At 42.8% G+C, this 144,179-nt stretch overlaps 1 protein-coding gene and 1 pseudogene across 1 annotated transcript; one reads left to right on the forward strand and one right to left on the reverse strand.

The window, feature by feature from the left end:
• Positions 1 to 2,037: 2,037 nt before the first annotated feature.
• Positions 2,038 to 59,546, reverse strand: FAM124A (family with sequence similarity 124 member A). The gene is made up of 4 exons (XM_039473446.2): positions 59,281 to 59,546; positions 49,974 to 50,005; positions 29,449 to 30,182; positions 2,038 to 3,057 (listed from the first exon to the last, which is right to left on the reverse strand). The coding sequence occupies exons 1-4, from the start codon at positions 59,346 to 59,348 to the stop codon at positions 2,251 to 2,253; spliced, it is 1,641 nt and encodes a 546-aa protein (XP_039329380.1). The 5' UTR covers positions 59,349 to 59,546; the 3' UTR covers positions 2,038 to 2,250.
• A 54,636-nt stretch (positions 59,547 to 114,182) lies between these two features.
• LOC101027651 (large ribosomal subunit protein uL18-like) lies at positions 114,183 to 116,431 on the forward strand (annotated as a pseudogene).
• Positions 116,432 to 144,179: the final 27,748 nt, after the last annotated feature.

A 144,179-nucleotide genomic window follows, 5' to 3' on the forward strand; every position in this document is an offset into this window, starting at 1 on the left:
TGTAGCTATTAGTCTGACCTGAGTAGCCCATTTTCTTGGCATGACACACCACAGCAGCAGTGGGCGGGAGACAGAATTTTTCTTGACTGGAGCTGGGGATGTTGAATCAACCTCCGGCAGTAGCCTAACTCAAGGGATAATAAACTATGACCCTTGGGCCAAATCTTGCCCACTAGGTGGTGTTCTTGTAAATAAAGTTTTACTGGCCAGGCGCGGTGGCTCGCACCTGCAATCCCAGCACTTTGGGAGGCCGAGGTGGGTGGATCATGAGGCCAGGAGTTCAAGACCAGCCTGGCCAACATGGTGAAACCCTGTCTCTACTATAAATACAAAAAATTAGCTGGACATGGTGGCACACGCTTGTAATCCCAGCTACTCGGGAGGCTGAGGCAGGAGAATTGCTTGAACCTAGTAGGCAGAGGTCACAGTGAGCTGAGATCACACCGCTGCACTCCAGCCTGGGCAACAAAGAGAGACTCCATCTCAAAAAAATAAAGTTTTATTGGAACTCAGCCACTCCTATTAATTTACATATTACCCATGGCTGCTTTCATACTACAGTGGCAGAGTTGAGTAGCTGCAACAGAGACCGTATGATTGGCAAAGCCTAAAATACTTATCTAGCCCTTTTCAGAAAAAGTTTGTTTACTCCTGGTCCTGAATGAGGAGACCATGTTTTTAAATTAGAGCAGAATATTACAATTCTGCATATTAGAGAGTCCAGAATGCTTAGGGCAAGACCTAAGGCTCTCATTACCAGGATGGGAAAGCCTTGAAGCTTCAGCTAAGGCTGATGATGCGTAACTGCTGCCTGGAGGGTTGTGTTGGAAAGGGCTTTGAGGCTGCGTCTGGGCTGGTGTGGGCGTTTCCAGAGAGATGAACACTGTGCCATGATTAATTCAAGCAAGGAGCACCAGACTGGGAACTGAGCTTGGCAAACCCATGCTCTTCTTCCTCAAAAGTAAATAGTATCCAGGGACAGCTTGGCACTGCCCCCCATGCCAGCATTTGGCATTGCTGAGGTTGGAGCTGTAAACAAACATACCCTTACTGGGGTGACAGGGAGGTGAGATTCAAATACCATTCACGCCGTGGCAGAAGCAGATAACAGGCAGGAAAAGCCAAGGTCGTTGGGCTCCAGTTCCGGCGTTAATTAAAGCTCCCGTGCAGTCAGTCATGTGAGGCTGGCAGTGCACTGGTGTTTGTTCAGGAGAGCGTTTCATGTAAAGTTTCCCGTTTTGGGGAGAATGGCATTATTAATCTGTGCACTCAAAATGCTGGTGAAAATGTTCCAAATCATTTAAAAACGAGAAACACAGGATGTGTGACCCAGCATGGTCACTGCAGAAAGCAGTATACAGTGTGGCTCCTGTCATTTTAATATAGCTCTTAGATTGTGGTTTTTGAAAGTTGAAGAATCTTAAGACTACCTACCCATGATGTTTAATGGCCTATAAGTCTGTAATTCCAACAAATGACTCTTCCTCAGCAATCCAAATAAAGTCAGGTAGTAGAGTGGTCTTCTGAAGCCCCTCATCCGTTCCAGTGAATGTGCTGGTGAAAAGGTATACGCAGATCTAGTTTCTGGAACTCACATATTTTAAATGCACCAGGAGTCTGTTACTCATGCTAAATCTTTGTAAAATACATTAACCACTTTTGTATAAATCCAGATTTTCAGGTGTTGTGTGGCTTCAAAGTGAGGAATTAGATATGTTTACTTACCAAGCTGACTTTTTCCATTATAAGCAGTGCTTAAATATTCCTGGGGCCACTGTTCTCTGGTAATGTAAATATATGGAGAATCCAGTAAGGTGTGCATTACGTTATTATGCAGCAATCCCTCATACAAGTCACTTAGTATCTCTCCCACATTCAACATTTTGGCCTTAATTGATTTTCCTTCACACCATGGAAAAATTGCCAAATTGGTTCTGGCTGACTAGGTTTTCTTTCATTTCAAATAATTATATAAACCATTTAAATTGTATAAACCTACTAAACCATATCTCAAATGCTGAATATTCAAAAAACATATTTTATGACTTAAGTTTGTTGAGAATTTATTTGCATAAAAATTCCAGTATTTTTCTGCTGTGTTCCTAGAGATATACCACCCCCAGGTAAGGGTGGTAGGCAAATGTGTTACGGGCTCCTGGGAAATGGATCATGAAGAATTCGGTGTGCTCAGAGGCCAGAGGGGCCCTGGGGCCTGAGTTTGTGTGTTTTGAGAACGCCAGCAGAGGACATTCAGATGTAGAATTCCTCCAGGTCATTATCCCCCCGGTCAGCTGACCCTACAGGTGGTGGCACGGCTCCATCAGTCTGCTTGACTCTAGGGGCATCGCATGGGAGCTGTGGGGAGGGGTCTGTGATGGGGGAGGCGCTGGGAGCTGGGGGAGCAGCACTAGCTGTTGCTGACAAGCTGGAAGACCTTTTGGTGAAAAAAGGGAGGGAAGCCCAGGAGGCCTCTGTGGTCACCCTGCTGACAGTGGGCAGTGGTCCGTCCCTGGAGTCCTTGTGAGCTGCCCAGTGGCTGCTGCATCTTTCAGAGGGGAGGGGTGTCTCCACTGTGCTGCAGAACCTACTGGGGGCAGAATATGCAGAGACCACAGATAGGTCCGAGGAGGACAGCCGTAGGCCCGTGTCCACATCTGTCTCCTGGGCCCCCTCTAGGTCATCAATGGAGAGGAGGTGGCCGTGCCTCCGTTCTGATGCCCTGTGCCCTGGGGCACCTGTGTTTGAAAACCACTGTGGTTCCGCTGAGGCGGCCAGGGAGGGGCCTCCTGTGGGCAAACAAAACAAGGACTTGCTTCTCTGGAAAGACCAGGGAGGGTTGGGGGTACTGTTGGCTCGTCTGGCAAATTCCTGCTGGTGCCCAGGAGGCAGGCCCGTTCGGATGGGCCCCGGGTGAGGACTGTCAAGCAGGGACTGCTGGCTGCTGCCAGATGTATGGCTTGGTATAGCAGTGCTCGGTAAAGGAGTGGAATGACGTTTCTTCTCGGAGGAATGAAGTGCTCTGCCAGGTTTAGAAAACTTCTTGTGTACCCTTTGTGCCTGTGGGGGGAGAGGCAGATCACATTAGTGCAGGATGGGAATTGTTAAACGCATTAGGAAACACAGTTACCAATTACTGGAAGCTCCCAGCAATGTCATGGCAATAATGCATTACCAGAAATTTTGTTCTGCATTTTTAAAAAATTTTGATGCCCAGGCTTGATGCCAGGCTCTTGTTGCCCAGGCTGGAGTGCAAAGGTGCGATCTCAGCTCTCCACAACCTCCACCTCCCAGGTTCAAGAGATTCTCCTGTGTCAGCCTCCTGAGTAGCTGGGATTACAGGTGCATGCCACCATGCCCAGCTAATTTTTGTATTTTGTAATTTTTATAGTAGAGAGAGGGTTTCATCATATTGGTCAGGCTGGCCTCGAACTCCAGGCCTCAGGTGATCCATCCACCTCGGCCTCCCAAAGTTCTGGGATTACAGGCATGAGCCACTGCACCTGGTCTTGTTCTGCAATCTCTAGAGCAAAGATAGAGGTAGCAGAGCTTTGAAGAGCACCAGGCAGACTTCTCAGTCTGAGGAGGAGATTCCGCTCCTTATCACCATACAGAATACTTTTTAAAGCACACATGCCCATGGTGCTCAACAAATTGGCAAAAAGAGCATGGGCCTGGCTAAGCAGGATAATGGAGATAAGAATTATCACAAAATGTAAAAAGAATGCTTGCAGAGCCGGGCATGGTGGCTCAAGCCTATAATCCCAGCACTTTGGGAGGCCGAGGCGGGTGGATCACGAGGTCAAGAGATCGAGACCATCCTGGTCAACATGGTGAAACCCCGTCTCTACTAAAAATACAAAAAACTAGCTGGGCGTGGTGGCGCGTGCCTGTAATCCCAGCTACTCAGGAGGCTGAAGTAGGAGAATTGCCTGAACCCAGGAGGCGGAGGTTGCGGTGAGCCGAGATCACGCCATTGCACTCCAGCCTGGGTAACAAGAGCGAAACTCCGTCTCAAAAAAAAAAAAAAAAAAAAAAAAAGAATGCTTGCAGAGTTTGTTTTCTTCCAACTAAAGAATCACAATGAGCTCACCTGGTAGACACGGGAACTGTTACTGATGAGAGGACGGAAGTGATCAGTATGGGCTATGCACAAACAGTTTCAGAACAGATCCACATGGGATGTGATTCTAGTACATGCACGATAGCCAGGACACAATCTTAGAGTGGTCCATGGTTCCGGACAGTAAATACTTCATGAGTGAGGGGCTATCAGGAGGTTAGCATTTATCTATTTGTTGCTAGGAACTACTGCTTCCTCTATATACTTTGACTTTCAGGAACCGTGTACAGGAAAGGGAGCTGCTGCCTACTGTCTGCTCCCGTTCCTGTGGCTCCTGCAGGGGTTGGATGAGAAGCTTTGCCCTGTATCCCAGCCTGTCCTTCCGGTCCTGCAGCCCTCCCCGGCCCTCACTGTAGCTCATCAGTAACCTGTTTCTGTTGCGCAGAACTGGAGACGTCTCTTCCAATGTGCATTTGCACCTGGGGCTGCTTCTCTCAGCTTCTCTCTCTGGTCTGTGTCCAAGCCTATAGGCCAACCTTACTATGTAAGGTTTCAATTAAATAATAGGTTTGGGGACAGTGGGTCTGGCTTGACTTAGTATATAGTAATAGTATCTGACTTACAAATCCCTGAAATAAGAAAAGGGTTCTGACTAGGTTTTACTACAAAGGCTCTCTCCTGGAGGCATGGCCACCTCCTCTCCATTGATGACCTAGAGGGGGCCCAGGAGACAGATGTGGACACGGGCCTGCGGCTGTCCTCCTCGGACCTGTCTGTGGTCTCTGCATATTTCCTTGATCATTTGAATTTTGCTAAATAAGAGAGAAAACAGTCATGAGGCTATTTAGAAAAGAAGTCCTTGGGCACAGAGGTTGTTTCCGGTTCAGGGGTGGGGGGCAATGTTTATTCACTAAAATGTCTATCTTATTTTTCTCAAAGGCCAATTCCCTTGGGTGCCCTAAGTTATTTTTTTTCTTGATAAGTATGCATCACCTTGTTAATTCTATCTTCAAAGTCTTATTTGAGAACATGCACTTCGTGAAAAATTTTGCAGTCCAAATCTGCCTGAAAAAGGAAGCCTCTGTGGTTATTGCTTTATGAGAAGCAAAAGGTCAAGGTTCCCATGCAAGGATTGCCAGGGGACATGTAAATCATCCCACTGTCAGGGAATAGGGCACTGTTCAATTTGGCTTAAAATAAGGCATAACTGATGGAGGATGAAGATTCTGTAGTTTTGCAGAGATTTTCATGACTCTGCTTGTTTAACAGAAATCTACCTGTACTCTGTTTTATTTGTACCACATGATGAAGGTAGGAACCCAGACAAACCCTACGTTCTGCTGCTTTGAAGAGAGGTGGAACCTGATCTTTTTCACTGGAGGGTGCCCACATGCACAGTGGAGCTGCCTGCTGGGTGGGCGGAATTGGAGGCTGGTGTGGCACTGTGGATAATGGCAGGAATCCTAAGTGGCAGCAGGAGGCAGGTGGCTGAGGAGCCTCCACATCCCTCCTGAGGCCTGGAACTGATGTGCATGAAGGATTTGCCTGGGCAGATCTGGTGGTATTCTCTGGCTCTGTCCAGTGGCAAAGAGGTCAGTTTCTAAAAGCGGGGTCTTGCTGGATTTAAAGACAACTGGCCTATGTGAAGGATGGAGCTACTTTATGTGCTGTTCCCCTGGTGGTGGGTCCATCTCTGGCCTCTGGTGTGCTTGTCTGCTGACCGGAAACACTAGAGGCTGAGAGGGAGTTACTGTAGATACTTCCCAAGATTCCTCCTCAGTGGACCTTTCCAGAGTGAAACAGGAGCCTGAATCCTCCTCACATGGAAGCCTCACCCCTGGCTTTCAGCTTCTTAGGGGCTGCTCTCCCGAGCTGCTCCAAGTGACAGCAGCAATGTACTGCTTCCTTTCTCTTTGAAGCAGTGCAGGCTAGCTGCCTCCCTGGAATCCAGAAGCTCTCTTCTTTGCTATATAAGGAACTTTATCTAAGGAACAGAATAGCATCACATAAATTAATGTGCTTAAGGCAACCAGCCCGGGAAATCTGGTTATGTCCCTAAAGTGGCCAAAAGATTGGAATTCAGTAACTGATCCAAAAGTTTTTCCTGTACCTCTGAGTGTAGGCAGTTTGCAGTTGGGGAAGTGAAGGGGTCTGTGGTGGACTACTCAGCCAAAGCATCTTTTTCAAGGATCTGGGTGTCAAGAGGCTCATTACCTGGCACATGGATAGAATCCTTTCTCTTTTTAAATTTTTTACTTTTTATAGGTTTAGGGAGTACAAGTGTAGTTTTCTTATGTGCAAATACTGCATAGTGATGAGGTCCGGGATTTTAGTGTACCCATCACCCAAATAGTGAACACTGCACCCAATAGGTCATTTTGAGCCCTCACCCCCTTCTCTTCCCCTCCCCCTCTCCCATTTTGTGGAGGCGCTAGTGTCTCTTATTCCATTCCATATGTCCATTGTTCAGGTCTCACTTCTGAATGAGAATCTGTGGTATTTGACTTTCTGCTTCTGAGTTATTTCACTAAGATAATGACCTCTAATTCTAACCATGTGGCTGTAAAAGATGTGATTTCATTCCTTTTTATAGTTAAGGAGTATTCCATGGTATATATATCACATTTTTTTTTCCAGTTGTCACCTGATGGATACTGAGGTTGACTCCCTATCTTTGCTACTGTGGAAAGTGCTATGATAAACATACTAGCGCAGGAATCTTTTCGATAAGAATCTTTTCTTCTGAGATCACTAGTAAAGGTGATTCTGCCCCTCCCCCAGTAACTCCGGCAGAGTCTCATGATTTGTTCATGGGCAGACTTCACCCTCAGTCTCACACCTCTTTCCCAGTAGATCATTTCCTTTTGATTTGTCTTTGGCAGAAACATGACCAGTGTGACAATGTCTGCTGTTTAAGGAACCCGTGATGGCCACTTTAACACAGGGACTAATACAAATTTGGGGCTATCTCAAGAAAATTGGGCAACAGGTTCACATTGAGAAATCAGTCTTGCTCTAAAGAAAAACACCATGTTTAGCTTCTCCTTTGGGTGATGTTAATACACTCACTAAGGATGCTGGCCATGGGCAAAAACTGTGTTGTCTTTTTGGAATGGTCAGTACAGAAAGGATTTTGATGAAAAGGGCAAAGTTCACTCTAAGAATGCACAAAGCCTGTACATGTTTTGTTAAATCAGTGATGTTTTTAGGTAGAAAGTGAAAGTTGTCAAAGAGATACTGAGCTAGACAGGATGGCAGTTGAGCAAATGCTTGCTGGACTCATCTGTCTGCCTTCCTTTTCCTGTCGGCATTATGGAATGTAAGCCTTTCTGGAAAGTCATCAGTTATAGCAACATACCAATTCCATTATCTGCATAGAACGGCAGGTAGTCTAATTCAGGGTAAAGTAAAAGTACTTATTCCCCAAAATTGGCAAAATGGCAGCAAGGTGATAATGAGCACCCCCAATAGCTCCTGCCAAGAGTTACTTAGCCTCCGTAGCTTCACCCTGCACACCTCGAGTGATCTTTCTGAAAGCCAAACCTGAACAAGCCCCTTGGCAAAATCCACTCCTTGGCAAGTTCTACAAGACACGGCCTACCCCTTCAGCCTTGTGTCTTTCTAGAATCCTAACCCATGTGCTCCAGCAGTTTACAACTACCATAAACACCTCATGCTCATCTACATCTCTATGACTTTACATGGTGCCCCCGGTGTCCGTGCGCTTAGAGAACACCTGCCACCTCCAGAGAGAAAATTCAAGGTGCTGCTGTGAAGCCTCATTTGGCCTCTTCCCTTCATTTGGTGAACAACATGCACTCATTGCTCTTGGGCATATTCCTAGGAGTGGAAATGCTGGGCCACAGCATGAGCATGTTTGCAGCTTTAGTAGATACTGTCGGTTTTCCAAATTGGTTGCATCAATATATAATTCTACCAGGAATTTATAAGTATTCCAGTAGCTCCACATCCTCACTAGCATTTGGCGTTGTAACTCTTTTTAATTTTAGCCATTCTGGTGGGAAATGGCATTTCATCATGTTGTTAATTTGCATTTCCCAGATGAGTGATGATATTGAGCATCTTATTAGATGTTTATGGGCTATTTAGGCATTCTCTTTTGAGACATTCCTGCTCTTTATGTATATTTTGGATTTAACTCCTTTCTTAGATATATACATTGCAAAAGATATCATCAACCAGTTTGTGGCTTACCTTGTTTTCTTATTGGTGTCTTTTGAGGAACAGAAGTTCTTTTTAAAGTCATTTATCTTTTTGTCTTTCAGGCTAGTACTTATTGTGCTCTGGTTTATTTCTTTATTTCTTTAGCCATAGGGCCTCCTTCTGTTACCCAGGCTGGAGTGCAGTGGCATGATCATAGCTTCTTGCAGCCTCAAACTCCTGGGCTCATGTGATCCTCCTGCTGCAGCTGCCTGAGCAGCTAGAGCTAAAGGCATGTGACACTATGCTCAGCCCATTATTTTTATTTTTTATTTTTTGTAGATACAGGGTCTGGCTGTGTTTCCCAGACTGGTCTTGAATTCCTAGCCTCAGGTGATCCCTCCTGCCTTGGTCTCCCAAAGCACTAGGATTTCAGGCATGAGCCATCGTGCCTGGCCCTTGTTCTATTTTAAAAGCTTTTTGCTACTGCATCCAGTAGCCATTGTGAACCAGATTCTTAAGGACTGTGGATGACCACAAGTAGGAGAGAAAATAAGCCACTCTTGATTAAGCCACGATTAGTCAGGTCCCTGTCATTCTCAGTTGAACCTGAACTTACAAATTACCTCAATAAATAAGAGACATTGATATAATTAGAGGAACTGGGTTAACTGTTCAATCTTCACTTAGTGCTGTAAAGTTTTTAGGAACTGAGTTGCTTGACCTCTGACCCCGCAATTATGTGTTTAAACAAATGTTCAGTTTCGTACATAGCAAGCACTCAATACATTTCTGAATGAATAAATACAAAAATACATGTGAGATACAAATACATATCTTCTAAAATAGCTTAATATAATTTTAAGGTACTTATACATATGTAAGCATATACATATATGTCATAAATACCAACAGATATTATTTGATTATAACAGGAAAAAATTATGAGGACTCTGATATTTCTGGGGAAAGCAATAGCAATATCTAATGATAAAGAACAACTTTGCAAATAAAAAAATATCTGAGGGGTTGCCTCAGGGACCAGCTTTCTTTAATACAGGTTGAGTATCCCTAATCCCAAAATCCAAAATCCAAAATACTTCAAAATCTGAAACCTTTTGAGTGCTGACATGATGCTCAATGTAATGCTCATCGAAGCATTTTGGATTTTCGATTTCTAATGCCCAAGTGATAAGTATAATGCAAATATTCCAAATTCCAAAAAAATCTGAAATCTTGATCACTTCTGATTCCAGGCATTTCTGAGAAGGGAGACTCAACTTGCATCAGTAGTGACTCGGGAAAAATGTGGCAAGGATCACAGGAGATACTATTAATAAACAGAAAAGGGCTGGGCACCTAGGAGTTCTAGGAAACAACCCGGATATTGATCTGATATATATTAAAAAGCTATTCACTTAAGGAGGAACAACAGAGAAAATCAAGGTGATATCTAAGGACTCAGAGCTGACGCCAACAAATCTAATGACAGAATCTGTAAAACTGAAAGAATATTGTGCCCAGGTGCAAGCTTTCATCTTTCCTTGATACTTATTTTTGGTGTAACTTGTGAATTACGCTGCCCATTGGCTGTAAAACACAGACGTAGACAGAACTAATTTTTATATGAAAGAATCATCAGTTTCATTATCATTGATTTTAAGAAATTCCAAAAGAGAAATATCCTGTGACATAGTTCGGTGACCAGGAGGAGCTGACGGAAATGATCAACAGTAACTTAGATTAAAAAATTCCATTCTTACTTTATTTGAACGACAATCAAGAGATAGAGTATTTTGTTTTTCAATTAACCAGATAATTTATTCAATTCTCCAATTTAATTTTCTATTGCACTGAGGGTATAATGTTAGCTCATGGGACTGAACTTTAGCTAATTACTGCATTCTAGCCCAGAGGATTATTCAAGTTAAAAAGAAAATAAGCCAACTCAGTAGTACACACCTGTAGTCCCAGCTACTCAGGAGCCTGAGGTAGAAGGATCGCTTAAGCCCAGGAGTTTGAGACCAGCCTGGGCAACATAGCAAGACCCCATCTCATTAAAAGAAAAATGACATGCATATGTGTATATTTGGGAGCCTGACTGGAATCTTGGAGATTCAGTTTAATCCCAGGTTTCTCTAGCTGAACACAAGTGACATTTTCAGCTGAATAGCTCCTTGTTGGGAGAGCTGTCCTGTGAGGATATTTAACCGCATCCCTGACCTCTATCCACTAGAAGCCAATAGCACCCTGGCCACCTCCCAGTTGTAACAACCAAAAATGCCTCAGGACATTGCCAAATGTCCTCTGGTGGAGGAGCAATGCCAAGTGCCCCTAGGTGAGAATCACTGCTAAACTTTTGTGTTATGAAAACCTAATGCCATTGCATAAACCTAAGGGTCTAAATTCTCTGGGAATGTCTCCCTATCATTTTTCGAATTAAATTTTTATTTTAATAAACTGATATGTAAATAGTTTTAAAAACAAACTATGTTATAAAAAGCTTATAAAATGGGGGGAGGAAGAGATTTTACCCTTATCCAAGTCTTATTTCTTAGAGTAGTCCTGTCTATAGAAATCTCTGCAATGATGTTTATTATCTGTGCTGTCTGATATGGCAGCCACTAGCCTGCCGGTTCTCCCCAGAGAGGACTCTCTCAGCCTCCTGCCTGGCAAGTGTTAGGAACCTGGCAATACCAGAAGTACAACACAGAACTGCACTTCTTTCTCCTGGGCTTGGTATGGAACTCCCACCCTTGACTGTGTTTGGTGTCCTGTGGTCTAGGTCCATTGCACTGGTCCACCTTTCCAGAGAGTAAGCTTTGTCTTGATGGGAAGGGAAGAGGTACCTGATCTGGGGGTTCGGCTGCTGTGTGTGTGTGTGTGTGTGTGTGTGTGTGTGTGTGTGTGTGTATCATAAAGCTTTATTTACAAAAATAGGTGGTGGGCCAGTTTTGGCCTGTCTTTGTTGCTCCTGGTCAGTTGCTTTCTGTACAAACTTCTAAACCAAGTTGCCCACTCTCTCATCGAGGCATAGACACTGTCTGTTTCCCTTTCAGCCTGGCCGCCTCCCTCCTGCTCCTTTCTTAGGGCCCAGGCCTACAGCATCAAGTCTTGGCCATTTGGTGGCTCAGAATGATAAAGACAAGAGACAATCGGTGAGGGCAGGAGGGGAGTGTGGTTTAGGGACTCTTGATTTGGTACGGAACAGACGGGAGGTGTGCTCCCAAAGCCAACCTACTGACCTCATGTACCCCCAACTTCCTTGTAAGAAGGTAGGGGGAAAAGGATATTCTGGTTTTGCTGAACTGGGCCAGCCACATGCCTTGAAGAGAGAAGTGGCTGGTCTCACAGCTGGAACTTCTCTGAACTTTAAGTATGAGATACTTATTACCATTTTGGCTTTTTGGCCTGGACTCTAATCACTAATTCAGGGAAAACTGGGCCCCTATTACTTCACATAATAAAAACTGATTGCAGGCCAGGCGCAGTGGCTCAAACCTGTAATTCCAGCACTTTGGGAGACCAAGGCAGGCGGATCACAAGGTCAGGAGTTCAAGACCAGCCTGGCTAAGATGGTGAAATGCTCTCTCTGATAAAAATACAAAAATTAGCCAGGTGTGGTGGCGGATGCTTTTAATTCCAGCTACTCAGAAGGCTGAGGCAGAAGAATCACTTGAACCCAGGAGGTGGAGGTTGCAGTGAGCCGAGATTGCACCACTGCACTCTAGCCTGGGCGACAGAGCAAGACTGTGTCAAAACAAAAAACAAAAAACAAAAAAAAAAAACCCTCAAAAGCAGTGCTATTGCAAGGCTGAGCTAGCTGACCATATCGAAGAAGGATCCACACCTAAACTGTGGTAACACCAGTGAGTTAGGTCTCCTCATCACCTTCACAACCTTCCATTGGACTTGGGCAGGTTATATTACTGCCCAGATGGCAGCTGGCCATCACAGTCTCCACCTAAGTGTCCTCCGCCCTGGCCACTCACACCATCATTAGAATCAGCAAATACAAGTATTTGCCAGGAAAGATACTGGCAGTCTTCAAGGCTGAGATTGTCATGAAGTCATGCCAAGAGGAACAGAAATGAGAGCAGAATTTATTGTATTATGTGGGCTAGTACTTTGCAATCCTTGTTACACATAAGAATCACCCAGGAAGCTTTAAAAAGAAAAAAAAAAACAAAACCCTCTCCAGAGCAACTGAAACAGAATCTCTGGGGTGGGTCCCAGTCATCAGCTGAAAAGCTCCCCAGGTGATTTGAATTAATGTGCAGCCAGACCAAGGCCAAATTCCTGATTTTCCCTTCTGCCTAGCTGGCTTGGCTTCTCTTGTTCTGGGGCCCTTCTCTATTTTTATGGCTACTGAAATTATTTTATTCTGAATGACCTTATATTTTCATGACTAGTTACTCTTCAAAACTTAAAAACCCTCCTTTTTACTCTCTGTGAACTAAACTCTCACAACCTCCCGCTCCAAAAATCTGTGATTCTGGAAAACTGTAAAAATGGAGACGTAGAAAAATCGTGCCCGTATAATATGCGGTGAGAAAGCCAGCTGGAGAGGTGGCGCCGGCATGCAGGCGTGCTCCTTCCCTTTTGTCTTATCCCCTAGGATGGTAACTCCTTTAGCATTCACATTTTCCCCCTCTTTGTATACAATTATCTTGGCTAAAGTATGCTGAACTTGTCCTTTCAATTAACCTCTGTCTGGAACATGATATGGATAATGGAAATTCCGGAGAACTAGTTTCCACTGCCACATTCCCCTCTCAATAAATTTTTATTTTGTTCTTATCTGCAAATCTGTTTAAATAACAAAACTTGCTTTTTAGCCTTGAATCCTCATCAGTTCCACCCATTTCTATGGCTTACATAAGTTTGCTCTTACAGTATTATCTGTTAGCTCACTTAAAACAGAGAACTATTGAATATATTTGTAATGCTTATGCCAAAAACACAGGCTGCCTCTATCAGAAGAGATCAACTAACTGCCCACAGAACAAAGACCCAGGCTGAACAAACAAACGGTCCATCCAGCCTTCCTCAGAATACGTCATGGCCTTTGTAGATTCTAAAGAGTAACTATAGGTCTAATCTTTTCCATAAATCTGCATAAGCGGGGAGAAGGTTGATTGTTGAGATTAGCCTTGTACTAACAATACCTCTTCTCAGCAAATAGAATTTAGGACAGCATCTCAGAGTTCCATGGGTTAGTAGGATACATGCCAAGAACAGGTCAAGAACTTGCTGTGGCTATTCTATTAACTGCAAAGCAGCAGTCCTTAGGTGCTTTCCTGGCCAGAATTCTGTGTGGGCTTTCTTGAGTGGTAAAAAGCAATTAAGAACATTATAAATAATAATTTAAAAAAAGTCCCATCTTTGAAGTGCATAGTATTTAAGACACAAATGCAGAAACAGAAGGACCTAAAGATGGGGCAACTTGATAGGTGTTCAAAGAATATGTCCATTAACTAAGCATAAGCATCTTCACCAGAGACAAGATGGGATGAAAATACATTGTAAAGAACAAGTTATGTCAAGTTTGCATTTTCAGATATGGCAGCAACGTCATATATAGTCAGTGGGCTATTTGCCTGAAGAAGTACCAGCCTGCTAACCTGCTGGGAACCCTAAGGCTAGGACGATCTGGGCCTGAGGTCTCTGATTCAGACTGGGCCCACGCCGGAGTTGCAAGGGGCCTTCACAGAGACAGCCCAGAACCCCATGTCCACAGGATCTGGGAGAACCCAGAGTAAACAGGTCATCTTCAGGAACACTGTGGGTGAGAACCTGTCCCCAGATCTGTCTCACTGATTGTAAACTCACCCAGGACAATAGCTGTACGTGAAGTAGTCCTGGCTGGGATTAAACTAACCCTCCATTCGTTTATTAGGGTGGGGGTTTATATAATCAGATACAATTCTGGAATATCAAGGTAGGTTTTCTGATCTGCTTTTGGGCACAGAAAAAAATCAAAAACAAAAAACTTTTAAAAATTAGCATTTGGCCGGGCACGGTGGCTCAAGCCTGTAATCCCAGCACTTTGGGAGGCCGAGGCGGGTGGATCACGAGGTCAAGAGATCGAGACCATCCTGGTCAACATGGTGAAACCCCGTCTCTACTAATGGTGCAAAAAATTAGCTGAGCATGGTGGCGCGTGCCTGTAATCCCAGCTACTCCGGAGGCTGAGGCAGGAGAATTGCCTGAACCCAGGAGGCGGAGGTTGCGGTGAGCCGAGATCGCGCCATTGCACTCCAGCCTGGGTAACAAGAGCGAAACTCCGTCTCAAAAAAAAAAAAAAAAAAATTAGCATTTAATTAATTAAAGTAACCAATTTCGAGCTCAATTTTCCCTTAAACTCACTGAGTTCAACTCACAAATCTTATTCTACTAATAAGTCTAGCAAATGTTAACGATTATTTTTTAAAAGGGCTTTGTAGCTTAATTTCCTTTAACATCTTAAACTTCATTTATACGTTTAATGTATTGATTTTCTTTTTAAGTAGTTCATTGGTCTAATTAATAAAATTTTAAAGTACTTAAGTGACTCTTATAAATCTGATCAACATATAAACATGGTGACAATTAGATCCTAACTGTTTCAATGTTACAAATTTACTAAAACTTTGTTGTCATATCCCTCAACTTAAAAGTACGATCTAAATCAATTCTAAACTACATTTTAAATTGGAATCACAAGGTTGACCTCCTGTCTTAATAGGTCAAATTCTCCAAAACACAACAAATTCTTAAAATACCAAATGAGCAAATTGTTTCTCAGCTACCACAAAATGTTAATATCATGTATTTTTATTGTATTATTTATATTAATTCTAAGTTTTTCTGTGATTAAGTGTCCATTAAGGAGGTAATTATATAATTCCCAACAGTTTGGTATTGCTTTCCTAGCTGAGGTTGCACACAGACAGCAATTCTGGCCAGGGGGTATCCCAACAAGGAGGGACACACAGCAGCCTCTTTTATGGTTTCTGTAACAGGGATTCAGAACGGAAAAGGGCTGTGCACACAGCCCATCTCGCTGCACTTGACTCAGATTGCTGACTTCCATCGTGGCTTCATTGGTTCTGCGTGTCTTTGTTTCTCCTAAGACGCTTACATCTTACTCAGGTGGATTCTGCCTCTCTTGAGGCTTTGCTGCCTCTGTAGCCCTCTGATAATGTGGTGTTCCTGAGTTAATGGAAGAGAGGAGCTGGTTGAACTTGGAAGCCCCAGATGTTTGAAATGTTCTATTTGAGAATGATACTAAAGGAGCAACCCCAAACCGGCCAGGCAACTGAAGAGAGAAGCAGGTTTAGGAAGGAAAGCCACTAAAGGTCCTCATCACTTGGCAATCAACACCATTAGACTTAAGCGGATCTTGGAAAGCAATCTGCTTTATTGGCATCTGGGCCCTACCACATGGTGTCCTCTTGTGGCCATGCATAAGCCTGAGGTCCCATTTGTACCTGTTCAGGCTACAGGACCCTGATCCTGCCATCTGAGTGACTGAGCCTGGGTAGACACTTGACCTAATGAAAAGCAACTAAAAGACTGAACTGAGCCAACTGGATTCCCCTCTCCTTAGTAGTGTGAGTTGGGTTTTGACTTTCACCCATTTCCTCTAGTGAAAAGCAGATTAAAGACCTCTTTTTGTTTTTTAAAAAATATGACATTAAGAGAAGGTTATACATTTCTTCACTCAATCATGACCAAGTTCTGGAAACTTCCTCCTTGGTCCTGTTATTTCTTCAACTGTTCTCATGACTCCTTTCCATTGCCCTTTCAAAGGAAAGAGGTCAGGCCTGACTTTATCCCTTGAGACTGTTTTGTTTGTCAGGGACAGAACTCACACTATTAAGAAGAGAGATTTAATGATCTGAGGAGATGCCCACAACTGCAGGAAAGCAGCTGGGGCACACGATAAGTGGGTAAGTGGAGCCAAGGGTTCCGAGGCAGCAGGGCCTGTTCTTTCTCTTCTCTGGCCTTCCCTCTGCAGGCCAGCAGCCTTCCTCGCACTCAAGGCAGGATGGCTTTCTGTCCCTGGTGGAAAGCATAGCTGCTGACCACTCCCCAAGCTTTACATGGAAGAGCCGACTTTTCTTTCTCAATTCCAATCGCCAGTTCCTCGTGACGTATTGACCCACTGACTGCAGCTAGTGAGACGGGACTGGGTTGTTCTAACATGGCACTTATGTGTGAATGGGGTAGGAGGCTCTCAGTACAGGAGAACATTTTAGTTGGCCACAATATGGAGCTGACCAGTGCTGAATATTAATAGAAAGGCAGCTTAACCCTTATACTCAGATCATCGCTTAGGTGGTTCAGGAATACCTGTTTCTCCTAAAACAGCTAGATCACATTTCTCATTTACATTGTTCAAAATGAATCAGAAAAAGAGAACCCTTTTAGAAAAAAATCTTATTTACATGAACGCTATGTGACAAGAAATGTATAAAACTTAATTTCTTGGAAATTTATAGGAAATGAGCAGATAGCCATAGCCTAAAGATTTAGGTGTGACTTCAACCTCGCAGTTCTAGGCATCTTCTTTGCTTCTCAATTTCAGGAAGCTATTATTGTCTCTTGAGGTCCAGAAAAATCTATTTGCAATTTCCTATAAGTATTTCAGATAAGCAGTATGCTAGGATCAGACTAAAATGAAATGCATTTAAAATAATTTTAATTCCTATTTATATTTTGTATAATATATAATGTAAAAGCAAGGGAAAACATTTGAAAACAAATGTCATTTCTTCCACAGGAGGTTTTATCTACATGCTTCCAGAAGTTTTTGGTTTGGATTACTAGTGAATCTTAGCATGTGTGAGGACAATAAGTGCTTGACTCAAGTAACTAAAAATCCTTAGGCTTTGAAGTTTTAATAAACAGCGATTTGAGAAACAGAATCAACCTCCTAAATTTTAAAAAGCAGGTTGAACCCATTTCCCCCCACTGGCTCTCCTGATACACTATATAATTTTTATTATGTCAATTGTTTATTGTCTGCCTGCCCCTGCTAGAATACAATTTCACGAGGGCAGGGACTTCTGTGTTGTTTACTGATGTATTCTGAGCTCACAGAGCCTGGCACGGAGCAGGCACCCAATAAATTGGCTGAATGGACAACTGGTTAAATTTAGGCATGACATAAATTCCTCCTGACCTAAAGATTACAGGTCTTTGTTGATGCCAACAACTGCCATAAGGATTAATGACAGTAGCAGATGCTGTGGCAGGACTTTTCTTAGTCCCGAGTGTCACTACGAGGGCAGTGGTGCGTGGTGGACGCCCGAGGGCTCTGTGTGAGCAGAGGCCAAGGAACGTGGCTATGCAGGAGGCAGGCCCCCTTCCCAAGTAGGTGGCCTTGTCTTTCAGGATGATAATTCTCAAGCTTCCTGCCCTCGCCACTGCCATTCTGACTTACAGACATTTTTACAATTGCTATAAACTTGCGGTGTTGTTACTGGTAAGTCATCAGTCTCTGTGGCTCATAATGGGCGCCATCACCTTCTAAAATCTAGTTGTCACGTTCTGCCATAAACAAACACCTGCAGATGCATCTTCAGAGCATTACTGAGTCCCTGCTAACTGACTTGGCTTTGGGGTTGGACGAGTAGATTCTTGGTCACTAATGCACATTAAAAGTACAATTTTATTTTACAAAGGTGGTTTCAAAGAAAAAAGGAAAAGAGTACAACTTAGGTACTTACTTTAGGAGTACAGAGACACTGTGTTTGTCTTATATGTTACCTAGCAGATAGCCTTTACATATTCTAAAAATCTGGCAATGTTTATTTGGTGGCCTCCACTGGTGAAAGTCCCTCAAAACTGCACCCTAAAAATGGCTGAGAATGTGTGCACTTCTCTCCAATGTTTATTATAAAACTTTCAAACATCCAAAAGTGTTAAAGAACAACATCACTATACCTACCACTGATTTTATTTTTAAAATCTACATATGTACATATATTATCTATATACATATACATATGAGAATATATATGTAATATAATATGTGTAAGTTTTTGGCGAGCCACTTGAAAGTAGTTTGTGGCATCTTCTAGAATGATTTCTATAAATCCCACATATGTGACTGAGATGGGCACATGTTTCCATCAGCCAACCAAGCATCTTGAATTCCTATCTCAGTAGGAAGCTGATTTTTTTTGTGGTCTGAAAGGAGGCCCTTGATGTTGGGAAGGCTCTGGGCAGTCACCAAATTCAGCTAATGGTGAGCCACCTCCATGCATTTGAATCCTTAGTGGTTTATGTGCTCTGACGATGAGGGTGGTGGCAGCGGCGGCAGTGGTGATAATAGCAGCAGCTAATTCTTAATAGTCCTTACTGTGGGCCAGGATTTACCTTTCTAAATTCTTTACCTATATTTTGCTCATTTCATCCCATAACCATATGGCCTTGACTGTGTTGACTTACGCGCACAGGAACTACCCAGAAGTCCCTGCCCTGTAGCATTGTATAGGGTTGGCTATGAGGTGTAAATGCACAAGTGGCCATTTCTTCATGCGCTGAAGGTTACAGCAGGGCTGTCCCCAGTCAGCTGGCTCAGTGCTCCCAGGCCTGCATCTCCTCCAGCTTTCACCAGATTGCCATTTATAGCTTCATCTGGCCCTGGGCAGGTGTGTTTTAGGACTATGGCAAAGGGTACCAGCTCCTCCTCAGGTCACCATGTCACAGAAGTTGAGACAGTGAGAGACAGATGTGGGTTCCAGCACATCCCTGATCTTCCTGACTTCCCACCAGCCTTCTTTCCCACTTGGTCACAAGCTGATCTGGGAAGATCTCAGCCCCAACACCAGGAGTCTCCTCCGCCAGCTCCCCCGGCTGTGTGCTATCCCTAGGCTAGACCACTCCTAAGCCTCTGAGTGTGCCCTGACTGGCACAGCCATCCTGTGAGGGGCTTACTCGTATTATCCCCATTTTACAGAAAAAGAAATAGAGGCACAGAGGGGAAAAGTAACTTGCCCAGAATTGTAAAGCTAGCATTTGGAAGAGACAGGATACAAATGCAAACCCTGGCTCAGAGACCAGTCTTCGGATCATTATTTTACTAATACACAAAAGAGGAAAAATGATTCTTAGCACTGAGGCTTGAAGATGATATATACACAATGTCTGAACCATGACAGATGCAAATATATGCTTAATAAATGTGATGGACATCTCAGTTACTCTGATTTGGTTAAATGAGTGTATATGGTGACCACGAGTACTTTGAAAATATGTACAGCTATTATAAACCCATAAAATGCAAAAACTAAAATTATAAATAAATGGAAGCCACTGCTGTGGAAGATAAACAGTATATGCAATTTTTTTTTTTAAAGAGACAGGGTCTTGCTGTATTGTCCAGGCTGGAGTGCAGTGGCTATTCACAGACGCAATCATAGAGCACTGCAGCCTGAAACTCCTGGGTGTAAATGGTCCTCCTGCCTCAGCCTCCCAAGTTCCTGGGACTACAGGTGTATGCCGCTGCAGCTGGCAGGGATATGTAATTTTTGAAGCTTTCTTAAGTTTCAGTTGAGAGAGATCTCAAAGCACAGGCTACTGAGGAGGCACTGACATAGAGGGACTGACAGGCAGGGCTTGAGTTTCTGAGGATATAGAAGGTGAAGGGTCAGGTTTTAAGGAATCCCATAGGATAATGGGATCATGGACAGATGGCAGGGAGAGGGGGCACCTTGGGGGTTTCAACCCAAGTGGCTGCTCTCATCCAGTCACTATAATGTTTTATTTGATGCCAATTCTAATTTATTTCCTCTTCCAAAGTTGGGCAATAGCAATCATGGGCATTAAAACCATTCCAAAGCAAGCAAGTCAGCACCACTGGCCTGGAGTACCAATGAGTATAGCTACTAAAGGCAACAGCCACCATTGACTTTGTCCTTGGTCACATGAAAAACATTTATGCGCTTTCCAAAAAGTCATAGTAGAAGGCCACTTACTGTTATTTTGAATGATTCTCCTAAAACAAACCCAATGAGATTCAGCATTTAGAAAAGTTTGTTTTCAGATCTGGACTTTTTTTTAGTCAAATAATGAAAATTTCATTTTTCGTTCTGATTTGGCTTCCAGGAAGCTGAGCATTTAATCCTTAATTCCTTTCCTGCCCTTGCTGTATTTACTTTCTGATCTCTTAGGACAACTATCCTGCTATGTATATACTTGCTTAAATTTCTTTTAGATGCCAGTATATAATTTATAAATACCAAATACAGACACTAAGAAGTACTGAAGAAGTAAAACTTAAACTAAACAGGATTATAGGAAATTCCCAACAAGCAGAAGCACAGGGAAGGGACATGGTTGACTTGCTTCCTTCCCAAAGGGAACTGGAGGGCTTCGTGTGCCCAGGAGGAGGCTGTGCTTGTTTTAGTCAGGCTTTCCACCTACTTGCAAATCACTGAGTCTGAAGCTCATGTAGCAGAGGGTTCACTCGGCCAAGCGAGGGTTCCCCTGAGAGGCAAGTGGGGCTCCACCTCTTGTTAATCCCATCACGCTCCAGCCAGGGCTGTGCAATGCTCTTGTCCCTGGAAGGGTGAGGACGCAGGGGAGAAGAGGCCTCTTCAGGGATGTGGCGAGGTCTAGGGACAGAAAGGTTGGCCAAGGGGCCAAGAAGGACCATTCAGGCCGTTTTTCCATCCCGTGCCAGGGAATACACAGAGAACAGGCTCTCTGCCTGGTTAAGAGTCACCCAGTCTCCTGGGGCAGGGCTGGCATTCTGGCAGGCAGGCCAGCGTGAGCTCTTCAGGAGCAGATGGATGGAGCCCCCTGTGGGGTGGATCTGGAGGTCTTCGCTTCTTACCACCTCCCTTTAGGGCCAGCGTGTCTCCCTCCCCACCTTTGGTCGGCACAGCACAGGGAGGTGTCAGAGCAAGAAGCCTCCTAGTGGGAAAGGCTGTGGCTCCCCACTAAGGGCCGGCAACCTGCCAGCTACACTGACCCAGCAGGGGCTACAGTGGGCTAGGAGGCCTCTGCCTGACCCCGTGGCCTGGGTGGGTGCTTGCAAACATCTGAGGCCAGTCGATGCTGGTCATGTGGCACTAACTTTTCAGTACTGAGAGCCTGCTGTGAGCAGGTGCTGAGATAGTTGCCTGGGTAAATTATTAACTCATACACAGGCAACCTGGGGAAGAAAGTGACTTCTTTGAGATGACAAAAATCCAAACTAGTTGAACCTAGATTCTTTGGTAGCAAAGCAGGGATTCCCTTCACATAAAGTCCCAGGGGCCCAGGGGCTCACTCTCTCAGCATGAAGCCAAGAACCAAGAGGAAAGTTCCTTAAAGTGAACATAATGTTTGACCTTCCATTTGAATGGGAAAGAGGTTGGCAGCAGAAAAAGAGACAACTAACCCAAAGGTCTCAAGCCCATTTAGTAAAAGGTTCTTTTTCCTACATTTTTGGGGATAAGTGAGGAAGAAAAAGAAAAGTAATTTTTAAAGGAAAAAAATGGACATATGTAGCTCACATAACAAAAATGATGTGGATGAAAATGTACCAAAATGCTCTGTGATGGTGGTAGTACCATGAGTGACTTTTTAAAATATTGTGTAACTTCCAAAACTTTTTTGGGGTAATTTGCTTTGATTACTTTCTAATAAAATTGTAATTAAAAGTATGAAAACATCAAAAAAAGGATAAACAGAAGCTAACAAAAAAATAACTTCTAATGTGGGGGGAAAATTCAGTGGAAATCGAAGTCGGTTTTTGGTCTGGTGTTTGAAGAACAGGACAACCCGACGAAGCTGGCAGGTTGCAGGGCAAACAGGATTTGGTCTCTGCTTCATGAGATCTTGAGCCTGGACTTCAACTGCTGCCTCCCAGCAGGTATTGACTGTGCCTTCCTGTTTTCCTGGGCCAGGACGGGTGACCCTCCAAAGCCACACCCCATTTCCCTGTGTCATGGCTCCCATGTGTCATGCCACGGAACAATTGGAACCAGCAGTGAACTTGGGGCACAGGGACCCTCTGGTTCATCTTTGTCCCCCTCCAGTACTGTCCCTGGCTGAAAGGAGTTGTTCAAAGAGTTTGCTGACCTGAACAGCTCTTGGAAGTGCTGGACTGGCCATTTTTGGTGTGGTTTACTCACAGGCAGTGCGGTTGGCTCGCAGCCTTGTGTCCCGGGGGGTGGGCCCTGCCTGCTGGGCACCACTTGCTACATGCAGAAACAGCAGCACTTTCTTCCTGATCTACCACCAAACCTCCCTTAGGAAACAGAACCCTGAGCAGACCAAACTAAATAAGCTAAGTGAGAAAGGAAGGCCAAGAGGGAAAGCTGGTCCAAGACTGAGAGGAGAAAAAAGTCGCTTGAAAGTCCCCACTTTCCTTCCTCTGCTTCAAAGATCTGCCTGTAATCATAGTTCATTTCTTTCTTTTTTCCTAAAAGAAAAGTACTCTTCCTCTCAGGGCTGAAAGGTGATGATGTCGCACCTGCTGCAGTAATATCAAACCCATATGATGCTCTGATAAATGATTTTCTGGGGGTGACTTTCAGCACCCCGGGTAGCCAGCACAGATGAAATGACCCTGTGCAGGCAATGGAGTTGACTGAAATAGCAATTTCCTTCAGAGTCCTGGTCTAGGGGCAAGCCCATGGCGGGCATATTAGTATCAGTTCTCCAGGTCCGGGGACCCTCTGCACTAGCCCCGTGCCTCACAGCCTGCTGTTTGCAGGTGTCTTCCTGCCCCACGTGGATCTCCTGCCCCTTGGGTCACTGCACCCCTGCCCAAAGAATACCAGAGCCCATGCGGGAGAAATAAGGCAAGCTAATGCTTCCTGAGTAGCTGCTGGGTATCAGACATCAGGTGCTAACGGGATAAATCAGTTTGAGGAAGGTTCATTCACTCTCCAGATACCTCTTGAGACTTGTATTCTTGATGGTCTTACTGAGCCTGTTATTAATGAAAACTACAAATACTTTAAAAAGTGGCATGTCGCCGGGCGCGGTGGCTCAAGCCTGTAATCCCAGCACTTTGGGAGGCCGAGGCGGGTGGATCACGAGGTCGAGAGATCGAGACCATCTTGGTCAACATGGTGAAACCCCGTCTCTACTAAAAATACAAAAAACTAGCTGGGCGTGGTGGCGCGTGCCTGTAATCCCAGCTACTCAGGAGGCTGAGGCAGGAGAATTGCCTGAACCCAGGAGGCAGAGGTTGCGGTGAGCCGAGATCACGCCATTGCACTCCAGCCTGGGTAACAAGAGGGAAACGCTGTCTCAAAAAAAAAAAAAAAAAAAAGTGGCATGTCTTAGATGGTGGTACTCAAACCTGAAGCAGCAGCTGGGTTATCCTGCCTTAGAGTACGCTGTGCCTGGCAAATGTGTCTAGGAGGATGCTCCTGGCCAATTCCTGGAGCTGGTCAGAGAGGTGACCTCCACCCTCTGGAGGTGGAGTCCAAAAGTCTGTTTGACAAGCTCTTCAGGTTTTTATACCTGCTAAAGTTGGAGACGACACCAGCACTGGAAATGCCAGGTCCTTACTGGGTTCGTGAGTTGGCTGTGCCTCCATCCACTCCAGTCCCACCACCACTTACCGTGTGTAGGACTGGGAATTAGGCAGTTTTCTGACCTAAATCTCAGTGTGTGCATCTGCAAAATGGAGCTAAGAATGGTCTCTGGCTCATAGAAATGCTGGAGGTTAAGAGATCAGATTGCACTTAGCCCAAAGTGTGGAACCTACTAAGCATGCAATTAGCATTAGTTATCACATTGTTATTTCTTGGGTAAATTATTTCCTCCATGAGCTCATTCCCAGGCAAGACCAAGTGGGGTAAGTCTGTCCCCTCTTCTGGAAGCAAGAAGAGGTGTCATGCCAGGAGGGTGGACCATGGCAGTGTGTCTCTGGCCTCCCCAGTGACACTGGCTGAGCCCTCCCCAGGAGAACGAATCCTCTCTCGAAGCCACATGGCTGACCTGGGGAAGGAGGACTCCATCAGCATAGCCACCATTTTTTGTGTGGAAGGGAAGCTGGCATACAGGCCTCAGGCTTGGTATGAGGGGCAGGGACAGGGTACACGATGGCCACTTCACAGTCTGCTTTACTCTCCGTCCCTGCTTTCAGCGGCTGGAGGTTCCTCACAGCCAGCCAGCAGACACCACGGCCCCAGGAGCCCTCTTCCCTGCACCTCCTGACACAGCCTTCTCCCTCCTCTGTGTCCTATTGCGGGGTCCTCCTCACCCTGCACACACCTGGGAAGTGCCTCTCAACCAACCCCTTTGCCAGGGCTCTCCATGGCTCCCTCAGCCTCCCGCGCACACCCCCACCAGCCCAAGGATGTCATCCTCACCACCTTCCCTCCCTTTCCTCCTTTTATTCGGTCCATAAACACTGGGTGTCTAACACGTGCCAGACACTGTTAGAGGCTCTAAGGTGACGGCAGCGGGCCCAAAAGACCAAGACCTGCCCTCAAGGTGCTTGTCCCTGGTGGGAAGGTGGGCAAGCCTGTGATGTGGGCAGCATGACAGTGCTACGTGAAGGAACACAGCGAGGTGAGGGGGATGGGCTGGAGTGTCTGTGCCTGAGAATAAGAGAGGGACAACTATGTTTCACCGTGACCATTCTTCCCACAGATCTCCGTGACCCTCTGGGGAGGCCTCACTCATGAGGGGAGACCTGCAGGGATGAGGTGGCCAGCATGTGTTTATGTGGGGAAAGAATCAAGGGGAGGTGAGTGTGGGAGATGCCCTGTGTTCTGAAGGACCCCAAGTGACGCAGGGTCACGGGCAGATGAGGGGAGAGGCAGGAGGATAGCGGGAGGCTGCCTTGGGAGTCCCCTGCTGTGTTCTGAGCACAGGCTGTTGACACCACTGAGCATGTGAGATGCTGGGGGGGAGGTGGTGGTGGGGGCTTTTGCTTCCAGGACTCTGAACTGGGACTGCTTGTGTATCTAAAGCATAGTTGTTCCTTCATGAGCTCTGAATCATATTACTGATTTTCCATTTTGCTTTTGCTGCTACAAGAACTCAAAGTCAACTTTGGTCTTATTTCTGGAACAGTGCTGGCTGATAGAACTTTCTGTGATGAGGGAAATTTTGCAGTGGTGCTGTCCAGAACAGTAGCTACTAGCCACATGTGTATAGTGCAAACGAGGAATAACATTTACATTTACATTTTAATGGCCACGTTAACTATGTAGCTAGTGGCTACCATTGAACGGTATAGATCTAGAAAGTATATGGGAAATGACATGCATTTGGGATGCCACACTTGGTTTATCTTATTTTTCTTTTTTTGAGACGGAGTTTCGCTCTTGTTACCCAGGCCGGAGTGCAATGGCGCGATCTCGGCTCACTGCAACCTCCGCCTCCTGGGTTCAGGCAATTCTCCTGCCTCAGCCTCCTGAGTAGCTGGGATTACAGGCACGTGCCACCATGCTCAGCTAATTTTTTGTATTTTTAGTAGAGACGGGGTTTCACCATGTTGACCAGGATGGTCTCGATCTCTCGACCTCGTGATCCACCCGCCCCGGCCTCCCAAAGTGCTGGGATTACAGGCTTGAGCCATCGTAAAATTCATTGAGCTGTATGTTTATAATGTGAACTTTTTGGTATATACATAATTAATATTCTTTAATACAAAGCAAACAAAAACATATAATGAGAACCTACTGTGTTCAAAGCAGAATGTCAGTTCAGTTCTAAGGGCATCTGGAAAGATTGATGAAACGGTTCTTGACTCCACAAAGCCATAGTTTAGTATCAGCAGGCATCAGTGCAAATTTCTAGAAAATTCTTCCAGGGGGCACTGGGAAGAACTGGGAACATGTCTGCTGACACTAAAATGAAAAGAACCAATGGGAAGAGTCTTTCATGCCCCCTCTGCATTTTCCAGAGGACTCCTGGGTAACTCATGATGCTAGTAACTCCCCACCTGCCTCGCTGCCCTCCCACCAAGAATCAGGCAATGCCAAGAATGAAGGGAAGATACGTTTCAGGAAGAGGACAGCTTCCTTTCCATTTTATCTAATCTCAGTAAAAAGCATTTCCAAAGTCTTACGAGCGGCCGAGTAGAGTCCAGAAAAAGAAAAAAATCACGCCAGGCGCGGTGGCTCAAGCCTGTAATCCCAGCACTTTGGGAGGCCGAGGCGGGTGGATCACGAGGTTGAGAGATCGAGACCATCCTGGTGAACATGGTGAAACCCCGTCTCTACTAAAAATACAAAAAATTAGCTGGGCATGGTGGCGTGTGCCTGTAATCCCAGCTACTCAGGAGGCTGAGGCAGGAGAATTGCCTGAACCCAGGAGGCGGAGGTTGCGGTGAGCCGACATCGCCATTGCACTCCAGCCTGGGTAACAAGAGCGAAACTCCGTCTCAAAAAAAAAAAAAAAGAAAAAAAATCTCAATTTTTATTCTCTGGGGGAATTAAAATGGGAGGAGAAAGCCCTGAAATATGGAATGTTATGTCAGTAGGGTAGGATGAGGAAATAAATGCAATCTTTCAGGAAAACAAACAAACAAACAAAAAACCCCCAAAACCTATGTTTTCAGAAAGCAACTAAAAACTACTCAATTGAGATTTTCTTCAATATATAGCTTCATTCAACTAAACAACAAAAAAAATTATCTTAAGCATTACAGTTCAAAATGGCACTCAGGGAAGACACACTGCTAAAGAGTATGTGGATAGAAAGGTTCACTCTCAACTGCTCCTCCCACCAAGACCTAACTACCTTAATTTCACTGAAGACTGAAATACAAATTTTTACTCTGGAAAGTAACTTACAGAGATGGGCGGGTGTGGATCTCATGATAGGTATCTGCACTGATGCAGCTGAAAAGGAACCTGCTTGAATGGCCATTACCAGGAATCCTGGGAGAGGAAGTTATGCATCCTTTCTGCCCACATTAATTTAATTCCTCAACATACTACTATTTGAACAAAGGCTACGTTCCTGAGTCCCAAGATACAAATTTTTTTTCTACTCTTTCACACTCTGTTGCTCTAACTTCAAAAGCCTGCACCTCTATAGATTTTATAGCCATTTAAATGTGTGGATCTTTTTTGAAATATTCTTTCCATGGTTCCTTTGAGCAGAACCCAGGCCAAGCTTTCAAATTGCATTTTCTTATTTATCTTATTAGAAGGATCAGGGGAAAGAAGTGCTCTAATTACTACAAAAATAAAGAAGTCACTTCAGAAACAGTCACATTCTTGTTGGTCTTTTAGTATAAACAATATCCTTTGCATTTCATTAACTTTCATTTGGTGCAACTGTATTATATTTTGCATAAAGATTTGGCATTCTTCAAACACAGAAGACAATTTTTCTCACATTTCAAAAGGGATTATAGCGTCAAAGCTGGCATCCAGCTTATTGAATACTAAAACATTACTTATTTCCTTATCTGCATAGTTCAAATGGAAGTGTGAAAATTATCTAGTTCCTATAAATAGTATCTCAAGGTGACCTTTCTGATGAGAAATGAGGCCTGGCTGTAGTCTGAACCAGTTATCTGACATGTGCCAAATTCTGACTTCATTTCATGATATGTGGATTACAGTTCTCGTGCTTAAAGCCAAAACCAACAAAAATGATGAAACTTTACCTGTGATTCAAGTAACTACAATCTGTGCCTCTTAAGGCAATGTCCCCAGTTCACTATCAACTTTCTCTTTTAGGGTAGCCAAATGTGAAAACTGAGACATCGGAGGTAGACGCTTTTCAGAAAAATAAAGCCCTATACTCCTGGAACTGATTTACTTGTTAAATCAAGAAAGCTTGGGTCTGGAAAGCATTTATCATGTAGGACCAGATGTCGGATGTTCTGTAATATACATGCTGAATTTTGAATTGAGTTTAACTAATTATCTCTAATGAGTCTGGGACAGCCACTGGAAGGATGAGAGGAGAAAGGGGGCTGATAATGCAGCTAAAGAATTCACTGTGGAAGGACCAGGGCAGCCTACTGTCCTTAAAATGCATTCACTCACACCCTCCAAGCTGAGTGAAACCAGAAGCTCCCAAGGCAGCACTTACTCCTGAAAATGTTTAAGAAGGCATCATTTTCCAAGTGATCACAGGATTTCGACAACCTGCTGCCCAGCAGAACGGTGCAAGGGTAGAAGGTGGGGGAGGTGCCCGAGGGAAGAGAACAGCTATCTCCTCTATGAACATCAATATCTATTTTAACATTTCCAGATAGATGGGCTTTCCTGCTTTGTGGGACGGAAGAATCCAGTGGTAAAAACTGTCTAAGTGCATGGGCATATGTTCAGGAATCTTTTTTTTTTTTTTTGAGACGGAGTTTCGCTCTTGTTACCCAGGCTGGAGTGCAATGGCGCGATCTCGGCTCACCGCAACCTCCGCCTCCTGGGTTCAGGCAATTCTCCTGCCTCAGCCTCCTGAGTAGCTGGGATTACAGGCACACGCCACCATGCCCAGCTGATTTTTTGTATTTTTAGTAGAGACGGGGTTTCACCATGTCGACCAGGACGGTCTCGAACTCTCGACCTCGTGATCCACCCGCCTCGGCCTCCCAAAGTGCTGGGATTACAGGCTTGAGCCACCGTGCCCGGCCAGGAATCTTTATTTTATTTATTTTATTTTATTTTATTTTATTTTTTTTGAGACGGAGTTTCGCTCTTGTTACCCAGGCTGGAGTGCAATGGCGCGATCTCGGCTCACCGCAACCTCCGCCTCCTGGGTTCAGGCAATTCTCCTGCCTCAGCCTCCTGAGTAGCTGGGATTACAGGCACACGCCACCATGCCCAGCTCATTTTTTTATATTTTTAGTAGAGACGGGGTTTCACCATGTTGACCAGGATGGTCTCGATCTTTTGACCTCGTGATCCACCCGCATCGGCCTCCCAAAGTGCTGGGATTACAGGCGTGAGCCACCGCGTCCGGCCCGGCCAGGAATCTTTAATAGCAAATTCCCTCACTTATAAGCTCATTTGAAATCCCCAGGAGCCCTGGGTGTTTAGTGGATACTCAATAGGGAATGACAGAGGGGCACCTGGAAGAATTGGGAGCATGTTTGCTGATAGTGAAATGAAAAGAACCAATGGGAAGAGTCTTTCGTGCCCCCTCTTTTGTTGAGATCCAGTATGGCCACTTTGACTTGGCCTAGGAGCTGGGCAGAGGGTCACTGATTGCTCCTTCCTTGTTCATTACTCTGTGACTGGTACTACAGGGTTTGAGGCAGAGCTAACCGACTTGTTTTTCTGGTCCCCTACACAGACAGACAGGCATCCCCCCAGTACCTGCAAGAGGATCTTGTTCCCATCGTGGTCCTCCGTCTGCCAGCGTCCCTCGCTGATGGGGCTGCAAGGGTTGGGCAGGAGAGGCACGAGCTCACCGATGTCCCTCACTCGGAACTCCAGCACGGACGAGTCGGTGGGCACCGGGCTCTGGTCACAGGGCAGTCTTTTCAGGGAAAACTGGATGTCTACATCCAGATTGGAGAAAATAGGGAAGATGCAGAAGTCCACTTTCTTCTGGCTGGGGCTTCTCCGGAGAATCAGCTCGTAGAACCTGAGGCTGTCCGCGTAGTTGTCATGGCGACAGTACACCGTGAAGCGCACGATTTCCTTGCCGTAGTGCACGGGCCGGATGGCCCACAGCGGCGTCCCAGGGGCCAGCGTGAAGAAGTCTTGGCTGCAGGGCAGGTAGGGCAGGAACCGGCCGTGCACGCGCTCCGTGTGGTGGTGGCGCCAGGGCGGCTGCTGCAGCGTGCGATGCAACTGCAGGATCTGCTCCTCGCCGTACTCCTCCTGCAGGAACAGCACCACGGCCAGCGCCGGCTGCGCGCCCTTGGGGGGCTTCCGCCGCCGCCGGCACGCCCGCCTCTCAGACACCCGGAACAGCGGGAGGTCTGGGTGGATCCACGCCAAGACTTTGTCGATGGCCTCCTGCAGGGGCTGGGACTCCCCTGGGTCTGCGATTATGTGGATGCTGACCAGGAAAGGGTCCTGCGCCTCTTCCACGGAAAGCTCACCTGGGGGCACACAGAAAATGAATGAATACAATTATGATTATTTCATTAAAGTGTTCAGTGATGACCTGTACGGGCTTTACAGAGAAGTCAAATTCAACTGAACTGACTCCAAGACCTGTGATTTTCTGATCCCAAGTTTACCTGTAAAAACTGCTATGCCAACACCCTAGCAGCCAAAGAGTAAAGGGCTATTGCCACCTGAATAGTCTCCAAGCTGGACAGAGGGAGGAGAACCTTGTTGCTGTATTTCATCAGGTTGAGTGGTATAGGGAACATGTGACTTTATATTTACGTATTGGACAAATAGAAAGTCAAGTGACTTGGAAGGACTAACAGGCCCATTAGAGAAGATGCCATAGCATCTTGTGGACACCATTTAGTATTTCCTGAAATAACTGCAGGGCCTTACCCCATTTATGTTCCCTATACCAACACACTCCTCTGGTTTGCTTATTTCATTTGTTTATTTTGTTAACACATGCTCATGGGCTCCTTCCTACCTGCCTTACAGGGAGTGAGGCACAAGGTGAACGATGGAGGACAGGAGAGACCTGTGCTAGCCCCCTGGGGCTTACTCTATGGACAGGTGATACCCTGGCTGGTGATGGGTCCTGCCCACAGTGCCCTCTATTGTGGGGGCCTGGCCATGATCATCTTGCTGCTGGAGACACAGGGAAGGATGACCCCTGGAGCCAAGCACAGTGTTCTTGCTGTTGGAGCTTACTGGGGCTGAGGTTAGGGTGGAAAGAAAGCGGGGTAAGACCATGACTGCCCATGAAAGGCTGCCTTTTGTGCCCCTTGCTGGGCCACATCCACCCAGAAGCCCACACATCTTGAATGCGTCGGTTACACCCTCCCTGTGTTCTCTGGCAGAACACCTGAAAGTATTGAATTCCAAGCGTGAAGTTGACTGTTTAACTTGGCAACACTTTCCCATGGGGTGACAGTTTTTTGGCCACACTTGGCATATTTCTAAATCATGTAAATATACCTGATAAAAGCCTTGCTCTTTTAAAAGATGGTTCTATTTGTATTTCTCTGTTTTAGGTCTCATTTAACGGAACTGAGACATCTTTAGGCCAGTTGTGATTTAGGGGGCTACAGTCACCTAGAATCTATACCTGTCTTTACACATATGCCTCACAGTGTCCACTAGGGGTATCAGGCATAGAGTAATCATGTGGTCAATTGTGTTCTATCAATGTGGTGTGATTTTTGGAATCATAACCTTGATCAAGTCACAGGATGAAAAGTAATTGTTTTTTGTGGAAGGTAGACATTTCAAGTGGGCTTACAAGTCCATTTCACCATGTGCAGCTGCAATAACATGGTTTTAATTTCATCAGCTCAAAACCTGTCTGAATTTTCATCTCTGTGAGGTGTCTCATTTGAAAACAGTCCAGCTTGTTGTCTTCTCTCTCATTCACACATTATTTGCACATCTATTAAGCAATCAGTTTGTACCACGCACTGGGGAGACAAGGAAGCTGGCACTAATTACGTACACCCAAGCACTATGGGAATACATTTGCATATACTCTGGCATGATATACTTCCTGAGAATTGTGCAGTGCACAACCTGCACAACCACAGGCAGCAGTCCTCTGAAGACCCATAAGTCCATAAGATGAGAATTTCATGATTTAGTTGGGAAACACAAACATCAAAAATTAAAATTAAATCTGATATATGCCTAAAAGGAACACAATGGAATGGTAACTTGGGGTGGGGGCTAGAGTCACTGTGAAGAAAAGGTCATCTATATTAACACAGTGATAAAAGGGTATCACTATTAACACTGACAGTCTCCTGAATTTCCAATAAACCACTAACTTGTAACAAGACAAGATGGCCAGACAGATGTTTCTTTAGTTGAATACCAGATAAAATAATCATCCTGCAGCAGGACCATGTGTAAGAGAATAGGCTGTTTCTTTAAACACAAGACTCTTCCTCATCAAACGTCCTTCACTCTGCAAGAGGCTTTTGGGAACCTGAGAGGCTTCTGGAACTTAAGGATGACTAAGGTAAGAACAGAGTCAAGTTTCAGCTCTCTGCGATCATGGAGTAGAATGGTGAGTGAAATCCTTTAAACTGTCTTCCCTCTCTTTTCTTCCCACTGGCTGAGCATGTATTCCCAAATTTGTATGAGCTAAATGAGAGCATAAAGCAATTCCAACTCACTACACATGACGAAGGAAGGCTCCTGAGAAGGCTTCCTGGAGGAGGCACCATATGAACTGGGTCTTGAAGGGTAAAGGGCTTCTCATTCATGATTGCCCTCAAATGCTCAGGAGATTAGGAAGAGTGTTTACGAAGGTCCCGAATTGTGCAAAAAACAAGCACATTTGGAAAGGGGTGGTCGGTAATTCTGAGATATGGCAACAGATGCACCTGGAAAAAATGGATTAGAACCAAGCTGTACGGGGCCTCAGCTCAATTTAGTAGTCGATAAGGGGCAAAGGAAGGTTTTATGCAGAGGTGTTGGGATCAAGTTGGAGGGAAGTGGGCTATAGGCAAAATAAGGAGTAAGACTGGGGAAGATCCAGGCAGGAGACGACAAGGACTTGGCAATGGAGGAAGTCACATTCATGGCCCCGGGTCCTTATCCTACTCTGTATCCATCATGAAATTTATCATGATGGCTAGGAAAACAATCAGAATTCAGAGATGATTCTGGCCCTTTGCTTTGCTTGCCTTTTCTGCCTGCCTGGCTTCTTTCTGTTTGGTTGAACAGTCCTGACGCTATCTGCAGAAATACAGTTGAAACAAACTTAGTGAAGCTACAGTGAAATTTTCTGCCAGTCAGTGACTCCAGTAAAATTAGGAGAAAATACCACATCACCTAAATGGATTTCACTTTTCTCTGCTGCCTTGAACTCCTAACTGGAGAATGTGACTTTGCTAAACATCAGTGAATGCTCCAAGCAAATGGAAAAGGACGGAAAGACTTTCAACAATCTAGGGATCAAGAATTTTACCTGAAGAATTTACAGATGACTTCAACGAGGGAGAAAAAAGCCATGTGAAGTAAAGGAGCATCTGGATAAAGAAGTGTCAGGGCCACCAGGCAGTCCCTTCAGCATCCTGATCCTTCCCCCAGCTGTGCATGTAGCCAGGTACACAGGGTGACATGTTAGCTAACGTGGGTGCTTTCTCAATGTTCTACATATATGAACTCATTTAATCCTTACAACCACTGTTGAAGGGGGAGGTGCTATGATTTTCCCATTTTATTGAGCAGGAAATTGAGGCACAGGAGGTGAAGTTGCCTGCCAAGGTCACACAGACTATGAGCATTAACTCTAGCATCCGAGGTCCGTGTGCAGCATCAGTCTAGGCTCTGCAGAGAAGTATACTCGTCTCTCCACTGTATCTGTTTCACAGCAGAGTGGCCAGCTGCCATTCTCCATCCGTGTTTGGCCACGGCGGCTCCCGCGTGACCCCTCTGGATGGCTCTCCCGCCTCGTTCTGACTGGCTTCACTCCCAGCCACCTGCCAACAGCTTCATTTCTTGGATACCCACTTATATTTCTTTCCTCTGGCCCCAGGTCTTGGGAAACTACCCTCCCCATTGGCACATGCCCAGGTCTTCACATCTCAGCAGTGCCCTTGAGGGCAACTCAAACAGGCCAGCACCACAGGTGGGTGCATGAATGAAAGGAATGCAAAACAGTGACCCAGGAAAGCCTGTAGCACAGTGTGAGAGGCTTGGGTGTGAAGAGACCCAGGAGAAGGTGGCTTCTGTGACTCCCCAGCAGAGTTGTCAGGGCACTCAGCCCTGTGCCATCTCAATCAGTTACACAAAGGTTTCCCTGAGAGCAGCAACAAAGACGATGCTGAAGTCTGCATGGATGAGTGAATGTTTGCAGCTCTGCAGAAGGGCAAGATGCCCGGCCTCAGAGCAGGGGGGTGGGCTGAAAGGCATTCCACCAAGTACCAGCTCGCCTGGCAGCTTGGGAGGCAGCCAAGAGCAGGCAAGCCAGGAAGATGAAGACCTGACCCCTAGAGCCCCCTCTGCAATGTGTGAACCAGGGATATGAAAGTGGCTTAGACCCTGGCCCAGAGGAGATAAAGAGAATAGGCGGTGGCACTTAGCATGCTCTGGCCATCACTGGCATGTACCCGCTGCACATGACCCGAAAACACACAGTAAAGAACACAGAACGCAGCTTCAAGCTGTCATCAGGTGTTAGAGTTACACACCCCCAAGAGAAACGTGCCTCTGTGGAGCTGGATAGGAAACCAAGTATTTGAGGGGAAGGACAGAAAATGTGAATAATTAATTGCCACGAAAAGCCTCTATGTCTCCCTGGAGAAGCAGAGACGACATGACTTTGGGATGTGCTCTGCCTTTATCATATCTATTACACGTCTTCTCAAAGGACCTCAGCGAGCACCTGTTGAATTAGGGTAAAACACAGACCAGAACCAAACAGACCAGTGGCACAGACTGCGCCAAGGCTGGTGGGAGGATGGGAGCTGCTCGCACAGCATTAACAAGGCTTTCACATTAGTTTGTATTTTTCTAAGAAGAAAGAAGATTCTTTTTCATGTGATTACAGACAATTAGGCTTTCCTTTGACAACATAAAATGAAAACAGTGTTAAAGAAAGCAGTGTACAAGGTCAGGCCTTCTATGATCCAGAAAGTATACTATTAGCCTGGGCATTTGTTATATACATATTTTCCAACATTTTACATCTCCTGTGTATCCTGTTTTTGGCAATTTAAATTTAACAGAAAATTAATTTACATGATAGCAACCATTTATTATGCTCTTATTATTTGCCAGACATTGTCCTGCAAGCTTTATGTATACTATCTCATTTAATCTTTAAATGCGATGACAGAGGAGTATGCTCCCCATTTTGCAGATGAAACGCTAACCGAGCTGCTCAAGACCACTTGGCTGGAGAAAAGCAAGAGCTGTCTGAACCCTGGATCTGGATTCCTCACTAGTAAGTACATCCTCTCACTTCTCAAGGCCACAATCCTTGCGATACAGGAGACAAATTATTTAGGCAGACAGTGAGTGTAAACAGCCCTTGCCAGAATTTTGCTTTTAACAAAAAGGCAGCCCCCAAATTTGCTTTCTAACAAAGAGCAGCCTGAAAATTTGAGCTGTAGGCATACCAAGTTGGAAGTTTGCAAGGATGAATACCAGCAGCTGTGCCAATAGAAAAGGGCTACCCTGAGGGCCAGGTATGTTCAACTTGGAGGCTCCGTCTTCCCTTTTGTCACCATGGGTACAGCAAAGGAACAGGCAACATGGCAGAGAACCTATCTGCATAATAAAAGATTAAAGTGGGGAGTGACCAGATTTTCTCATGCTATGCAAATGGCACACCTAGTCCTAACCAGTTTTTTACACATTATGAAAATGGCACACCTGGTCCAACCAATCTTTTGTGCCCTATGTAAATGAGACACCACCACCTCAAGCTCATCTATAAAACCCCTTGCATTTTGCTGCAGACTGGAAACCTGCTCCGGAGCCCTCTCTCTGCAGGAAATAGCCTTTCTCTTTCTTTCACTTACGAAAACTCTACTCGTAATCTCACTCCCTGTGTGTCCACATCCTTGATTTCCTTGGCATGAGATGACAGACCTCAGGTATTATCCCAGAGGAATGATGCCACTTCACTAGGAATCACTGTGTTGGTGTTTTTTGTTACAAATTGGCTGGGGCTCTAAAATCATGGCTTAGCTCCTTCACCTACCTTAGGTGGGAAAGCCTGCTGTGAATGGGCTGGCCATTTCACCTAGGTGGGCATCCTCAGCTGGAGTCTTCAGAAGAGGGCAGGAGATAGAAGTCCTGCCTGTCGACAGACTTCTGGGTGCTGGACCTACCTCAGTGCTGCCTGTGCCAGGGCCCTGCAGACAGAGAGTTCTGACTCTATCTACCACTCTCTGCAGTCTTGGGCTTCAGATCAGCCTTGCCTGCACTGCCTCTTGCTGGCTGGTGCCTGCCAGACAAGCTCTTCTCCCAGAACTGGCCAACTGGTGTGTCCCCAAGAGCACCCACTCCCCAAGAGCGGGCATGTCTAGTTGAAGGATCTTTCATTCCAAAGAACTTCCCAGACAAGTCTCAGGATATGACAAGCTCAGGTATCCCATTCTAGAATGTTTGGGCCACAATTAATATTGCCACTTTAGACACAATTTGTCACTGACAGTTTGCAATGTAGTTGCATCATTTATTTAATCAAGGAATGTTTACTGAGTACCCACCATGTGCCAGGCACTAGAGGACACAGTGGTGAATAAAACAGTCTCTGCCTTCAGAGAGCTGATAATCTAGTGAGGGAGATAGACACTAAACAAATATAGAAGACAAAGCTGGGGAGCTAAGTCCTGCAGACAGACACTTCACTCAACACACACGCTCAATGTGGTTTCCAAGGCAGCGGCTGTAACCGCTTACCATCAACTGAATAATCTGCCGTGCCCCATTCCAGCGCCAAAACTACTGCCAACACCCCAATGCCCAGTAATCCTCCATGAGGACAACAGACTGTGAACAAGGGCACCTCCAGCTGTTGCAGGCTGTTTGGTTTAGGAATCTGGCCACGGAGCCTGGCTTGAGACCTGCATAAGGTTGAATAAACTCCTTATTTACATTTCTTTTTTTTTTTTTGAGACAGAGTTTCGGTCTTGTTACCCAGGCTGGAGTGCAATGGAATGATCTCAGCTTACCGCAACCTCCGCCTCCTGGGTTCAGGCAATTCTCCTGCCTCAGCCTCCTGAGTAGCTGGGATTACAGGCATGCACCACCATGCCCAGCTAATTGTTTGTATTTTTAGTAGAGACGGGGTTTCACCATGTTGACCAGGATGGTCTCAATCTCTTGACCGCATGATCCACCCGCCTTGGCCTCCCAAAGTGCTGGGATTACAGGCTTGAGCCGCCGCGCCGGGCCCCTTATTTACATTTCTAAAGCCCCCCTCTGTGGCATTGAGTAGCTTGGGGGCTGCGATACTGGTCTGCCAACCAGATCCACGTGATCCAGTGGCACAAAACTCAGGTGAGAGTGCATCACACACACAACAGAGACAGTCCAGAACACAGGCTGACACTGTAAAGAAAGACCAGATCTTGGCCGGGCACGGTGGCTCACGCCTGTAATTCCAACACCTTGGGAAGCAGAGGCAGGCAGATCACCCAAGTTCAGAAGTTCAAGACCAGCATGGCCAACATGGTGAAACCCCATCTTTACTAAAAATACAAAAAATTTAGCTGGATGTGGTGGGAGGCAGAAGCTTGCAGTGAGCTGAGATGGTTCCAATGCCCTCCAGCCTAGGCAACAAGAGCAAAACTCCGTCTTAAAAAAAAAAAAAATCAGATCTGAAAGCAGGAGGAAAAAGCTCTGCATGACGGTGAACACAAAACTCACAGAGGGCCGGCCTCTGGACATTGAGGCATTCCTCAGAACAGAAACAGACGCCTTCAGAAAGGGGCCTCCAAATTCCTTCCTGGGAGACGCTATTCATCCAGAATGTAATGAATAACCTGCCTTCATCTCTTTTTTTCACAGTTTTAGAAGCCAGTTCTTTGAAACTTTGAACTAATTAAAAATGTGTAAGCAACTCCCTTACTCCACCAATGTTTAAGACAAAATTCCAGACTTTGTTAATGCTTAGTAATTTTATAATTTTGGAAAGGCCTTTGGTTGGCCTGCAATTTTGGGCTGTGAAAGTAGTGAAGCTGGTCACAGTGCCAGCCCCGAAATGAAGGTGAAATTAGATGAAGGCTTGGAAATAGTGACCTGTGGTAGCAGTGAAGTGACATACAGGATTTTTAACATGGACATCCAAACTGCATTCATAAACTTCCTCAGCCTGAATTCACAGAACTGTCCTGTCCGAAGAGTTGACCATAGGCTGAAATGTTTAAGCCAAAATTTCCATTTTTATTTGGCAGAGGAGTACAATAAGGGATCTTTCTGGTCTACAGGCCCTCTCATGCTTTTATAAGAAGGGTGCCGTCGCTATCACAGTTATTTGACTGCCCTTTTTTTTTTTTTTTTTTTTTTATTGTTTGCTGCAGAAAGTGTGTCAGGGATCTGGATGTCTAATGCATATTCCTGAGCTCAGGACACTATTAAGAAACAAATATATAGAAAGTAAGGCAGATACTTTAGATACCCTGCTTTTTTTTTTTTCCACTTGGGAATGGGGCATCCATCTTTCTTAAAATGCATTTCTAAGCTTCATTCAGGTCCGTCATTCTGAAACATACTCTCCTGATGGGAAAAAGCAGGGAGTGGGTGGGGAGGGGAGCAAAAGCTGGATACTAACCAGAGAATGACAGAGACACTTTAAATTCTGACACAGTTTGACAGAGATTCTGAGGGAAGACCAGGAGGTTGATGTGTAATTAGTCTGAGGAGGCATAACTGCAGCTAGAAGCACTTAAACATCTCTAGCGTATGTGTGTAAGTCCTTGGGACTGCAAGGATTTTGAAAGTTTATGAGAAGGTAATGCAGGTCTGACACACAGCAATGTACCACGCTTAATGATGTACTAAGACTCCTCTCACATAAAAATTCCAGAGTTCGAAATGCCTGAAGAGACTGTAGCATTCTACACAGAGTCCTTTCTTCTCAGTAATTCCAATTCTCTCTACACCACATTATGTGCTTGTCATTTTCATTTGTAGCAAAGTCGTTCTGAGAAAGTCAGGATCTCAACAAATACTAGAGATCCGGAGATGACAGAGCAGGGCTTGGAAACAAGAGCAACAGAACTAATACTCACTTGTATTAAGAAATGAAAGAAATCTACCAAAAAGAACCAAACAAAAAACGACAAAAGAGGAAGATGTTAGCCTAAGCCCATCCCGAGGATTTGTGCATCAGGAAGCTCCAGGCCTCTCAGTCTTATACTAGAGCTCGTGGGAGGAATCCTTACAATTATATTAGTGAAGATTTATTTTAAAAAGGGATTTATACTGGCAGGATGTTGAGAAATCAGATGAACAATGATTAGCTGTTGCAACTCTTCTAAGGGAAGCCGCTGCATATGTGCTTATAAAACACGTCCTGAACGCAGCAGACACAGCAGTGACGAAACCCAGCATTGGCTTTGCAATGTAGGAAACCCAAGCAATGTAGGAAATGGATGGAGCCTGGGGACTCATTTTTTTTTTTTTTTTTTTGGCCTAAAATTCAGTGGAATATTGAAGTGTTTTGAACATTTCAATATAATACTGACACATCTCCAGTCCTTGTTTTCAAGTCTCCTTAGAAAATGTGTACCTTGGGCCCATTTGGAGCACAAACTTACTGGACATGACTAGAAAATTAAGGATTGGTAAGACAGTCAGTCCAGCCCCCTAGTTTTACAGAGATCTGGCCACTTATCAATGGTGGGTCTAGAAAGAAAATGAACATCTCCTAATTCAAGGTGCTCTCCTTTATACTTCAGCTGAGCTTAGTCCTGAAGTGCCCGCTCTCATTGAAGGCCCTAGTGATTGCAAATAGGAGGAGAAGACATAGCTCGTCCTTGCCTTTGTGCAGCTTACAATCTAACTGAGAAGCCAAGACTTTCACACGTGACAAATGCAACCAAAATACAAATGGGAGATGAAACATTCTAAATGATGTAGAGAATGAAATGCAGAAATAGGCAAGTTTCCCTTTCCCATAGCTTTATCACCTTGGGGCCCTTCACCTACAGAGTCCAGGCTGTTCACTGCTTCAAGGAGGATGGTAGCAGATAAACTTAGTAATCAAATTTCTGAAAATTTTGTTTTAACCCATAGCGGAGGAAATGGTCTGGAAGGGCAAGGCTCTCTATTGCAAGAGCTGGGCTTTGGAGACAGAAAAGGGTTTCTGAGCCAGGAAAGGCTAAAAACCTAGAGCAGAGGGTTCACACTGTGAACCAGAAGGCAGAAGAACACATGAGGCTGCAAGGGCGACTTTTCCAGCTCAGATGCCAAGTTGGGGCTTCTGGTGGGAGGAAGATGACTGGAAGGAAGATGACCAAAATGTATGCCAGAAGGGTTCTGAGAAAGGATCATGGATCGAGCCGCTTCTGGGCTGAGCCCTGAAGGCATGGGGATCCCTGGGAAGAGCAACACTGGGTGTTCACATAGAGGGTGATGGCAGCAGCTCAAGATGAAGTTCAGCTCAATTGTAGAGAAATAAAGCAGTACTACTTTTACATCTTAGTTGCTGACTGAAAATTCACATTCAGTGTAATAGGAGTTTCTTATAGGAGTTCTCAATGGAGAGCAGAAACTGTTACAATCTAACAGATGGCAATCGTCACACTGCCTCAGAGAGACCTCCCGCTTCCTAGTTCAGGTTATCTATGGCTCTACATGTTGGGGCCTCACTCTCCTCCAGCCTGAGGCAATGAAACATTAAATATGGACTTGTAGAAAAAGCCCAGTTATCTCCATAAATGACAAAGGAAACACTCCTTGCAACTACTCTTGTTACAAAAAGGAAAATTATTCTTCTAAGCACAATTTGAACTGCTCAGCTTCACTTCCTTTGTATGCCAATAATAACATCAGAAGATGTCAGGTCAGGTCAAAATAAAAGGAGGAGTAAGAGCACATGGAACATTCCTTCCCTTCCCAAACCAGGTGATGCACAAAAATAGAAGTTTCATAAATGTGGAAGAAGGGGAGAAGGTGTAGAAAGAAGGAAGACTGGCTGGGCGTGGTGGCTCACGCCTATAACCCCAGCACTTTGGGAGGCCAAGGCGGGTGGATCACGAGGTCAAGAGATCGAGACCATCCTGGTCAACATGGTGAAACCCCATCTCTACTAAAAATACAAAAATTAGCTGGGCATGGTGGCACGCGCCTGTAGTCCCAGCTACTCGGGAGGCTGAGGCAGGAGAATTGCTTGAACCCCTGAGGCAGAGGTTGCGGTGAGCCAAGATCCTGCCATTGCACTCCAGTCTGGGTAACAACAGTGAAACTCTATCTCAAAAAGAAAAGAAAAGAAAGAAGGAAGACTGATGGCATCATCTGAGTTTTCTGTTGACTCTGAATTTTGTAACCTTGAAAGGATATGACTTGACTTTTTGCATCACAGTTTTCAGCTACTTCCAACTTGCTATCCCATCAGGGGTTAAAGCCAGCAGTATGGATGTTGAATAAAGATAGAAACTCTACTGGAGTGGAAAATATTTTCCATAAAGGCTGGACAGAGCACTGATAGCTTTGCTATGGCTGTTACTGTGGTCCAAGGCTGGAGCAGGACTGTCACCAACACCACACTTCAGAGAGGGGAGCAGAAAAGACCTCCCTGTGGGTCTCCAAAACCCGAAAGTCTCCCTGTTTATAATCTACTCCACTGAGCAATTCTGCTCACTGTCATTGTTTAAAAAACCTATATCTACGTATGCATCTATTCAGATAATCTTTTGTGTCCATAAAAATCACAATTTTTATGACATGCTCATCCATGTCTATGGGAGAGTAAAATGGCACCTTCGGAGAATACCCTGGGAATAGGGATCAAAAGCTTTAAAGAGTACACTTTCTACCCCAGCAATTCCAACTGTAGAAGTTTCTTCTAATAAGGAAGGATGTGCACAAAGATCTATTACAAAGATATTCCTGGTAATGCTGTTTACAGAAGTGAAAAAGTGAATAAAACCTGTATGACCAACAATAGGGCACTTGTGAATAAAGTACAGTGCAGAAATATAAGGGAATACTACATGAATATTCAAACTATTATAGAAATGAGTTTCCTGGCATATAAAGATGTTTGCATTATAGTTAGAAAATTAGACTATAAAACAATATATGCAATATATAATGCCATTTTTTAGTAAGTTATTACTCAAAATCTTATATATCTACAGAATTATAAAGATGTTCAGAAAAAATACTATAAAAAATACTATAAAAGCAGACTCCAAATTATGTATAATGGTTGTTTCTGCATGGTAGGATTCTGGGTTTTCTTCTTTTCGCTAATCTGTATTCTCTGATTTTTCTGCAATGACTATGTATTATTTGGGTAACAAAAAATTATTTTGAAGTTGAGAAAAGCACCAGGCACACTAAGGTAAGGAGTAGTGGCAGTTATTCACTCTTGTTTCCTCTCTTGGGGGAAATTCTGACAATTCTGGTAGACGAGATATCCCTGAAGTACCACTTCAGCATTTTAGGGGGTAAAAAAAAATGTATCATGAGAAGTCTGCCTCCATTTTTCTTTCATATCCTGGATGGAAATCAACATCCTCTGTGGAGTTGAAGTCACACAATTCAAACTTATCTTTGAAGCCAGAGGACTAACCATATTTTTTTGGCAATGGATGCCAGTGCAGCAAAGCATCAAAGGAGTTGTCTGTGTTGTATATTGTCCTTACCCTGTGATTTCCTGATGCATATCTTTGGTTATTGCTTTTCTCTTATCAACTGTCAGATAGTTAAGACTGGCTAGCTTTTCAAGTTCCCATTCAGAGGACTCTGAATATGCAGGCCCCACACCATGAAATAACAATCTAATGGACTCACACGTTCAGCTTCAGTAGATCCCTTCACCTCAGAGGTTTCATTTGCCACTTCCATGGTCCTACAGGTAAGGCTGCTACCTGCTTCTCAGACAAACCCCAAACACACACCTCTACCCTCTTCATAAGGGATATATTCTCTGTTTTAGAATAAACCACTCTCAGTGGATGACCATAATCTTTTCAATTATTATAAACTTAAAAATGTAAGTATCAAGTGAAAAACTTGTAATCTAGATTTTAGGTGGATCCTAGAGCCTATAGGTTTTAAAAATTAGAATCCCAAAGGAAGAGAGTCAGATAAGCCAGGTGTGTCAGGAATGATTTAAGAGTGAGCTCCCGTAACAAAGAGATGGGCGGTGTTCCTCAAACTTTCAGTACATACAACTTATTGGCCTCAGGGGCCTGGGATTCTGCATTTCTAACAAGCTCCTGGTGCTGCTGATGCAGTGATCCCTGGACCACACTCTGAGCAGCAAGTTTTCCAGTTTGGTGATTTTATAAGCTCTACCAGCCCATAATGCATTCCCTGGGCTGCTGACAAAATGTGAAGCAAGCAGGATGCCCTGACCCATGCCAGCTGGCATTCTGTGGCTCTGAGGCTATGGCTGAGCCACCACCAGAGTGGCTGCAAAACCCAGTCCTGCCATAAATGATGCACCCAAGCCTGTGGCCTTTCTATTAGTGTCACCTACCAGCTGCATGCTAAATGGCTCCAGCCCTAAGACACGGGCCCAGAAACATGACAGATCCCAAACCCCCTCTACAGAAAGCCTCAACATCTGGGGTTGTGGGAAGAGCCACCACCAGCAGGGCCCTCTCTCCACTGTTAGGGAAAGCTGGAGTGAGGCCTCTGCCTTCTGGGGCAGAGAAAAGAAACCTTAAAGGTGCTCTTCCATACACCAACAGGGACAGTAGCTATAGACGTACCACATGCCCCTTGCCGGGAATGCAACAGATTCTGAGTAAAAGCTTTAATTCTACAGTCACTTTGAAGGAGAAGCCACAAAATAAGACACATTGGATAGGAAATCAGATTGATCTATCCACAGGTACAGCATTTCAGTGGTTTCTCACTGGTTTCTGCAGCCGTGGCCACACACTAAGATGGAACATGTTATCCCCAACACCATTGTCCGACATGCAGCCTCTCCTGAAGAACCCGAGCCAGGGCAGCAGACTCATTCCCGCTGTGCCACAGCTCACCCTGCATCTCCTTTGAGAACAGTTCTGCAAATAAACACGACTGTTGTGCCAGAACATGGTGTTAAACATAATAAAAATGGAAATAATTCTTATTTGGGGTTCACTGGCTGGAAGTTGCACACTCAAGTGCTTCCAGCTCTGTGGATGGCAGAGCAGAAATTCAAAACCCTATGATTTTCCTCCACTTGGAAATAAGTACACCATCTCCCCAGTGCTTTCATTTGTTTTGTGTCAACTGCTGGGTTTATTACAGTATATCAAACAGTCATTAGTATTACTAATAAGCCCTTTGGAAGCTAAGGAAGTAAAAATCTAATGAAAATAGGGGCAGGCCTGAACCGAGACACTCAAGGTATACAACTAACTCTAAGAAACTACATTTGAATTTAGAGAATATTGGTGACTTTTCTTTCTGACACTTTCACTGCAGTGGGGTGGGGGGCCAGGGATGGAACAGGTGGATTTTTGAGTCTTTTCAAAAACCTGTAAACACTGCCAATTCCATGCTAATCACAAAATTAAGCCAGTTCAATAGCTAAAATTGTTCTTTATGAGAATTAATAAATAGATTTGAGTTTTGGCTAGATCTTGTGGAATAAGACTCTGAAATAATATTTGTTTTGAGAATTACAGGGAAAATATTTTACACAGAAGAAAAATATAAAGACTCCAACATTTACAAATGGATCAAAGTTAAATTGGGTACTAGCATGTCTTCTGACACACTGATCTTCCTTTTCTGGAGATGTAATGGAAAACTGGCTTTAAAATCAGCAAAATCTGTCAATAAATTATCATTTCCTCTAATGAAAGCAAAAACAAAATAATAAATACTTTATTATCCCAAGTCTGAATTTAGCTCTTGGATATGGAGACACGGATCACATGTATTCACCCATTCCCCACTGGCGAGGAGTTTTACAGTATGCAATCATATCTTTTCCCATGTGTTGCCTTCAAAGCTGGCTTATCACAAATTGAATTGCTTAATTATATCACAATGAGCTAATCTTTCCCTCCAAAATGCTGAGGGGTTGCAAAAGTGTGACCAAGGCCAAATCAAAACATCATTTTGCATTAGCATCATGAACTTGCAAGAAAATGTTGAAACGACTGACAAACTAAAGGCAGAAAGCAGCATTTATGTGGAAAGATACACCTGTGAGAAAAGACAGTCTTAGGAAGGGATGAGATGTCTTTCCAGACAGAGCAGCAAAGCAGAACTGACAAGCCCCCGTGGCGGCTCTAGAACAGCTAGAGTGCCTTGTAATTAACCAAGACACCTGGACTTGCCTATCTGAAAAACAACTGTGATCCACCTGACCCCTTTTCCCTCAACAAGAGTGTGTATCCAGAGGCCCAGAGCAGCAGCTGTGCCTACTTGGGGCAGCTTCGAGGGCAGTTCACAGACATGGCGACCCCAGGAAAGCAGCAGGGAGGATGTTGGCAGCGAGGGAGGCTATCTGAGTTACTGGAGGGGCAGAGCAGGAAGCTGGAAAAAGAAGGTAGGGCCAAAATGCAAGAGAGCAGAAAACTGAGGCCCCAGTAGGTTGAAGAACAGTTTCAGTGGCTCACGGCCGCCCATTATGTGTGCCTTTTTTGCACAGCTTGGTATGCGTTCCCAGGTGCAAATCAGCAGAGCATGCTGTTCGTGGCCTTTTCTCCCTGACTTCCACAGCCTGAGTATTCCTCAAGGCATCGCCAAGTGGCTGGGAGGAGCCCTCTGTCACTTCACCCGATCTTTTACCATTTGTGCTTTCTGCTATTTACAAGGCATTCGGGCCATCACTGGCAGTTCCTAAGGTGCCAGCCAGATAAAGTGTTCATGACTAGCCTGAGTTTTGAGGAGGAATGGTTTTAGAGCAAAATTAGGAGAAAAAATAGTGATAGTTCCTGCAGAACAGCCTCAAATGGGACTAGTTAAATCTTCAGCTAGTTCCTATCAGCTTATTCTGGGGATAGAGAGCCTCAATAAATGTTATACTTTCCTAAAAATATAATTTTTAAGTTCCTAATATCTGCTAAGAGTAATTAACTATGATTATAATCTTTATTTGAATGGAAATATTCAATCACACATGATACAAATTTCATTAGCATTACGTGGCAGAATTGATTGTTTTTCCTGGCATAATTATTGTTTTTCTTTTTTCTCATTTATAAATAATTTCCTCCCTTTTATTTAAACCACATAAGAATGTAAATTGTACATAGTGGCTTGATGATCTCACCAGATTTCTGGAAAAACAGAATTCTGAAAGTAAAAATTAATCTTCCTTAGCAAATATTATGATTTATTGAGATTTCCTGAGTGCCAGCAGTGTGTTTAGCCTTTCAGAAAACAATGGAGGGGAAAAAAAAAGCCTGCCTTCCTTGTCAATCTGAAAAAGGCAAATGAACCAATTGCAACCAAAAAAATTCACCCACGCAAAACCAAACCATTGTTAAAGAAGCGCCTTGGTCATGCCCCCGCCCCAAGATTTGAACAAGTCGGCAAAGAGCAGTTCCACAATCTGTGAGGTGGAGGAAAAGAGGGCAATGGCCAGCAGTCCACATGCCTGCTTCTACCCTAGACCTGTGCAGGTCTGTGAGGGGAGGGGGACAAAGAGCAGCTGCTGCGCTCACCACTGTCTCTCTACTGTGACGGATGTACAGGCAGCTCACAGTTCAGAGAAGCTCGGGTTGATTCTGGCCAGCCCTTGCTTTGGAATTTGCACTATAGGCCAGGAGAGAGGATGCCCAGGCCTCCAGATTTTTATTCTGAGTCAAAAAGAGAGCAAATACAAAAGGTATAGATGGCTCAGCACTTCCCTGCTTCTTTCTTTCCTTCTCCTTCCATCTCTTTGTAGAGGAGTTTCCTGGACATTTCATATCTCCAGCTCTTAGAGCTTCTGGGAAAAAAAATCCTTAAAAGCTTTCCAGCCCAATCATCTCATTTACAGAGGAAGAAATGACGGCCCGGAGAGGGTGAATGACCCAAGAGCATGTGGCTAATTCATGGTGGAACTGGGACTAGAACCCAGGACGCCTAACCACGCCACCACTCTTGTACCCTTCGCTTAGTGAAAACTTTTCTTTTTTTCCCGTGGGGCAGCTGGTGTGAGGAAGCAGCCTCCTGCATTTTGAGGAAAGTCAACAACTAAACAGAATGGTGCTCTCTGGAGGGAGGTCTCATTACAACGCCTAGTAATGAAAACTCAGCTGTGGACAAACAGGCAACAAGGTCGATGCTCCTGCTAGCTCACCCTAAGGAAGCATTTCTGCTTCTGTGAACTCAGGAGCAAATGGGTAAAGGAGCATCCTGTGCATGTTGAGTAAGAACCACTTGCAGACAGAGAATAATCCACTTTGTAACAGTGAATGATTAGAATTAACTCTCAATTCTCAACAGGAATCAGGAATCATTCAGAAGGCACTGAGTCGAGAGAGGCTGACAGCAACAGCAGAATGACAATGAGATGCAGGAGCTGCTCCCAGGATGACAAATGGGGACTGGGACAATGTGGCTGTAGGGCAGGGGCAGCCTGGGACCCTGCTGGACACAAACAGTGCCATCCCGTCTCGACTGTGACTGAGAGAGGCTCTGCAACTAAGTCAGGATAAATGACAAACTCACTACCCTTCTCCACACGCAGACCCGTGTGATTATGTAGTTTGCAGGGAAATGTTATTTCAAAAACCTACTTGGAAAATTTTTCTTATTGTAGCATTGTCAAATTGATACTTTAAAGTATTTAAGACTTTAGGTTTTAAAACTGTTTCCAAATCTTTTCAAACAAGTTCAACTATGTTACTCTTCACTGGCTGCTCAAGGGGCCTTCTCCTGAAAGTGAGTGGGGCCAGGTTTTATGCTTCTGGCTGGGAGGATAGGCAGGCCAGGCACCATGCAGGTGCTGAGGCAGGGAGAGTCCCCGCCACACACCCAGCCCGGTATCCACTCTCCCCTTCTTCCTTACTAATAAAAACAGGATGTGACAATGTAACTAAAGAAAACAACATTTTTTCAGACTCCCTTGTAACTAGGGATAAACCTGTCCAAGATAAACATGTGACCAGCAAAGGTAAACATTACTGGGTAGAGTCTCTGAGAAAACTCCTTAAAAAGTGGGGATGGCTCAGCTGGCAGGTACTCTCTGCCCTTCCCCTTTCCTTTTTCCTGCTCAGAACAGGGATGGGATGGCTGGGGTGGAGGCAGCCATGTTGTAATTCTGAAGCAAAAAAGGAAGCCAAAAGCTGAGAATGGTGTAGTCAGACGACAAAAGGAGCTTCTACACCAGACCTGCACTGCCTTCTTGGACTTTTTTTTTTTTTCTTAAACATTAGAGGAAAAAGAATCCCTACTTGTTTAACCATTATTTTTCACTATCGTGGTAGTCAAATACATTTCCTAACTGAAACACACATACAGACTCACTCTCCAAGAGGCCCTGACACTAAAGACTGAGGCAGGAACCACCAAACATTTAAAGTAGAAAGGAAGAGCAATAGCAGAGTATTGATCCCAGCTGCATGAATAGAAACTCCAACTCAGAGACTGCAATTAAAATAATGGAGAGAAAAACATCCCAAACCAAATTACCAGTTTTGATAGCTATAGAGGTGTTGTGTTGTGACCCAGAGGACTGATTTGTGAGCTACAAATTGAGCTAAGGTTTCACACAAGTATTTTAGAAAAATTATTCTTAAAAGAAATGCAGCCTCTGGGTAAAACTGAGTGGAATGAAAATGGTGGCACAGAGAGAGAGTTCAACTGAGCTTTCTCTGGTTTCAGGAATGCAGGAGCTTCGGGGAATGAGCGCAAATCTCTGAAGCATTATTCTCATTATTACTAATGGTTCTTAATAACTAAGGGGCAACATTGGGTCTCCAGTTGGCTGAACTGACCAGAAATTGCTCATTGCAGTTATACTAATAATGAAATATAATTTGACACTAAATCACAAATCCAGATATAAAACTTTCTGCACAATTATTGCAAAGGAAAACTGAACCACAACATCAATAAATAGAATAATCCAATTAAGTGTCTCTCCATTTGGGAACTATTTAGAATCGAGAGTTTAATAGGCTAGTGGGATAGGGCAAAACAATTTAGTATTTATTGATTTAAACAATCAGAGCTTTTACTGTAAGACAATTACTTTTGTTAATTTAAAATAAGTGTTCAATCAATCTGAATGGCTTTGGTCATTTATGTAGTAATTTTAATCACTCTCAATTTTTTTCTAGTTATGCGGCATAATTTCTCATGAGTACATTTACCTATACTTTAATATTAAATATAAGCACCATTTTTTTTAAATAACCAGAGTGTCTTTATAAACATATTCCTGATCATTTTTTTTTTTTTTGCCACATATAGTAACCACCTATAAGCCAGGAATTACAAAATAGGATGATGGATTGATAACAATGTCTGTATTCCTTTTAGCCGCATTTAAGTGGAAAAGTGATAGCTAAATACCTAATTATAACCTAGATCAGTTATATATACTGTATATATGTATATCGATGTACTTATGTATCAGTACATATGTATGGGCATGTATAACCAAAGTAGGTTATAATTAGGGAATTTAGCTATCACTTTTCCACTTTAGCTATCACTGTTCCAACTGTTAACAGATTTTGCAGGATTCTGCCAGAGATAGATGCTCCCTCCATTGGAGAGGGAAGGATATTTGCCTACAGATGCAGACATGCAAGAGAAGAGATTTTGCAAGAAGACATAAATTGGAGCAACCGCATGGATCTAGGAATTGTGCTCTGAGCTTTTTGTTTGCCTGAGGGTAGCAGGTATCCGATAGATGTTTATTCAATGAAAGTGCTACCTCAGATTCTTCAGAGATGATGCTCCTAGAAGCATCCAGAAGCAGCTGATAAAGCCTGGGTTACATCCTTCAGGCTGAATTTCTGTATGATCAGATTCTCCAGGAAAAGCCCTCTGCTTCTAGAGTTAATCATCCTGTACTACATTATTTGGCAAGGATGCCTTTGGTGATTCTTACCTACTATAAAAGCATGTACATACTGATGATATGGTACTGACCTCTTGGGGGACCATCAGATAATGTTGAAGGATGTTTAAAAGATACTTACTGCTGGTGGAGGACAGGTGGCTGTAGTCGGACCTGAAACACAAGACCTCAGTGTTAGTAGAATTCCTTATCCAAACGATTTATTCAAGCCAGAATTTTCAACAGTCAATGGTAAGTGGCATTTAACTGCTAAAGAAATGTCACCAATTAAAAACTGTAGTGCTAAGGTTCATTTTATATAAACTAAAGTTATATCTGAATTTGAAAGAAAAACTTTAAAGGCACTTTAGAATTCTGGGGTCCTTCACATGAGTTCTGCAAATTCCTCTAATGGGGTTTGGAAGAAGCCATCTAAAGCTTCAGCAAAAATTTTCAATAGTTATTTTTCTGGGGTGAAGGCCAAATTTTCAACAGATTCACCACTCACAGATTCACTCAAAAGGTTAAACCACTGCAAATAAGCACTACGCCATGGGGAAATGTTCTTTGCTGACATAAGCAGAGGATCCTCAGAGTGAGGAGAGGGAACCTCAGCTGGGAAGGCTTCCACATTCAAGATGGGGCTGATCACCAGGAAACAAAGGCACAATGATATTTCCCCCAATTTCAGAGCCATCTGAGAAGAGAGCCTGCTGGATATTAGAGCAACAGGATGTGAGTTGTGATAGGGAAAAGGAAGAGGCAGGCTAAGGCTGGGGTGAAATTGCCCTTTCAGTTTCCATGCTGAGAAATCAGCGGCTGGCCTTCGGCCTCTCTAAGAGTGGGGCTCTGGCCAAGGATCTGCTTAATCTCTACTAAGTTTCTGCCCTACTTATTTAGCTGTTAAGACTTTCCTCTCTGGCAATAAATTTGGTATGGAAGCTGTTTATTTTCTTCCCCTAGTGTCCCAAAGTCATTCTCAGTAGAAAATTAATCACTTTAGCACGTAGGGATTTATTCTGCCATGGTAGTTAGGGAACATAGTTATGCAAATAAACTGCTTAATTATGTTTAATTTTATAGAAATACATTCTTTTTATCTCCTTAGTCTCCTGTTGCCTTTCTTGAATCATCCAATTTTCACTCCATTGAACTTCTTGCTACATTAAAAAAAAGTACATGCAAAACGTTTTTTAAAAATCATAAGCAGCATGCCTCTTACTGGTTAAAATAACCTACATCGCTCAAAATGCTGCACTGATTTATTGGTTGAGGAACAAAATGGAAGAAAACAACATGTGGTTTTCACTTTTGCAAATGAAATACTTTAGTAGTCATGGAATCAATGAATTTTAAAACTGGAAAGAATAACTACCAACATATGCATATCCCTTTATATATTACAAACTGTGTTCATATATGTATTTCAATTTTTAATTTTATTGACTAGGAAATTAAAGTGATACTCTCCATACCAAGACCAGGACGTGAGCAATGATAAGCAACTGAGGTGAGTGTGCAGGGTGGGTAGAAAGGAAGGAGTCTGAAGGCAGAAGGGATTGACTGGCTAGCCCATGGTAACACCCTGGCTAAGGGAGACAATGGACAGGGGAGAGGCAAGGATTAGCAACGTTCTGAAGCCCAGGATTTGTAACCCAGTACTGGTGCATCAAATTCTTTCTGGAACCATTTGGGATATAAACTTTAGAATGATACTTGGAAACATAACTATATATAAACTTAGTGACTGCTCAGCAAACATCCACTGTGATAGATGCAACAGGAAGACAACTCGATTACAATAAAATCATCTTAAGATGGCCAGACTTTGAAGAAACGTCATGACTATTGAAATACAACACACAATAAAAACGCATTATATTTCTATTTCTTTTATGCTTTCAAATGTGTATTTTCAGCTAGGATTTTCCAAATTCTCTTGAAGCAGATGGGATTCACATATGCATACATTTTAAAGATCTGCATACAGATGGATATGTATGTAGAATGAAATTTACACTTGAAACATAGTTCAAGAATCTTAAAGTGCAATGGTATTTTAGTGTTTTAGGCCAGGTGCTGGGATAACTGATGCCCCTCTGTGAGTCCCTCCATGTTTCTAGAGACTAAGGGCACCTCAGGGTCAGGCCCGCCGAATGGTCAGCCTTCTGACAATCACACTGATCCTGCTCCAGTTCCCTCCATATACAGCAATCTTTGCAAAGGATAAATCTGATCATGTCTCTCTCTGGATGAAATTCAAGCTCACTAGTGTAAAACACAAACCCCTCTCTCTGTGATGGATGGCCTAGCTCTGCAGTCTAACTTTCATCCCAGTCCACTGTCACAACAGAAAAAACACAGAAAGTCACCTACAGCCTCCCATTGCTCTCCAGCCTCTGATCCTCAGTATATGAAATTTGCACACAGTTGCCATAATGATGGAGATGATTTTGAATTGCTCTTTTCACTTGATACCATAACATGCTGCTATACATTTCCTGTAATTATCATTTTAAATGAAGTTTTATACTATAATTTATTCAACCCTTTTGTTGGCTAAATGATCGTTCCTGGTTGTTCACCTTTACAAAACACATAGCAATGAGGTATTTATGATATAGCTTCATATTTATTTTCTTTTCCTTAGAAAAATTATCATGGTTGGAAATATAAACTGAATTGTGCTGTAAACATTTTTATAGCTCTTAAAATATATTCCAAATACCATCAAAAGTATACTTACTAGAAATACTGCCAGGAAATATAAACTATAAAGCTTGAAACAATTTTGTGCATAGTAATAGGTTCAAACAATTTCAGAGAACCACCAGGTATTAGGGTTCTAGTGGACAAGTATGTACTCCCCCATTTTTTTTAGGCAGGAAGGAATAGCAGTAGGGTACCTGCCTTGAGATTTCTGTTTATTGGCCTCACATCATAAGAATTCATTCAGTTGGCTATGCATAAGACATTCAACTTTGCCAGAATGAAGCATGAAAGGTGAATTTAGAATGAAAAATTTATACACAAGATATAGAGCAGAATAACACAAGAATTATGTACATTCACACACCTGACAAATAGACACATCTCCATATATTATACTTATTTAGTATTTGTGCCAATAATTAAGAGAAAGTTAGATGTAGTCCCTTGACTATACGCTAATTACAATATTATATACAGGGATTATATATAAAGAGGTTCTGCACTTAAGACAGTTTATCAGACAGCAGCCTAGTTACCAAATAATATACTACATATAGACAGAATACCTTCCTAAATTATTTTCTAGGAAAATCATGGCACAAGAATGGATCTTGGCATTCCTGTAAAATTGATTTTGATGTTTTTGTAAAACATCAGCTCAATGCATCATGAACGTCATCTGATAACCCTAATTGCACTGAATTAAATTTAGTGTTAACTAGCTCCACCTTGAACACAAAGATAGCAAAGAACTAACAAACAATCTGGTCTTCTATACAGTATTTCCTCTTTCACCTTTTGAAAGACCTGTCCCATTTAAAAATTCACCCCACCTATTCTCTTCCATCCACCTATTTAAAAACTCTAGATCCCTGATTTGTTTGTTATTTTTTAAATCACAGTGAAGTATCAATTGGAGGTCCTCCAAAGAAACAGGGCATGAGATGGCCCTATACGTTCAGAAGCTCAGCAACAGCTGAGATGGAAGTGGAAGTTCATTAATGCCAGACCAAACTAATGAATGAAAATAATCCATCACAGGTGAAGGAGTGGCTCAGCTGCCAAATCTTGAAGACATCACTAATGAAACAGTCATGATAAAGCATTGGTTTTTATTTGCGTTTACAAGGAACTGCCTGTCCTTCTATTTAAGGGATTCTGTTTAAGATGGTTTACCACCCTCAGCAGCTGACTTGCCAGTTTTTGCTAATAGAAAGTACACAAGAGCACAAGGCTTCTTTCAACTGGATTTGGAAAATGGGAGTTAAAAAATTACATCAGCCGGGCGCGGTGGCTCAAGCCTGTAATCCCAGCACTTTGGGAGGCCGAGGCGGGTGGATCACGAGGTCAAGAGATCGAGACCATCCTGGTCAACATGGTGAAACCCCGTCTCTACTAAAAATACAAAACATTAGCTGGGCATGGTGGCGCGTGCCTGTAATCCCAGCTACTCAGAAGGCTGAGGCAGGAGAATTGCCTGAACCCAGGAGGCGGAGGTTGCGGTGAGCCGAGATCGCACCATTGCACTCCAGCCTGGGTAAAAAGAGAGAAACTCCGTCTCAGAAAAAAAAATGACATCAATTGCCCCAGAAGAATACTAGTTTGCTTTTAGTCTTGGCCTGTGTTAGGTGGGTAAGACAGCAACAGCAGCATTTCAAGCAAAAGAAAATGTCTGAGCAGAAAATAGGAGTTAATTACAAATCAAACAGCTCCTTGAGAGGCAACTTCACTAGGTGGGAAGTACACTGGAGACCCAGGCTTCAATTCATGCCTCTAACGAACCATATGCCCTCCAAGTCTCCACTTCTTTATCTGTGAAATATAATTATTAGAATACCGAGGCATGCCCTGTAGTCTCTCAGATGTTCTAAATGATCTAATTACTTAAAGTATTTAAAAGCAACAGAGCATCTATTCTGATGAGCTTGAAGAACATATGGTCTTGAGTTTACCATTTTTATTATACAAAACTCTAAGTTTATCATTTGGAGGGTTCTTCATAACAATAATAATACGGTGAGACATAATCATGTACTGAGGGTTCTAGACACTGAACTGGCACAGTTCTAGGGACTTTAAATATACAGGCTCATTTCATCCTCACATCAACCCTAGGAGGTAGGTACTACTATCACCATACCCGTTGTACAGAGGAGGAAACTGAGAGCAGAGAGAGGTTAAGTCACTGGATCAAGGTTGCACAGTCCCTAAGTGGAGGAGCAAGAATTTGAATGCAAGAGGGCTGGCTCTTGTGACTGTAACTTTCAAAGTGACCAGCCCGGCCTGCCCACCGGCAGTGGGACCCATGAAATTTCTCGGAACTGTTTCTTCCATCGTGCTGCTGAACAGATGGATTCAGCTTAAGCAATACCCTGAAAGCCCTTGTTTCCCTGTTTTGTTTACATACCCTTCCCCCAAACTTTGATAAACCTAACTACCCACCATCTCTCTCTGCCTGACCCTAGGTAGTTGAGCATTGCTGCAGGAAAATAAATAACAAGGGGAACTTGTGCCTCTGTAAATATATAATTGTAAATCTCAGCTGGGCACCCACTCAACATTGCCCCAAACAACTATTTGAATCTCCATTCTCCTCAGATGGTGAAAGGCTGTATTTACACCAAATAGAAACCCCATTTTGTCTGCCCTTCTAATTGCAGGAGGGGATGCCCTGCCTCCTACCTAAAGCCATCCATCCCCCTCTGGTCTGAAGTCCATCGGCCTCCACTTTATCAGAATACTGACACTACAGGGCCAGAAGCAGTGCTCACACCTGTCATCCTAGTGCTTTAGGAGGCCAAAATGGAAGGATCACTTGAGGCCAGGAGTTTAAGACAGTTTCTGGGCCGGGCGCGGTGGCTCAAGCCTGTAATCCCAGCACTTTGGGAGGCCGAGGTGGGTGGATCACGAGGTTGAGAGATCGAGACCATCCTGGTCAACATGGTGAAACCCCGTCTCTACTAAAAATACAAACAATTAGCTGGGCATGGTGGCACATGCCTGTAATCCCAGCTACTCAGGAGGCTGAGGCAGGAGAATTGCCTGAACCCAGGAGGCGGAGGTTGCGGTGAGCCGAGATCGCGCCATTGCACTCCAGCCTGGGTAACAAAAGCAAAACTCCATCTCAAAAAAAAAAAAAAAAAGTTTCTGAGCAACATAGCAGGACCTTGTGTTTATAAATTTTTTTTAAAAAATTAGCTAGGCATGGTGTCGGTGGCTCAGGTCTGTAATCCCAGCTACTCAGGAGGCTGAGGCAGGAGGATCACTTGAGTCCTGGAGTTTGAGGTTGCAGTGAGACATGATTGCACCAATGCACTCCAGCCTGGGTGACAGAGAGACCCTGTCTAGTTAACAAGCAAGCAAGCAAGCCAACACTACAGATTATCATCTTTTCTCCTCCTCCTCCTTTTCTATAGAATCCTTTCTATCACACTGACTGCTCAATTAGTGCCTATGTTTAGGAAATCTTTCCTCACCCCACTCTCCCCTTTAGCTACTGCCTCTTTTTTTCCAAACAAAGGAATCTGTCTTCTCTTCTTCACCTTCTACTGCCTTCTAGAGCCACTCTAATCTGACTCCTGCCTCCACCATCCCAATGTCAAATACCACTCTTCCTTCGCTTCATCATCTCCATTAAAATACGCTTCACGTTCCTCGTCTTCGTTAGTTTCTCAGTAGCACAGCTGATCTCTCCTTCCTTTCTCAAAAACTCAAACCTCTCTTGGCTGCAGTGATTTACATATTCTTTCTTTGACTCCATGTCTACTCTTTCTTAGGTTCCTTTATCAGCTCATTATCATTGACCGGCCATTTAAACGTAGTTTCTCAAGGCTGGTCTTAAGAGCACCTGCTGCACAGAGTTGTTGGAGGATTTGCGGGGTCCATGAAATACATAAAGGCTTAGAACAGTGGGGGACACACAGTAAATGCTAGGCAAGTGCTTGCTATTAACTTCAGTTGATTTAATCTCTCTCAGGGCTTCCATTGCCATTTTTAGGTAAATAGTTCCCAAATGCAATGTCATACAGACCTTCCTTCTGAGTTCCAGACAGATATATGCAACTGCTGACTCATCATCTTTACTTGGATGTCTCACAACACCTCAGACACACACAGTGTGCTGAAAATGAAATGTCTCATATCTTGCCAAACTTGGTTTGGAAGAGATCACCAGCTACTTTGAGAATCTGATAAAAAAATAAGTTGTCTTCTCATACAAATTCACAAAGCACATCATTTTGCATACAACTTGAAGCAATTCATGGATCCCAAATTAAGGATCACTGCCTTAGCAGATGTGTCACTTGAGCTGAGTCTTGAAAGAAGAGTAGAGTTTCACCTGGCAGACAGGCATGCCAGGTGGAAAGGGCAGAGCTAGCAAAGAGGGTAGCTTGACAAAGGCAAGGAAACAGAAAAACCTGTCGGACGTGGCTAGATATAAGGCGCAAAGAAGGACCTGCTGAGAAACATGGCCAGGGAGGGAAGAAGGGACTCTGGAACAGGAGTCAGGGTATATACGTTAAATTCCTTGCATTTGTAGATGACAGAGCCATAAAAGTTTGAAAAGGAGAGACATGATCAGATTTGCATTTTAAAAAATACTAATGATACGCCAGGTGAGGTGGCTCACACCAGTTTGAGACCAGTCTGACCAAACGGAGAAACCCCATCTCTATTAAAAATCCAAAATTAGCCAGACATGGTGGTGCTTGCCTGTAACCCCAGCTACACAGGAGGCTGAGGCAGGAGAATCACTTGAACCCAGGACGCGGACATTGTGGTGAGCCAAGATCACGCCATTGCACTCCAGCCTGGCCAACAAGAGCAAAACTGTCTCAAAAAACAAAAACACCAAACCAAAACAAACAAACCAAAACTAACGATAGCAAACACTTATTGAGCGCATTCTATGTGCTTTCTACAAAATCTCTGTGAAAGCTGGATAGGGTAAAGGATGTGGGGCAAGCTCCAGAAAAAACGATGAACAGCTTTTTGATAATTGAAATTAAAGGGCTCTATGAATAGATGGCAAACAAGACTAATAAGCATACACTGAAACGATTTTATTTAAATGCATGCTATTTTTCCTTTAGCTTAAAGATGGTAGTGATACAATAAGAATTCTTTAAACAATTCTGTCCTGCTACAACTACACATTTTAGTAACAGAAGCTGAGAACAGAAGCTCTGGTGTCAGCAGGACTGGTGAGCCCCTCCCAGGAGGCCTGGCAGTTGTCATGCTGATGTCCAGATCCTGGAGCCATGTCACCCCCTGGGTCAGGACTTCCTCTCCCTTCTCTAAGACAGAGCCCTTCAAAAAGATCAGTTTTAGGTGAGCTCTGCAAATTAAAAATGAGTAGACTAATGAACGCTTTAACACAGCTACAAATGAGCTGGTTAATTTTGCTTTGTTTCTTCTATTCATGGCCCAGCTAACTAGCGGCAGAAAAAAAAAAAAAACCCAAGAATCTTCAATTAAAGTTGATAAATGCCACTTAAAGTGTGGGAAGAAGCAAGGGAGTTTAGCATTTACATTTAGCGTCAGGTTACTCCACCAGATTATAATTGGGTGCTGTAGAGAACTATAGATGAGCTTGGATAACAGAGAAAGCCCATTGCTGGGTGAATGCCCTAGTGAGTCAAGTCCCGCATTTGGGCTAGGAGTGGTGGGGCAGGAGGGACTGTATGGGGAGCTTCCCCGGGGTTGGGTTAGAACTCCGGATTGATCGTGGGCCTGGATTCTCCACCTGCCCTCACAGGGTTGCCAAATCCTGAGATTAGTCTAAAACCTCTCCGACCTTCCAGGAATGAGGCTTTCTGTAGTCTGGGCAGCTCCCGCCCTCCCCCAGGATTACTCCAGATAGGAAAAGACACCCTTTCCTCCGGGGTCAGGACCCGCGGCCTGGATGTGGCGCTGACTCGGCACAGGAAAGTCCTCTAGAGATAGGGGCTGCCTGGAAGCCTTTCTAATGACATTCATCTCCTAAAAGCCATTTGTCTTTTGTTCCGCTCAGGAAAACAGTGTTGTTGGGAGAGAACTAATTAGTCTCCAAAGGTTTGAGTTCATTGTTTGAGTCCGCTGAATCGAAGAGAATATTTAAAAAAAAAAAAAAAAAAAAAAGCAGGGCCAGATCCTAACACCATCTCCATCCCGCCGGTGCCACAGGCCAGCGGTTCCGGCTGGGACAGGTGCACTTCGGGGTGAGGAAGTTCGGCGGGACTGGAGCAGTCGAGGAAGGGGACTCGGCAGCACAGATTAAAGTCCCACGATAAAGCCATAAAAACGAGAAATGCCATCCTCCTAGCCGACTTCGGAAAGACTTTTAGGCGCGGGTGTCCCACCCTGCTTTTCCTCCTCTCCCCATCTCCGGGGCCGGACTCCAGGGGGCTCCGGAGCTAGAGGAGGAAAGTCCCCGAGGAGGGAGGGAACAAGTGCAAGAGCATCTCCTGCCCCTAGCGATGCTGACAAGGGGTCGCTGCATCCACCAGGCGCTCCCCATCGCCTCACGGGACGGGTGGGCTCGCCCTGAGCCTTGAGTCTTTGCACTTTCCTCCCCTAAGGTGGGGCCCGCCCCGCCCCGCTCCACCCGGGGCAGCCACGGATAGCTCGGCCAGTCCAGGAGGGAGCGGGGTATCCCGCAGGTGGGGAAGCCCCACACGCCGGTCCCCTGCCGGGGAGGAGCCGCCGCGTAACTCGGAGAGCACCCCCAGCCCGCGGCCCGGCCCCGCGCGGCTCACCCTCCGGTCTCGGCGCCCGAGTCCACGCAGTCGTCCTCCTCGCCGCCGCCGCCCGCCTTCGGGTCCATGATGCCAGTCCCGGCCGCGCTTGGGTCGCGGGCGCCGTCGTGACCCGGGGCGCGCTCCTTCCCGGCAGCGCAGCACGAGCCGGCCGGGTTCCCTCTGAGCGTCTGGCCGCCGGGGAGCCAGCAAACAACTCGAACGCCAGCCGCGAACCTCGCGCCGCGCCCTCTCCCGGCAGCGCCTGGCGGGGCAACCGCGGCCGCGCCCGCCCCTCGCCGCCCCTCGCCGCCCCTCGCCGCCCCTCGCCGCCCCTCGCCGCCCCTCGCCGCCCCTCGCCGCCCCTCGCCGCCCTGCGGGACCTGCGGGTGCACGCGAGGGCGTGTGCGAGCGCGAGGCGGGGGTGGGGGGGGCGGCGTGTGCGCGTGAGTGACCGAGGTGTGTGAGGTCGCGTGCGTTTGGACGCGGTGCGCTGTGGGTGTGCTGTGCACTCACGCTTGCACGCTCTTGTGGCTGTGCTGACTGCGTGTGCGTTGTGGGGGCGGAGCGAGTGTGCACACGAGAGCCTCTTCTCTGCCCCGGGCCCACAGCCCGGGAATCCCGAGCTGCAGGGCTTACCCCGAGGTTCCGCAGCTCCTGATCTAGGAGAAGCACTGAGAAAACCAACCCCAGGCATCGTGAAATCTGGAAGGATTTGTTTCCTTTTTGGGACCACTTCGAACACCTGGGTGTTTTCTTATAGTTTCTGAAGAATTGCTGACACCAAATTCATTATCACCTGTCTCAGTACAGGTCTGAGTGGCATCCCAGCACTCTACTTGCCAGTTTACAGTATGTATCAGGCGTTCTTTTGCTACTTAAAAAAAAAAGCCTTTAAAAATAATCTAAAGAGCATTGAATGAACCTGCAATTCACAGATTATTGCAGCAAGGGGATAACCTCAGGGTCAGTTAATGATCGTGATTGGAAGGGCTCACCTCCTATTAGGAGGATGAAGAGGGAGGCAAGTTGCAGGAGTGGCAGGAGGAGACTCTGAACAACTTGAATTTAGTTCTGACAGCCCTGTCCAAGCCATTGGGAGGAATTGTCCTTACTGAGCCTAAAATTCCTTGCACCCCAAAGGACAATGGACATATTTGTGCTCATTAGCTGAAAGGAGCGTGCCAGTTCTTCAGGGGAGATTCCTCTGCCCATGCACTGATTTCTGAAAGAAAATTCTCAACTGGGGAGAGGAACATTGTGAATGATGTATTGCACAATGCCATTAATGATCCATTTTTAATATACTGATTCGTTCAATAACGAAATGCGAAACGGGAGGGTGAACTCTGCATATACAAACGAGAGAAAACAGCAACAGGTGCGATCCTTGCCTTCGTGGCTCTTACATTCCAGAGGAGAGACAATTAAACAAATTCGGTGCGCATGTGTGTGTATATATATTATTATTATTACATGTGTATAATAAAATGGAGATAAACCACTTCGGAGGAAAAGAATAGTGTGCCCAAGAAAGAAAGAACATAATTGAAATTGCGAGCCGAGCGCGGTGGCTCAAGCCTGTAATCCCAGCACTTTGGGAGGCCGAGGCGGGTGGATCACGAGGTTAAGAGATCGAGACCGTCCTGGCCAACATGGTGAAACCCCGTCTCTACTAAAAATACAAAAAATTAGCTGGGCTTGGTGGCTCGTGCCTGTAATCCCAGCTACTCAGGAGGCTGAGGCAGGAGAATTGCCTGAACCCAGGAGGTGGAGGTTGCGGTGAGCCGAGATTGCGCCATTGCACTCCAGCCTGGGTAACAAGAGTGAAACTCCGTCTCAAAAAAAAAAAAAAGAAAAAAAAGAAAAAAAAAAAAAAGAAATTGTGAGAGAGCAGGGAAAGCTCTCTTAGGAAGGGATACATGAGCCCTCTTCTGCTTCAGGGCCTTTGCACTTTCTGTTCCTTCTTTCTGGGATATTTTCTCCCAGATTTTCTGCAGACTCCTTCCACATTTCCTTCTGTTTTCGGTTCAAATGGCCCCTCATCAGGGAGGCCTCCCTGGCTAATCCTACATCACAGTATCCTCTTACCCGACTCTATTTCTTTTCTTTTCTTTCTTTTTTTTTTTCAAGACAGAGTCTTGCTCTGTCATCCCGGCTGGAGTGGAGTGGTGTGATCTCGGCTCACTGCAACCTCCGCCTCCCAGGTTCAAGCAATCCTCCTGCCTCAACCTCCTGAGTAGCTGGGATTACAGGCACACACCACCACACCCAGCTAATTTTTGTGCTTTTAGTAGAGACAGGGTTTCATCATGTTGGCCAGGTTGATCTCGAACTCCTGACCTCATGATCTACCTTCCTCAGCCTCCCAAAGGGCTGGGATTATAGACGTGAGCCACCATGTGCTGCCTATCCCAACTCTATTTCTTAGCACTCTACCAGGAGCTGGCAGATGATAGATTTATTTACCGGTCACCTGCTCTTTCCTTCCCACCCCTACCCCTAATGTCAGATCCATGAGTGCAGAGACACAGTGCTTTTTGTTCTTGCTGTGTCCCTAACACGTGGAATGGTCCCTGGAGCAATGGGCATGTGTTGAGTGAGTGACAGGGAAGCAGCCCTAGTGCAAGTTATGGGGTGAAGAGGTGCTCCAGGAAGAGAGACCTGCAAGTGTGAGGCAGGATGGGGCACTGAGCATTTAGGGGGCAAGTGATGGCAAGTTGGGTGACTAGAGCTATGTAAAATTGCAGACAGTAACAAGACATTTGACCTAAATGTGACACCTCTGGGAAGTCACCAGTAGACCATTATAGTGTATTTGGAAAATAGACAAAAACTGTCAGTGAATCCAAATTAAAAGGAGTCATACAAGTGGCCAAGTAGGTAAGTAAAATAAATATTCCACCATTTTTTATCCTACAGCCATGAGGGAACTTGTGTGTGGGAACAATTCAAACTGTACCGCATTTGATCCTCAGGGAAGTGCTGTGAAGTAGACTTATTTTCTATTTTACAATCAAGGAAACTAAACCCTACTGAGTTCAAGTGCCTTGTCCCAGGATACATTATTAGTGAGTAGGGAAGCCAGGTAGTCCACTTAAGGTGGGTGGAGTCTGTGCCTCTTACCTAGGAGGCTGACTAATGGGCCATTTGAATCCTCAGGAAGATGGTACTAAGAAAAACGCCAGGGAAGAAAGGGTGAAGTCAGCATGACTTTTAGAAGATGGGCTTTGGAAAATGAGTTGCTATTTTCTGATTTCTGCCTTCTCAAATATCCAGAGAAAGGGCAGACCAGACCAAAAGCCCAAGCCACATCTCAAAATGATGCATTGACTCAGGTTCCCCTCATCCACAGGGACACAGTGTTATCATTCATCACTGGCATAGCTGTCTAATGGCAACTCAGTGATGCACTTATTATATGAAAGAGAAGCTCGAACAGTATCACTGTATTCTAGTGATGCATGGGGCTTCTGCTTCAGTTTCCCAGGGTTTTATAGCCTCACTTCATTGTTTGCTTGTTTGTTTTGAGACAAGGTCTTGCTCTGTTGCCCAGGCTAGAGTGCAGTGGTGCAATCACAGCTCACTGCAGTCTCGACCTCCCTGATACAAGTGATCCTCCCAGCTCAGCCTCCTTAGTAGCTGGGACTACGGGCATGCCTCCATGCCCGGCTAATTTTTATTTTTATTTTTGTAGAGAATAATATGTTTCCCAAGCTGATATCAAACTCCTGACCTCAAGTGATCCTCCTGCTTTGGCCTCTGAAAGTGCTGGGATTATAAGCATGAGCCATTGCACCTAGCCCATTTTTTTGCAGGGGAGGGGTATAAGAGTTGTTGGCAAGGAACCAGCACAAGAACCTTGAAGGGATCGCTGCAGGGTATCTAGTCCCTAAACTTGTGTGGTTCCCACACTCCATATTCCAGCTCTTTAATGTCAGTCTCTAATTGTGGGGGTACAAGGCCCTCCACTCCCTTAAGATGGGGACAGAGGAGTGTCACTTGTCTGCTTAGGGTGTCTTGACTGCTGCCCTAGAGATATTCCTATCAAAGCCTGAGGGCAGTGTTGGGGGAATACTGAGGTATGGCAGGAAGTATAACAGGCCAGGAAACCTGAAACCTGACTTTTGGATCGCAATCCATCATGTACTAGCTGTTTAAACTCTCGATAGAAAAAAAGGGTAGACCATCACCTGTTTCTAAAGTTCTTACTGCATGTCAGGCATTGTGGTAAGGATTTTACATACATGATTTATTTAGTTCTCACAAAAACCATGTGAGGTTTCCTTTGTCCTTAAAACGGGGTCATTGATATAAATCTCACAGGAGACTCAGAGCCCCTTAGAAACTATGAAGCATATGAATAAAAGATATTGCTAGTTTTTTAATCCCTTTTTCTCAAAAGGTCTGAACATCAATCTTATGCTGTATTTCACCTATAAGGCTCGTTTCAGTCTCTGTTGATATTATTGCATGTATTGGTGTGCTGGAAAATGAGGCAGTTCATTCATTTATTTATTGATCACTCGGTGCATGCTGAGCAGGGGCTGATGCTGGGATACGTTGAGGAATAAGTCAGCGCTATTTTCTGGCCCATGGAGCTTTTTGGGTCAAGAGAGGGCAGTTTATCATGTTCCATGGCCCATGGGCATGGCTAACTTTCCCACCAGGCACCTGAGAGGTATGTAGTGCCATCAGCCATTAGAATAGGACTGGGATGCCAAAACCCTGTCTTGGAGTTAAAAACTTAAGATAATCTGATGATAAAAGAGTCCATCAACTTTGCTAGTAAAAGAGATGGATTAATAATTAAGGAGGCCAAGAGTAATAGGGAGGACCAAAAAAGACTGAAAACAGATAAAAAGAAACATCTCCAGAACATAGGATTTCCCTGGATTTGGGTTTCAAGTTAGAGAAAAGCAGCCTCTTTCGTTACATGAGTCTGCACCATTTGCTTTTAGGTGAGCTTAATCTAATCTAGTCCTTTAAGTAAAATACTTGTTTTGGTTATCCATACTTGCTACATTGATCTGGGAAGTTTTGCTCATCCATTTTAATTAATTAATTAATTTTTGAAAATACATTTCTCAGTAACAAAAATTACAGGTTAAGAATGACATTAAAATAAAAAAAAAATCTGTTTCTTCCAAGTCTCCAGAAGAGTCTGTCTAATGTGAAAAATAAATATTATGATCATGGGAAGAAAAATTATAAACTATTGACAAATCTACTTAGACAAAGAAAACCACTAGCCCTACATGCAAACATAAGGGGACCAGATGGCAAAGGGATAAATGAAGTGAAAGATAAACTGTTGTGTTGGGAAATAATCTTATTAAAATATAAATGACTCTGCTTTGATAAGGGAGAGCAGAGATAGTGGCTCTGCCTTGGAGACTTCCCAAGAATTCTTAGCCTGCAGTTTATACCTGGACGGGATCTGGAGTCCAAGCCAGACATCAGACCACCCACCACTGTGACCCCCAACAACTGGTGGGTGGGCGGGCGTGTAAAATGAGGTGAGAATGTGAAAGACTGTCTTCTGGAAAAGTGCTATGGAAATTTAAGAATCAAACAGAACTCTAGATTCAGGGCACCGCCCTCCAGGACCCTGTGAGGATAGATAGACACGCCTCCTGGGAACTGAGGCTGAGTCACCCATTTATGGTTCTACCAATAACCTAGGCTTGGAAAGCTTTGGCCTTGTGACCTCTTTCATCCTGACACTTTCCTTCAGGGACCCAGTCTTCCCTAGCTCCAACGATCTGTGTTAGTCTGCTTGGGCTGCCATTACAAAGTACCACAGACTGCGTGGCTTCAACAATAGAAATTAATTTCCTCACAGTTCTGGAGGCTGGAAGTGGAAGATCATGGTGTCAGCAGGATGGGTTTCTTTGGAGGCCTCTCCTTGGCTTGCAGATGGCTGCCTTCTCGCTGCGGCTTTCTTCTGTGTGCATTCTTGGGTCCCTTTGTGTGCCTAAATTTCTTCTTGTAAAGAAAACAGATTAAATGAAGGCCAACTCAAATGGCCTCATTGTAATTGAATCACTTTTTTTTTTTTTTTTTTTTGAGATGGAGTCTTGCTTGTCGCCCAGGCTGGAGTGCAGTGACACAATCTTGGCTCACTGCAACCTCTGCCTCCCGGGTACATGCAATTCTCCTGCCTCGGCCTCTTGAGTAGCTGGGATTACAGGTGCATGCCACCACACCTGCCTAATTTTTGTATTTTTAGCAGGGACAGGGTTTCACCATGTTGGCCAGGATGGTCTTGATCTCTTGACCTGGTGATCCACCCACCTCAGCCTCCTGAAGTGCTGGGATTACAGGCGTAAGCCACCGCGCCCAGCCCTGAATCACTTCTTTAAAGACCCTGTCTCCAAATACATCCACTTTCTGAGGTACTGGGGACTAGGATATTAACGTGAATTTGGGGGGACACAATCAACTCATAACACTGCCTTTGAAGCCATATCATGTGGGAATCAGGATATTAAAATGGGTAAGACAGTTTTGTCTCCAGCTGCAGTGCGCAAATCCAAGTCTTCCCTATCCCTCTATCACATGCCGGCTTGTGAGCTGGCGCAAGTTACTTAACCTCTCTGGGACTCAGTTGTTTGTATCACAGGCATACTAAGGTCTTTATGAGGACTGCGGTGTTATCACACAGACAGTGCTGAGATAGTGCCCGGCGCATAGGAAATCTTGGGTATTATCATTTTACTCTGCAGTCAGCTTCCATATCTAAATCTTTCTTTGTGACCTCTTTCTGGTTCTGCATCTGAGTGTCCCAGTGCTCTTGGCCCTGTCCACAGGAATGTCATGCACTCACTCTTCCAAATTATGCTGACCGGAGTATCCTGTTGGATCTGGTCCAAATAAGATAGAGATCCTGCCCTTGGACCCCGACAATCATTAGTGGGAGATCCAAGCAAGTAAATCTCAAACCTCAATACAGCGTAACTAATGCTATGACAGTGGCGTATGCAATTCAGTTTGGAAAGCTGTGCAATGGTGAAACGCCATCTATACTAAAAACACAAAAATTAGCCGGTTGTGGAGGCAGATGCCTATAATTCCAGATACTCAGGAGGCTGAGGTAGGAGAATTACTCGAACCTGGGAGGCAGAGGTTGCAGTGAGCTAAGATTGTGTCACTGCATTCCAGCCTGGGCAACAGAGGCTGTTAGAGCCCATGGAATGGAGAAAATGGGAAGGTGGGAAGGGAGGAGGCCAGGGGAAAGAGGAGGAAGTGATGGGCACAGCTTTCAGAGAATAGTTCACGTAAGTTGAGTTTTAAAGAGTAGAGTGCAGCAAAAAGACAAAGAGGGGCAGGGTAGAAACCATTCCCTCCAGGCCCACTCCTGTGGCTGTTGGTGTGTTGTCACTACAGACATCCTGGCTCCTCCCCCAGGCCCAGTGAGGGCGCTGGCATTTGGCTCAGAATCATCCCATCTCTCTAAACTTTTGTCTTCATGTTGTACCTGCTCTAATCCTGCAATATGAAACTCTAAGATACCAATTTATGATACTCATTTCTGTCTCCCTACCTATATTCCTTAGCCTCATAAAAATTCCTACTTAGATATCTCAATTGAGTCATCCTAAAGATCTTGGGACAGGCCCACTGCTTTGAGTTATTGGCCTACAGCACAGCCTTAAGAATTGTCATTGTGGCTGGGCACCGTGGCTCACACACGTAATCTCAGCACTATGGGAAACTGAGGAGGGAGGATCGCTTGATGCCAAGAATTCAAAACCAGCCTGGGCAACATTTTAAGACCCTGTCTCTACAAAATTTTTTAAAAATTAGCTGGGTATGGTGGTGCTTGCCTATAGTCCCACCTACTCGGGAGGCTGAGGATCGCTTGAGCCCAGGAGTTGGAGGCTGCAGTGAACTAGAATCACACTGTCGCACTCCAGCCTGGGCCAAAGAATATGACCTTGCCGCAAAGAAAGGAAAAAAAAAAGAAAAGAAAAAATAGAAAAAGAAAAAGAAAAGAAAAAGAACTTTCATTGCTACCATCTTACAGAATACCAAATAAAGGCACACACCCAGGCTCGTCTCCCAGCCCCATTTCTCTCTACCTTCCTTGGGATGCACCCTGTCTGCCTGGCTCATGGATTACTCTGTATCAGAACCACATTAGGCACTGGGGACATACATAAAAAAGGCACAATCCAGGTCAGGAGCAGTAGCTCACGTCTGTAATCCCAGCACTTTGGGAGGCTGAGGCAGGCAGATCATGAGGTCAGGAGATCGAGAGCATCCTGGCTAACACAGTGAAACCCCGCCTCTACTAAAAATGCACAAAGTTACCCTGGCATGGTGGCACACACCTCTAGTCCCAGCTACTCGGGAGGCTGAGACAGGAGAATCGCTTGAACCTGGGAGGCAAAGGTTGCAGTGAGCCGAGACTGCACCACTGCACTCCAGCCTGGGTGACACAGCGAGACTCTGTCTCAAAAAAAAAAAAAGCTACAATCCTTGCCCCTAGGAGCTGCCAGCTACATTCCAGGGGTGGAAAGTAACTAGACAGTTTGAAAACAATGTGATAACTTTTATTAAGCCCTAAGTCAGGCTGAGGGGATCTTCTTTACCTCCATAGCTCCCTGGACCTTTTTCATAACTTTTACCACAACACCCGGTGCTGCACTCGGCTCGTTTGCTTGCTTTTTGGCAGGACTGTGCCTGTGGGTCCAGAGCCCTTTTGCTGAGTTGTATAGTTTCACGAGTATCATGGGCCAGAGGCAAGGTTTCACCGTGTTAGCTGGGATGGCCTCGATTTCCTGACCTGGTGATGAATGAAGAAAGAAGTTGGCTCACTGGGTGGGCTTGAGTAGAGCCTCAGGCACAGACAACCATTCTGGGGGGTCGACCAGTAGGCAGTGGCCTGACTAGCTTGGCTGTCCTCAGGGTGGCAACAAGAAGCATAGCTGACAGTTTCTTTGGGGTTCCTTGGCAATGATGCTGCTTGCTCCGGCAGTTAGCCGTGTGGTTGTTATTTATAACACAGTCTGAAAACCTGACCTGGTCATCCCTTACATTGACTACTTTACTAATAAAGTCGATCTGCCTAGAGGCTCTGTCCTCTCCATCCCTCTCAGAAATGTTCCCTATTGCTTGCTCCTTCTCTCCGTAGCATCCTCAGTCTATGGGGTCTCTCCCGTTAGCATTACATACACTTCTTCATGTTAAAACGTGTTAGCATTACATACATAACTTCTTCATGTTAAAAAAGGAAAAATACTAACTTCACATCCCCTTTCAGCAGGTGCTACTGCTTCACACAGCACGTTTTCTGAAAGTGCTGTCCACATTTGTTGTCTCCGCTTCCCTTCCATTACAGGTAGGTTGCAGTGTCCTTAGACACGTTGATCCCTCCTTCTTGGAATGGTCTCTTCTCCTGTTTCCTCAGGTACAAGGGCCCCTGGTTTTCATCCTGCCCCTCTGGTCCTGTCTGCTTTGTTTCCTGTGCTGCCTCCTCTACCCAGTCTTGATGGACTGCAGTTCCCAAAGCTTGTTCTTAGGCTGTCTTCTCTTCTTTGCACTCTGTCCCTGGGCCCATCGCTTCATCTGATGTGCATATGACTCCAAATGTGAATCTTTAGCTCCAGCATCTCCTCTGTGCCTCAGCCCTATTGATCTCACTGTGTCCTTGATGTCTTTCCTCACATTGTCTTGAGGGCACTTCCAATTATGGTTATGTAAAACTAAAGTCATAATTACCACCCATAGTCCCCCATTCACACCGTCACCCCTGCCGTGATTTCCTGTTCCTTACCTCAGTGCGTGGTGCTATCATCTGTCTACTAAACACACCTTATTCTAGCTCTCATCCTTGAAAACTCCCTCTGCCTTAACTACTTATCAGTTCACCACTGAGTCTAGTCGTTTCTGCTTGCTAGAAGCACCCCGACATTTTTTCCTCGTCTTCCATTGCATTGCTACCATCTTAATTCCATTCTTCCTTTCTCTCTAGCCTAGCTTATCACATTAGTCTTTCAAATGGCTTCCCACGTCCATTCCTGCCCCTCCTATCCAACTGCTATACCGCAGCCAGAGTGTTCTCCCCTGGAGGACGAATCTGCCCATATCGTCCCCTCCATAGCTGAAAGACTGCAAGAGTTTCCTGTTGCGCTGAGGATGGAGACGAGCCCTCCATGGGTCATTATGCTCCTCCCACTACTTTATCGGCATTCTCTGCACTCCAAGTACACCAGCCTTCTTTAGTTCCTCACAGGACCAGCTTGCATATGCCAGCTATTATACCTGGAATACTCTTCTCTGCCCATCTTCACCTGGTTAACTCCAGTTTAGTCATTAGATCACCTTTCAGTCATCATCTCCTTCCAGACTAGACTGACACCCCTCTTTTGTGCATTCAGAGGACCTCAACAAAATCATCATTTTATATTTCTTCATGTGATTCTTTGATTATTCCCTCTTTCCCACCTCTAAATTATAAGCTCCATGAAGACCAGACTATGCTGCTTATCACTGTACCTTCACTAACATAGTGCCTGCCACACGGTGAGTTTCATTACAAGAAACGCTTCAATGCCTAGCACTGAATGCCCAGCCTAGCACACAGTAGGCATTCTGCAAATGTTGCCGAAAAGTGACTGAGCACATGGGCTGGGAATGTTCTGATGCCTCTTCTAATCCCATAGAGGAAACTAGAGGAATTCCCAAAGATGCTCACTCTCTTTTTAAAAAAGACTTTGAATTTTATTCAAGTTTTCATCACGGGCAAAGCAGAACATGTGGGAGAGCTGACACAATTCACATAACTAGGTTTCCTCCCACTGGGAGATTTACTTACTGGAATAGGCATGAAAAAAAGAGTACACTGGGTGACAGTGGTTAATTCCCACAATCCCTCAAGAAGCAACCCACGTGGATGCCGAGCGACCTCTGGACGCTTCCAAGCGTGAGTGATCTAATCTGGAAAACATTATAATGTGAACTGGGTATGCTTTTACTTTTTCATAATATTTTCCCAAATTAAAAATATTCTATCTGAATCATCTCTAGGTGCAGCGGGTCATTTTCTTCCCAGTCTGTCGTTGACTGGCAGTCCCCAACTGTGATTGTCGTGGATGCTTTGCTACCTCAGGGTGCTCACAGGGTAGAGGTTGCTAAGCACTGGGAATTGTTGCAGGTTGTAGAATCTTTGCCTCTGGAGGATAAAGGGGCTATCTTTTAAATAGGAGGGTCGTCAGTTCCTTGGAGTTAGGTTAAACATCCACCTGCTGAGGGGAGCAAATTGAGTCCATGAGTTCTCCAGGTCTCCCTCTGCCTCATGATGCCATGATTCGATTAATGTTTGACAGAAGGGCAAGTCTAAATGTGCAATTCCATATAACCCCTGAGATTTCTCCTGGGGCTGAAATTGAATAGAAAATGGAATATATCATAGTGATGGGAATCTGGCTGTGTGCTTTGGAATAGTAACGAGCTGCAGGGTTTTGTCACCTTGGAAACAAGCAAAGCCCGATATGGGGCTCTCACAGGGCTTATGCTACTGAATCAAAATTTATCTGGATTTGCCTTCATGGTTGGAGGGAATGCATGTAATATTTTATCTGTGAGTCTGGGAGCACTGAGAGAGGTGTTCTAAGTGAGTTAAGAAGCCAGCAAGGCATAAACCAAAGCGATAGAGGTGCCACCATTGGATTTTAGTGAGAAAGGTGGGAATGTGGGAATGTGAGGTCAGCTAGCTATGGGAAGTTTTAGGTTGTTTTATACATGATGCTAAATATCAGGATGATTCATGCAGGGAGAAAAGACTGCCGAACATCTGCCCATTTGGTTTACAAGATGCAAAACACTGAGATATTTGAAAACATTCAAATGTCAGGCATTGCAATGACAACTTTCCGGATGAACAATTATGTATTTTCCAAAATTCCTTATTTTGGTGCTGCATAAATAATTTTTGAAAAGTTGTTTTATTAAATATAACCAGGATTTACATTGCATATGCAGAGGGTTATTTTTCTTAAAATAAACATTTTCCAATACTGTTATAGGATTTTTCCTAAGAGAAAGATTGTAGAAACTTGAACCTGACATCTCAGCCACAGCCCACACAGGCGGCCATGCCCCCTCCCTTGAGCACTTCCTCTCCTTGGCGTCCATGGCATCACTCTTGCTGGTTTATCTCCCACTCTGGATGCTGCTACTCTGATTCCTTTGCTAGGTCCTACAGATCAGTCTGGCTTATAGTTCTGGAGCATTGGAATCTCTATTCCAGTCCATTGAACTCCGCTTTGTCTTCTCATTATCCACTCATTTCCTCGGAGATCCTATGCATTCTCATGAGTACAAGCACTATCAATATGCAGATGACTTCTAAATTTATGTCTTTTCGTCTATGTCCCCCAGCTGAGCTTCAATCCTAAGTCTAATTCTCTACATGGCATTTTTACTTGGATGGCCCAGAGATACACCAGATTGAGCATGTCCAAAACAGTAATGATGGTTTTCCTCCCCAAACCTGCTATTTTTCCTCCATGTTTCTGAGTAAATGATCCACTAGGTATCAAGGAGCCGTCTTTAATACCTCCATCTCTTCCACCTTTTTTTTTTTTTTTTTTTTTTTTGAGATGGAGTCTCACTCTGATGCCCAGGCTGAAGTGCAATGGTGTGATCTCGGCTCACTGCAATCTCTGCCTCCCAGGTTCAAGCAATTCTCCTGCCTCAGCCTCCACAGTAACTGAGATTACACCACACCTCCCTAAGTTTTGTATTTTTAGTAGAGACAGGGTTTTGCTGTGTTGGCCAGGCTGGTCTTGAACTTGACCTCAGGTGATCTGCCCACCTTGGCCTCGCAAAGTGCTGGGATTACAGGTGTTTGCCACCACGCCTGGCCTCTTCCACCATTCATATTCAGCCATCAGAGATACACCTCATAAGTGTCTCTTGAATTATCACCTTCTTCTCATCTCCCATGTCACCTCCTCAGTCCAGATCAGTGTCACTATAGACCTAGCTAACTTGCAGTATCATCCTACCTGGCCCTCCTGTATCCATTATTCCTGCCCTCGGCAATCTATTTTCTACAGCAAGTAGAGAACTCTTACAGAAATATAAACCAGATTTTGTTTCTACTCTGCTTAAGGTCTTTCTTTGGTCTCCTGACACCTCTAGGAATAGCAGGAAGAACGGGCTTGCAGGGGGATACTATGAATCATGTCTTAGAAATGTTGAGCTTCAGGTAGACATTAACTTAGAGTCCACTGGGCAGTTGCAGATAGCAGCTGTAATAGGCTATATAAATGCAGTATGTGTAGGAACTAAGAACCAACTAGAGATGTTGTAAAGGTAAGCTAGGAGGTCCCCATGTCATAGCCTCACATTGGCAATCATACCTGGGTGTAGCCACAGCATTCCGGGGAGACTTTAGAGAATAGGACACTCTCGCTTTCTAGAGCTTCCTGAACTAACCAGTCTTTTAGGGTTTGTTTTGAATGCATCTAAATCACAAAAGGTTGATGTACAATTAACATGTCAATTTATTAATTCATAGTAGGAAATACAACTACCAAAGACAAACAGTGCCTCAATACGTTTGCTGCCTAAAGACAAATTAAGACAAATTATAATCAGAGGGCTTCTTGGTGAGCATAGATTCCAAGCTAGGGAAGTGAGAGAAATGATTCTTATTAAACCGTGGGTCTAGTATATTTATGTACATGTTCCAGCCCCTGTCAAGACTCTGTCTTAAAGTTATTTGTGCTTAGCAAAATTTAAGATTGAGATTAAAAGCTGTAAAGCAGTTTTTACAAATATATAATAATTTTTTTCTAAAATGGTTTTTGTCCCTTATAAAAACAGAACAAAACAGCAAACAATGAACAAAAGAAAAGCACAAGGGTATGGAAATGTTTAGTATTTAGAAATATTTGGCTCAAAACATATCATAAGTCAAAAGGTAGCTTTGCACTCTCAGCAAGAACCAGCTGGAAGAATGTTTTAATTTACTAAACTTTTTGCCTTGAGACGGATAGAGCAGTTTAGCAAATAGTCATTTGATTCCTCTCTTCTGCTTAGGTCTGAGGAAACAAAATCACTAAAGAAGGATAAGCACCATGCTTCTGATATAATTGCCTTAGGGGAAAAGAATCAGTGAGACCCAAGTTCTGCTCTGATGAGCAGAAGTTGGGAGAAGCACAATAACAGTTCTAAGCTCACAACTGTGGAGATTTGTGGTATTCCTCCTGTCCTCATTAGCATAATATTGAGAATTTGACTCTGAGCCAGGCACTATTCTTCACCCTTTAAATACATTAACTCTGATTGTCCAAGCCCTCTGCATTAGATGGTGTATTTACTCAATTTGCATAAAATGGAGATTCAATGAGGCAAGTAACTTGCTAACGCATACAATCAAGAAAGCGGCTGACCTGGGATTTCAACCGAGGTGATTTGATGCCTGAGTTCACCGTCTCAAGAACACGATCTCTTCCTTTTGCTCTCCCTGGAAATGACGCTGTGCCCCAAGTCAGTGATCCATAGTCCCAGAGGAGATGATAACACAATGTCTGCAGTAAGCCACAATCGCTTGAGGAGACGCATGTCTGCACCCATGCAGGGGATCTGCCCAAGGACCTGAGTTGGGGAATGGACTGGGGTGGGGACTGGGACACTGGTGTCTTCTATTTTTTTCTTCCTTACTCACGTAATCCACCCAGATGGCTCCCTTTCTTAAGTGCCCTGGCTCCAGACTGCTTACTCCAGACAAACCATGGGGGAACAGCAGCTCTCTGGTCAGTCCACAGGGACGGGATCCCTCTCCTCTGGTCTATGCATTACACACTTGGACAGAGTTGCACTGTCTTGTGGCTTTTTCCCTAGGCTACCTGTTGACCACCAGCCTTCCATTAAAATGTTTCTTCAAAAAGGACAAAATACAATTGCTCAGATTTCAGCTTCCTTAATTAAAAGTCCCACTCTAATTGTGCCTCTCCAAGATGAAGCTACTAGCAAGCTAGCTTGACTGGCCTTGGGCTAACACAAATTGCATGTTTTGTATTTATGCATAATCTCTTTGTTTTCTTCTATGTATGATTAAGATTATTTGCCATGCCACTGGTTTTCTGTGGAACACTCAGCAGGTGACGTTATCTATAAGTTACAATGGTGATGGATGATATGGGGTAGAGTGGAAATTGTCTCACTTCTCTTTGATGGTCAGCACAGACAGGGTGTTACAAGCATCTAAGTGGGAAACAGTGCCAGAAGGAGGGAGAGGAAAATACGTCAAAACAGATCTTGGGAACCTCACAATTTAAGAAGTCGGTGAGAGTCAGAAAGGCTTGCTGGAAAAGTGAAGCAAGATGTCATCACAGTGGCTGGGGAAGCTGTAGCTCCTAGTTAGAGATGCTGAGAATCAGGTGACAGAGAGGTTTACTGACTCCAGTCAAGGTGATTGCAGATCCAAGTCAGATGTGAGAATTAGTCAATGTGAACCTGAATCCAGGTATACAGGCTGAAAGGCAACTCCATTGGGCAGAAGTGAATGGGGCGTCCTTATTGAGATAATGTCTATAGAAGGAAGCTCAAGTCTTCTTGTTCAGGGCCATTGGCAAAATTGCCCTAAATATCTATAACTAGGTAGTAAGCAACTTCGATTCTTAGAGGAATCACCTTGGCTTTCTTGGGAGAGACACCCCTCGTTTTCTTGGGCTAGTAACTGCAGCCTGTTTACTGAAGTTAGAACAATAATCCCCATTTGCTTGAGATAATAAAATTGTTATCTTGGTTAATGTCCTTAACCCTAGGATTAAATAAATGATAAAATAGATCAAATTTATTGTATTAATGTCTCATTGTAAGTTCACAAGAGATCTGTGTATATTTGAATTGTAAAGTTTAAAATAATTCAGCTTATTGTTTGATCAAGCACATCCCACCTCAGGGCCTTTACACTTGCTACTCTTCTGCCCAAAATCTCTTCCACCTGATAGCCTTGTGCCTTGCTTTACTAAATTCTTTAAGTCTTTACTCAATCAGCAACTTGCCAAGGAAACTTTCTTTGATCATCTTTTAAAAATGATACTTCCCCTTCCCTCCTCTGCTTTATTTTCTTCATAGCACTAGCCACCATCTGACATGCTAGGTATTTTAGGGGTTTATTTGCTCCCACTGTGCACCAGGTGCTGTTCTAGGTGTTGGAGATACAGCGATAAACAAAACAGACATTTCTGTGGACGAATGCCTCTGTGAGCTGCTTGGGGTAGAAGCAAATTTTCAAGGGTGTGTCCAGGTAACCAAAGATGAAAACTGAGGCGTCTCAGACACAATAGAATTGAAGAGGACAAAATCGTCTGAAGGTATTTTATCTGTCTGCTTCCTTTTGCTACAACTGACTACTTGAGACTAGGAAATTTACAAAGAGAAGAACTGATTTCTTATACTTCTGGAGGCTGGTATGTCCAAGGTTTAGGGGCTGTATCTGGTGAGAGCCTTCTTGCTGGTGGGGATTCTGCAGAGTGTTGAGATGGCACAGGGCATCACGTGGTGTGGGGCTCAGGGGAGCTGCCCAAACTGGCTTTTATAACAGGCCCACTCCTGTGATAACTAACCCCTTCCTCAATCATCCATTAATTCATGAGTGGATTAGCTCATTCATGAGGCCCAACACCTCCCAAATGTTCCACCTCTCAATAATATCGCATTGGGAACCATGTTTTCATCCAACTCATGAACTTTTGGGAAACACATTCAAACCGTAGAAGATTTCAAGCATCTTAACACAAATTATTCTATTAAATATTAAATATTAAATATTAAGTTATTATTGAGTTAGTGATGTGATTTCTTAAGCTTAAAAATACGTGCAAATGGTAAAAATTTGAAATAGTGTAAAGCCTAATACAATGAAAAATAAGGTGTTTTCTACCCTAAATTTCTTGTCTCATTTACCTAATTTTCTCCAAGTTTTTCTGCTTCCTTCCAGATATTTTCATGCATATACTCACATATATGAATGTATTACCTTTCACCAATTTGTAATACTACAAACAGACTATGCTTTGACTTTATTTTTCCACTTAATGTATTTTAGATGTGTTTCTATATGAATACATACAGAGCTACCTCCTTCTGAAAAAGCTTTTCTTTTTATATTTTATTGCATGGAGTATCATGTTTTAAACTAGTAAGTTGCTAATGAATTCAAACAATGCCTCAGTTAACATCCTTATAATATCTCTTTGTTAATTTTTCCATGTGTAAATACATTTATAAGATAAATTGTTAATAGAAATGCTTAAAAGAGTTTCAAGTATTTTTTCCTCAGACTCTAGTTTGAATAAACACAAAACTTGATTTTGCTCCTACCATTCCCACCGTGTTAGACTAACACAGGGTTGATGCTTCATCTCTTGCTGCCCAATTTCCTATTCTAATAATGAAGATATTTAATGGCTATGCAAATAATACACTGGAGATGTAATTTATTAAAGTGGCAGCAGAAAGTACCGCTTACGTACTGGGAGATTGACTTAATAATTCAATTCCTTAAGCCTTTTTTAAAGCCTCAACTCATGGACCTGATTCTTTTTTTTTTTTTTTTTTGGAGATGGAGTTTCACTTTTGTCACCCAGGCTGGAGTGCAATGCAATGGTGAGATCTCTATTCACTGCAACCTCCGCCTCCTGGGTTCAAGCAATTCTCCTGCCTCAGGCTCCTGAGTAATTCTCCTGCCTCTGCCTCCCAGTTTCAAGCAATTCTCCTTCCTCAGCCTCCTGAGCTGAGATTACAGGCACTTGCCACCAAACCTGGCTAATTCTTTTGTATTTTTAGTAGAGATGGGGTTTCACCATGTTGGTCAGGCTGGTTTTGAACTCCTGACCTCAGGTGATCTGCCCATCTCGGCCTCCCAAAGTGCTGGGATTACAGGCAGGAGCCACTGCCCCTGGCCAGGCCTGATTCATTTTTTTGTGCACATCTCAGTCCCATATGTCGTCCTTAGCCACAACAGTAAGGAGTATGGAAGTTGCCTGCTAGGCCCCACCATCTAAAACTGCAGTTGTGCTGAGCCTGCTGACCAGGTCTTTGGTGGCTTAGCTGTGGCCAGCAGGAGAGCTTTTCATAGACACACACTATGTGAAGAGAGGAAAATCCCTCTTTTGGCCATTTGACCCATTCCAGAACATTTGGGCTTGTTCCACCCCTGCCTATCACTGTATGTCAAGGATGCTGCAGGGATGGGACAGCCCATGTGGAAACACCTACAGAGAACACTGGAACGCAGGAGGCTGAGCTGCAAGTCTCAGGCTCAGGAGCAGCTATTGGAACACCAGAGACCAGCCATAAGCAGACTTAGTGGAAAAACTGAAAACAAAGCCGATCTTTTTTCTTTTTCTTTTGTTTTGCAAGAAGACAGAAATTGAATTCACTTCACATCAAGAAGTGAAGCTACCATTTTCAGTGGTAAGCTGGTAAACCAATTCTCTGGGAAAAAAAAAAATAAAGCCCTGAATGCCAGTTTTCATGGTGTAAATACTCCCACCGTGACCAGTTGGGAAGAGTTGCACACAGCTGGCTCTCGGAAGCCACATGGGCTATCGCTAATGCACCACCGCATGCTACTTTCATACAGACGGGAGAGAACTGTTCGTCTCTCCAAACACAGCCCTTGCTTGCAAATTTTCAATGCTGTCCATTGAAATGGACAACAGGAATTAGACATTTTTCTATAACTAATAACAAAGTATACTGGTATTCTAGTTACTATTGCTGCAACAAATCCCAAAACATAATGCCCCCCAAAAACTGTATTATGCTCATGGATTTTGTGGGTCAGGAATTTGGAGAGTGGATATCTAACGATGGCTTATTTTTGCTACATGTTGGAGGCTCCAACCAGGACACTCAAAGGCTGCGGTTACTTAATAACTGGGGGACTGGAATTATCTAGAACAGGCATCCGCAAACTATGGCCCACAGGCCGCATGCGGCCCCCTGAGGCCATTTATCCGGCCCCCTGCCACACTTCAGGAAGGGACACCTCTTTCGTTGGCGGTCAGTGAGAGAAGCACAGTATGTGGCGGCCCTCCAGTGGTCTGAGGGACAGTGAACTGGCCCCCTGTGTAGAAAGTTTGGAGACGCCTAATCTAGAAGGTTTCCTCACTCACATATCTGACATTGATATTGGCCTTCATCTGTAACCACAGCTGAAGCTATTGTCCAGAACACCCAAACATGGCCTCTGCATGTAGTGGCTTGGACATTTTCCTGGGATGGTAGCTAGGTTTCAAGTGAAGGCATCCCTAGAGGACCAGGTGGAGGCTGTATTGCCTTTTATGATGTAGCCTTGATTCTTGTTTGTTTGTTTCTTTGTTCAAGGGAACTTGTAAGACACAGTATCATTTCTGCTAAAGTTATAAACTTGCCAGATTCAATATAGGAATATAGACCCTACCTATCAACAGGAGGAATGTCAAAGTCATATTTTTAAGAAGATGATGTGGGCTGGGAGGCATTTTTGTGGCCATCTTAGAAAAATATAATATGCCAGAATTGGCATTTAGGGAACTCTTCAGAGAAGTAGACTGGGAATTGTCTGTTGTCCACCTCTTCCTCAAACTTTTTGTGTTTATCTGTTTTGCATTGCTCTAAAGAAATACCTTAGGCTGGGTAATTTGTAAAGAAAAGAGCTGTATTTTGCTCATGGTTTTGCAGGCTATACAAGAAGCATGGCACGTGGTCAGAGAGGGAGCTAAAGAGAGAGGGGAGGGAGGCTCTTTTTTTTTTTTTTTTTTTTTTTGAGACGGAGTTTTGCTCTTGTTACCCAGGCTGGAGTGCAATGGCGCGATCTCGGCTCACCGCAACCTCTGCCTCCTGGGTTCAGGCAATTCTCCTGCCTCAGCCTCCTGAGTAGCTGGGATTACAGGCACGTGCCACCATGCCCAGCTAATTTTTTGTATTTTTAGTAGAGACGGGGTTTCACCATGTTGACCAGGATGGTCTCTATCTCTCGACCTCATGATCCACCCGCCTCAGCCTCCCAAAGTGCCTGGGATTACAGGCTTGAGCCACTGCACAGGGAGGCTCTTTTTAAACAACGAGCTCTTGCTGTAAGTAACAGTGAGAAGTCACTCATTACGGCAGCAAGAAAGGCACCAAGTCATTCATGAAGGATCCACCTCCATGACCCAAGCCCCTCCTACTAGGCCCCATCTCCAACACCGAGGATGAATTTTCCACATGAGATTTGGAAGGGACAAATATCCAAACTATATCATCTCCCTTGAAGCATCGAAACTTTGGAGAGACATCTAAGAGCTCTGTTTTAGACTGTATGCCTAGATTACCAGAAAACAGCGTGAGGAGGACTCTGTTAGCATAAGAAATCAGAAGAACCATATTAATTTAGTTATTCAACAAAAATTTATTAGGCACCCTGCTGTGCATCTGGCCATGTGCTAGGTACTTGGGAAAACAGACATAGTCTGGCACTCTTGGAACCTGTTTGAGAAATGATCCAAAAAGACACAAACAAAATGTTGATAGCTTGAACAAGTGCTACAAAGAAAAATAGGATACGTGATGGAGAATAATTGGTAAGGTGCCTATGTTAGATGAGGAAGAGTCAGAATAGCCTTTCTAAGAAGTGACATTTAAGATGACAAAAGAAGAAATAGGAAAAGCCATGAGTCCAGTGTCTCAGGAACAGGAGACAGCAAGTCTGAAGCCCCAAGGCAGAAAAGCCTAAAACATCTTCTAGGAGCAAAGTGAGAAAGAGGGAACAAAATGTGACAAAGAGCGTTGAGCTGGCAACCAAACTGTGAAGCCATCAGCACACACGTGGCATTTAACACCGTGGGAAAGGAAAAGATGACCCATGGGAATGGTGTAGATAGATGAGGCAGAAATGAGAAGACCCAGCACCACAGAGGAACAGCCCCACTTTGAAGTGTGGCAGAACAGACTTCAAAGAGGAGGCTGGGAAGGAGGGCAGTGATGGAACAGGAAACAAAGTACAACCAGACAAATGCCAAGACAAGAAGTGCTTCTAGAACATAGGAGCAGCCATCAGCTGGATTTAGCTGTGAAAGGTGGTACAGTCGCAAGCCTCTGGAATTGAGAGCATGAGGGTTTTCAGTGAGGTTGTTAAGAGTCATTTCACTGGAGTGAAGAAAGCAAAAGGCCCATTGGAGTAGGAGATGAAGAGCTGGAGGCAACATTCCTGGTCAAATACCTTGAACATTTTTGCTGGGAGCGAGTAAAGACAAACGGAATGTTAACATTTTCTAAAGTGAGTTCTCCAAAATGTGAGCTATCTTAGGTATTAAATTGGTTTAATGCAATGAAATTTTGAGAAACCCTGGGTTTTAAAAAGTCATTCCTACCTATCTTTATGCACCTTGATAAGCTAATATTAATTGTGAATTTTCCTCTTTAATTTTATTTACAAATTTCAAGTTGTGCCTCGCAGTACAAATGGAACAAACTTTAGGAAGTACTGAGCTCATCTATATTTTTTGTCCTCAAGTTTTATAAAGGGAGGATACAATAAAAACTTTCTAAATGTGCAGTTCTGTATTTTTTCTTTGCAAAAAGAAAAATAGCACATTGTTAGTTGAGTGACTCAGTGTACCTGATATCAAGAACTCTGTCACATGTTTCCCCTACAAATCAATACCAAGAAAAAGAAATTGCTTCTTAGAATGAACTGGGACATTTAAAAATATTGATCAATGAATCAAGAATGAATCACAAATTTTTAGAACTAAAAATGACCTTAAATGTAATCTGGTGAATCCTATCTTTTTTACCGAGGAGAGAAACAGGCCCAGAGATGTTAAAGCAGCTGCATATGGCCTGGATTCCTTGGCAGCAAGCTCCCTCTTCCCAGCCAGTCCTTGGGTCATCAGCCTGTAGGGAAACCATAGAGGACATTCGTTTCTCCACACTGAGCTGCCTGGAGTCTTGGTAGTTGATCTTGTCCTCAACTAAAGTAACCAATTTGTTCTGGCTGCCTGTTAACCTTTACGACTTTTTAAAAAGACTTTGAACAATCCATTTGCGTGGTGAAATAGAAAGAACATTCAGAAAAATGTAAATAAAAATGTAACAGCTCATTGTCTAAGTGTGAGTACTTTCCAGATCAAAGCATAAGCATTCACCTCCCCAGAAAGTCTGCCATGTTCTCCAAGGGTACCCACCATCCTGACTTCCATAATAATCACGTTCTTGCTTTTCTTTATATTTTTTATACCTACGCATAAAGTCTGCTGTTGCCTGTTTTTTTGAGTTTTAAGAAAATGACATCATTCAGTATATATTTTATATCTGACTTCTTGTATCCAATGTTACATTTGTGCAATATTAAATTGCATGAATAGACCAAAATTCTTTAAAACCATTGCATATTGAGGATTTGGGGATTGTCCCCATTTTTTAGCAGCTTCTAACAGTGCTACTCTGAACATTCTTTTACATATCTATTGGTATACAAATTACTCTTGGATATGTAACATTTGGATGTGTGTGTGTGTGTATGTGTGTGTGTGTATGTGTGTGTGCATGTATGTTTTTATTAGGACATATACCTTTCTGGCTGTGATATGTGTATTTTCTTTTTCTTTTTCTTTTTGAGACGGAGTTTTGCTCTTGTTACCCAGGCTGGAGTGCAATGGCACGATCTCGGCTCACCGCAACCTCCACCTCCTGGGTTCAGGCAATTCTCCTGCCTCAGCCTCCTGAGTAGCTGGGATTACAGGCACGTGCCACCATGCCCAGCTAATTTTTTGTATTTTTAGTAGAGACGGGGTTTCACCATGTTGACCAGGATGGTCTCGATCTCTTGACCTCGTGATCCACCCGCCTCGGCCTCCCAAAGTGCTGGGATTACAGGCTTGAGCCACGGATGTATTTTCAACTTTAGTTGCTAACCTCGAACTATTTTTGAAAGTGGCTGTTCAGGCTGCATTCCTACTAGTGATGTATGAAAGATCCTGTTGTTTCACTTCTTTGCCAACGCTTGTTATTGTCAGTCTCTTATATTTTATGTGTTCTGGTGCTTATATAGTAATCTGTTGGTGTTGTTTTAATTTGCATTTACCTGATTATTAATAAGGTTGTACATCTTTACATATATGTATTTATTTAATATTTGCATTTCCTATATTGTGAAGTACCTGTTTAAGTCATTTGCCCTTCTTCTTTTGGGTTGTTTTTTCCTCACTACTTTGTGAGAGTTCTTTATGTAGTTTGCAAAGAAGCCCTGTGTCAATTATTTTTATTGTAAATTTCTTCTCCTATTCTATAGCTTCCCTTTTTGTTCTCTTCATGGTGTCTTCTATGAACTGAAGCTTGTAATTTCAGTGTACTCCAATTTATCCATTTCTTTTCCTTGACATGTCCAAGATCATGAAACAATTCTCTAGTGTCATCTACTGGAGTTTTATAGTTTAATTTTCATATTTAGACCGACAATTGATTTTTTTATATGTTTGTGAAGTAGGAACAAGTTAATTTTTTCCCATATGGATATCCAACTACTTTTGAATGATTTACTAAAGAGGCCAATTTCCCCAATTTTTTTTTTTTTTTTTTTTTTGAGACGGAGTTTCGCTCTTGTTACCCAGGCTGGAGTGCAATGGCGCGATCTCGGCTCACCGCAACCTCCGCCTCCTGGGTTCAGGCAATTCTCCTGCCTCAGCCTCCTGAGGAGTTGGGATTACAGGCACGTGCCACCATGCCCAGCTAATTTTTTGTATTTTTTTTTTTTTAGTAGAGACGGGGTTTCACCATGTTGACCAGGTTGGTCTCGATCTCTCGACCTTGTGATCCACCCGCCTCGGCCTCCCAGAGTGCTGGGATTACAGGCTTGAGCCACCGCGCCCGGCCAATTTCCCCAATTTTTATTGACCATTATTGTACTAATAATTGTGATTGAAGAAGAGTGTATTTTTTAACTTGAAAAAAAGTCATAGTCACTGAAACACATATATCTAAAGTTAGGCATTATCTAAAATTTGGAGAATGTAAGGCAAATCTCAGTATTTCTATGATTCATTCTTTTATAAGGGGGAGCAGCAAATCTTTGAATTACATGATAGCTATTCCAAAAAAACAAAAGATACTTTATAATATAGGCATCAAGAACCGTCAGATAGGAATATAAGTTATAGTTATTTAAAGGCAAGAAATAGTCACAGGCACTATTTTGAAGCAGTAGAGCAATAATAAATGGTTATTAGAAACTTTGAGCTTTTTTGATGAATTAGTGACTTTTGTTAAAGTTACAATGGTGATACCCAAAGAAAACATACTCAAAGATTTCTCTTTTTCTGACATATTGAGAAGTTTACTTTAGAAAATTAAATATAATCTTAATACACCTTTATGTATCCATGTCTCCAAATACACACATATAAAAAGGTACATTAAACTTAAAGCTTTCAACTTTGGCTTAAGGATGGTTAACTTTATCAGCATATTAAATAAAAAACTGTAATATACATGTTACATACATAAATATGTATGTGTTTATTGATTGACTGCCTCTCAGCTCTGCTTTATGATACTGTAGCTGGACTCTGTATACATTTCTACTTTACCAGATGGTAGGATGCTAGGCTTTGTCAGTGGAGGACCCTGGTGGGACATTGCACAAGCCAGGTCTTCTCTTCCTGTTTCCAGTGCTTTCTTCTCTTTTTGCTCCTGTGGTGCTCACTGGCATGCAGGACACCCAGGTGTTTTCACCCCCTAGCAAGTTTAAGCAGCATCCCTGAGGGAAACTTCCCAGTGACTTTAGCAACATCCACACCAGGGCTCCCCAGTAAGTTCCACCAGTGCCGCAGCAGCTTCTTGGGGAGTCTCAGAGGCAGCTTTATTATTAAGCCTCTCTCTTCTCTCTCACTGTACTCATGAGGTTTTATTTATTAAATACTTTACAGTTAATTACAATCATTATTCTTTTCAATGTTCAAATTCTCTCAAATTTCAGCCGGTGGAAGCCTCTTCAAGCTGCCTCCTATGTCCATTTGACTTGCTCCCATTAGCCTGTAAGTGCTTCGTTGCTTTCCCACACAGCAAGATGTCCAAATGCAATTGACTTTTGCATATTGGTCTTGTTTTCAGTAACCAGATCACTTATGTTAAGCTCACTTATTAATTCTGATAATTTGTCAGTGGAGTGTTTGGGACTTTCTATACATGCAGTCATATCATTCTCAAATAATGGTAGTTTTTTTTTTTTTTTTTTTTTTTTTTGAGACAGAGTTTCGCTGTTGTTACCCAGGCTGGAGTGCAATGGCGCGATCTCGGCTCACTGCAACCTCCGCCTCCTGGGTTCAGGCAATTCTCCTGCCTCAGCCTCCTGAGTAGCTGGGATTACAGGCACGCGCCACCATGCCCAGCTAACTTTTTGTATTTTTAGTAGAGACGGGGTTTCACCATGTTGACCAGGATGGTCTCGATCTCTTGACCTCGTGATCCACCTGTCTCGGCCTCTCAAAGTGCTGGGATTACAGGCTTGAGCCACCGCGCCCGGCCAATAATGGTAGTTTTAATTCTTCCCACATAATCTGTATAATTCCCCCATTCTTTTTTTTTTTTTTAACTTTACTTGCCAAAACCTCCAGTAAAATATAATAAAGAAGTGCTACTTGCAGACATCCTCATGTCGTTCTTTTTGTTCCACAACATAAGCTTCCAGTGCTTCAGTGTTTCAGGTATGATGTTTACAGATACTTTTCATCAGATGAGGGAGATTCTCTTCTACTCCTAGTTCATTAAGCGTTTTTGTAACAACATGTTGAATTTTATCAAAACCTTTTTCTGACCGTCTTGAGTTAATCATATAGTTTTTCTCCCTTACGCTATTTATGTGGTGCATTCCATTGTCTAATGTTGAAACAACCTTTCATTCTTGGAATAAACCATATTTGAGAATTTGTAATGGAAGGCAGTTCCCACTCTCTGTAGAGAAGTCTATGGCTGTGCAACTTTCAAAGGGACCTGTGTTTCTGTTCAGTACCCCAAATCCAACAATTCTTGGGTTCCTAGGGTTTGGATATTTCTGCAATGCAGCTTTTGTAACAATGTCCCATGGGTGGTCAAAGATGTGTTCTGAAATCCAGATCTTCATGGTGCTGGTGGCATGCAGGCAGTGACAGGGGACATGAGGCAAAGAAGTGACACGTGCTCCCCAGCCACCCCTACTGACTACCTATATACTATTTGATCATTTTTTTTCTCCATGTTGCAGTCTGTATAATTTCTTCTGATTTATCCCTCCGTTTACTCATTCTCTTCAATCATATGGAATCTGCTGTTGAACCCATCCACGTAATTTTAAATTTTATTTTGTTTTTATTTCTATGAAATTCACTTTAAAGTTTGCTCTGTCATTTTTTATCTTTTTCTGTTGCTGCAGAGATCCCCAAGTTTTATGTTTTACGGATTCAAACATAGCAAGCATGATTATTTTATAGACTGATAATTCCTGTGAAAGCCTTGTGCATCTATTTCTGTTGCCTGTTACTTCTGCTTGGTTCTTTCTCAAGCCATCTAGTTTCCTGCATGCCTGGTTATCTTTGACTGGATATTAGCTGTTGCATTAAAAAAAAAAAAACTACAGGGGTAATTTGAAGCCTATAATTAAGGAAAACATCATTTAGATAGGATTTCTAATTGTTTCTGCCAGGCTTGGAGAGGCTACCTTAAATCAAATTCAAGGCTTGAGATTCACTAGATCAGGGTCCCCAACATCCAGGCCACAAACCTACCTAGAAAGGTCTCTGGCCCATCTGGGCCGCACAGGAGAAGATGAGTGGTGGGCGAGAGAGCTTCATCGGTATTTACAGCCACTCCCCATCACTCACAATCGCCACCTGAACTCCACCTCCTGTCAGATCAGGGCAGCTTTAGATTCTCATAGGAGAACAAACCCTTTTGTAAACTGTGCGTGTGAGGGATCTAGGTTGCACACTTCTTATGAGAATCTAATGCCTGATGATCTGTCACTGTCTTCTGTCACCCCCAGATGGGACCGTCTGGTTGCAGGAAAACAAGCTCAAGGCTCCCACTGTTTCTACATTATGGTGAGTTGTATAATTCTCCCATCATATATTACAATGTAATAACAACAGAAAGAAAGTGCACGATAAATGCAACGCACTTGAATCATCCTGAAACCATCCCTCCACTCCAGTCTGTGGAAAAATTATCTTCCATAAAGCCGGTCCCTAGTGCCAAGAAGGTTGGAGACCACTATACTGGATGACCCAGGAATAAGGTTCAGGTGTAACTCTATGTGAGGTCATCTATTCCTGAACTAACCTCACCTTCTAGGCTCTTTAAGGTCCCAACCCTTTAAGTTCCCAATCCTTTAAATTCTTTAATTTCTCAAATTAGAAATAGTCTTTTTGTTATATCCCCATAATATTTAGGTCCTTAAGAAAACCGTTTTGGGATAGGCACATGTCCTCAGAGCAAAGACAGATATTTTCTCCCCTTGTATTATAATTTTGTCTTCATTTTTATATTTCCTTATTATTTTGTCAACTCTCACATGTTTTAAAATATTTTGTCCAGAATTTCTGGTTGTCAAGGTTGATTTGGCTTGAATAATTTAGCCCATTGTTACTGGAATTAAGGGTACTCTTGGATACATTTTCAAGGCAAACCTGAGACTTTCTGACTGGCTGGAAGGAACATGTGAAAGAAAGGAGTCAGGAGGACTGGAAGACTTTTGACCTGTGCAACTAAGAGTACAGTAGCCGATAAAGTGACGGGAGCAGACAGAAAAGCAGGCTATGGGAAGGACCAGGAATTCACTTTGGGGCATGTTAAGAGGCCTACTGTAGGTTGAGGTGAAAATCATGGCAAAAACTGCAATTGCTTTTGCACTAGTCTAATAGCTATGCCAGTAAAGAAGCTGAGTAGGTAGCTGGGTAGATAAGCTCGGAGTTCAGAGAAGAGGTTAAATCTAGAGGTTAAAACCCAAGGACAATTGCCGAAGATCTGTTCTTGAAGTGGCAGTCATTGTTTGAAATGTATTAAGATCACTTTTGCAAATTTAGGTGGACAATACCATACTAGTGACAAGGGTTTTACAAACTGAAGAAACAATGCAAAATTTTCTGAGAATAATCTGAGTGAAACTACAGCATTTTTGGTCATTGTTTCTTATTTATTGCAAATTATGTTTGATAACTAGAAAACAGAGCTGTAAATAAGAGACAGGGACATTTCCCAATTCTGTGCCCACTGACCACTCAGTTTTATTTCTATACACACATCAATTTTGAGAATATAAAGGAATGCATTTTCTAATCTTACAGTCAGAAGAAAGGGGTTGGTTACTCAAGCAGAATGCCCAATCTCTGCTAAAAGTCCCTTTGGAAATAAAATGCATTCCTCCAGGGATGAGTGGGATGTGGTCCTGAATGAATGGCAAGAGAGGAAAGTTGCTGACCTTTCATTTTCATTGGCATTGTTGGTTTGATTTTTGTAATAATTTAATAGGGCAGAGTAATCATTTTTCTTTTTATCACTTCTGGGTTTGTTTGAAAGTCCAGCATTCCATCCTACCTCTCGTTCACTCTATCTTTATTTCTCTTATCTTTTTGTCCATACAGATGCTATATCAAAATAACAGATGAATATGAGTTATCAAAATAAAAAGCTGTTTTTAATGTGAGCCCTTCAGAAGGAAGCTTTATGGTCAATGCTGATTCTTACTATAGCTGATATGCATTTAATGCTTAGTTTGGGCAGGCTGCGTGCTAAGCGGTGTGCATACAATATTTCATATAACCCTTACCATGACCCTTGGAGGCAGATGCTTTTATTATTCCCATTTTACAAAAGAAGCACAGCGGAGCTAAGTAACTTGTTAACAGCTAGTAAGAGGCAGCCAGACTTCAGAGCCCTTGCATCTAGCCTCTATACTGTAAGATCTGATAGCATCTTCTAATGAATTAATATAATTTTCATACATTGAGGAACAGTGATGCACAAATCTAGGTTAACATGAAGCATAGAGAGTGCTCATGCACTTTGATTTCAAGTGGATTTATTTGCAAACTCTCTTTTTTGAGATCCTCCTCTGTTGCTCCACATTCTTTGCTATTTGGTCTCATCTTCTACCAGTATGTTTTCTTGCATTCCTGGAACTTTGCTGCATATCAGACACTAATTTTGGTTTCATTAGGTTCTCTGACGTTTTGCGGGTAGGAGCTGGGTGCAGAGTGAAATTGCCTTGGACAAGGGATGGAAGAACTTGAGTGAAATGTTTAATAGAGGTATAGAGGCTATCAGAGTGGAGTCTGTAGGCAAAGTGCTGGATGTGTGGAGAGAAAACACCTTCATAACACTATCCTATGTGTGAGGTAACTTTTCTCTATGATTCCACAAGTCTTCAGTAATGACTTCAGAAATGATGGCATTCTTAGGTCATTTCATTTCCCGTGGAAACTGCTGAAAGGCTGAGGTCATGTCTGCTTGATTCAGCCTGAATTAGCGTCAACAGGCATGAATGAGGGAATATGAATGTCACAGGTAAAAGGTTTTTGATAGAACAGTGGGCAATTGGTGTTCAGGGTGTTGGAGGTGGATAATTCCCTATGATGGCCTGGGATTCCCTCGGGGCTGATCATGGGAGAGGTGACTGAAAGGGAGGGCAGTGAAGGCTTTAGGGACTGAGATTGAAGAAACCAGGCAGAATTCATTCCTAACAACCCTCATGCTCTGATCATCATTCCTCATTACTGCTGTTATTAGAACAAGCTAACCATTGTCCTGGCGCTCGCTGTCTACTGCATCTGCGTGTTGGATCAAGTTAAGCCTAAAGCTGACTCCTTAGATACTTTAAATTTGGCCTAAAGGTTTTTCTGTACATCGTGAACTATAACACGTGGAGGTGTAAACAGACCGTAGCCTATACTTGTGCCTGTCGCCGAGTTTTGCCCACTCCAAGGTAGCCAACTGTTTGACGCGCGTTCAAATAAGGCAAATGTCAACCCGTAACCAAGCCACTGTTTCTGTACGTCACTTCCGTTTTTTGTACGTCAGTTCTGTTTTCTGTACGTCACTTCCGTTTTCTGTCCCGAGCTCTTGCACGGCTGTGGCTGCGCTGGAGTTTCCGAGCCTGCCCTCGTTTGGGAAGCCGCGCCAACTGCGAATGTTTCATTGCTCGATGAAACTCTTTTAAATTTAATTTGGCTTAAGTTTTTCTTTTTATCATGTGTAATGTCAAAATATCCAGATGGAAAGGGGAAAAAAGGAGGATCCTCAAGAAGACGGTTTGGGCAACACCACGCCTCCAGCAGTGGGAAGATCAATGTCAAGGTAATTGATGAATTTCTCTTTTTTATTCAGATGTTTTGAAGTCAGGAAGAACGGACAGAAAGTGGAGATTGGCGAGCAGTTTTCTAGAAAGGAAATCTAGAAGTTGGACTAGCTCACGGCGTCTAGCCTCAGAGCCTCCGGAAAACGGGCCTCCATGTAATCCAAAAGTAAAGCTGGCCCATAGGAGATGAAAGGCTGGCAAGAGGCTGGGAAGTCTTTTAAAGGGAGGATTTTTAAACATTTAGGTAGCAGAAGAGAATGATAATGTCACAGCTAAGATCAAAAAGCCTTCGAAGTAAAACCTACAGGGGAAATATAGAAGGGAAGATGGTGTTCAGAAGGCTTCAGTGGTGCAGGCCTATGGAATGAGACATAAAGAGGAATTTTAAAAAGTTTGAAGTCGGCCGGGCGTGGTGGCTCATGCCTGTAATCCCAGCACTTTGGGAGGCCGAGGCCGGTGGATCATGAGGTAAAGAGATCAAGACCATCCTGGTCAGCATGGTGAAACCCCCGTCTCTACTAAAAATACAGAAATTAGCTGGGCATGGTGGCGTGCGCCTGTAGTTCCAACTACTTGGGAGGCTGAGGCAGGAGAATTGTTTGAAGTCAGCAGGTGGAGGTTGCGGTAAGCCGAGATCGTGCCATTGCACTCCAGCCTGAGTAACAAGAGCGAAACTCCGTCTCAAAAAAAAAAAAAGTGTGAAGTCTTATTTCTCACCTGTGGTCTAAGACAGGATTTAAAATCTGGTTGGAATAAGGTGTAGATGAAGAACAAATCAAATTTGTCTACAATATGATGTTCTTAATTAAGGAGAAGTCAGAATTTTGTAGGCTAGCAATAGGAATGGAGAGAAGTGTGACTAGTTCTGTTGACCACGCTCTGCAGATAAGGGTGTTTTGGACACTGCTGTGCATAGAATCACCCGGGGAGCTTGTTTGATTCAGTGTGTCCGGGACAGAGCCAGAGGGTCTGCATTTCTAATCATCTCCCAGGTGATATCAATGCTGCTTTGGGTGAAGGCTCTAGAGCTGGGATTTCCACAACTGAATTCACAAGAAAGCCCCCTAGGTAACTCTGATACGCAGCAGGATTTTGGAACTGGAGCTATTGAAAACCTCATTGAAGATCAATTAATGCAGGAACCAGAGGAATCAGTACAATATTGAAGCTACTTAAAGCAAAACGTTTTATTTCCAGTAGCATGTGGAAAAGCATACTGTAGATGTCTATATAAGATATCTAAAACAGCCATCAGAAATTTAGGATGTAATGTTTTTAATAAACCATAGAGTGCCTGTTTCAAAGATGTTGAAGTCCTGGAGTAACTAAAAAGGATAGTGAAATGAGTAAAACTGTAGACACAGTGACGCTTTTGTAGCTTCTTAATCATACTTTAAATTATTTGAGTAATAAATATGGCCAGTGACTTCTTGATATTTAAGGAGCTACGGTGTGTGTATGTGTGGGGGGGGTGTGGGTGTGTTAGAGAAGACCTACTTTCACTGGGAATCCAGGGCCAAGAAAGGCTGACATTTCTTGTAATATATTCAGGAGGTGAAAATATGATAGCATTCAGGCACCTACCCACTTCCAGTTTCACCAGACTCTCCCTCTCATTGTTATAGACTCCCTTACTCTTTAGGACTCAACAGATTTCATCTCTGCTGCATCCAATTTGCCCCTTTTAGTAGAGTGTAATTAGATGCAAATACAAATCGCAACTATTGTCAGAATTCAAATGGGTTCTAATGAGAATTAATATTTTCCATTTGTAAAAGTACTGATTCAGAGCACATAATGAGGCAAAAATTCAAAATTAGGCAGAAGCCAGTTATTTGTCAAACAGAAAGAGCTATATTTTATTCATCTTACAGAGATTAGAATTTTGCAATCCAGAATATCAGAGCTTTAGGCTATAAATGATTTCTAATTCCTCAACCAAATCTTACTCTCCATAACAACAATTGTACATATGAATATGTGACCGAGTTAATTGAATGCTACTGTCTGCACTTTAAAGTTTTATTCTCAGATCTTGTTTCATTAACACAATTATCCAAGAAAGCATTATATTAAACAAACGTACAACTGTGATATGCTCTACATATTAATCTGAATTCTTTTGGTTGCAAGTGACAACTCACACTGATTTAAAAAAAACAGAAAGGTACTTACTGATTTATGTAACTACAAAATTTAGGTATACTTAAGGTATATTTGGACCTAAAGAATTAATTTTTCAATCTCTTTCTCTTCTGTTTCTTTTAACTGCTGGTCTTTTTAGTTGCTATAACCGATAGCTTTTTCTAATCAAGGAAAGTGTTTCAAAGCAATTTAAACTTACTGACTTTAGGACTCAAGATCCCAGAATAAGAAAAAGCCCAAACAGAAAATTCCTTGGGAAGATTGTGCTTCAGTCAGGATAACAGGGCCATCTTAGAAACCATCATTGTGGCCATGGGGCTGGAGCCCGGCCATTGGGGCCTATCTCAGGTCATATACCCATCTCTGGGACTAAAGTACAGTAAGCATCATCCTCACTTGACCACCTTGAATGAAAGTAGAATGTTTCCATGAAAAAAGGGTGATATGCAGACTAATGGTATATTTGCACTCCATTATGGCCTAGCTTGAATGGTAGGTAAGATGCAACTCATAGAAAGGCTGCCGAGGACAAGAAAAGTATCTGGAAAGGGTTCAGGGAAGTTTAATGGAAAAGGCACAGAAGCAATAAAGGTGTCTTAAATTAACTGTGTGTGTGTGTGTGTGTGTGTGTGTGTGTGTGTGTGTGTGTGTCAAGGTTCATATCTGCTGATAGTGGACTTCAAACAGAACTTTGTACTTTTTTTGTTCTACTTTAAATTCTGGGGTACATGAGCAGAACGTGCAGGTTTGTTATATACGTATGCATGTGCCATGGTGGTTCGCTGCACCCATCAACCCGTCATCTATATTAGGTATTTCTCCTAATGCTATACCTTTCCTAGCCCCCTACTCTCCTGACAGGCCCTGGTGTGTGATGTTCCCCTCACATGTGTCCATGTGTTCTCATTTTTCAGCTCCCACTTATGAATGAGAACATGTGGTGGCTGGTTTTCTGTTCTTGTGTTAGTTTGCTGAGAATGATGGCTTCCAGCTTCATCCATGTCCCTGCGAAGGACGTGAACTCGTCTTTTTTTATGGCTGCATAGTATTCCATGCTGTATATGTGCCACATTTTCTTTATCCAGTCTAACATTGATGGGCATTTGGTTGGTTCCAAGTCTTTATTATTGTGAACAGTGTGGCAATAAACATACATGTGCATGTGTCTTTATAGTAGAATGATTTATAATCCTTTGGGTATATTCCCAGGAGTGGGATTGCTAGGTTAAATGGTATTTCTAGTTCTAGATCCTTGAGGAACCTCCACACTGTCTTCCACAATGGTTGAACTAATTTATACTCCCACCAACAGTGTAAAAGCATTCCTATTTCTCCACATCCTCTCCAGCATCTGTTGTCTCCTGACTTTTTAATGATGAGCTTTTTTTCATGTATTTGTTGGCTGCATAAATGTCTTCTTTTGAGAAGTGCCTGTTCATATCCTCCACCCTGTTTTTGATGTTCTTTTTTTTTTTTTCTAGTAGATTTGTTTAAGTTCTTTGTAGATTCTGGATATTAGTCCTTTGTCAGATGGATAGATTGCAAAAATTTTCTCCCATTCTGTAGGTTGCCTGTTCACTCTGATGATAGTTTCTTTTGCTGTGCAGAAGCTCTTTAGTTAGATCCCATTTGTCAATTTTGGCTTTTGTTGCCATTGCTTTTGATGTTTTAGTCATGAAGTCTTTGCCCATGCCTATGTCCTGAATGGTATTGCCTAGGTTTTCTTCTAGGGTTTTAATGGCTTTAGGTCTTACCTTTAAGTCTTTAATCCAACTTGAGTGAAGTTTTGTATAAGGCATAAAAAAGGGGTCCACTTTCAGTTTTCTGCATGTGGCTAGCCATTTTTCCCAACACCATTTATTAAATAGGGAATCCTTTCCCCATTGCTTGTTTTTGTCAGGTTTGTCAAAGATAGATGGTTGTAGGTGTGTGGTGTTATTTCAGAGGCCTCTGTTCTGTTCCATTGGTCTATATATCTGCTTTGGTACTGGTACTATGCTGTTTTGGTTACTGTAGTCTTGTAGTAGTATAGTTTGAAGTCAGGTAGTGTGATGCCTCCAGCTTGGTCTTTTTGCTTAGGATTGTCTTGGCTATGTGGGATCTTTTTTGATTCCATATGAAATTTAAAGTAGTTTTTTTCTAATTCTGTGAAGAGAGTCAATGGTAGCTTGATGGGAATAGCGTTAAATCTGTAAATTACTTTGGGCAGTATGGCCATTTTCATGATATTGATTCTTCCTAACCATGAGCATGGAATGTTTTTCCATTTGTTTGTATCGTTTCTGATTTCCTTGAGCAGAGGTTTGTAGTTCTCCTTGAAAAGGTCCTTCACATCCTTTGTAAGTTTTATTCCTTGGTATTTTATTCTCTTTGTAGCAATTGTCAATGGGAGTTCACTCATGATTTGGCTCTCCGTCTGTTATTGGTATATAGGAATGCTTGTGATTTCTGCACATTGATTTTGTATCCTGAGACTTTGCTGAAGTTGCTTATCAGCTTAAGGAGATTTGGGGCTGAGAAGATGGGGTTTTCCAAATATACAATCATGTCATCTGCAAATAGAGACAATTTGACTTCCTCTCTTCCTATTTGAATACTCTTTCTTTCTTTCTCTTGCCTGATTGCCCTGGCCAGAACTTCCAATACTTTGTTGAATAGGAGTGGTGAGAGAGGGCATCTTTGTCTTGTTCTGGTTTTCAAAGGGAATGCTTCCAGTTTTTGCCCATTCAGTATGATATTGGCTGTGGGTTTATCATAAATAGCTCTTATTATTTTGGCATAAATTTCATCAATACCTAGTTTGTTGGGAGTTTTTTGCATCAAGGGGTGTTGGATTTTATCAAAGGTCTTTTCTCCATCTATTGAGATAATCATGTGTTTTTTTGTCATTGGTTCTGTTTATGTGATGATTATGTTTATTGATTTGTGTTTTTTGAACCAGGCTTTCATTCAGAAATTTTTACTTTCTAAAGCAATTCACTACATTTTCTCAGTCAGAAAATTCTTTCTTTCTTTTTTTTTTTTTTGAGATGGAGTCTTACTCTGTTGCCCAGGCTGGAGAGCAGTGGCACCATCTTGGCTCACTGCAACCTCTGCCTCAGGAGTTCAAGAGATTTTCCTGCCTCAGTCTTCCGAGTCGCTGGGATTACAGGTGCAGGCTACCTAGCTAAATTTTTTTTTTTTTTTTTAGTAGAGACAGGGTTTCACTATGTTGGCCAGGCTGGTCTCGAACTCCTGACCTCAAGTGATCCACTCACCTCAGCCTCCTGAAGTGCTGGGTTTACAGGCATGAGCCCCCAGGCCTGGCTAGAAGATTCTTTATGACAAGAAATTTGTCTCCCTGTCTCTTCCACCCACTGGACTTGGGACCACTAAGAACAACTATTATGACTCTTTCAACAGGCTGTTCTTCAAATGTTTGAAGTTAATGGTCACTTCTTTCAGTCTAGTCTTTCCAGAGTAAATATTTTTCATTGTCTCATAATTCCTTGTATAATATGGTTTGAAACCCTTCCCTCTCTCGTCTGTCTCTGGGCACCCTTGCCTGTCAGGGTCCCTGTGAAGGTATATAGCCTACAACCATTCAGAGTGAAGAGAGCAACGATTATTCTGTTGTTTTAGATTTTCTATTTTTATTAATGTGTCAAGACCACATTAGTGCCTGGGAATTTTCTTATCTAAATATTAATACACCTTAAGCTTACTATAAAAGAAAACTTCTAAGTTCTTTTCATGAAAACTTTATGTCTTCTTTATGCCTACTTGTTCACTATATTTTTAATGTAAATTTTTTTTTCAGTTTTATATTTATCATAAAGTCTCCATGTCTGTCTTAATAGCACAATAGAGAAGCAGTAAAGAGTAGTGAATACTCACATAAACATTTAAAAAACTTTTAGATTTAGAAGTAAACCAGATGCAAAAGAAGCTGCAAAACAAATGTATGCTTAATGACTCATAAGGCGAACAATCAGGTGAAGAAATAGAATTTCGCCAGTCACTCTAGAAACCCCTCCATAAGGCCTACCCTAGTCTTAATCCCCACCTCCCCAATAGTATACCACTAAATTTATGTAGTAAAATAAACTAATCTAGCAATCAATCATTTGTGATATTTAAATATTTTTTATTATCTAAATGTATATCAATAGACACTATAGTCTTGTCCATTTAAAAATTGCAGCTGTTAAGTCTCTCAATCTGTAGTTTTCCCTCCATCTCTTTCTCTTAAAATGTATCTGTTGCATTTGACCTGAACAGTTATTTACAGTGAGGATTTTAAAATTACATAATCATAGTGTGATTCAGCATCTTCCTCCATCCTCTGTATTTTCTGCAAATTGGTAGTTGGATCCAAAGTCTTGATCAGATTCATGCTTAATTCTTTCTCCAAGGCTGTAGGTCATGGTGTGTTCTGTAGTGAAGAGGCACATAATGTCTGGTCATTTCTTTCTGTGGTTGCGGTTGTTGATGCTCATTGATTCATTACTTCCCTGGGATTTGGAAATAGTGAAATTTAAATTCTATTATTTCTGGCCACTTACTTAGCGTAAAACTCTTTATAAGGAGAGATTTCATACATCTGCAATTTGGTTATGGAGTGGTCTAGTTGATATAGAATGACAGGATGATACTTTTTTCTTTCTAATTGTTTGCTAGTTTTCAAGATAAGTTGTTTTTCTGTTATTCTCTGAAGGTGAACAAAAATTTGGTTTTTAAAAATATCATTATAAACTCATTGATTTAATGGGTGTATGATTGCAGTAATCCCTTTGAAGCTCGTTTATTCCTTCTTTGGCCAGTGGGACCCTCTTCAAGTCAGTTTCTTAGTATTTTTGACATGGCCTTAGTAGTCTTTGATAGCCTCTTTGCTATCTGGTATAAAAAAGTGTTCTAGGCGCATCTTGTTCATTTTCTGCCTCAGACTTGGAATCAGTCACTTCCTCAAAGATATTCAAACCTCTTTGGTTAGAAAGGGTATTTTAAGACCATAATCTGGGTGTTTCTAGGCTCTTAGTAGGCAGAGTAATATATACCTCCAATAACTCTATGCTATGTAATTTTATGCATTTATATTGATACTTTTAATTAAAATTCAGAGATGTAAAATTCAGAGATTTTCTTAATCTTTTATATTACTTCTGTATCTTGTTTTTCCATATTGAGAATCTGAGGATCCTGATTTCCAAAGCCTTGAGGAATAATCAATTAGAAAATTTCATAAGTATTTATTTTTCTCTTTCCTACATTGCACACATAGTCTAGGAAAAGAATATCCACAGTAATACTGGACTACCACCACCAGTTAAAATTGTTTTTGCAGATGTGCTCCGCTTCATCCTCTGCTCTTTGCAATTATATAAAATCTATGCTGCCTGAACACGTAGACATTGTATTTTGTTCTCTTTCCTTTTTATCCTAAATACAATTTAGCTCTACAAGTAAATATGTATTTAGTATTCACCAGTCCTTATTTTGATGCTTCTCAATCAAATTTGAAGTTCATTCTTTAGTATATTCTTCATTCTTTAGTATATTCTTCAGTAAGGGCTCATGCGAGTAATATTTCCTAAGTTCTTGCCATGTCAAATAGTTTATTGCCCTTCTATTTTAAAGTCAGTTTAGCTGGTTATATAGTGATTGGTTCAGTTTTCCTTGAGTGTCAAAAGTCTGTTATTCTACTTTCTCTGGCATATATATTGCTGTTAAAAATTCTGGAATTCTTATGGCAATTTACTTCAATCTCCTTTATATGTTAGTTACTGGCTTTATCTAAATGACTGCAGGGTTTTTTTCTTTCTCTTTAAAGTCTAATACTTTTACTGAAACATGACTTGATGTTGGTCATTATGGGTTGTTATTCTTAAGTACATGGTGTTCTTCAGTTTGTAGTTTCAAATCTTTTTCTAAATTTTAAGGAAGTTTTCTTGAATCATATTTTTTGGTATTTATTGTGTTTTTTGGGGGGGGGTTATTCTTCTGAGACTCCTATTACCTATAAAATGGATTATTTGCCTATTTTTAATATTAGTAATAGATTTTTTGAATCCTTTTTATCTGTAGATTTCTTTTCAATTTAAAAAATTTATTCTTGTAGTCCTCCATTTCTCTTACACCATCACTGTTGTGATGCTCTGTGTTGCTTCTAGTTTAGTCATTTCTGAAATGATTTTTCTCATTTTTTTCCCCTGAGTTCTATTACCTCATTTCTGAGGCGAAGGGTGTGCTTGTTGGCTCTTACACCTAAAAATAAACTGCAGCAAGGTGTCATTTTGAGAAGACAGATGGAAATAAACTGGATTATCTCAAAGGAAAAAATATTGAGAGAGACTTACTTAAAACAGATAAGAGCGTATTTCAATAACTGATTTAGGTCCTTGTGTCACTCACCCATCTCATCTTTCCCTATGTTTCTCCACTGAGTAGAAGCTCAGGAGATAGATAAACCAAGGCTATGTTTCCTTTCACATCTGAGTAATGTTCTGTAAAATTTTAACTCTACTGATCTAGGGCAGTCCTTATTCTGGACAAAAAAATGAAGAAGGAGTTTATACATATCTTCCTTAACACTCCAGTCCCAACGTCTGTACTGAGCATAAAGAAAGTAGAATTCTGTAATAGTTTAAGTTCACTCTTATTATACCAGTCAATTTATTTATTTTTTTTAAATCTTTTATTTTGGAATTCTGCCTCTCCTAACTGTGGGAAAAAAAGATGCGCTGAAACGGAAATGATTATGCATTAGAGGTAGTTTTGGGGAGACTTTGTAGTTCAAAATTATTAAAAGAAAGGATATCTCTTTTCTGAATTACTCTGTAAAAGTACAAAGACAGAATTATTACTAGAAGAAATGAGACAAGATAAGGAGCAGAGTAAGATATATAATAAGGCAAACACTTTTGTACTGAAATATTTATTTTAAAACATTGGCTGTGTAGATATTTATAAGTAGTTTATTTTCTGTGCAGTTTCTGTGCAGTTATGACAGTCTCTAATTGCTTGATTTCAGTTACTAGGCTTGTCAAAGCCATGTACTCTTTTTCTACAGAAATCACTTGTGATATTTTTAGTTTCTAGAAAGAATATAGCCCAAAGTTGAATAGTCCAAAGCAAAAAAGCATAAATTGAAAGAAAGGTGTTGTTATGTGGGATTAATCCACACAAAATTAAACTGGATTATGTAAAATAGAAGTAACTCAAATTTTGCTTTGGCCTCCTCTAGGGAAATTAAGGAATAAACAAAATCAAGCGTACAATACATTTTCACTGAATTCTATATGTAAATTATTATACTAGATACAATGAGATAAACAACAATACGTTAGATGACTAATTCGCAAGTCAAAATGAAGATAGATCATTGAAGAGAACCTCTTTGTATTAAAGTTTATACAAATTTTCAAACTCTGGGATTTACTGATTATAGAAATAAAGGATTGGAGATCTTGATTGTGAGATAAGGGTGATTTCCATGTCACCAAGAATGTACTAAAGTGAGTTTGAAGAGAAAGTAATTATACATTTTTGAGATGTTTGTCATTTATTTGTTTATGAATTAAATGAGCATTTATTTATCTGAAGATATATTTGTAGAAGTCTTTGGTATGTATACAGTAAGTGAAAATATGATCTTGTCAGAGAGAGTTTGTGGAGCAAGAAGAGATGAGGAGAAAGCTTCAAGGAACATCAACATTTGAAGACTAAACAGTGTAAAAGCTGGAGAAGGAGACTGGAAGCCTTGGCCAGAGAGGAAGAAGGGAACAGCAGAGCATAGTGCCAAAGAAGCACAGCAGAGTTCTTCCTGCGAGTGTCAAATTCTGCTGAGAGTTGAGTCAAGATGAGGTTAAAAAAATGCCCATTGGATTCAGTGGTAAGGAAGTCACTATGAATTTGGTGGTAGCATTTTTAAATGAACATCTCTTGTGGGGAGACTTGAGCATCTGTATTTTACAACATTTCACAGATGGGATGAATGTCACTTGTCTAGCCCCTTCATGTGATACTTCTTTGGAAATTTACCCAGCTCTCTGATTCACTGTTCTTGGACCACTCCCTTGTGAACCCCACCACAAATAATACTCCATATTTGGGGTCCATTCAAGTTTCCTGGATATTACATCTAAATTGGCATCCCAAAGTCCGGCTTGTGAGGAGTGGGAACAAGATACAGGAAGAGGTTAAAGATATCTTAGGATCCAGCTAGGTTGACTAATTAGATGATGAGGCCATTAACCAAGATCTGAAAATAAATAAAGAAGGGCGACCTACCAAGAGCAAAGAGAGAGGCTATAGTCCTCAAAGAGTTTAGGAAAAGGTGAATTACAGAGTAACTATTTTCTAATATGTTTCTTGGGTAGGGGATGCCATAGTTAATAGACAAATCTCGTCTGTGGACGGGATTCATCCTTGTAATGGAGAAGGATGATGCATTGAAGTTGCCAACATTAGCAGTATGACATACCTTCATATACTGCCTCCTTTTGCTCTGATTCTCCGTTTTGCCAAACAACATTCTAATTGATTAATTTACTTAAATGATGACATATGAAATACTCAGTTATGAAACTATAAAACTATGAAATAAGTAAACTAATCAGGACTTATCTGATTTTTAAAGGTTGGCAATTTGGAGAAAAAAGATATTATACTGTTGTTTTAATTTGCACTTTTTTTTTTGCTTGAGAGCTTGCAAATTCTCACACATTTACTAGTCATTTCTGTTGCTTTTATTACAAATTCTGTGTTCATGCCTTATGCTTATTTTTCTATCTAGATTTTAGTATCATTCACACTGAAGTGTTTCATAGCATTTAAATATTAAAAATTAATCCTTTGCCCTATCAACTCTGGCATTTTTGTTGCTATTTAACTTGCATTAAACTTATTAACTTTTATATCAAGTTTTTGAAATTTTAATAAAAATGAATCTATCATTTTTTTCTTTTCATTTTAGGATTTTCAGCTTAGAAAAACAATTTTCTCTTCACGAATAAGAAACATGCTTGCCTATTATTTCTTCTTGTTATGTTTACGTTTTAAGATTTGTCTCAATTCATTTGCAGCTTATTTTAGTATGTATTGTAAAGTGATGACCACGATTTTTCTCAATCAATTGGTTTGTAGATCATTTACAGAATATATCCTTTACTCATGTGTGGTTGTGGAATGGAATGGTATAGAATAGAATGCCACTGGGAGAGCAAACCCAAATGAACAGAGAAATCTACAATAAAAGCCCTATGAGAAGGTATTCATATGAAGCCCCACATACAAGTGTGTGAGAAGGTATTTAATGAACACTTACATGCAAGTGAACTATGCATGGTAACCAAATCTGCTTAATATCAGCACCTACCTATAGATGAAAAAGAAGGGAAAGCAGTTGAGTTTCTGACAGATTGAGGGTGAAAAGCCTCAAAATTGCTAACAGGTTTTCATAGGGAAGTACACCTGGCTGGTCTGAGAACAGAACTTCAGGAGCACTTAGCAACCTCCAATTTATGGGTGAATGTTAGAGTGGATTGGACCCCATGGACTATCAAAATCCAGAAAGTACAGCACCCTTGTAAGACAAAACACGAACTGAGAAGAAACTTCTGGGCATAGAGTCCAAATTGAGCAGGATGTGAACAATTAGTGCAAAGAAAGAGCATATCCTAGATTTTGTTTTCTAGAAAATCAAAGCTGAAATAAGGGCTTATGGGCAGATGGTTTATTTGGGATGAAATCCAAAGAGTAGGAGAGTGGTGCTGGTGAAATAAATGAGGAAAATCTAATAGAAGCGTGCTTAACTAGTTGGCCACCCCCATGGGAAACCTGGTCCCAATGCCACCAGAGCTTACTGAGGAATTTATTGTGATTTTCTTTGTGGCCTATGATATGATCAATTTTCAGGCATGTTTCAAAGACACTGTTTAGGGATATCTGGAGTGACAATTCGTTTCTCAAAAATCTTCTGTTAGTTATTGTAAGCATCTTTAGCAACTGCTATCACTGGATTGTTTGATCAGAATTATTTTTTGTCATGAAGCTTAGTTGAGAATACTGGAAATGAGTTCCAGATTGTTAATAGATTTGTTTGGGCTGGTGGGAGTGGGGTGGGGAGGGCTAAGATCAGGATGCTGGAGTTAAGAGATCACTAGATACCACATTCAGTCTCTGACAATTAAAGCAAGCAAAGGAATAATGATTCAAGCAAAATAATTTAAAAGATGCGTATTATATATATAATATCAATAGATAAATTCAGTGTATTATACATCAAATTAAAAATAACATGTTTCTAGCATTGGTTTTTAAAATATATTTTGATGGATATTTCGTTTGGAAGTTTGAAGAGTAAAACAGATACTGACAATATGAAATCACAATAGCCTAATAAAGCACTTACTATTAATTAGGCTGCCAGCCAGTGATGTCAGTGCTAAGGAGGATTTGCCCTGACTACACAATTATATATGATAGGTATAGATAGTTAGATTAATAGATATAGATATCTATGAATATATATTTATATGATTGCATATACTTAAATGATGATTATTCTGGTTTCCACATTCACTGTGCATGAGTACAAATGTTGTGAATTAATTATCACATTCACAATCACCCCTGGGTAATTGATCCTTGAACCATGGATACCTGTTAGGGAGGTTCCCACCCTTATGATTACCATAGAGATGGTCATGCCCAGAGAGCCATCTACTTGTTTGTTTTTGTTTTTGTCTCTTTCTCATGTTAGTGCTCTGTTGTGGAAACTCCAACACTTAAGGTTCTTGAGACATGATCAAAAATATCATTTAAAACTTTATTGCCTAATGGACAGAGATGGTGCAGCCATAAAATTCTGTTTCCATGTAAAGGTACATGCCTTACATATAATAATTTACTTTTCAAACTTTTCAGTGCAGTGTCTCCTCACTTATACTCAACTTCTGCTGGATATAGGGTTCCCTTTGGTCATGAGTATTCAAAGAATTTAACTGAGTGTAGTCTTTTTCCAACATTATTCATGAAAGGGGTCTTTCAGAATCTCTCATATTTCAAGTGAGTTGAAGCCAGTCAGCTGATGTGTTTTTTTTGTGTGTAACTCTTTCCTTCCCCATTCAATTGAGGTCTTGAGCATTCAAATACAGTTAGCTGTTCTTTGTTTAGTAAGTTTCTGGAGGAATTGATTGAAGGACTACCTTTGAGCAAGATGAGGAGTTCAGTGGCAAAGACTGGGATAGATGGGTTTGGCAGAATCTTTTTTGGAGCAGAATTTTGGGTTTTACAAAACAATCTGAATATTACTTGGCACTTAACATGAAGATGGTAAATAAAAATGTAGAGAGCCTGCACTGTGTGGCAGAAATCTCACTGCTTGAGTAACAATAATGATCTTTACTGGTTCCTTTAAAACATATAGCACTGAGTCGTTCTGGGCTTTCAGCTCTGTAAGCCTTGATAACCCTGGGTTCATGGTTCCCTGGAACACTCTTCCACCTGTGAAGAGGAAATCTTTATCACGACTGGTAGCTTTCCTAATCACTCAGAAGACTGGGGACTGGGTAACTGAGACTTTTTTTAGGGAGGCCACAAAGGTCCTTAATGAATTTTAAAATCAAGAAGCGAAAATCTTCACTTGTTCTCCTACCCAGGATTCAGCTGCAATGTGGGAAAAATGGAAACGTGGCCTCCAAGACACAGAGTTGCCTCTTAAACATACATGGTAGATAATTCTGCTGAGAGGGGGCATTCTGAGCCAGCGATAGGAAAGGTGCCCCATAATGATAATACATTCAGCCCTCCCTGTCCATGGGTTCTGCATCTGCAAATTCAGCCAACCATGTGTCAAAAATATTTGGGGGAAAAATAATAAAATGTATGACAATTAAAAAAACAAAAACAGGCCGGGTGCGGTGGCTCAAGCCTGTAATCTCAGCACTTTGGGAGGCTGAGGCGGGTGGATCACGAGGTCAAGAGATCAAGACCATTCTGGTCAACATGGTGAAACCCCGTCTCTACTAAAAATACTAAAAATTAGCTGGGCATGGTGGCGCGTGCCTGTAATCCCAGCTACTCAGGAGGCTGAGGCAGGAGAATTGCCTGAACCCAGGAGGCGGAGGTTGCGGTGAGCCGAGATCGCGCCATTGCACTCCAGCCTGGGCAACAAGAGCGAAACTCCGTCGCAAAAAACAAAACAAAACAAAACAAAAAACAATATAATAGAGTAATTATTTACATAGCATTTACATTGTTTTAGGTTTTATAAGTAATGTAGAGATTATTAAGGTTACATGCAAATACTATGTGACTTTATAGCAGGGACTTGTGCATTTGCAGATTTTGGTATCTGAGGGGGTCCTGGAACCAATTCCCTCATTAATACCAAGTGACAAGTGTAGTAGCAACATCAAAGATGATAACAGCTACCATTTATTAAACACACACCACATGCTAAGTGCTTACAAAAATTGCCTCTAATCCTTCCAACAAGAAATACATTAGTTTTCACTAATACCTTAAAGATAGAAACAAACTCAGGTGGTTAAATAAATTTTCCCAAGTCATACTACTGATGTGGATGCTAAGCCAGGTTTGTCTGAAATGAAAGCTCAAGTTCCTAATCCCTTCTGATTAGGGATAAATACTAAGGGATATATACTTCTGATTAGGGATATATCCTTCTGGTAGGATATATACTAGCTTCTATCCATTGAATTAGTATTAGGTACCAGCTATTATACGTGCATGTTTTGCTAATTTGGCAAAGTAATATTATCACCATCGCCATTCATAGATAGTGAAACAAAGGCTCAGAAAGGATTAATAATTTGCTCAAGATCACATAGCTGGTGACTGGGAGAATTTGGATTCAACTCCAGGTCTTGTGTACTCCAAAACGCATCCTTTTCTCATCGAGGTACAGTGACTTCCCATGGGCACTCCTGGGTATTAAGAAAAGTGTGCGTGTTCACTGAAGGGAGAGTTTTCCTGGTCTTCCAGATGAACCTGGAGCTTACTGTCAATTTTATTTTTCCAGGAAAATTCATACAAAATAAAAAAATAAAGCGTATCTCTTGGAAATGAACTACTTCAAGTTTAATGTCTCTCTTGCTAATGTAGAATTTATCAGCCAAGACAGATGGCTGGCCTGGTGCAGGCACTGGAGTGCAAGGAATTTTGAAAGCCTAGTATCATTGAGGGATTGGGAAGTCAATCTAGGAACTGAATTTCACAATGTGTAAAGGGAGCATTTGGAAAAGTCATGGAGAGGGCACCTTCGAAAACAACATGTAGTTCTGTGGTTTCAGGATGTTGGCCCAGGTCCTATATTCTATGTAGTAATAACCCTGTAGGGTTGATCGCTGTGCTGCTTGACCAGGTATGGGCACTTCATCAATCGACTGCTATGTGGGAAGCCTGACTTCTTCCCCAGAGGTACTCATTTCTACCTAGGAATCACTTGTGGACATTCTATTATACCATGGAGAGGTGATCAACTCAGGACAAAGAGAGGATAAAATAGACCCCTGAGAGCAGAGGCAACTTTATGAGAGGACATTTTCCTACACATATTGCCTCTTTTTCAGTAAGCACTGAAAGAACTCTGAACCTTGTGACTGCCCTTTCGTTACTTGCTGTTCAGCAAGGGGGCAAGCAGGGGACTGGAGACCACTGTTACTCAGCTTGTCACTTGGAAGTTAATTAATAAGCCAAGTGAGTATCATTTGTGGGAGTTCTAGAATTTCTAGAGTGCAAAGGGGCAGACTCTGGTCAAAGTTCAGAATAAGAGCAGAAGAGAGGTGTCATCATGAGATTGGGAGCCCTTGATTAAATGAGCTTTTCATTTTTTCAATGGGCTTTTTAGGTACTACTTTGTCTCAGGGGCATCTGAGTTGGGAAAAAGATTCTGAGACCTCTCCACCAAGTAGAACAAACAATGGAATTATAGTCCCAGGTCATGGAGGCTTGAGACATTCAGTCTGGTTCCAGAGAGCCTGGAGCATGCAGCAGACAGGCGACTACAGAATGTATACAGGTAGACACTGGATTGGAAATGTCAATCTTTAAAATCTAGTGTAGGGGACAAACATAAGTTAGAGATTTGTGGAAAGGGTATGTGAGTGTTTACGTGTGTGTCTGGTGGGAGCTGCAGTCTGAAATAATGGCACATGGATTTTGGCTCTTCAGGACAGTTGGGAATGTGGAAGGTCTGGGGATTTTGTAGTTCATTTGTTTTCACTGTCTGTATTCTGGAGGACAGATCACTTCCTCTGGCTCATTGAGTCGTAGTTGGTTGTTTGCTACACATTATCATTTCACTTCTTCAGGGTTTATTTCATTGCTTGGTATCTATGTTTGCACTAATTGGAGTATCTAGTTGTTAATTAAAAAACAAGCAAACAAACTAACATGTAATGCCATAGATCCATATGGGAAAACTGAGGCTGACCAAAATTTGATGGAGTCAGTAGATGGTAGAACTCAGACTAAAATTAGTGGCTCCTGACTTCATGTTTTGTGCCCTTTTCTGTGTCCAAGGGTGCATCTTCTCATAGGCATCTAAATGCAAACCAAACAGAACTGTCTATTATTATAACTTCCTCCTCTAGTGTTCAAGTTATATTGAACTAGTTTTTCCTATAAGGCAGACATAAACTGGCAGGTGCAGCCACTTTCCCTGAAATTAAAGGAATTACTTGCTGTGAAATGCAAACAAAATTCAGAGAAGGCTGGACCAACCATGCATACTTGCCAAGCTTCTACTGTATATAAGGTACTGTAATATGGTTCCAAATTTCCTGGGACAGTTCTTCCAGTTATATAATTCTTCCACATTTTTACTCTTCTCTGGTATCTGTTGAGCTGACTTTTTCCCATATGCATATTGGTCTTATATTAACTTGTTTGTGAATTTGCTCATCACTGCTTTTACTTCTTTTCCTATTGCATGAGGTCTTAGTTACAGTTAGCTGAGTAGTTGTTAATGCTTAGAAAAATTAAAGACATTACCTGTGCTACTGAGTAGCTGAGCTGGCACCTGGCCTTGCTTTTCTTTGATTTCAAAGCCACTATGTTCACATCCATATTTTGGGGGCATTCCTAAAAAAAGGGGCATTCACCCAAAAGGTTAAAATTAAATGAATGTAGCATGTGTTTTTCTAACACACATTAATTCATCAGTGCATCTTAGAAACAATAATATCTACCCTAATAGGCCCTTGAATGTTGCTAAGGTTTTTTATTTTCAGAAGCTCTTAACATTATATATGTCTTTGAATGCAAAATTATTATCTTTTGGAGGTGTTCTGTAACCAATAAGCGTTTCCTACCAATCATGTTATTCTTGTGTTTACCTAAATTCCTTTGAGAGAATACTTGCTCCTAGAAGAGGGATAAGGAAAGAAAATAAAACCTTCTGAAAAAAGAGATTTTAGTTAGGCTATAGCCTTGGTCATGGTGGCAGAGATCTGAAACAATAGTTGATTCAACAAAATAGAGATTTGTTTCTTTGTCATAGTTGATGTATTCATTTGTTATATGGTTATAAAAAGTTTTTATTAAAAAATTCAAATTACTTGAAACTGGGTAATTTATAAAGAAAAGAGGTTTAATTAGCTTACAGCTCCACAGGCTGTACAGGAAGCATGGCTAGGAGGCCTCAGGAAACTTATGATCATGGCAGAAGGCAAAGAGGAAGGAGGCACATTTTACATGGCTAGAGCAGGAGGAAGAGAGAGAGGAGAGGTATTACACACTTTTAAACAACCACATCTCATGAGAACTCACTCACCATCATGAGAATAGCAAGGGGGGTGTCTGCCCCCCATGATCCAATCACCTCCCACCAGACCCTTCCTCCAACATTGGGGATTACAGTTTGATGTGAAATTTGGGCGGGGACAGAAATTCAAACCATATTAATTGGTGTGTAAGCAGCCCAGGATTTGTAGGATGGCTTTATGGCATTAGTGATGAGGACCCAAATTTAAACCATATAATTCCATCTCTAACCCCTTCCAAATATCATGTCCGTCTTAGATTGCAAAATAAAATAATCACTTCTTAGTAGTCCCCTAAGTTTTAACTCATTTCAGCTGTAACTCAAAAGTCCACATTCCAAAGTCTCATCTACGACAAGGCAAGTCTCTTTTGCCCATGAGTCTGTAAGATAAAACAAGTTAGTTACTTCCAAGATACAATAGGGGTACAGGGATTGGCTAAACACTTCCATTCCAAAAGGGAGAAATCAGCCAAAACAAAGAGGCTACAGGCCCCATGCAAGTTCAAAACCCAGTAGGGCAGCGATTGAATCTTAAAACTCCCAAATAATCGCCTTTGACTCCATGTCTCACATCCAGGCTACACTGATGCAAGGGTTGGGCTCCCAAGGCCTTGGGAAGCTCCACCCCTGTGGTTCTGCAGGATACAGCCTGTCAACTGCTTTCACTGGCTGGCATTGAGTGCCTGTGGCTTTTCCAAAAGCACAGTGCAAGCTGTCAGTGGATCTACAATTCTGGGGTCTGGAAGACAGTGGCTCTCTTCTCACACCTCTACTAGGCAGTGCCTCAGTGGGGAGTCTGTGTTGGGGGACTCCAAGCCTGCATTTTCCCTCCACGTTGCCCTAGCAGAGGTTCTCCATGAGGACCCCACCCTTACAGCAGTCTTCCTGGACATTCAGGGGTTTCTATACATCCTCCGAACTCTAGGCAGAGGCTTCTAAGCTTCAACTCTCACACTCTGTGTACCTGCAGGCTTAACACCACATGGAAGTTGCCAAGGCTTATGGCTGGCACCCTCTGTCTAAGCTGTACCTTGCCCCCTTTTAGGCATGGCTGGAGCTGGAGCACCCAGGATGCAGGGCACGTGTCCCCAGGCTGCACAGAGTAGCCAGACTCTGGTCCTGGCCCACAAAACCATTCTTTTCTCCTGGGCCTCCAGGCCTGTGATGGGAGGGGCTGCTGCAAACACCTCTGGAATTTCTTTAAGGCATTTTCCCTATTATCTTGGCTATCAACATTTGGCTCCTCTTTACATATGCAAATTTCTGCAGCCAGCTTGAATGCATTTCCAGAAAATGGGTTTTTCTTTTCTACCACATGGCCGGGCTACAAATTTTCCAAATGTTTACACTCTGCTTTTAGTTTCAGATCATCTTGTTGCTCACACATAACAAAAGTGACTTTGGCTCTGGTTCTCAATAAATTGCTCATCTCCATTTGAGACCTCCTCAGCCTGGACTTCATTGTCCATATCATTATGAGTATTTTGGATGCAACAATTTAACAAGTCTCTAGGAAATTCCAAATTTTCCCTCATCTTCCTTCCTTCTTCTGAGCCCTCCAAACTGTTCCAGCCTCTGCCCATTAAACCAAGTTCCAATGTCGCTTCCACATTTGCAGATATCTTATAGCAACGCCCCACTCCTAGGTATCAATTTTCTGTATTAGTCTGTTCTTACTTTTCTATAAAGAACCACCTGAAACTGGTGTATTTATAAAGCAAAGAGGTTTAATTAGCTCACAGTTTCACAGGCTGTACAGGAAGCATGGTGGGAAGGCTTCAGGAAACTTATAATTATGGCAGAAGGCAAAAAGGAAGGAGGCTCATCTTAGATAGTGGGAGAAGGAGGAAGAGAGAGAGCAGGGAGGTGCCACACACTTTTCAACAATTAGATCTCATAAGAACTCACCATCATGAGAACAGCAAGGAGCAAGTGCCCCCATTATCCAATCACCTCCACCTGACCACTCGTCCAGCATTGGGGATTATAGTTCAACATGGGATTTGGGTGGGGACACAAATTCAAACCATGTTAGTTGGTGTGTAAGCAGCCCAGGATTGGTAGGATGGCTTCGTGGCATTGGTGAGGGGATCCATTCTGCATTATTGCTTCCTCTCTGTAGGGGTTGTCTTTATCCACATAGTCCAAAATAACTCATCGTTTTTGCCTAAGATGGCTGTGGGCAGGGGAAGAAAGCCCTTTCCTTTTAATGGAGCAGCTTAGAAGAAGCTCACACCACTTCCAACTACTTCCCACTTGTCAGAACTCTGCTGCATGACAGCACTATGTTGCAAAGGAGGCTGGGAAATATAGCCTTTATTTGGGGAAACTGTTTAGTTGAAATTGAGAGATAAAAGGGAGAACACTTACTAGGGGATAGCTAGCAATCTCTGGCACATAAAACTTTACAAGATAATGAGAAACTGTTCCTCCAATTTATGCAACTGACAATCTAAACTAGGTTTAAATCTTGGCTTTGCTTCTTGCAAACTGGGCTTTCCTTTGGCACATTTTCTTGTCTATGAAAAAGAGACCATAAAGGGGAGTAAAGCTTATAAGGCATCTGTTGGAGCATCTGGTACATAGTAGGTGGTCAAAAATGAAGTGTCCCTTTTTTCTCCCCCTTTCTGAAAAATATGAAACTCTGGAGACTCTATCAGGAAGACTGTGTTGTATAGCCACTGAGGGCTTAGAGCCCAGATTTGCTCATGGGAATTTCATCTTCTGGCTGGACATACACACTGAGAGGCAGCAGCTGGAGAGCTTGAGATAAATGATTTTGAAAGCTTCTCTGAGCATACAGAGCTCACAAAGATTAAAGGTAAAAGCTACAAGGCAGCAGGATGTCCAGTACAACCAAAGCCTGGCAATCAAATTACACACATGTGTTATCTTCCATCATACCGGTGGAATCGGAAACTGCTAGAGTTGATTAGCTGAGGCCCAATCAGGCATTTGTGCTAATAAAAATGAGACACCCACCCAGAAGGTTAAAAATAAATAAATGGAGCACTGAGGCTTTTTAAATCATGAAAATGGAATTAACGGCTATTTGTCACTTTCCTGTCACTTTGTATCACAAAGAGATTTGCAGTCTCCATGAGCAAGGCTATTTCTCCCTCCTGTGTACCCAGCACTCCCCCTACCCCCACCACCAGGGGCTCTATGCCATTGCTGGAAGGTGAGGTCCAGGTTTTCAGTGGCTAACTCCTTAGGCTCTGTTTTCCAGAGGGATTTGGGGAATCCTTGAGTCATGGACTGTGTGCCTCTTGCTGTTAGACAAATATCTAAACAGGGCTTTCCAGCTTTAGAAGGTGCTCGTCTATACTTTAAGGCTTCTAGAAATTCACTCCTTCTTCTGACTTGTCCAAGACGTGCAATGCCAGGGTCACTCTCCCTTTCTCTTTCCCTCTCAGATAGATTTATATATCTATCTGGGAGATACATGTAAGAGACAGAGTATGTGTTTGAGTGTGTGTGTTGTGTATGTGTTTGTACTTCCTTTGGAGTTCAAATGCAGCAAACTACTTGTGGGTTTCCTGGACAGAATTATTTGATATTTGAGCTTTTTAAATCTTACTCCTTGACAAATATTGGGCCATCGGATGTTTCATATTTGTTGAGTTTTTTTTTTTTTTTTTTTTTTTTTTTTTTTTTTTTTTTTTTTTTTTTTTTTTTTTTTTTGAGAGAGAGTTTTGCTCTGTCGCCCAGGCTGGAGTGCAGTGGTGCAGTGGTGTGATCTTAGTTTACTGCAACCTCTGCCTTCCAGGTTCAAGTGATTCTCCTACTTCAGTCTCCTGAGCAGCTGGGGCTACAGTGTATGCCACCACACCCAGCTAATTTTTGTATTTGTAGTAGGGACAAGGTTTCACTATGTTGACCAGACTGGTTTTGAACTCCTGACCTCAGGCGATCCTCCTGCTCAGCTTCTCAAAGTGCTGAGGTTATAGGCTATGAACCACCATCACGCCCAGCCTAGATGTTTTATATTTGAATATAGAATTGAGACTTGCCCTGGCAATCATGTTTATTCTACAGAAAGCTTAAAGTTATCCCTGATTTTTTAGAACAGCCTTTAGATTGTAAATTTATTGGTATGCTACTTCAAAGTCAAAAATGAACTGGAAAAAAACAGTGTTTTATTCAAATTCCAGGTCCTCCACTTCCTGGCTTTTTGAACTTGGAAAAAATTATATGACTTTGCTGTGTTGCAGTTCCCTATTTGAACCTTACCGCCAGAAAGTAAGTTCATTAAAGCAGACTCATTTTTCCCTTTGGATAACTGATGTATTCCCTGTTACATAAGTTAGAGCAGTACTTAGTCCATAGTAGGTATTTAATAAATAACTGTCGAATAAGTCAATTAAATGGGAATAATAATTCTGTCTCATGGGCTGGCTATGAAGATTAAATAAGACAATGTATGTGAAGCATCTGCCCCTGAGCCTGGCCCTTGGTGCTTGTTTCATGGTGGCTGTCATTACTGTTTGGGAGTCTCTACGTTCGCTTAGTGCTATGCTGATTAAAAATATGCCTTAACTATAGTTTTATATCTCATTTTCCAGAAACTGTGATTACTTATGGTCATTTGGAAGAGGTCAGCCGAATCTCCTGTCATTTTCTATCTGTGACCACTGTATGTGGAAACATTCCATCAGCATTCCACCAAAACTGCTCTTGTCAAGGTGATCAGTACTCCGGTGTTGCTAAGCCAATGGCATATCCGCAGTGGGTCCTCATCTCACATGACCTGTCTACACCATCAACACTGTTGGTCATCCCTCTGGAGATGCTTTCTTCACTTGGGGTCTGCGTCTTCTTGCATTGTCTCTTACATCCCTGGTTGCTGCCTCTTGCTGATTGCTTTGCTTGCTCCCGCCCTTCTTCCCAACCTCTTAAGTTGACTGCCCAGATCCTAGTCTTGGATTTATATCTGTGTCTTCTCCCTGCATTGGTCAGGACTCCAATAGGAAATACCTGGGTAATTTAAGGAGAGTATAATATTGGGACATTTTATAGATGTGAGCACAATTTAGACACGTGAACAACAGATAATGCAGTATCTGGAGTTAGAAACAGTGGAGAACCTGAAGGGGCTAGAAGAGAAGTGGCTACTGGAACCGAAAAAGGGTAACAGATGTGTGAGCTGGCTGGTGAGAGCTATAGCCTTTGATTCAGGGACAGAGTCAACATAAGGCAGCTCAGCTGGGAGGGTCTGGGGCTTTGATCTCTCGCTCATGCTCCCATTGGCTGAATCTGAATGGAAGGCAGAAATCTCATTGACAAAGTCCAAATGAGCCAGGACAGAGAAGGATAGGAGGATAGGATATGGCAATAGAGAGGCAAAGGGAGGATAGCCAGCCCACCCCGCAGGGATCTTATCCAGCTCCAAGGCTTTCAGCGCCATCATACGCTAAAGACTGTGGACTCATGTCTTTGCCTATGGATGTCTCAACTTGGATCCGTAATGGGTATCTCCAAGTCAGCATACAGAGCCAGACTCTTACCTGGTTCCTCTTCAAACCTGCACCTCCCATGTCTTTCCTCATCTCAGCCTGTGTCAGATCCATCCTTTTAATTGCTCAGGCTAATGTCATTCTCAATCCGTCTCTTTCTTTCATGTCCCATAGCATGAAATTTTGCTTGAGTGTCTCCACTTTCACTGTACATATAGATTCTAAATAATTTCATGGTTTTAAAGAATTGTTATTCAGGTTTTTATTTATTTGCATAATTTTTAGAGATAAGGTCACACATTGTCACCTAGGCTGGAGTACAGTGGTAAAATCATAGCATTTTACAGCCTTGAACTCCTGGGCTCCAGGAATCCTCCTACTTCAGCCTCCTGAACAGCTAGGACTTACAGGCATGTGCCACCACTCCTGGCTAATTTTTACTTTTTTTTTTTTTATAGAGATGGGGTCTCACTATGTTGCCTAGGCTGGTCTTGAACTCCTGGCTTCCAGTGATACTCCCGCCTTAGCTTCCCAAAGTGCTGTGGTTATAGGCATGAGCCACCTGGATGTTATTTATGTTTTTAGTGGAGCACTATTCAGTAAATAGATTTCGAACATGCCTGCTTGTGCAAAGCATTGGGCTAGGGGCTGATGGGGCAATGGTGAACAAGCCACATAAGGGTTCTCCCTTAGTGGAGCTTACAGTCCAGTGGGGAAGCATGTCATGATCACATATCTATGACACTTTCTAGCCACACTTCATATCAGTAGTCATGACTTCAATTTTGAAGTTTTGGAATATAATCCATTGAGTGGAGCGCTAGCCATATGCTGCCTGTGCAGTGATTTGGTGAATGAGTACATTATACAGGGCAGTTTAGAGAAAGGCCAGCATCATTATTGGCTTACAACTCTTTGCCCCTGTTTTCTTTTGATGCTTTTCTGCCCTCAGCCCTTTCTAGACATCCTATATCCCATGACTCATCACTCCTGCCATTTTCTTATTGCTATACTGAATTCCCTCATTCTCCTGTTCTTATCACTGTATTCCACTAAAACCATGTGGTGTTTCATTTTCGTGTTACCCTCACTGCTTTGTAGCCATCCTTCTATGTTTCCCCAATGGGACTCTGAATGGCAGACACGTTCTGACAGCAATGACTCAAGCATACTCTGAAAATAATCCTATGGTCTAAGAAGAATGTGTGTTCAGAGTTTCGAGCTAAGGAATCCAGGAATGGCCAACCCAGAGACTTGCTCGTTATCTATGAAGGAGATTCAAATTCCTGGCCCATTCCTTGGAATGTAGGTCATACAGGGGATGGAAGCCCTTTGTTTTGGGTTGCAGGGAGGCTGCTAGGGGTTGCTAGGTGGAGGTTGCTAAGTGAAAATGCTATATCAACTGCATGCCTTTTACAAACAGTAGTGGTTTTTCTGTCCACTTGCTGCTCCTGGACTGCCCTGTATGTAAGTCCTTAATACACCGTGGGTCTCCTTTGCTGGCTCTGGGTCTCTTCTTCGGCCTCTGGGACATGGTGCCATCCCTGCTGGAGTCAGTAGGCATCTGGCACAACAGACCTCAGCTTCTGACTATGATGGAATATCGTGTACCTGACTAATGGTTCTTCTGAGAGAAACTAGAAAAACTGGTGAAAGTAAAATATAAAATGTTTAAAGGCATATGTGAACAACGGAGGCTGCCTATGTTTGAAGGGGAGGATACCAGGGGGCAGAAATGTTCTTTGAGGTTAGACCAGGTTCTGCATGCTACTTACCTTGGGAGGCATTTGCTGACCCTTGAGTAGGAGTGAAGCCAGCTGAACTTTCCTCAATCCAAAGGAGCTTGGGAGACAGAAATTGGAGTTTGGGGCTGTAAGGACTTAAAGCCAGAACTCAAGGGGAGAAGATTTCAGAGAGAAAGGATGTGTGCAGGAGTAGCCTTGCTTAATGTAAGTTTTCCCTCAATATATGTTATGTAAGCTGTTGATGGAGAAGCACCACAGAGCCAAGTGCAAAGCAGCTGCAGTAGAGCAGGGTTTCTGGTAGACTCATGGTGCTAGGGAAGCAAAATATTAAAGTGTGGGATCTACCCAAGAGGAGAGGCCCTGGGAAGCACTCCAGGCATTAAGTCAGAACTTCTGGAGTGCTGTGCTTCAAGAGAAAGTATGAACCAGGAATGGATCAAGGTATTCAAAGATTGCATTGAGCCTCGGGTTGCATTTAGGTGATCATCCTCTTTGCCAGCTTCCAGAGGACAGGGTGAATCCTCTTTTGAACCAGTAATGAATAAAGGTATTCAAAAGGGAGAGAGATATCAGCCAGAACCTCTGTAGCTTTTCAGAGATGATGTCCAGCATTCAACAAAAATTACCAGGGATACGAATAAGCAAGACCAAGGGAAAAAATAAAATAGACAAACTGAAAACACATGTTTCTCTAATGTTGGAGTTATCAGACATAGACTTCAAATTAAGTGACTGATATTCAAAAAAGTAGATGACAAGATGGAAAATGTCAAAAGTATATGACAAGACTGATAATTTGAGTAAATTCCATTTCTTGTAGTTCCTGCTGAGCTGTGGACAGAGGTCTGTTCCTCAGGGTGGGGTTTGTTAAAGTTGTCAAGAATAAGGCCTACTTTAAGAGGTGCCAAATGAAATTTAGAAGATAGTGAGAGGGTAAAACTGATTTCTATGCTTGGAAACACTTGGTGAAATGGATAAAAATAAGTCCAGCATACACAAATACAGAATGATAGTTTGTGTGATAGAGATATCATTTGTCAGATGGCTTATGCCCATATAGAATGGGACATGATAGTCTGTGCAGCTTATGCACACGAACTGCCAAAATACAATGTGAAGGTTGGCCTGACAAACAACGCTGCAGCATGTTATACCGGCCTGCTGCTGGCCTGCAGGCTTCTCAGTAGGTTTGGCATGGACAAGATCTGTGAAGGCCAAGTGGAGGTGACCAGAGATGAATACAATGTGGGAAGCACTGATGGTCAGCCGGGTGGTTTGCGTGCTGTTTGGATGCAGCCAGAACTACTACTGGCAATAAAGTTTTGGGGCAGGCATCCCCAAACTGCGGCCCGCGGGCCACATGCAGCCCCCTGAGGCCATTTATCCAGCCCCCCGCCGCACTTCAGGAAGGGGCACCTCTTTCATTGGTGGTCAGTGAGAGGAGCACAGTATGTGGTGGCCCTCCAACGGCCTGAGGGACAGTGAACTGGCCCCCTGTGTAAAAAGTTTGGGGACACCTGGTTTTTGGGGCTCTGAGAGTGCTGTGGATGGAAGCTTGTCTTTCCCTCACAGTGCCTGATGATTCCTTGGTTATGCTTCTGAAAGCGGAACTTAATGGCAAAGTGCATCAAAAGCACATCATGGGTCAGAAGGTTGCAGATTCTGTAAAATGCGTTATCTAACGGAAGATATTTACAAGGCAGGAAACTTTATTGTCGTTTCCATGGGAAGGAATGGATGAGGCAAGGTAAGCAAGCTTAGGATCGACTAGTTAGAATAATTTCAGCAGGCCCTGAGAGTAGGGGGTGTCCTAAATTGTCTGGCACCTAGTCCTGGGATGATTAGGCAAGGGAATATTGGCCTCAAGAATAAAAGCCTGATAGAAGAGGTGGGAGAGGAGTGGGCTCTGGATTGGTTGGTTTGTGTATGAACGAGCACTCATAGTACCTTCTCTGGGAATCGACTAGCACTAGGAAGGCAGTTTCTCCAGGGTGGGTAAGACCCTCCATAGGTCAAAACATTATCCTAAAAAGACATGCTTAATCTAAGCAATAGCTGAGGCTCATATATCCATGCATTTCTGCTTCTATCACTTGAACAGCATACATAGTAGGATTTAGTTGTGTTTGGACCCACACCTGTTAATGACAGTTATATTTAACAATAAAATTATGATTTAGGGAAATATTATATGAATTAGCAACCAAAAGTTATTTCTTTGAAAACTAGGAAAGTCTTGATGAGAAAAACTGCTTTTAAGTATGCGTGGGTTAAGTGCAATTGGAAAAACAACAACAACAGCAAAAAACATCCTGAAGATTCCACAGCAATGTGGAACTCTCTTATTAATTCTGCTTACAGATATCTCTTGAGTTTTCCTTTTTGGACACTGTGACAGCTGGCAGTTTGTTTTCTTGTTTTCAGTCTTTGTAGGTCTTCTTCCTTTTTCGTACTATGCTGGCAGGATCTTCAATACAATGTTGGCTAAAAGTGCTGGTCACAGCTTTCCTTGCCCTGTTTCTTATTTCAGAGAGAATGCTTTTAGTCATTGCCATTAAAAATAGTATTTGCTGTGGGATTTTAATAGATATTTTAAAAAATCAGATTAAGAAATTTTCTTTCTATTTCTAGTTTGCTTAGAGTTTTTAATCATTTATGGGTGTTCACTTATTTTATACCTGCCACTTTGAGGGATGCTCTTCTAGTACCACTGAAAAATTGTCTACTTTCTAGTGCTTCATAGTCAAATTTGCAATTCCTCATTTGTTTTCAATGAGGGAGGCTTGTTTACTGGCTCATCTTTTGTGTGCCATAAAGTATGTTAATATGCAGAAGCAAATCAAATTTCTAATCATTGGCAATGTGTCGCCCCACACTGTGTGACCCTCAATGTCAATACTGTCTGATATGATTTGGCTGTGTCCCCATTCAAATCTCAACTTGAATTGCATCTCACAGAAGTCCCACAGAAGACCCAGGGGGAGGTAACTGAATCGTGGGAGCCAGTCTTTCCCATGCTATTCTTGTGATAGTGAATAAATCTTACAAGATCTGATGGGTTTATCAGGGGTTTCCGCTTTTGCTTCTCTCATTCTCTCTTGCTGCTGCCATGTAAGAAGTACCTTCGCCCTCTGCCATGATTGTGAGACCTTCCCCAGCCATGTGAAACTGTCAGTCCAATTAAACCTCTTTTTGTTCCCAGTTTCAGGTATGTCTTTAATAGCACAGTGAAGATGAACTAATACAGTAAATTGGTACCAGTAGAGTGGGGCATTGCTGAAAAGATACCTGAAAATGTAGCAGTGACTTTGGAACTGGTTAACAAGGAGAGCTTGGAAGAGTTTGGAGGGCTCAGAGGAAGACAGGAAAATGTGGGAAAGTTTGCAACCTCTTAGAGACTCATTGAATGCTTTGACAAAAATGCTGATAGTGATATGAACAATAAGGTCTCGGCTGGTCTCAGATGGAGATGAGGAACTTGTTGGAAACTGGAGCAAAGGTGTTATATTTTAGCAAAGAGACTGGAGTCATTTTGCCCCTGCCCTAGAGATTTCTGGAACTTTGAACTTGAGAGAGATGATTCAGGGTATCTGGTGGAAGAAACTTCTAAGCAGCAAAGCATTCAAAAGGTGACTTAGGTGCTGTTAAAAGCATTCCATTTTAAAAGAGAAACAGAGTGTAAAAGTTCAGAAAATTTGCAGCCTAACAATGCAGTAGAAAAGAAAAACCCTTTTTTGTGTGTTCTTTTTTTAAATTGTACTTTAGATCCTGGGGTTCATGTGCAAATCATGCAGGACTGTTGCATAGGTACGTTCGTGGCAAGGTGGTTTGCTGCCTCCATGCCCCCATCACTTATACCTGACATTTCTCCCCATGTTATCTCCCCCTACCCTCCCTCCCATTATCCCTCCCCTAGCCTACGCAAAGGACCCCAGTGTGTGATTCTCTCCCCTCTCTATCCACGTATTCTCATTGTTCAACACCCGCCTATGAGTGAGAACATGCAGTGTTTGATTTTCTGTTCTTGTGTCAGTTTGCTGAGAATGATGGTTTCCAGGTTCATCCATGTCCCTACAAAGGACACAAACTCATCTTTTTTATGGCTGCATAGTATTCCATGGTGTATATGTGCCACATTTTCTTTGTGCAGTCTATCATTGATGAGCATTTGAGTTGGTTCCTGGTCTTTGCTATTGTAAACAGTGCCGCGATGAACATTGGTGTGCGTGTGTCTTTATGATAGAACAATTTATAGTCCTTTGGGTATATACCCAGTAATGGGATTGCTGGGTCAAATGGAATTTATATTTCTAGATCCTTGAGGAATCGCCACTCTGTCTTCCACAATGGTTGAAATAATTTACACTCCCACCAACAGTGTAAAAGTGTTCCTGTTTCTCCATCCTCCCCAGCATCTGTTGTCTCTAGATTTTTTTTATAATCACCATTCTAACTGGCAAGAGATGGTATTTCAGTATGGTTTTGATTTGTATTTCTCTAATTACCAGTGATGATGAGCATTTTTTTCATATGTTTGTTGGCTTCATATATGTCTTCTTTTAAAAAGTATCCTTTGCCCACTTTTGGATGGGTTTTTTTTTTCTTGTAAATCTATTTGAGTCGTTTGTAGATTCTAGATATTAGCCCTTTGTCAGATGGGTAGATTGCAAAAATTGTTTCCCATTCTTTTGGTTACCGGTTTGCTCTAATGATTGTTTCTTTTGCTGTGCGGAAGCTGTGGAGTTTAATTAGGTCCCATTTGTCTATTTTGGCTATTTAACCATTGCTTTTGGTGTTTTAGTCATGAAGTCCTCGCCTATGCCTATGTCCTGGATGGTTTTGTCTGGGTTTTCTTCTAGAGTGAAAAACCCATTTTTTGAGGAGAAATTCAAGCTGGCTGCAGAAATTTGTGTAAGTAGCAAGGAACCTAATGTGAATCCCCCAAACTAGGAGGAAAATGTCTCCAGGCCATGCCAGAGACCTTCATGGCAGCCCTTCTCATCAAAGGCCTGGAGGCCCACGAGAAAAAAATGGTTTCGTAGGCTTGGCCCAGAGTCCCCATGTTGTGTGCAGCCTAGGGACTTGGTGCCCTGTGTCTTAGCCGCTCCAGTTGTGGCTGAAAGGGGCCAAAATAGAACTCAAGCGTGGGGGTTCTTCAGAGCCTGCAAGCCCCGAGTCTTGGCAGCTTCCACATGGTGTTGAGCCTGTAGGTGCACAGAAGTCAAGGGTTGAGGTTTGGGAACCTCCGCCTAGATTTCAGAAGATGTATATAGAAAAGCTTGGATGTCCAGACGAAAGTGTGCTGCAGGGGCAGGGCCCTCATGGAGATCCTCTGCTAGGGCAGTGTGGAAGGGAAATGTGGGGTTGGAGCCTCCACACAGAGTCCCTGCTGGGGCACTGCCTAGTGGAGCTGTGAGAAGAGGGCCACCATCTTCCAGACTCCAGAATGGCAGATCCACAGGCAGCCTGCACCCAGAAAATCGGCGAACACTCAATGCCAGCCTGTGAAAGCAGCCAGGAGGGAGGCTGTACCCTGCAAAACCACAGGGGCAGAGCTCCCCAAGACCATGGGAACCCACCTCTTGAATCAGTGAGACCTGGATATGAGACCTGGAGTCAAAGGAAATGGTTTTGGAGCTTAAAAATTTGACTGCCCTGCTGGATTTCAGACTTGTGTGGGCCCTGTAGCCCCCCTTTTTTGGCCAGTTTCTCCCATTTGGAATGACGGTATTTACCCAATACCTGTACCTCCATTGTATCTAGGAATTAACTAGCTTGCTTTTGATTTTACAGGCCCATAGGTGGAAGGGACTTGCCACGTCTCAGATGAGACTTTGGACTGTGGACTTTTGGGTTAATGCTGAAATGAGTTCAGACTTTGGGGGACTGTTGGGAAGGCGTGGTTCGTTTTGAAATGTGAGAATACGAGACTTAGAGGGGTCAGGGGTGAAATGATATGGTTTGGCTGTGTCCCCACACAAATCTCAACTTGAATTGTATCTCCCAGAATTCCCACATGTGTGGGAGGAACCCAGGGGGAGGTAATTGAATCATGAGAGCTGGTCTTTCCTATGCTAGCCTCATAGTAGAGAGTAAGTCTCACAAGATCTGATGAGTTTACCGAGGGGTTTCTGCTTTTGCTGCTTCTCTCATTCTCTCTTGCAGCCACCACATAAGAAGCAGGCTTTTTGCCCTCCTCCATGATTGTGAGACTTTCCCCAGCCATGTGGAATTGTAAGTCTAATTAAACCTCTTTTTGTTCCCAGTTTTGGGTATGTCTTTATCAGCAGCATGAAAACGAATGAATACACTGTCTTACATGTTAGTTGCCAGAAATGAGACATTTCATGCTGTATAAAATGCATAAAAATGCAAAATATGCATTGCATATTCGGAGTCAACTGACTCATGGAGCTTTATGGCAAGTGAGATTCCATGTCCTTAGGATCTTTTTCTCTTTTATTGTGTGAGAATTTTACTTGCATCACCAATTTCAATAACCCTGAGATCTCAGCACAACAGAGGAATAACAGTGACAGTGGCAACAGCCCAAAGAGAGAGATGGTTTTTTTCTTTTTGGAAAGTTAATAAAAATTCAGCTCTAATCTATATATTTTCTATAGTCTACATTTTCCTGAAAGGAAAAAGCCCATCTCTCCCCATGGCTAGGGGAAGCATAAGAGCTCAGTGACTCTATGAAGGGTTTCAGACTTCTCTCGATCGGCCTCTTTATTTTCTTGTCATTCTACCCCCACACTGTCCCCAGTCCTCATCCTAACATCTGTTTTTTTAATCACTGTCATTGAAAACAAGTGTGGTGCTGTCTGAAATCCACAAAAAGCAACCTCCAGGGAAGAAAGTATAAATCATAGGTGCGTAAATCATCAGCCCAGAGAGCTGACATACTATTGACTTGCCTAAGAGTCTGCATTTTCATTTTGTGGGGAAAATCAGCTTTGATGCACATGATCAGTGGTGATGGTGGGAAACATAAGACAAACACAATGACTCAGAACTGGCAAAAGTCTGTGTGTGGGGAGAGAGAGATTGGTGGATTCATTCTGGCATGTAATCAGCCCCTGAGAACTGTGAGGATATTGAAAGCAACCAGCTTATCAGCATATTGACATGCAACGAAAGCCCCTTAATGCTTCCCAATCCCTATGCAGAAGGACTGGAGAAGGAAAACCACTGTCATTGGAAAAAATTATTTGGCAGAACATTCTCTTTAATGAGCAGATTCATTCATTTTCTGGGAAACATACTAGCATTTTGTCTCTATCGCACTAAAAGAACTGGCTGGTGCAATCAATTCCACAGAACACCCATCAATTCAGTTAAACAACCAGTGGGGTGGAAAACCCCCAGAAATCAATAGTAGTTGTTTCACTGAATTGATGGGTTACTGTGAGTCGTTCAGATCCATCAGTTGACTTGTGTGTTCAGTTGCTGCCTTGTCTGTGGTGTTGTGTGGGAACTTCAGGCCAGAGACAGAGCCTGCTGGAAGGCCTACAAAGTGCAAGGTGACAGATAGAGAGGTGCACGCTCCCCCTGGCCAGTGGGTGCCACTTTTTCTGGAAAGATCCTTGCTGCAAGGTGCAGCTTACCTCAGTGAGTATGATAAGCTGATATAGTTTTAACAAGCCACCACTGGCTGAGTGCCTTTGATGAGAGAGTTGCTTTTAAACTATTATTACTTAACATTTTTAACAAACCTGCCATGAAGAAATTATCCCTCCCTGCTCTTTTCTTGCTTGAGGATTGAAGAGAAGCAGGGAGAAGCAGAGCCAGGAAGCTACCTGTGTTCATTGCCAAAGCCAGAGTTCTCTTCAGGGTGCCATCCGCCCCTCATCTGTGCATAGGATAGTGGCTGAGAACTGTAGGTTCTGTAATCTGATAACGCCTGGGAATAATGTGGCAAAGCCAGTTTCTTTTCCTTGTTGTTTGTTTTTTAAAAAATGTTATTCTTGGTAATGTCACTAAGGGTGGTGACTTGAGCTTGTCCTAAACTCATTTTGGGCTGCACGCCTTCCTCTTTCCTTGCTCTTGCAACTTACAAATCCTTTGAGAGATTTTAAATCTTTTGTGAGAGCCAGAACATAGGTGTCAATATTTAATTGTCAAGTTCTGAATTTTAGTGAACATTTATTACTTCATAACACATGAGGCTTCTATTGATCCTGCTTTATTTATCCCACTTTAAAAAAACCCAGTTGGTTGCCTCTTCATGCTGGCGTGCTCTGCTCCCATGCAAGTGTGTGTAGGGGTGCCGTAAGGAAGGACGGGGGTTTCAGCAAAGGCTTGCTGGCTCACTCAACTGTGAGGCAGAAGAAGACAAGAAGTGCACACAAAAACACTGGCAGTACAAATCCAGCCATGTCTACAGAGTGCACAAACAGGTAAAATGAATCCAAGGCAATAGAAGTCAGTCTATTGGCCAACTCTTTGGTGTGGGAATTTTATTTTATTTTATTTTCTGAGACAGAGTCTCGCTCAGTTGCCCAGGCAGGAGTGCAGTGGTGCAATCTCTGCTTACTGCAACCTCCACCTCTTGGGTTCAGGTGATTCTCCTGCCTCACCTGCCTGAGTCACTGAGACTATAGGTGCATGCCACTGCACTCAGCTAATTTTTGTATTCTTAGTAGGGATTGGGTTTCACCATGTTGACCAGGCTGGTCTTGAACTTCTGACCTCAAGTGATCCACCTGCCTCGGCCTCCTAAAGTGCTGGGATTATAGGCATGAGCCACGGCACTCAGCTGGTGTGAGAATTGATGGGAAAGGGCAGAGGGAGACTCCTGGGTACTGGAAGTGTTCTAGGCATGGATCTGGACATCTGCACAGGTAGCATTGGAGCAGTGCATTTAGGATTTGTGCCCTGTATGTGTGCTCCACTTCAATTAAGGAGAACTGAAAATTTAAGTAACCACAGAAAAAGCACCGCTAGTGCTAGTGCTCAGCAGGATGTGAAGATATGTAACATGATAGGCTGTACTCACCTACCTGTGGCACTGGGTAACAGTGGCGTGGAGTATTCCCTCGCAGCAGAGTGGACTGGCCTAGGCAGACAATTACATTGTGGAAAAAGGGGACGTACCTCATCACCAGATGTCCATGAGAGCTGAACCATATGCAGATTCCTTATCTCTCCCTAATAGTAATAACTACCCTGATCAAGTACCTATTTAGTTCTAAGTGCTTTGTAGATATAGATTTTTTTCCCGCTAGTCTTTATAATAATCTTATATGGTAGGTGTCTTTTGTTCCATTTTATCATGGAATCAATAGTTTAAAGAGACCTTATAACAAGTAAGGGGTGAAGCAGGATTTTTTTTTTTCCTTTGAGATAGAGTCTTGCTCTGTTGTCCAGGCTGGTACAGTGGCACAATCTTGGCTCACTGCAACCTCCACCTCCTGAGTTCAAGTGATTCTCCTGCCTCAACCTCCCAAGTAGCTGGAACTACAGGCACATGCCACCACACGCAGCTAATTTTTTTTTTTTTGTATTTTTAATACAGATGGGGTCTCACCATGTTGGTCATGATGGTCTCGATCTCTTGACCTTGTGATCCACCTGCCTCAGCCTCCCAAAGTGCTGGGATTTCAGGAGTGAGCCACCATGTCTGACAGGGTGAAGCAAGATTTTAACCTTGGTCTGTCTGGCCTTTTGATCAGGACCATAGTCTCTGGAGACAAATTGCCTGGGTTTCAGTTCCAGCTCCGCATTTCCTTGCTATGTAAACGTGGGTAAGTTCCTTGCCCTCTTTGTGCCTTAATTTTCTCAATTTCAGGAAAGGGGAGATGGCAGCTATGTATCACAGAGTTATTTGAGTTAATCTGTGTAAAACACTTAGAACATGGTATGTACTTGGCTACATAGTAAGAGCCTTATACATGTGTTAGCAGTTATTCTGTTGAATGACACAGCCTTTCAAAGTAGAAGGGCGAATCCTATGATTTTCTGAGATATAAAGTAGAAATATAGGCCTAGCCAAACTGTTTGCTCCCTACCTCCCTCCTATGGGTTAACAGAGTCCTAGATCCTAGGTATCTGGCAGGCACATGGGACTGCTTTCCTGCTTCCCCAGGAGAACCCCTGGGTCATAGGCCAGGGGTGGGGTCAAGATCCCCTGTCATTCCAGCTCTCTCATGCCACTTGTATCCTCAAGGTGGGCTAAGAGAAAATGTTGTTCTAGGTTTGCTGGCAGTTCCTACCTACTCTGATGTCAGGCACAGGGGAGCCTGGAAGCTGTTGAAATGAGGATTTTTCCAGGTTATGCCATCAGGTTTTCTTTCTGGATCTCCAGCCCCATTCCCACCTGGATTCTGGGAATTGCCCCTTCGCTGACCCACCTGGTGACAGTGGCCCTTGTGTGAACAAGGTCCCACCTCTGAGGTCACCTGTGATGGACTGGACCAGAGTCTCTTCCCCAGAAATCAAGACTTGGCAGTAATAACTGATAACATCAGTCGAGATGATCTTTGAATGGAAGAGATATAAATAGAAGAATGTGGTAGCCATTTTCCGCCTTGTCCACTTGGAAATACTCTGAGAAAGGAAGTGTGCAGCGAGTGTGAGAGGTAGAGCAGAGGCTCAGGTAAGAGCGGGGCCAGGAGCAGAGACTGAGCAAGGTAGACCACTGTGGGATCTCCCAGCATTCTCATCTGCAAATGACCCCTCTTGCTTAGGCTGGCTCCAGTGGGTTTCCACCGTTCGTACTTGAAGAGTTCACACAAATACACCCGACTGAGTAATTAAAGGAACAAAATTCATCTCATGAAACAATTTTCTTGGAAGCATTTCTTGAATCCCCCTAAACTGAGTTAGGAGCTCCTCTCAAACATGGCTGCCTCCCTTTCCCCATGGAATTAGCTGTATCTTAGCCCTAGTCATTCTCTTCTGATCAATATAAATTTATCTTTAAAACCCACAAGGAGTTTCCAAAATACAGGTTTTTTTTTGAGTTGCAATCTTTAAACTATTAGGTTTCATTCATGTAGCTCCTGCATTATTTATTTATTTTAATAAAAACATACTAGGCTTGAATATTTAGTTTATATTTATTCATTTTATATGAATTCATTTTTAAACTGAGCATCATCCAGGAAATATTTAAGAATTTTTAAATTTTTAAGAGGGTTTGAGGTACTAGGTATATACTTCTAAACACATGTTAAACTGAATATGTACCTATTAAAAAAAAAATAGGCTATGTATCAGCTAAGATCGTCTCACATGCCACTTTGGAAACTCCTGCCCTAGCTTACCAGCGCCTTAAAAGCAGGACAGTGACTCATGCACAGCCAGCTTTCTGCCCCTGGGCTCAAGGCCCAACATTTCCCCTTTATAGAACTTTTCACAATAAACCATCAAATGCACAGTTAGTTTCCTTGTCTGGCTTGTATGGAAGACCCTTCCATGCATTGTTTACTGCTTTATCCTCAGTGCCTTCAACTAGGTCTGGCACCTAGCTGATGTCTAATACGTATGCATTGGACGAAATAATGCATGTATTGATAAATGCAAACCAGTTCCAGAATGTTCTGCAGCCATGAATGTCAATACATGCTGCTCCTGACTGGTGGGGACACTTGGGGGTGAGCACTCTTGCTCAGTGTCTCACTTGTCTCACTTGTTCCGCTGTGTCAGTGACACTGTCAGGTCATGCATGGAAAGTCTTTAGTCCTTAGTTTCAACGGCTGAAGCAGAACAGTCCTTGGACACTGTGATTCATACATACCCTAGCTGGGCATGTGCAGAGCCAGCTGTATAATTTCAACAGCCTAGTTCAAAATCAAAACGTGTGTTCAAAAAGCAGGAGTCCCTATGACTCAGCAATTCCACTCCCAAATAAACCCAAAAGAATCGAAAGCAGGGACTCAAAGAGATGGCTGCACACCATGTTCATGGCAGCATTATTTACAATAACCAAGAGGTGGAAGCAATTTAAATGTCTATCTACAGATGAATGGATACACAAAACGTGACATAGACACACAATGGAATATTATTCAGCTTAAAAAAGGAAGGAAATTGGCTGGCCGTGGTGGCTCACGCCTGTAATCCTAGCACTTTAGGAGGCTGAGGCAGGTGGATCACAAGGTCTGAGATTCTGCATTTCTAACAAGCTCCCATGTGACTCGGGGACTATACTTAGGATCAAGAGTCTAGAGCATCCTGACCAACATGGTGAAGCCCCATCTCTATTAAAAATACAAAAAAGTTAGCCGGGCATGGTGGCGCATGCCTGTAGTCCCAGCTACTTGGGAGGCTGAGGGAGGAGAATCACTTGAAGCTGGGAGGCAGAGGTTGCAGTGAGCTGAGATGGCAGCACTGCACTCCAGCCTGGCAACAGAGTGAGATTCTGTCTCAAAAAAAAAAAAAGGAAATTCTGACATGCTATGGCATGGAAGAACCTCAAGTACCTGCAGTTGTTAAATTCATAGAGATAGGCAGTAGAATGGTGTGTCAGGGGCTGGGGGTAGGGGAAAATGGGGAGTAATGGATACTGTGTTTTAGTTTTGCAAGAAGGAAAGAGTTTTGAAAATGGCTTGGGTTGGGCATGGTGGCTCACTCATGTAATCTCAGCATTCTGGGAGGCCAAGGCAGTAGATTGCTTGAGCCCAGGAGTTTGAGACCAGCCTGGGCAACATAGTGAAATCCTGTCTTTACTGAAAATATAAAACTTAGCTGGGAGTGCACCTGTAGTCCCAGCTATTTGAGAGGCTGAGGTGGGAGAATCACTTGAGCCCAGGAGATGGAGGCTGCAATGGGCCAAGATCACACTACTGCACTCCAGCTTGGGTGACTGAGCAAGACCCTGTCTCAGAAAAAACAAACAAACAAGAATATGGGTTGATAACAATGTGAATGTGTTTAACACTACTGAACAGGACACTTAAAATGGTTAAGAGAGTAATTTTATGTTACAGAAATTTTACTACAATTTTTTTAAAAGTAGGAGAAAAGCTTTCCTGTCTCTCTCATGGTCTCTATCTCTGTCTCTGTCTCTGTTTCTGTCTCTCTGTATGTGTGTCATTTTTTTAAAATGTGGTATTGAATGTCACACTCCCTTGGGCATAAGCACAGGTGTTGGGTGAGTGCAGACACTTACAGGTGCCTAGGACCTCATCCTGATGCCCTGGGCATGCAGGGGGTGCATGTCCGACTCCAACACTCTGTGAGGGGGGCAGGAAAAGGGGGCAGTGGTCACTTGGCAGCACAGGGGAGGGGATGTTGAAGAACCCTTGCTAGGGAGGCAGCAGGTGCAATGGTGGGAGCTGAGGCTCCAAGTCCTTGGTACATGACTTGACTTACAAAGCATTAATTCAAAGATACAATCATTAAGGGTTTTAAGACTGCCACTGCAGAGCACTAAACCTCAGTCCCTTCTGAGTGTGGGGCTGGGGAAGTGCATTGCATCCAGCCCCCAGGAAGCTGGCCCTGGTTGTGCTGGGGGAACATAACAAAATGTCAACCCAGCAGCAAGTGTCCCCAGGGTGCCCACGGACATGACACAGCTCTGAGTGTGTAGAATCCACAGCCAGCAGAGATGCGCCTCAAGCACAGCTAAGAGGCTGTAGGGATGGACTCACTAAGCCAGTGAGAGGTCAAGTGCTGTCTGTGGATTTCCCAGGACTACAGCTTAGGTTTGCCAAAGCCACCCTGACCTCTTTGTACTGATGGTAGAAGTAAACTGAGATTCAGCAATTTGAAGATTTAGCCATTAGAGTAAATTATGATGGGATTGAGGTCATTGAGCAAGAGAAAAAATTTGCACCATCAGAATGCTAGAGCTGAAGTCATGTTTTCTAAAAAGAAACTGGTGAGGCTGAGGCAGAAGGATCATTTGAGGCCAGAAGATTGAGACCAGCCTGGGTAACAGAGCAAGAATCCCATCTCTAAAAAAAAAATGTAAACGTTAGCCAGCTATGGTGGCATGCACTTTTAGTTTCAGCTATTCGAAGACCTGAGGTGAGAGGATCACTAGAGCCCGGGAGGTCAGAGCTGAAGCGAGCCAGGCTCATGCCACTGCACTCCAGCCTGGACAACAGAGTGAGACCCCCATCTTTTACAAAGTAAGCAAATGGAAGAACTGGGTGATGTTTGTAACCAAGTGTTTATGAAATAAAGCCTGCCAGATGTTTCCATAGGAAAGGTACAGCGTGATCATGTATGAGATGTCTATGTGGATGCTGAGAAATGACCCAGGGCTGGAATGCACCATTCTGAGCAAGGTCACATAGCAGTAGGAATGTTCTGGGGGACCTCCATGCTATCAGGGTTATATATGTGAGCAATTTCTGGAACCCTATATCTTTTCTTTCCACACTGTGGTGAGGATGAGAATATTGTTATTTGGGGCAGTGATTCTTAAACTGTCATGCACATATGAATCCCCTGGGATCTTGGTTGAATGAAGACTCTCATTTGGTAGGGCTGGGCTGGGCCTGAGATTCTGCATTGCTAACAAGCTCCCACGTGACTCCTGGACTCTACTTTGAGGGTCAAGGGTCTAGACCAGCCTGAAGAATAAAAAATTGCTTCCTCCTTCAACATTTATGTCTAAATAAAAAGCCCTGGGACCATGTAAGTCCAGAACAGTACAGACCCCTTCTATCAGGCTTCTAGGTTAAGTTGAAATGTCTATCTACCCTCCTCCAGGAAGCCTTCCTTGGCTCTCCCAGGCAGAGGGGAGCACCATCACCTCAGGGCTCCTTTAGGGCTTGCTACAGGACTTTAGTGCATAGCATGCTGCTTTACCTGCGTGTGCACAGTTTTCTCTCCCTCCTGGACTATGTGTCCCTGGAATACTGGGCATCTTTGCATCCTTATTGGCAGGGTCGGTGCCTGGTCTTAGAAGGTGCTTATATTAGTTTCCTATTACTGCAGGAACAAATCATCACAAACATAGTGGTTTAGTTTAAAACAACACAAAGTTCTCTATGTTAGATGTCCAACCCAGGTCTTGCTGGACTAAAAATCCAGGTGTCTGCAGGGTTCAGTACGTTCTAGAGGCTCTAGGGAAGAATTTACGTGGGGTTTTTTTCTTGTTTTTCCCCTTTTCCAGTTTTTGGAGGCTACCTGCATTTCTTGGCTTTTGGCCCCTTCCTCTGTCTTGAAAGTCAGCAATGGCAACTTTCAATGTCTTTCTCACATTTCATTTTTCTCTCCTCTCCTGCCAGCCTCTCCCGTTTTTAAGAAACATAATCTGAAAAATCTCCCCATCTTAACCTGATTAACAGCTTTAATTCCCTTTACCATTAGTGTAACATATTCACAGGTTGTGGGGATTCATGTGTAGACATCTTTGGGGGCTGTTATGCTGTCTACTCCAATGTTTGACTGGCGTCTATAGAGGGAATATGTGCCTATGATTGGCGCTACGACACAGCTCAGACCGGAGAGTTCTGAAGAGTTGAAGATTCTACAGCTCTGGACTTGCTGTGGCCAATTGTGTAGGATTTTCATTTAGCTGGGATTATCTCTGACATCTGGCATCTCAGAAGACGCTGGTAGCCTCTTGATTCTAGTCATACATAGGCAAGGTCTGCGTAGAACCAAGGAATTCAGTTCACCTCAGCAAGCACTAATGTGGCCCTGGTTTGAGTTTCTATTATGGAATGGAACAACATAGGCCCAGCTTTTGAGGGTCTCTCTGCGGTGTCTTTCTGGTGGCACAAGCAGTGATTCCCCAGGCAAATTGATGGGCTCGTCTGAATTAGTCCACTGTATTTTTTAGGATGGCCACAGCCACTTTCTGGAAGGAAAGAGGTTTTGTTTTATAGTCTTCTTAAAAGATGTTTGTAGAACTGCTGAAAGTATATATAGTTTATGCAGAATTTATGCCAAATTTGGGCTGAATATATGTGTTTTGCTTGCGACCAGGACAGAGAAATGTGTTAACAGAAGCAACTTTCTTAAAGCCTCCCTTCCCATGTGATTGAAGCTCTAATTTTACTTCCTAAGGGACTACATTGAACCCGTTCCCAATATATGAGAATAAAGCCCAGTATCAATTCCCCCAATCCCAGTAGGAGATGCTGGTGGCTGTAAATTTGAGTGAAAATTGTGACATACAATGACCAAGTGCTCAAAGATGTTTGTTTTCACTATAACCAAGTGACCAAGGGCTGCCTGTTAAAAATATCCCCAGTACTGGAGAAATATGGGTCCCACGAACAGGATTCCACAGTAAATGAAAATGTCAACAGGAAAATTTGATCATGTGTTTTTGCCTACACAATTTTGTCCATAATTCTTGTGCAATTCTGTTATGACACTTCAAAAGGGAGGCTTCTTTAAAACTGGTTTTGTATCTATGGACACTTCTAACTTCAGAATAAAACAGTCTGAGTTCATTTATCAAAGATTTCATTTATGAAATCTTTATGCAAAGTTGTAAGATGATGTAAATAATGTGTATCTTCTGTTTTCTGGGAATAGTGCTACTTCTTGGGCTAAGATATAGACTCTTGAAGACAGGATTAGTGTCTTTTTGTTCTTGCTACGTCTGGCACCATCTCAACTCTGCCGACAAATGTCAGAGAAAGCCTTCCTACGGAGGAAGTGACAAGAGAGGTGCTCTATGGGTGTTTATTATTGATGATGAAGAGAAATATTCATGCCAAATGACTTCAAAAGACATAACTGTTTCCCGAACTGAGCAAAATGAGTTGCACTGGAAAAACATAATCGCCTTTGGCTCATAGTGGCTTCACTTCGCCACCCTTGTGCTACCTGTCTTGTGTGTCTGGGGGCTGGAGTGGATCAATGAGAACCATGCTACCATTGATCATGCAGAATGGTGATAATGACCAGACCAGAGGATATTTTTTTCAGCTTGAATGTCCAGGGTCAATGCTTCTCCTGTCTCAAAGGAAATAAGCAGTTTAGAGCATTGTTCAAAATGGCTCTTTAGAGAAATCATTTTCCAGCTCACTCCATTTGCATCTGTATTTCTATTTCAGATTTGCTAGGTTTCCTGTGCAAACATTTTCACTTATTACCCTTTATCACCTTTGCTAATTAAGGAAGATACAGAAACCAGATTTTTAGGGACTTTTTTTTTTTCAATTTCAGCCTTTGGCCACTTCCTATAAAAGATTTCCCTCTGCTTTGAATAAAATTTCTGAGCAGCCTTCAGAGCCAAATTAAATGATTTGGAATCATCTCTCTCTAGCTAGCTGATCTCTAGCTGCAGAGATCAAGAACCCCATCTAGTGGGAAAATAAGAAGCTGCCACCGCAGTGATGGACTGAAATCAGCAGCGTGGTTGAAATCCCTGCCCAGCCCTTCCTGTGGAGCACAAGAAGGCCTCTGCAGAAGCCTCATTCAGAATCTCGAAGCTATCGGCTTTTCTCTCTAACTGTACGGGGCAGGAGATGGGCAGTCAGAAAGATGCTTTGTGAGGGGAAGGAAAACAGGCCCCGTGCCCCGCTCCAGAGTAAAGGGAAGCCTGGCCCCAGGAAGGAGCAGCTGCCTGCAGAGGGATCCTGAGCCGTGGAGTCCTGGGAGCTCCGAGGTGGGCAGCCAGGGCATGGAGGCAGCAGCGAGCCCAAACAGTCAAGACGAGCCCGGCTGGAGCCTGGCGGCGGAGGGTACTCTCACCGAGCCCTGGCTCCTGAGGCCAGCGGGACGTTTGGGCCCTCAGCCGGTTAGGGGGTTTGCTCTTCCTTTTACTAATTAGGGCAGGTCGCTGCCCAATGGGCGTGAGTTCCCGTCCCTAAGCCAGAAGCCCCACCACGTGGTGGAGGGAAAGCACGTCTTTCCTTCTCATCCCCAGGAGTCACTGGACGCCCACCTCCCCGGGGGCGGGGCGCGGGGGGGTGTAAGCTCAGGCAATTGCATGAGCTGTGCTGTTACTTCGTGAGCCTAATGGCTCTGCAGGGGGCTGCCGGCTTTTACCCTACAGCTCTTCACTGAAATGTCACCTCCCTGTGGGGCTTCCTGCCACCACCATTGTTCTCTGCATGGCACCGTGGGCGTCCTTCATGATGCCTATCACACCATTTAAGGTGTTTTCCTGTGTGTCCCTCTCCTCCCGCTCTGAGGCCAGGGCCGTTGTGTGCTGTGCTACTGACATAGTCCTTCCTGCTGCAGTGCCTGGCACAGGGCAGGCGCTCCCTTGTCCGTGTAAAGGAATAAAGAGGCTTGACTGAGCCCAAGGACTGGGAGGCAGGCTGCTGGAAAGGCCTGGGGACACCTCTCCCTGGCTGGCCGTTGTTGCGTTTCCTTCCTCTCGGCTAGAGGTAATCATAGGGGTCCAATTTGCCATGGGTTGTTAAGGAAATCACATGGGTCAAAGTGCTATGCGGATGCGAAGCGTCATCCAGGGCTGTTTGATTTCCATTTGCTTGGTCCCGTTGACTCTAAGTGCATCTGCTTTCCCGGATCCCTTTATTATGGGAGAAGAGGCATGAGTTGGGGGAAGGACCACCAGCACCCAGAGCCCAGGGACCCTGTGTATGATTCTGTCATATACAGAGTGGCAAACGTCAGAGGTGGGAGGCCCTTGCAAATCCCCTAATCCGCGGCTTCTCAAGCTTGTCTGTGTGTGAGAATTCACTGAGCTGTTTTTTAGCCACCGACCCAGGCCTCTCTGCTGGAGATTTTGATTTAATTGGTCTGTGAGGAGGCTCAGGCATGAGTATTTTATTATTATTATTAGAGACAGAGTCTCTGTCATCTAGGCTGGAGTGCAGTGGCACCATCTCGGCTCACTACAACCTCCGCCTCCTGGGTTCAAGCGATTCTCCTGCCTCAGCCTCCCGAGTAGCTGGGTCTACAGGCACACACCTAATGTTGGTATCTTTAGTAGAGATGGGGTTTCACCATGTTGGCCAGGCTGGTCTTGAACTGCTGATACACCTGCTTCATCCTCCCAAAGTGCTGAGATTAGGCCTGGGTATTTTAAAACAGCTCTCAGGTGATTAATTCTAATGTGCAACTAGGGTCGAAGACCTCGACCAAATCCAGCCCCTCACCTTTTTTTTTTTTTTTTTTTTTTTTGAGATAGAGTCTTGCTCTGTCACCCAGGCTGGAGAGCAATGGTGTGATCTCGGCTCAATGCAACCTCTGCCTCCTGGGTTTAAGCCATTCTCCTGCCTCAGCCTCCTGAGTAGCTGGGATTGCAGGCACCCACCATCATGCCCAGCTAAGTTTTGTATTTTTGTAAAGACAGGCTATCACCATATTGCCCAGGCTGGTCTTGAACTCCTAACTTCAGGTGATCCACCCACCTTGGCCTCCCAAAGAACTGGGATTAGCCCTTACTTTTAAAATGAGTCCACAGAGCCCTGGAGGATCCACAGCAGCCCCTATCCCGTGGTCAGCAGAGCCGTGACTGGGATCCAGGCCCCTGCCCCATCTCTCACAAGCATTGGGGGAGCCAGGCCACAGACACCACAGCAGGATTTGTCGTACAGCAGGACTGACTCTCAGAGAGTCTTTTCTCCTGTGTAGGAGATAAGAAAGGGGTCTCCACCTAGTCCAATGTCTGAGAGCAGTGTGAGATGCTGTGCAGATGCAGAACAGGAAATGGTGCAGCATCCACACCTGGGCAGAGTACACGTGGTCGGTGCCTGGGACTTCCCCAGGATGCCACCCCTCCCCTGACCTGCCTTCACCTTTTGCAGCGGCAACTGTTTTTAGCAAGGGTGGGCAATTCTAAGGCTGATAGAAACCTAGGGAAGTACTGTGAGCTTTGACACTGGCCAGGGGATCAAAGTGGGCCACTGCCGGTTGAGGAACGTGGTCTGGTGATGGGTACAGGCCAGACGCACTGAGATGAAGGAGAAACCCAGAGCTCTTGGCAATGTGAAAGGAAAATAAATCTCAGGTTCCACAAATCATTAAACTAAAGGGAAAAGTCCAGCTGGGGACTATGTAGAGCAAACCTACCTCCTATTCTATTCAAAGTCACTGAGATAAATGTGTATTTGATTGCCTCCTTTGGAAAGGCTAATCAGAAATGAAAAAGAATGCAACCATTTGTCTCTTATCTACCTAAGACCTGGAAGCTGCATCCCCACTGTGAGTCCTTTGCTCTGCCTTTCCAGACCAAACCAATGTTCATCTTACATATGTTGATTGATGTCTCATGTCTCCCTAAAATGTACAAAACCGGCTGTGCTCAGACCACCGTGGGCACGTGTTGTCAGGACCTCCTGAGGCTGTGTCATGGGTGTGTGTCCTTAATTTCAGCGAAACAAACTTCTTAAACTGATTGAGAGCTGTCTCGGATATTCGAGGTTCACAACAAGAAGAGATTTTATTTGCATTTCAGGGGACACAGTAGGCTTGTTTTGTTCCAGATGAAACGTAACTGACAAAGAAAGGGATAAGAAATCCTTCAACATAAAAGCGAGTTTCCTGTATTATCTCTGATTGAGGCAGCGATCTCAGATGTCCATGTTTTAGAGGCTTTAGGTGTCAAGGCTTTGGGTGTGCCAAAATAGGTTAACAAATCGGGGTGCCTTTTGTGTATTTACTTTTTATTTAAACAAATTTTAAAGTTTCATTTAGGTAAGGACATTTAACATGAGATTTACCCTTTTAATAATGTTTAAATGCACAACACAGTATTATCTATAGGCGCAATATTGCACAGCATTGCTCTAGAACTTATTTGTCTTGTCTTCTGTGAACCTCGAACATTTGAGACAGGTCTCAGTTAATTTAGAAAGTTTATTTTGCCAAGGTTGAGGACTCGCCTGTGACACGGCCTCAGGACGTCCTGATGACATGTGCCCAAAGTGATGAGGGCACAGCTTGGTTTTATACATTGAGGGAGACATGAGACATCGATCAGTATATGTAAGAAGTTCATTGGTTCAGTCTGGAAAGGCGGGGCAACTTGAAGCAAAGGCAGGAAGACTGGAAGCCGGAGGGAGCTTCCAGGTCACAAATGGGTGATGCACAAATGGTTACATTCTTTTGAGTTTCTGGTTAGTCTTTCCAAAGGAGCCAAATCAGATATACCTCTGCCTCGGTGAGCAGAAGAGTGACTTTGAACAGAATTGGGAGGCAGGTTTGCCCTAAGCAGTTCCAAGCTTGAGTTTTTCTTAGTGATTTTGGGGGCCCAAGATATTTTCCTTTCACATATTCCCCCACTTTCCTTTTAAAATATCTTTTGGAAAAAGCATTTTACAAAAAAATGAATCTCTAGTCTCAGTTTCCTCTGATCTCTCATGGCTAGGGCAGTTTATTTCTAGATGGGTAGGTCTGGAAAGCTCATTTTTAACAGGTTATGAAGTCTCATGTCCTGTGAAGAGAAAATAGAAAGGGAGAAAAAATCAAAACAAAAGAACAATCCTGGAAAAAATAGATATAGACCACATTATCTGAAGTCCATACATTAATAGGCAGGTATGAAAGTGGCTTATGTGTATAAATAGGTTACTGTTATTCTCTTCTGAAGCTTGAGTTGTCTGGCTTCAGTTTCCAGGGTTTTAAAAAAGCACAGCTTAGTTTTCAGTGACTCCAAATTAGGAAAAATGAAAAAGAGAAGGAAAAGAATGGAAAACATCATTTTGAAGACTTGTAGCCAAGAAGAATTAGAATTCAGTCCAAATTGTAGAAAACAATAAAAATTGGAAAAAACATTAGGCAAGACTAGAATCTAACAGCAGGTATACAATCATTTGAAACATAATTTTCTTTTTTCTCCATTTTACCACTTTACAAAGACAAATCATGGTAGGGTTGGTTCTCTTATTATACTTGGCCTAATTATTTGTATACAGTGCAGCAAGAATAACTGGTTTTTATGTAGGCTTTTAAATTGGCTTTGATGAAACTGTGTTCCATAGGAGGAATCTCAGATAAGACTTTTCTAAAGCTGAACCCAGTCATGGATTGTACCATGAAATACCTATGAGTTGGGTGAAATTTCCTCTCCTCTTGAGGTTTCAAGATAAACCTGAGGCTTCTGCACCTGTCAGAAAGTGACATTCTTTACTTACTGTGGGTCAGAAATGCTGTATTGTGCTTCCAAGGGCTTTATTGGCTTCAGAGGTCAAATTTGATTTCTTAAAGGAAAGCACACCATTCCAGTCATAGCCTTAGTCAAATAACCAATTTCTCCAACTGTGTCCTGTCACAAATGAAAACAGATTCTTATTGCACTTATGCAAATAACTGTATTGCCATAAGTTAAGAATACTCAACAAGTAGTTTCCAATTATGGAGAAATCAGGTAGAGAGAAACAAATATGCTCCAAAGTTTGTTCATAGGAGTACAGCTAGTGCTCGACTTACGACCATGATTGGTTCCGACAGACCAGTTGTAACATGATTTGGTTGTAAGTTGAGTAGGCTATATGTACAGTACTGTGAAATGATGTTATAAAAATATTTAAGTCATATTTTATCATAATTTTCTTTCATTATTGTTATATATCATAGTTTTCTTTGTTCATTTTGTGCCATTTATTTCATCTCTACACCATTTTGTTTCTTACTGTATTTTTACATTCATCAGGTTTAAGTAAAACACTGCATTACCAGTACAACTGGTTTAGTATTTGCAAAATATACAAAATTACAAAATACAGGTGCATACAAAAATACAAAATACAGGTGTAAAAAATACCATAAGAAACATTTTCCCAATTGCAAAACATATCAAAATATATAAACATGTACGAAATATTTTATTGGCCGCTGGTGCTTGGCTGCGGACCGTTGATGTTGTCATCTGAGGCAGCAGTTGGGGTTACCGGAGTTGGTTTTTTCATAAACATGGTGAGCTTTGTCTGAATTGTATGTTTCTTTTTTTCTTCATAAATTTCATGATACAGATGAAACACATCGTGCGCCATTCATTCAATCCTTGCAAATCGTTCAGTGTTTGGGTCCATTGCTTCGAAATGTATAAGAAGTTTATTCAGTAAAGAAAAACCGTCTGATAATCCCTTAGTGGTGAACTTTCTTTCTGGCTCCTCCTCTTCTTTCTCTGCTTCTCTTCTTTCTTCTTCTGCCACTCTTTCTTCTTCCAGTTCGATTAGCTCTTCATTTGTAAGTTCATCAACATTGAAAATCTGTTCTGCTAGATATCCCTCATCTGTAGTTAATTCATCCAGACTATCAACAGACTTATGTGCTCCTTCCTCATCTGCACTCGCTGCTTCTCCAGTCACTCGAACACTATGCATTTGGAATCTTTTCTTGAATCTCTGGAACCAGCCAGTGCTTGCTACAAATTCTTGACTGTAATCTTCTCCAGCACACTCCTTCAGAGTCTGAAATAGACTTCTCACCTTCATCTGCACAGTAAAAAGACTTAATGGTGTCTGTTTTTGAATTTGATCTTCCATCCAAATGTATAGCAATTTCTCCATTTCATGGATGGGCCCGCTTCATTGCTTTGTTATAACTGTTGATCGCATGAGTGCAGAACCTTTCACAGCTTCACGAATTCTTTATCTTTCAAAATCGTTGACACAGTCGAGTGTGATAATTTCGTATCACGTGCGATCACATTCACTTTCTTTCGTACTGCTTAATTACCTTCATTTTCGTGTCGAGATCAGTGGCCTTTCTTTCCTTCTTGGCAGGCTGAGGCATAGACAAAGACAATTTCCTCTTGGTAGACATCTTGGGAGGGGTTTAATGAAAAATATCCAAGACACAAAACACAAATCGCTGTACCGAGTCTGGGATAACAGTTGAAATGGTGCACGTGGAGATGGTAGTGCTGCCGGAAGCTGGTCCGCACTGTCATATGCCCAGCTGGGCAACGTTTGCGCTGCCAGACGCGGAGCAGTCGTGGCTAGCAATTGTGGTCGTAAAGTTGAATGGTCGTAAGTTGCCTAGGTCATAAGTCAACCAATACCTGTACACTAAATTGTAAAAAGCTATCAATAGCTCAAAAGAAAAGTTTTAAGACTCTGAAAAAGAAAACAAAGGACCAGCAAACATATTAAGCAAAAAGTAAAAAAGATTGGTTCAGTCCATGCAGTTAATTCCTGTTCTACTTGATACTTCTGAACATTTCAGCTCTCCATGAGTCCTGAAAGTTTTTCCTCTATTCTGATGTCACAGTCTCCAAAGTTATCAGACACCTGCATTCAGGAGTGCCTGTTGGAGATTTATAGTTGATTATATAATCACCTAAAGAGGACCAAAACAAGACAACAATTGTTCATTGATGAAAAGGAAAGTTTTAAGGCAGCCATAGTTAAAAGACACAATTGACAAGGAAATTTGTTACCTCCATGGCACACAATTTTAACATATCAATTATGATTATTACTGATAATGTACACTAAGTTATATCAGAATTACAGGAATTTCCCATAATTTTGGAACACAGATCAATAAGATATTTATACAGATACAGCCCAAAGAAAACCAAACACTATTTTGTATTTGACAATGCTTCCTGTATAATTGTTTATACCAAATAAGACAAATTATGTTATTTTTGGACTTTAGGGATCCTAATGTCTTACAGGATTAATTAGGTTAGAAAAAGACATAATTTGATTTTGGGAAGCTTGTCAGACATAAAAGTTTTTGATATTACAAAATAGGATTACAGGTCATTGTAAAGTCATTTATTTAACCAAAGTGGTAATTCAAGGATTTCAAAAAACGCAGAAACCTTCATTCTTTGAGAGAGGAGATTTAATTTTCTAAACAAGAAGCCCTAATAAAAACAGCATAAAGTCAATTACATTTGTGTTTTGAAATTTTGTAAACAATCTTCATTATAAAATATAACTTCCATAAGTCTTTTATAATCTTTATTAAGGAGTTAGCTAATCCTGCAAGAAAATCTTGTTAATCTGACACGGGTCCATATACTGGTTTTGCATCAATGTGCCTTTGACTTTAATAATAAATTTATAGAGAAACTAAACTTACTTTATCTTTAAAAATTGGCCATTACAATCTTATGTACCCACCCCTTCCTCAGTAGTCCCTGAGTCTTGAGAGTTGAATAGCTTTAATTTCTTGCCCTGTATCTCAGGAATGCAGTTTATTTTGATTGGCATCTTTCTGGGGCCTGAAAATGAGGCTTTAATTGCTGTCAGTGTTTTAGATTTAGCAGGACTTGGTGTGCTTTTTAGACCCAGGAGTTAAAAGCTCTGTAACTCAATGTTACAAGGACTTTAAAAGCATATATAGGAAGATACATGGAGGTAATGACCTTAATTAATTTTTTATCTCAGTTTTTTTCCTAAGCAAACCAAAACTTAATAATAATATGACAACTTGATTATATAAAAGTGTTTTTTTAATACATATATCCTCTTATTTTGACTTACAGTGACTGTTCATGACATTGTTGGACTTTCTGATTTGTTCTGAACATCCCTCCTTTTTAAACAACCAGTTGCTTTATTTTAGAAGTAGATTTACCATAAAAGAGTCTTCTTGCCGGGCGCGGTGGCTCAAGCCTGTAATCCCAGCACTTTGGGAGGCCGAGGTGGGTGGATCACGAGGTCGAGAGATCGAGACCATCCTGGTCAACGTGGTGAAACCCCGTCTCTACTAAAGATACAAAACATTAGCTGGGCATGGTGGTGCGTGCCTGTAATCCCAGCTACCCAGGAGGTTGAGGCAGGAGAATTGCTTGAACCCAGGAGGCGGAGGTTGTGGTGAGCTGAGATCGTGCCATTGCACTCCAGCCTGGGTAACAAGAGCGACACTCTGTCTCAAAAAAAAAAAAAAAAAAAAAAAAAAAAGTCTTTCTTTTATAAAATTATTTAGCTTTAAGCTTTCTTACCTTAAAAAAAATTGCTTCTTTATTTTTATTACTTTCTTTACATCTTTTTTTATTTCCTGGTTCCTTTTACCTTGTTTTATACATAAACCTTAAAAATTAGGCAAAAGTTTTTCACCTTTTTTTTTTGATTAAAAAAAGAGCACACTTCTTTTTTTTTTTTTTCTTTCTTTTTTTTAAGCAAGAATGTTTTCCTACAATATATATTTATTGGAAAACACCCAGGTAATGAAATATCTATTATTTAATTTAACGTAGCTTTATATTCTAAATTATGGCCAGTTTGTCTACAAGTATTTATTCTATTACATTTACCTAAGTATTTTAGTTGTTTGTGTAGATTATTTATGAAAACCGTGAGAGTCATGATTTAAAGTCCTGAAACCACCATTGCAAAATTATAACTGAGACAGTGAAAAAGAAGATTTGACCTCATTGGCTCCATCTTGCTCATAACTTCCAAGTCATCTTTGTTCATTCCTGGGCGTAGGCTTAGTTAACTTTGGGAGGAACTTAGTTTATAGTTTAGCTTTGAAACAAAGATGGTAATACTCCTTTTCCAAAACAAACCTCCTATTGTCTGTGGACTAGACTGCCTAAGGTCCCAGGGTTAGAAGTTATGGTAATCTGGGGCCAGAGCGGTGGCTCAAGTCTGTAATCCCAGCACTTTGGGAGGCTGAGGCGGGTGGACCATGAGGTCAAGAGATCGAGACCATCCTGGTCAACATGGTAAAACCCCGTCTCTACTAAAAATACAAAAAATTAGCTGGGCATGGTGGCACATGCCTGTAATCCCAGCTACTCAGGAGGCTGAGGCAGGAGAATTGCCTGAACCCAGGAGTCAGAGGTTGCGGTGAACCGAGATGGTGCCACTGCACTCTAGCCTGGGTAACGGGTGAAACTCCGTCTCAAAAAAAAAAAAAAAAAAAAAAAGTTATGGTGGTAATCTTACTAAATTCAAGATGTAGCTATTTTCATTAAACCTGTATCAATGTCTTATTTATTAAATTACACAAAGATCATTTTGGTTTGGGCTAGGTTTATAGTTTTCTAACCCCTAAGCTAAATTTTGACACTTTATAGTATTTGACAGGTATAAGTATGAAATTGCTTGATTAATAAATTCAAACAATAATATATGCTGGCAGTTCTTGAGACATTTCTAATATTCCTTTACCAATAATATTAAAGCTGGCTTATTTATTGAAGATTATCCTTAAGTTACATAAACTTAAGAAAGCATTTACTAATTTAAGTGCTTTTCTTTTTCCTTTTTTTTTTTTTTTTTTTTTGGTTGAGACAGAGTCTAGCTCTGTTGCTCAGGCTGGAATGCAGTGGTGCAGTCTCTGCTCACTGCAAACTCCGCCAACCAAGTTCAAGCGATTCTCCTGCCCTAGCCTCCTGAGTAGCTAGGATTGCAGGCACCAGCCACCATGCCCAGCTAATTTTTGTATTTTTACTAGAGATGGGATTTCACTGTGTTGGTCAAGCTGGTCTTGAACTCCTGACCTCGTGATCCTCCTGCCTCAGCCTGGCAAAGTGCTGGGATTACAAGTGTGAGCCACAGTGCCTGGCCTTTTATTTTTCGTTAAGCCAATTAATTAGAGCTCTTTTATATATGTTTAGTAGTGAAATATTCTGTACACAACATAGAAAAATGTATTAGGTCTGCCAATGGAAGTACATTTTATAAATTCATGGATACCCCCACTTTTTGAGAAACAGACATTTCTGTGTGTCTAAACTACATTCTTCCTTAAAAACCCAAGAGTATCCTCTGTTGCAATACTGTTTTAGTCAAAAAATCAGGTGGAAGCAGAATTCATTTAACTGAGAGGAAAAAAAAACTTTGGTGGCTCAAAAAGACAAGATCTTAGGAGAAAAAAACAAACAAAAAAACCCCAAAATACATGAATGCATGCGCGCACGCATCTTCCATGTTAGCCTGTTAATTAAGCAGCTGACTTTTAGCTATTGAGCTCCTTGAACAACAAAAATTTTTAAAGATCTCATTACCATATTTCAGCTAGGACAAAATGCTGCGAAACTAACAATGATCACACAAACTATACAATTTCTGAACACTTTAAGTGTAAGCAGAAATTAACACCAGCTGGTTGTTAATGCTAACTTGAGTCGTTTTAAAAAGAAATTGCAAGAGAGAATCTCAAACTAGTTTTTTACCTAATGATGAGTCTTGGGCTGTAGATTGTGCTCTACCTTCCTAGAAGCAGTAAAAACAAACAAACAAACAAACAAACAAAAAAACAACTCATCTTCCCTGTTGGAAGCAAGCTCAAATTCCATAAAGGAATTACCTGCCTTCCATTATCATGGAAACAGGAAAACTTGCCTTCCTGTTGGAAGCAAGTAAAACTCCAACAACAACCACAACAACAACAACAACAACAACAAAGGGAGTTGTACAGCAAAATAAACTTTAGATCTCAACCAAAGTTTGGGAGATCAGGGATTCTCTGGAGGGGTTACCCTCAGACCTCAGCAAATTGTCCTATTGGTTTGAGCCATCAAGGTAGCTCATGCAGGTACCAAGCATCAATAGGAGATTTTTCAAAGGTCAGGGGCACCTTCACTCAGAATCCATCCATGGTTACCAAAATGTGAACGCTGAACATTTGTGACAGGTGTCAGTTAATTTAGAAAGTTAATTTTGCCAAGGTTGAGGATGTGCCCGTGACACCGCCTCAGGAAGTCCTGATGACATGTGCCCAAAGTAGTGAGGGCACAGCTTGGTTTCATACATTGAGGGAGACGTGAGACATCGATCAGTATATGTTAAGAAGTTCAGTCTGGAAAGGCAGGACAACTTGAAGCAAAGGCAGGAAGACTGGAAGTGGGGAGGGAGCTTCCAGGTTACAGGAGGTGATATACAAATGGTTATATTCTTTTGAGTTTCTGATTAGCCTTTCCAAAGGAGGTAGGTCAGGTATACCTCTATCTCAGTAAGCAGAGGAGTGACTTTGAATAGAATGGGAGGCAGGTTTGCCCTAAGCAGCTCCAAGCTTGAGTTTTCCTTAGTGATTTTGGGGGCCCAAGATATTCTCTTTCATACTTCTTACCAGAAAGGGTCTCAGGCCAGACCCCAAGAGAGGGTTCTTGGATCTTGCACAAGAAAGAAATCCAGGTGAATCTGTATAGTAAAGTGAAAGCACGTTTATTAGGAAAGTAATAAAGAATGGCTATTCCATGGGCAGAGCAGCCCTGAGGGCTGCTGCTTGCCCGTTTTTATGGCTGTTTCTTCATTATAGGCTAAGCAAGGGGTGCATTATTCATGCCTCCCCTTTTTAGACCATATAGGGTGACTTCCTGATGTTGCCATGGCATTTGTAAACTGTCATGGCGCTGCTGGGAGTTGCAACAGTGAGGGCGACCAGGGGTCATTCTCCTTGCCATCTTGGTCTTGGTGGGTTTTGGCTGGCTTCTTTATTGCATCTTGTTTTATCAGCAAAGTCTTTATGACCTGTATGTTGTGCCGACCTCCTGTCTCATCCTGTGACTTAGAATGCCTAACCGTTTGGGAATGCAGCTCAGTAAGTCTCAGCCTCATTTTACCCGGCCCATATTTAAGATGAAGTTGCTCTGGTTCATACGCCTCTGACATAGATACCTAATATGAGTGAAGTCATACAGCATTTGTTCTTTTGTGCCTGGCTTCTTTCACTTAGTGTAATGTTTTCAATATTTATAGTTTTTTTAAAAAATGTAAATTTTATACTACATTGTGTTATAGGCATAT

Source organism: Saimiri boliviensis, chromosome 16 (assembly GCF_048565385.1).
Source record: "Saimiri boliviensis isolate mSaiBol1 chromosome 16, mSaiBol1.pri, whole genome shotgun sequence".
Taxonomy (NCBI): Eukaryota; Metazoa; Chordata; class Mammalia; order Primates; family Cebidae; genus Saimiri; species Saimiri boliviensis.

Excerpts from the sequence above, each read along its gene's own strand:
- FAM124A (XM_039473446.2), bottom strand. The coding sequence starts at position 59,348 with ATGGACCCGAAGGCGGGCGGCGGCGGCGAGGAGGACGACTGCGTGGAC. Across the intron at positions 50,006-59,280 it reads TCGGGCGCCGAGACCGGAGG|GTCCGACTACAGCCACCTGT; the intron begins GTGAGCCGCGCG and ends CTTGTGTTTCAG. Across the intron at positions 30,183-49,973 it reads CCACCTGTCCTCCACCAGCA|GTGAGCTTTCCGTGGAAGAG; the intron begins GTAAGTATCTTT and ends GTGTGCCCCCAG.